This window comes from Ylistrum balloti, unplaced genomic scaffold (genome assembly GCF_031769215.1).
Source record: "Ylistrum balloti isolate Yb309-2 unplaced genomic scaffold, AGI_CSIRO_Ybal_v1 Utg369640, whole genome shotgun sequence".
Classification (NCBI taxonomy): Eukaryota; Metazoa; Mollusca; class Bivalvia; order Pectinida; family Pectinidae; genus Ylistrum; species Ylistrum balloti.
In genome coordinates, this window is record NW_026781901.1 from 243,449 (window position 1) to 365,344 (window position 121,896).

Consider the following 121,896-nt stretch of genomic DNA (forward strand, 5'->3'; position numbering starts at 1 on the left):
CTGTTTACTCTGGCCTAAATGTGCTCTGTCACACTGTATGTCAGATAAGACATGTTAATCAAACCTATATGTTGTGTTCAACTGGCTGTCAGATTAGACGTGTTAAGCAGTCAAATAGGTTGTATTCCACATGGTGTCAGATTAAACAGGTTATTCAAACCAATATGTTGTGTTCCACAGGGTGTCAGATTAGACATGTTAAGCAGTCAAATAGGTTGTGTTCCACATGGTGTCAGATTAAGCAGGTTATTCAAACCAATATGTTGTGTTCAACTGAGTGTCAGATTAGACATGTTAACACATAGGTTGTGTTCCACATCAGATTAAACAGGTTATTCAAACCAATATGTTGTGTTCAACTGAGTGTCAGTTGTGTTCAAATAGGTTGTGTTCCACATGGTGTCAGATTAAACAGGTTATTCAAACCAATATGTTGTGTTCAACTGAGTGTCAGATTAGACATGTTAAGCAGTCAAATAGGTTGTGTTCCACATGGTGTCAGATTAAACAGGTTATTCAAACCAATATGTTGTGTTGCACAGGTTAATGTAGTTTAAATGGTGTGTCTCACACGATGTCAGATTAGACAGGTTGATCTCACCAATATGTTATGTACCACAGAGAGTCAGATTGCACAGGTGAATGTGGCTAAAATGTTGTGTATCACAGGGTGTCAAATTACACAGGTTAATCGGTCCAATATGTTGTGCCCAAGAGAGTTTCAAATTAGATAGCTTAATTTGACCAATACGCTAAGTGTCACATGATGTCAGATTGGACAGGTCAGTATGATCAATATATCCTACAGGGATAGTTTCTTACCTCTAATTTTCTTTCTAGTAGTTCTTTTCCTAGAAATAATACCTTCATCATTGTCTGAAAAATAAGGGTAAACTTCATAGAAAAGATGGTAAATGCTAAAATCACCTAAATTTATCGGAAATGGCTCCATTCTACAGAAGTAATATTGATAATGTTTGTCGGTAATTTTATTTCCATTCATACCCAACTGTAATTACTAGATTTGATTCACTTATTGCAAGTCGTTAAATCAACTTGGAAAATCTTGCACCTGCGATCAATTTAAGTCAATGTCATTAAGGTTATCAATCTTACGTAAAATTGAAAAAAGGGAGGGGTGGGGGGATTGAAGGGTCATGTTTAAATCTGAGGCCCAGGCCCCCCAAGCTAAGATATATCAAAAGTTACTTACCTCTACGACTAAAATTGCCAATATTGCAATGCTAGCTTTGTGGAAACCATGCGCAATATCTTCTTCAATCGAATGTCCATGCTCGTGGTGCTCGTGGTGAGCTGAACCGTTTCCATATATAGTGTTGCCATGACTACCTGAAGTTGCCGCCCTTTTTCGCCTCACTATTGGGGTCGTACTATTGTCCGATAGGGTTGTACCATTATACGGAATGGTTGTAGTGCTGTAAGACATTGTTGTACCATGGTTGGATAAGGTTGTGGCGTTGTAAGAAAGGGTTGTGGCGTTATGAATGTCATTCGGAACCATGGTGGTGGTTGTGAGAGCGTTACTTCCGGTGCCATGCGACGTGTCGGTTACACGAGAGTTGTGTGACCCTTGACCCCATTCGATTTTAGCATCAAGTACTGCTCTATAAAGATCGCTGATGTCAGTGGTTTGTAGTGGAGCAAGATAATCAGGATATATCTGTTTCATGTGTATAACAAAGTTCAGCTCGTTGTGTTCGGCTTTCTCCAGAACTCCTGTAAATAGAAAGATTTCTATCAGTAAAATTTCTGTTTTTTCTCTATCTCACTTTCTATCATTTTTTTTTTTTTTTTGATAAATTTAATTTTTATAAGATAAATCTGCATTTCTATGTATATGCATGAATGTTTATTTTTATGTCCATGCGTTTCATATCAGAACTTCTTTCTTACACCTCTTTGTCTTTTTGACAATAAAATGTTTTAAATCAAATCGATCTTATGAAAATGAAAACAAACCCAAACAAACGAAAAAAGAAATAAACGAAACAAAAAATAAGTCAAAGAGAAAGCCAAACTTACCTTTGAGATAGTATATATCGAGGATTAGCTCGCCTAGCACTAGGATACAGTCGAGTATGTTTAGAAGGACGATACATAGAAGCACCTGTTTACTGTGAATGACCTTCTCACCTTTCATCCGCACTCTGTAAATATATTAATAGATACAAAAACTAATAACAAACATATTATAGATAATTTTCACAAAATGAAAAACACAAAACACAAAAGAAAAACACGTGAATTACATAAAATACAGTGAAAAAGGCCAAATACAAAATTACGAAAATATGCCTGCAAACCAGCAGATGGTTTTTTTTACCGAAACTTTCTCTGCATACCAGCAGACGACTATGAAAATGTGTGCTGTACATACTTGCCAATCGTAGATTTGGGTTTGCGATTTTCTCTCTGTATGGCATCTTCTAGTTGTGATTCGGTCTGGGCTAAGATGTTTGAGTACGTCCTAGCAAACGCTAAACCACCTTCCGCCAACGCCTGTCAATCAATACAGATCAGTAGCAACATAAATGTGTGTAAAGATCGACTGATCTGTGAATCAACGTCAATTAAAACGTCTAAAAATTTTAATTCGAATGGAAATTCTAATTCATTTTTTAACATTCAATTTCGGGCAATAGACATGTTTTGTTTTCGTATTTTATTTTTTTTTTTAAATGCTGTTACAAAACAACGTTGTTACGTAAAATCAGGAGTATTATGCCAAAAAATGACGTAGTTATATTATTGACTTTACTTATGTAGTTAAATCATTTGAGATATGTTGATTTCTTGAGAAACTCTATAAAACGGCAACCATTCTTATCCAATGATCATTTTCGAAATCGTCCATTAAAGTTTACTCAAAGATGTTATGATATGACCATATCGTTTTCATATTCCGTATTGACGAGGTGTTCACTGAACTTTAGCATATGTTCAACACCAGAAAAACCTTGTATGAAACATTGAAAGGCCAATTATATGTTGTTTTAAATAAGTTAAATGGTGAGAGGAGGATGAACTCAGAAAAAACAAGGGTTCAGTCAAACGTCTTATTTACGTCCATATACGTCCATTTATACATAGATATCAAAATATCAACCCAATGCACATGATTTTCAGCTGTTCGGTCCAGAATATACAGGTTGGTATGGTACTTCGGCTTGTCATTGGATAATATTAGTAAATTCTCTTATTCATGTAAGATAATCTGTGGTGTTAAGATAATCTGTGTTGTTAAGATAATCTGTGGTGTTAAGATAATCTGTGTTGTTAAGGTAATCTGTGTTGTTAAGGTAATCTGTGGTCTTAAGGTAATCTGTGGTGATAAGATTGTCTGTGATATAAAATAAAATGTAGTGTTAAGATAATATGTGGTGTTAAGGTTATCTGTTGTTTTAAGGTAAGCTCCAGTGTAAAGATTATCTGTAGTATAAAGATAATCTCCAGTGCTAAAATTATATTATATCCTGTGTTAATACAATATTCAGTGATCAGATTTAAGATGATCTCCAGTGTTAAAAATTCCAAAGTGAGATAATATCTAGTTTTAAGATAATCACGAGTGTTAAGATAACCACGAGTGTTAAGATAATCACGAGTGTTAAGATAATCACGAGTGTTAAGATAATCACGAGTGTTAAGATAATCACGAGTGTTAAGATAATCACACGTTAAGATAATCACGAGTGTTAAGATAATCACGAGTGTTAAGATAATCACACGTTAAGATGACTTCCAGTGTACAGACAATATGTAGTGATAAGATAAATTCGAGTTTTAAGATTATCTCCAATGTTAGGATAAACTTCAGTGATAAGATTATCTCCAGTGTTAAAATAATCTGTAACATTAAGATAATCTGGAGTTTTAAGATAATGCCCACTGTTAAGGCTATCTCTAATATCAATATAATCACCAGTTTTTTCTTACAATTTGAAGTATTAATTACTTACAAATGTTTGATTACGTCCTACTCATAATATAGTTTAATTTACTCACCTTCAATCCTCTTTCTGGGCGTTTTCGTCTCCAAAACATGATGGATCTTTTCTTCTGCGGAGAAGCTGAAAAACAAACAACAATACAAAATGGTAATTTGTGTTATAATGCTACGCGGTGGGAAATATTTTTGCTTGATCATTGCATAAGTCCACAACGCTAGGAACGAACATTGCGTTCAAACGCCTTAAATATTAGATATTTATTTTATGATGTTCGTCCCATCACAGTCACAGTAATTATGTAAACAGTAAACAAATTATCAACATTGAAAAATGCGACGTCTATTAAAAAACAATATTAAAAAGCATAAAAATACGGAAGTATTTGTTTTTAGAAAGTGTTACAACTCCATTAAGTGTCTTACCAAAGCCAAAATTGTAATTCAACGTCATCTTAACGAAATCCGGTGTCCAAGAAATTATTTCACAGAAAAAAAACTTCTTGTTGCTCTATTTGGTGTTGAAATGATATGAGCATGTTCCGATATGCCGTTTTGGTTAAGTCCTTGTAAAGACAATGTTTACACCTGTTTGACAAATTGTTCATCAAAGAAGATTTCTCCAGGTAAAATTCACAATTTACTTTGACGAAATTGTGTTAAGGGCATACATATTCTAATTTGAGATCTATGACTGTCTTTTGTGTTATCTATAACACCTTAGGCCGTACATACAAAGCGATTCGGACAACTGACCACGAAAATTACTGCCTTCGGGACATACCTGGCCTTCGCAATGTAAGGTAACAGTCGTAGAGTCTCAAAAGAAATGACGTGAATTTCAACCTACGTAAAAATATTTGTGTCTGAGTGTCTAGACATAGAAAATAAGTTATATAAAGACCCCATCCCTCCCCCATTATCGCGCCATTCATAGGCGTCATTGAATACATTGTGTTATCTCCCTTGCAATACGTCGTGTAATGATATCAATCATGACGTCATTCGATATGTTATTGTTACGATACATTAACCCTTGAGGACACGAGTTGTTACCTCTTAATGGCTATTCCTGAAAATCTCTACCAGATTTCTTTTGCCTCGGTTTCACTCATGAAACTGATCATAAAGAACTTCACAGAAGAAGTAACTCTCCTTTTAAACCTTAACTTCAGGTAATTTACAGAAAGGCATATTTGTTTATGTAATATAACGTTCATTGGAGAAATTACTTTTAACTCAAGCAGTTGGATAGCATGCTTTGTAAAGAAGACGAAACGCTGTTAAATTTGTCTGTAAAAATAGAAAGATATCTTCATGAATAATTCAGTGAAGAAAATAAAAACTGAACGTTCAGCAAAAAGTGAGCAACGGATGTGTCAATAAAATGTGGAAGTACCGCAGGGTAGTTGCTGGAACCGGTATCGTGTATTTGTTTATCTTAAATGAATGGTTTGTCTTGAAGGTGAATATATAGTGGTATCTAGACTTATATTAGACGTTAGAAAAATAACAAATCAAGATGGCGATACCTCAAAAGTACGACAATACGGAATGGGAGCAATATATATATATATGTGAATTGTCAAAATTTCGAGGCAATCTGCCCCTTTATGAAGACACAAATACTACATAAACTATATCACATACATGGAAAATATATACAAAGTTATAGACTAAAATCGAGAACGGTAGTGCAGATTTAGGTGTGTCAATAATATCTTCGGTCGATGGACACTGAAGGCCCTTTATAAGGGACAAGAACTTCGGAAGTTGTGGTATGAAAGATGGTGATTCATATATCAAAAAAAATGTTTTATATAAGTCTCGGTACGTTATGTACTGTAGCCACTGAGCGTTTGTGATCGCAAATGAAAAAAACTTTTCCGTGTCACACTCGATAACGTTTGCCATGTTGATGTGTGCTGTTCACATGTTTGGACAATACCCAATATTTTCTAGCGGTAAAATCATATTTATCTGAAAAGTAATACCAACAGGAAGTGTAAATCGAATTATTTTTATTAGAATTTACTGACACGGCACGATCAAGGGAAATAATCGCTTAGAATTCGGAATGCGTGGTGCACTTCATTTTGTTAAACAGACACATGGAGCACCAGTGAAACTGGGGATTACCCATTCCAATCAACCATGAGAAATGTGATTTGAATATTGATTCCATACAGTGAATGCATTAGACTTAAAATATATATATTTGTCCAATCAAATTTTCTATTAGACGGATCAATCGAACGAATTTAGTGAAAGGATATTTAAAAAGTCATTTTTATTGACTTCAGTGTACAATAAAGAGATCATGGATATAAATATGTTTTAACACTAAAATTGTAATTTATTTCTAAAATTAATGGATAAAAACTGCCCGCTCAGAATTTTTTAAAAAAATCTGGTATGTATATGTTTAAATCTTTTTCATGGCGTTAGTTTTGCTTCGTAATCCATCCAAATTGTACATACATATGTATATTCTCCGTAATCCTAGTGTGCTCGGCCAAAAATCGTAATGCTTGTAATATTTCACGGGGAGAGTAATTGATTCTAAGCTGTTTGCTTTCAAATCACCAACATGCATTGTTATTTAAATAAATACTTTATAAAAAATATTTAAATGAAATCCTTTTTAAATCAAGCTTCCAAATAAATCACATTTGTTGTTTGTTGTTGTTGTCAGTAGAATCAAACACTTTAAGTTTCAGAAATTTGCAAAATTACATCAAATCCAGCAAAACTTTTTTGTTAATTCATGTCAAATTACGCTTTTCATCTTGTATTTGGTTGTTATTTTATTTCTGATAATTTTATTTTTAGTTTATGATCGTTCTGGTAAAATGGTATTTATTGTGATTATTTCATTTTTTGTTTTGTTTTTCTTAATCTGTGTGATTATAATGTGCACACGTGTCTATATGATATTGCACTTCGTTGTGCCCAATCCGTTAAAATAGGTTTAAAAATTTAATGCCAACATATCAAGATATCTGCAATACATTTATATAACAATGACTGATTAAAACTTTGAATGGAAGAGGGTTGTGAACCGTGCAGTTCTCTCTCGCGAAAACTCGTTACTCCGGATCCGACTTGATATTGATCAAGACTTCAGCAGATTTTAGGGTATTCATAATCCGAACAACGCTTTACAGCTGTTCAAGGTCTCGGCAAATGTTCATCAAACTAGAGACGTTTATCATGTCTCCAAACTTATCACAACCGTGCCAGACCGCATGCCGTCAGTGTGTCACAGATGTCAGCGCCAAATCGAGGACGTCATTGTGCGTGTGTTTACATGTTGTGAACACACGGCTGATTTAAGATCGCGCTTCATGATTGAAATTCTGGAGAGTTTTTGGTCTTGGATATTGCTTTGCCCTAGACAGCATGGACAACGAACAATTCCTTAAAACTGTGCTTGGCGCAGATCTCTTGGGGGGGCCATCGCAATTCTAAGGAATTTCTCAGAGAGTGCGTGATATACCTACGACAAGCATCCCACGCTTATTTTTCTTGAAATGATGCCATGACACAGGTCACGCCCTTCAATAGGAGGTTTCGCTTTGAATGACTGAGCCAAATTATATATATTCAAATCTCTACCTTTCACTTGAATTTTGTGAATTTCTTGTCTTTTGTTAATCTAATCTCCGCAAGGGGGAAATAAAGAATGGTGTTTATATCTTTACTTTTAACACAACTTTGATTAGCTGTGTTTTAGACTTAAACTAAAACACAACACCTGCTCATTTATTATTATCATCACTATCTTAATGGCCCGTCAACACATAAAAGGTCATTAGGGTCATCAACCGTTGAAACACATAGCGACCCAAAAAGGAAATAACATCAAACAAACTAAAAGGTAAAAGACAAATGTTTAAAATGTTCAATGATTATATTATCACAAAAGATAAAAATGGTAAGTCATAGTCTATAATACAGGCCAACATCTTTCAGATAACATAGAATTTTATAAATCTCAACAGTTTCAAAAAGGGTCTTAAGACTTGTGATGTCAGATAAAACATTTCCCGAGTTCAATAAAAAATGTTCAAGGTGTTACAGATAGGTCATGGTTATATATCTTATGTTCTCTCAAAATAGGTTCAGTTAAAAGAGTCTTGCCGCTTTGTATCGGTATGAAAATTCTTCATCAGTTCGACTCGCAAAGCATAGCTGGTCCCAGAAAATTTTCAAAACATGCCATACCTCTCTAGCCTTTCATTTTACTGTATAATAATTTCCTCACTCAAGATTCTTTGGAAAATAATTTCTGATTTCAATCGTGTCTGACTGCTGAGATTTCAGTCTATATAGGCCAATGAAAAAAAATTGTGTTAGAAATCGATAATTCTTAATAACAAAGAACTATATTTCAACAGCGGAGAGATACAGCCCGTCCGATACAAAAACTAGAAATTCTTTCTTCGAATTCAATCTAATTTCAGTAGTTGTGGAAGAGAGATTTGTGCCTTGTGTTAGTATTATCAGATTAATTTATCGGAATCATGTTAGTTTTTTTTGTTTTTTTGTTTGTTTTTGGTGGGGGGTGGGGGAGGGGGGGAGGGGGTCTAAAGTTTGAAGATTAGAGTGGAAATACTCTTTTACATGAACGTGTGTATGTGAGATAGGACGTTTTCATCCCCGGAGTCACAAATGTGTCAGTCAATTTTGCTTCAGTGCCTTCAAATAGTATCCTTTTGTTGAATACAGATGATAACACTACAGTAAGGGGTTTATTGTGTCTAAATTTATCGTGCTATGACGTCCGAGGCATGATCTTATTTCTGTAACAAAACATCTTCGGCAGTCGTGCATTGATAACGTGCACATTTAGTATGTCATTAATGTCAAAGGTCAATGTTACTGTGGTGTCAGTTTCATAAAATCAAGTTATACGGCTACCTAGTGGATACATTTACATGAATTGTCAACTTTCAAATCCTCCGCGTATCTATACTTCATTTGTATGTATTTGGTTAAATATTAGATAATTTCGAAATAAATTTATATTCACAAATTTTATTTCACTCTTAACCTTTTGTATGTTCTTTTTCTACGGTAAAAGAAAATATGTCGTTGTACTTTTTAAAAAAAAAATAGAACTATGTAATGACATTGAATGAAATATATTCCGTCGTCAACTTCAATTAATGACGAATTAGACGTCAACCGCGGTTCTGAGTCAGGGAAACGTTTGCTTGCTATGCCATGGCTACGGTAACAAAGTAATGCATGTAAGCAAAGTGACAGCTTCCAAGTATTTAAAGTATATATAGAAATATAGCCCTTTACAGTAAGAAAATATTTATATTATTTTCCATTTTGCATGAAAAACAAGTGAAGATTGTCCAAGCACTTCACATTTTCTTCCATTTACTTAGAAGAAGATATTGCTGAACCGAAGAGGAATTACAATTATTTAACTATGGCTCATGCTCTTTAAACAAAATGTGTTAAATGCTTATATTTATTATGCAAATATATTCATATTTGTGTATATATATATATATATATATATATAATATTGACCTGTTAAGGAAATAATAAAAAAGACTTTCAGAAAGGTTTGTGTCCGCCATCAAAATCTCCTTTACGTTTTAGAGGACGGAAAAGAAAAGTGAGGAAAGGCAAATTTTGTTGCATCTAGTAATCAGCACATCATTGCTGTAATCATATTGGACGTTGTCATTTGCATATTCTGCTATTTTTGGAAGTGTTTGTATGTGTGTTTTGGATGTAATTTGTTTATTTCAGCTTTCAAAACATCGTTTTCGATATTTTGCAAGACATCGTTTTCGAGAGCATTAGGAATAGGACAAACTTTTAAGGAAACGCGATGGTTTTGATGATTTTGTTAAAAGAATTATAAAATACATATCTACAAAGTTTTCAGAAAAGTATACAGTTATATGAAACATCGAACTGATTCTTACTGAATACTATAGCAAGACCCCCAGCAGACCGGTAATCACGCGTATACAAGAAAAACAATTACTATGCCGACAAATAGATATGATAAATGGCGGAAATAGTGAAATGCCTGGTTTACTATGAATAAATTTATATTTGACATCAAATGAACTCCTAAATAGTAGCCGTCTTCACGGACTCTCCCATTTCCGTCTGTTGGTTTTCATTTAAGCCACCCGCCGTAAGTAGCAACTTACAATGGTCAATGAATCAAGCGTTTCATAAACTCTGCACTACGATATCGCGATCTACTCTAGTTTAAGTCAGGAAGACAAGTGAATATACAGCCAAAATGATTTCGTGACAACATATTTGTTAGACGTTTTGAAACTATATGTTTGCTCGTATCGTATTTGTTATATTTGAAACAAAAACTCTACACTGGCTAAAATAAGTTTGGAATTAAGCCTTGTGAGATAAAGTTAACAGACCTCGGTGTCTTTCTGTTATCAAAATTACTGGATGGATTTGATAAATTTTAAATACTTTGAAATGCTGAGTCTTTGACCATTCGAGTTTTCTACGTTGTAGCCTCTGGAATATATCTCTTTAATGACATTTTCAGATATTGTTGATTATAATCTATAAACGCAACACACAAAAATATCGTATAATATTAATCGTTATATTGAAGATGAAATATCAGTATCGTGGAATATATTTTCAATAGCATTGTATCAAATACCATAATTACTGTTGAGTACAAATACATATTTCCATTCACAGAACTATGTACACATTTGGATCAGCCTCATTTTGACGCTAAATTTTGACCATAAGGAGCAAACATTTAGATGACGCCAAATTTATTTATTCTTTGATCCCTAAATTAGTAATCTAATGAAGTTTCTGTTAGATTTTTTCTATTGTCTTGGAAGTATGTAATATTACATGTTCAAAAATTCAACGAACAAAATCGAAGAAGATTGTTACGAATTGATATCATGTTTGTGTGCGATAAAAATATTAAGTGACTGAGTGTGATATAAAAATCACCCAGAATATCAAGGGGTGTGTCTTAAGGTGATGCTTTACTGTAGCAAAACAGGTATATAATCTGGATTTGATAAAACTTTTCATGGCCCATGGGATATTCAGATGAGGCGTTTTTTCCATAAAATGTTCAACAGATTAAGGATTAAATAAATAAATAAATAAATAAATAAATAAGATCGCGTTATGAACCGGTTAATAAGAGAGCTATATGCCACTGAATTTTACATACATATACAATCTACTGACTTTTACATTAAATATATCTGACTCGCATCATTTAACTTTATCAAAATCCAAAACAATTTCGTGGATATTTATTGTTTTATTGGTAGCGTAAACAATTATGTCCAGTTTTGTTCGCATTTTGTTCTAATCACGATATAATGTTGATGATATATTTATTGAAAAGTATAAATAAGACACCTGTCATACATTCATTAAGAGAGTTATATGTTAGATAATCAATTCACTCGTTCTTTCGTGCGTTCGATTAGTCCGGAGAGTGTTGGCCGAATGGTTGTAATATTCACCTCCTACTAACCTCAGGACAATCTGTGGTTCACACGAAATAAATTAAAATATTACCGATGTCTTTACAAATACTGATTATATTTTAGTTATCAGAGTGTTTTCATGGACCTCCAAAGTCGATTTCGCTAAAACAAATTGTCAAATACAGTCAAAACTTGCATTAGAATAGACACCATCCCTTTGTTGAGAAAATACATGACATACATACTTTTAAAGGAAATATTCCCATAACTTTACAGAGAAATATCTCTGTCTCTATACTGCATTTCAATCTGATGAAACGACAGTAACCTGACAATCAATGTAAGCACAGATCAGGTAATATATTCCTACAGAACATCCCATTAAAGTTTAAACTTTGTACAACAAATGCTAACGGTTTCCATATCTGTTTGAACAGAACTTTCAGCATGTTTTATAACGGTTATAAACTTTATAACCGCTGGGACGATTTATCATCAAGCCTACAAAGTGTTTACGCGTAAGAAGAGCCCCTCGTGGTATATTTATGTTTGAGATGCAAATGTACCTGCATTCATTCGGTATGAGACTATATAGACAGTGATTTTTAAGGTATATAAACAACTTGGGCCTGGTAAGGTTATATGTTTTTGTGAACAACTCACGACATTTTGTTAAATATCAGGGTGTTTTCGACCTTTCATTGTTTATAGAGATGGCACGTGTTGTGTATAAAACCATGTAGCGATTTTATACTTTGTTCTACAAAATATGAAAATCATATTTGTCTTTTGTGTTCATGTCGCCTACTGCTGGAGCGTAATTGCGTATATTTCAAGCGATTCAAAAACTGATACATTGTTGTTATGATAAATATCATTATTTACAATACTTCATTTTTTTTACAATTAAATTCTATACTATGGAGGAAAAACCTGAAAAAATGCTACTTTTTGATATTTCGTATTGAAAATTTGTTGACGTTCATCTTTACTGGAGCGAAAGATATTAGGTGTTTATATGTGAACGGAATAAACAAAAATATATAAGCTTTACTGGCACGCATATCTGTTCCGTCCTTTCGGGAAAAACACGAGATATGCCGCTTGAAATATGACGTACGTAAAATGTATGGCATTCTTGAAACTGATTTTTCTTTTTAAATACAAAACTAAAATTGAAAACAGCGAAATAAGTTTGGAATGAAAAGAAAAGGTTTGTAATTTGTCAAAAATCAAGCAATGATTCTTATCGAAGTTCAGGGATAATGTAACAGAGCGATATACATAACATGTTTTCTCATATACTAAATACTGCATTGTATGTATATTTATCAAAATTCAGATTCAAACAAGTCTGAGTCACAATTTAGCTGAAAAATATTAAGAAATCGCAAACAAATAGAGATGGACCGCCTGTTATTTTCATCTGCAGTATCGGTCAGTTTTCTACCACTACACTTGGTTTTTATATCTGAACACGTAAAAGATATAATCGCAAATAGAATTACTGTTGCCATCAATTTATTCCAATATGTCATAACATTGATGGCCAAGTTTTGACAGCTATTGTGAATTGTTATTTATTGACGATTTGAATCAGCGATGAGTGTCACAGAGCGTAGGCTAGTATGCAACTAGTCAAACAGTGAATACCAGTTATGGTCGTACTTTTGACTTAACAAATAATATGGCGTAGACGGACTTTTAAAATGCTTGTGATTTTCTGTTTGGAATTCAAATTATCCAAAGTGCATGTCTTTATTTCTAGTTCCCGAAGGACACAAGGTGATCCCTGGAGCCATAAAGATCCAGTATTTGATTAATCCAACAACCGCATTTTTTTTTATTTCAAGTGACTGAATGCTATTTTAACTCGTGAAGCATCAATCATCATAGACCTGAGTGTTTTCGCCTTTAATTGTGTAATTAACCGATTATATACTTACTCTTTATCCCGAGGCGGGGATCGTCTTTACGGCTCAACAAGATAATCCGGAAAACGTATTTCCTAATTAAATAATCACTTAACTTCAAAAAAGAATGCCAGTCTTTACGGTGTTCTGTAAGATATTTTCACTCAATGGAACCAGTCCAGGATTTTTCGTCAAAAAGTTTTCCGGAACCTTCAGTCCGCCTTCCGTCACGCCGGTTGAAATTATCTACCCTCTCTCGACGGGTGGTGCGATAGAAGTGGGGTTCGGAATAGCCGACCAGAAATAAATGTAAAGCCTAGATCAGGTGATGATAAAACTGTGTCTATATAATTCTCGGACAATTGTTCTCGCTCCAGTGAATTTATGTTGCAAGTACAATATCTACCTGAATAAATGCGACCCAAAGTATTTACCTACCTCAGGTGGGAACGACAGACCGGCCACGGATTCTCACAAGAAGAATACTTAGACCAAACAGACTCTAATTATGTAAGCTTATACATGTAAAGGGTCATCGAGTTTGAATGGAGTAAATTTAAGACTGCCGACTTAGAATCGTGAGGATAGATATTTTTTCTAAATATAGAATTTCTCTATAGAAACCATTAGTAGCTAAGCAAGAGAAATGAATTTCACTTTCTCTTATGACACGTTGCTTTTCAACTGGTCTCGTAATCTCTTGGTTTCGAAAAATCTTCACATAAACCGTTATTAATTTCTACGTGACAGCTGAAATAACTTTAAACTTGAAATTACATGTTAAACCCTGGGGCTTACAAATGCTTCTCTATCACCCTACAATAATAAAAATCTTGGTAGATTTAAAGCACTTCATTGACCAAGAACACCGCGTTACATACTAAAACGCTTTAGAAAAAGTGACAGGTAATGTTCAGCTATTGACTCGTTGTGAGGTGAACACGAGGACTTCCAAACCTGAGTAATGTTATGATCCCTTAATTTGAAATTCGTCAATTAGGGTTTACACATTTACGTATTGGACTATTTAGGTAGTAAACAATTTATCCACGTAAATGTAACAGAACGGACATTGTAGTGGTTACAACCACAAGATATATATTGATAGTTTGATATTGTGATCGGAGCCTACAAACGTGAAGATCCATCACAACTTCAATATTTTGAAATTTAAGAAGACGCCAAGACATTTCAGTTACTGTTAACTCCTATATTTTCACGAGGCTCATTTTCCATGGCTTTTTCAAAATATTGCTATTCATGTACATTTTGACTCACGTATAAATACTTCTCAGTAAATCTAATTAAACTAATTCCAATAGTTTGGGGACATATACACTCGTTGTTTAAAATCATCCCGATATCAACGAAAATAAAAAACCCACGAAAATGAATGATTTTATAGTATTCTTTCTGACTTGATAGCGTCCGTTTTCAAATCTAGGCTCATAATATAATATTTTCGGACTGGTAATTCCCAAACTATACTGAGTACTTTTTATGTTGATCGAAAATATAACGTTTGAAAAAGTCGAATCAAATCATAACTAAAATTGAAAAGACCGTTTTACGAAATATATAGATTTATATACAAAACATCTTGTATCCGTTTATAAAAAGTGTTTGACTGTATAAAACACCTTTTAAATTTACACAAAGGGGCGAGGTTTGTTAAGACTCAATAACGTATCAGTTTATCTGCCAAGTCTTCAGTACACCTGCAGCCTGCATGTCTCATGTACATTGACACTGCAAAAACTCTCTAGTTTAATCTCCATTGTTCCTAACCTAGTCTATAAGTACTTAATTTGGATTAATATTCAGCACAGGAATGTCACACACACATAACCAGGCGCTAACACCTCACTGCACTAATATATCTCCCCGATAATCATAATCATCGTTACATGGCAAAATTCACAAGTATAATGAAAAAAAAAATATCAAAAGTATCTTTGATATCTAAACCTGTAACAGAAGGCAAAGTATGCAATCCATATCTGATTGACGTCATAACTTATTTAAAAAGCAAAGTGTCAAATGACAAGTACCAGATGAGCTACCGGAACCAACTAAATGTAACACGTGACATCACTTCCGGTATCTTATTTGTTATTTGTTTTTCCATGTTTTAACTTTGAGTAATATTTAGAATGTGAGTTTGTATGTTTCACAGTAGTTTGTCTGTTTGCTTGCTTATTGGGTTTATCTCCCTATCAGCAGCTAGGTAAATGATTTTGAGGCAGGGTCTTCTTAACTCCTCAAAGTAGTCAATGGTGACCACCTTACTGAACAACATATGGAAGGCTCGTCGCCTGTCATTCGCAGTGATTGGGAGGAAAGTGTCTTGCCCAAGAACACAACCACGACACACCATATATCAACTTAGTGAATAACAAATATTTTTTTTAATCAAAAGAACCTGATATTTATCGTCACAGTGATTAGAGAGAGACGAAATCTAATATCGTCGAAATAATAAAATAAAAAAAGTAAACAGATTTCACGAAACATGAGCGTGGTCATGACATTGACATTTATGTTTGTAAATCAGATTTATGTAAATATAAACATAAAGATCTCATAACTTTTTTCCTGATTTTTTATAACCCTTAAACTATGAGATCCAGCCAGATTTGTTCCTAGTACCGATAAAACATCCGGATATTTTGGTAATTAATTCACATATGCACAATCTTATGGTGTCAATCCCATTGAAAATTTCTTAAATGACTTTTTTATGTTTGTTTTACTCACAATTAAAAATGGAAGTTTATATCTATAAATATCACACCATTCATCATCTACATAAAGGACAAAATGTGACAAAAAAGGGTTATGTATCAAGCATGCTTTTATTGTAAAAAAGGGAGATCCATATATTTATGTTTATACAGGTCTCCGCCGAGGCGGCGTAGAATGTAAGTCCGGGTTTTTCTGATTGAGGATAAAGTATATTTACTTAAAATGTAAATTAGAAACATATTATATAAATAAAACCACCGGTGGCTGTTATCAGTACATGTGTCCTCACTAGTTCGCTTTCTGTGAATGTGGTTGATATGAATGCCCCGATCCTTATACACAGTCCGGAACCTGACGAGATATTGAACTTGAAATCAATGATTCGGAACGGGGCGGGATAGGAGAAGGACGGATGTGGATAACAATATAGCTCCCTCCACCCTTTCCCCATCCTCGAAATCTCCAACCTCCAACCCCCACCTCAACCCCAACCTCCATCCCCACCCCAGCCCCAAATCCCAAAACTACAACGGCATAAAAGGTTTTTTTGAATTTATAACGAAACTAAATTAAGCAACAAATTTTAATGACAGTAATTTTTCCTGCAATTGATGAAGTTTGTGGAGTATTTTTTAGTTAATGTCAAGGACTTTTAAATTGGTGTTCTCATAACTTTTCAAAATGTGTCAGGTGTATGTTGACTGAAGCTGACTTGGTACAGACAATACAATTGGAATTCTAGATCCACCTGCTTATTCTCTATTGTGTGCATCTCGTATAATGGGCAGTACCAAACATAATGTCATATAATTCCGGAACTCCTGGCCCAGATCCGTCTTTGTTTGAAAATGTACTAGAGTTACCGTTGTGGTTTCCGGTAAGGAAATCCCTGCCTTCTCATGAGTCTCGAGGTTCGTAGCCAAGCAGAGTCGAAATTCTCTAAACCCTCGTAAACGTTGATGCGACATCTCAAATAAAATAAAACTGGCGATTAAATGTCAAGATTAACACCCAAATGACACAAACTTAGGTCCGTACCAATACTTCATAAGAAGATATTCCTGTATTCACTCGGGTTATATTCCATAAACTTTCACCGCGGTGGCAAGGTTAGCCGCTGTTGGTCCTACTTTTTCTGTCATATATATTTTTCTTTCCATCCGCCCCCTTCTTTAGGTTTTCTAAAACCATTTTCATAACTTAAAAAATGAATTGGCCGTCTCCTCATACCAAATTACATCTCAATATGGCAAGTGTATATTAGCGGAAAACAAATAATTTCGGGAATGACGGTTAATAACTATAGGCCATGGTCACGCCATATCATGCCGAAAGAATAGATTTCCCAGATTTACGAAACTACGGTTAGAAATTACAGCTGAAATATTTTGTTGATCGGGAAATAAATTCGACAGAAAGATGATGTCGGAAGTTCTATATAGAGCTACGAAAATCTGAATATTGACGCTTGAGTGACCTAACAAAAACTCGGGCAGACGTAATGATTGTTAAGAGTGTTTGCATTTTGATGGGAATTGGATATAAAATAAAGGCAAGGACGCCGTAGGATAACGGGCAGTTCTCAATATCCCATCGGCAACTCGTCACAAAGGAATACAAATTAATAAATATCCGATATTTGAAGTCTTTATTGTATTAAGTTATAATTATATTATTGGCAATGATTTTAAAATAAAATTGTGGTAAAAAATAACATTTTCCAGAGGCCATAATTAAGGGTATCGTGATGGGAAGTCACGTGATTTGTTTTGAAATCACACTCTGAAAATGGCCAATAATACATGCAGCCCCCGCGATTATTCCTTATTTCATCTTACAAAGAATACCAGATATCTATTTTTCATAACACTACCTCTGTGCCTCTCTGGAAATCAATTTCACTGTAAGTCTCGTCTCTCTGTGAGCTACATTGGCATTCCTGTCTGTACATCTAATATTAAACTACCAACATTTACAGCGTAATTAATGGTCTATGGAAGATGAAAATCTACACCAATGACGTCACTGGCGCAAGTGTTTTTTTTTTTTTAATTTTTATTTTCATTTTATTCGGAGGTAAAATAACGATTTTGCTTTTCATTGTGTCGTCCTTTAGTTCCTTGCCTGCTTTTGTTTGATTTTTATAAAAGTGGTCTAATTCTTTCTTTTTTTTTTAATGTCGTAAAGGATAAAATTACCCTTTTATCATTTCTCAGTTACCGTGTGTACTATAAATTTGAGACTTTGATCCGAGTTTTAATTATCTCATAAATAATTCTGAATGTTTTGTGTATTCGAAATTTTTATTTTTTTTCTGTGAGTTGATTACAAGATATATATGGATTACGTGCCGTCACGTCTCTGTATAGGTAAACAAAACCTGTTATTGTATTGCGTCAGTGATGAACGAAAATATCCAGCGCGAGATAAAAAATATAACTAAATAACATCATACATCAAAAGTAAACAGTATTAAAATACAATTTCATCATCATTTATCTAATATAAAATTTCGGAAAAGAAAAATGAATTGCCGTTCACAAATTGTTATAAATATCAACACATTGAAATATTTCATCTGTTTTTCTACCAGTTTTAACCTCACCAGTGGAGTTCAAAGTTCAGAGTTTATGGGACCCGGCACTTCAATGTGGTGATTAATATATTTCAAGATATATTCATGACTTCTAAATACAGTATACGGGGCGTATGAAATTTCACTGATTTGATGCAGTTCGGAACAGCCTGAACTATGCCTAGTAAATTACACCATTGTCAGTGGCGTAGCCAGGATCTAAAGTTGGGGGGGGGGGGTGGCAAAAATCTGACAACGCCGGCGAAGCCGAAGGCGCGAAGCTTTGGCGAGGGGTCTCCCCCAGAAAATTTTGAAAATTTGGCTCCATTTCCTGCATTTTGAGCGGCTAACGGGAAAGTGAGAGTTCTGATTCTGTTACCTGAGCTGAGTGGAGTTTGTGTGGTGTTAGTTTCGATAGAATGCAAGTAGAATCGATAAAATCACTGAAATATAGATATGAAAAAATTTCCTTCAGCAAACAAATTAATCTCACATACTTTTTCCAGACTATGACCCTCACATTTTGTCACAGATATACTTGGCTTACAAAATTGCGTCTTAAACATCGTTATACAAAGATAATCAGTCTCGCTTAACCAGATTCTTGTCATTACACGCTACGCCAAGAGAGTATTACAAAGTGTTTGAGCGGCTTGGTGGACGAGATGGAAATATCCGTTCATTGTTACCAGGTTACGAAACTGTTCCAATTTACGAAAATGTGTCTATGAATATTTTCAGTGGGAGTTGATGTCTTCATCATTATTCATGAGTCCTGTAGATTCATTTGACTCGTCTATATTGAACGTGACAACGCTAGAGCTGTTCCGGGTGATGTTGTCATTGACCGACTCCTCGAGATTGTTCGGATCGCCGCCCTTTTGCGGAATCGCAGATGTGGAGGATCTGTAAACACCTTTACTGTTGGTATCTTGCTTGCTGTCACTACTACGACGTTTCATGGGTAATTTAGAGGAAGCAAAGAGTGAAGCTATGGACTTGGACGGAGTATGATTGTTGTTTTCACCAACTGTAAAAGAAAATAATGTGAATTTACGTTTTCACGTGTCCATTTGAAGTACCCGAGAATTACTTAACCTCTTTAAATTGGCATTCAGTGTTCATGTCGATTCTAATTGGGAACGACACCTTTCATCCTGTAATTTCGTGTCGAAATTTCCACAATCAAACTTCGAATATCAGTATAAAAAAATCTCCCTTTTATTTCACTTCGCTTTGAAAGATTATCATCAATCTAAAGAAAAAAAATCATTGGAGTATCGCGTTAATCTGATTGTATGACGTCAGTGGCAATGATGACATGGCTAATCAGTAATTCATAGATAATATAAAGTATGCATGGATCATATTAATTCTGTAAAATGAAATGATAGATATACATATGAACTTTAATGTATATTACCTATGCTTTGTTGGAACTTCCATTCCGGAATTCCAGCCTCTGCACACAGTTTCCGGACACCTTGCATACCCATCTGCAGTGTGAAAAGGGCGTGTCAATCATTTGAATACCGAGTCATTGCATTATATTCGTAAAATTGATGGGTCTAATAACAAAATCATTTAAATAGACAAACTTTACGTACATTTTATTTGCATGTATGCCTACTTCCACTATTTTGGAGGAATCTTCTAATTTTGGCCCTTGAAGTAAAGCACAATTATAATGTATATACAAACTATAGATACGCCCAATCATCTATGCTGACATGAAAAAGGCAAGTAAATAAGTCATGCTCTTATCGATAGTGTATACTGATGAATTTGAACATCAACAGCTAATAGTTCTGGAGCCTGGAAATGTCTTTTACTCGGGGTTAAAGGTCACCGAAACTTTGTTTTCTGGGTTAATTGTCCAGCCAGTGTCATTTGGAGGAGGGGTCATCTTGCAGTAGCTGATAACAACCTCACTGAACGACAATTCATCCAAAGTAATTATTTTTAAGTGTCTTGCCCAAGGACTCAACACGTCAGCACATACTGGGCTGTTTTTCAGCTTCCCGAGAAACGCAAACCGCTATAGGCAAGGAACGTCGTGTCACGCAACTCTGATCGTGAGTAGACATTTCCGAACCAACCCGAACGGGAAAAAATCCCAGGATTCGACAGGGTCCCCTTCCCAGTCCAGTCGGATGAAAACGGATTAAGGCTCAGCAAGTCAACCACTTACCCGGACGTGCTTGTGGGGCGATATCTAGAAGACGTATAGTAGGAAATGTACAGACCTACGTAGGTCGTAATAGGGGTTCTCTGACCCACTGAAAGGATTCCCCACACCCGTATGGGGCTCAATACCGAATTTTTACTGGATTTATAGGAGAAGTTATTGGGATTTCTAGAGCCAACAGATGGCCGAACATGAGTTCAAAAATTTACAGAGGGCGCCACGTCCATTCCTCGAACAGTCAGTAGTGCGCTTGTGCGTTAGTTCGCGTTAATGGAAGCATATATTGCGAATGATCCGAGACGTCAAGTAAACGCCGAAATTCACTCCAGGGAAATTTACAAATCTCAATATGCATTTATCTTAGTTTTTTTTCTCGTATTAGTTTGGGTTGATATCTTTAATGTCTTATGAATAGCTAATTTTAAGTTATAAAAACCTTAAAAATGTTCATTTAAATTTTGTCGGTACTCTTGACCGCGGTCAGTAGTGTCCTGATGTCTTTGTCTAGCTAGGGTAACGAGGTGATTTAAAACACGTGAGAGTGAGTCGATGGTACGAGATCTGGTCTTGAGATAATATGTAGATAAAATTGGACTTCATCTGGGTAGTCATCTACTTACTGCGAGGCATAATTATACAGCCATTCACGAACACTTCGTGAATACAGTTACAATTGAGATGTGTGGTTCATGCTCGTAGGGACATGTAAATGACGACGATAAAAATCGCTTAAATCTAAAATGGTAGTCGATTTTGCTATGATAATTTGGAATACACCATCAACATTTACTTATTTTTATTAAATGAAAAATATATATCACCATCATGTAGAGGCATGGTACCCTACACGTGTGAATTGTGGACTAATAATACATTGGTAGGGAGAGACAGTGAGAGAGAGAGAGAAGAGACAGAGAGAGACAGAGAGAGAGAGAGAGAGACAGAGAGAGAGAGAGAGACAGAGAGAGAGAGAGAGAGAGAGAGAGAGAGAGAGAGAGACAGAGAGAGAGAGAGAGAGAGAGCATGATAAAGGAAAAGTGAGAAGAGATGAGAAAGTCCGATGAAGAGAAGGAAAGGAGTGTACTTAAAATACAGAAAGGTTTAAAACGAGACAAAATATTTTTCCTCGTCCATGAACGTCAACCGTCATATTAGTCGTGCAAAAGATGAAAAAACACAAATAAACAAATAAATTAACAATAAACAAATTTGACAAAACCACTTACCTGGAGGGCTTTTAATTCCTGTTTAGTCGACTTCAAAGAAGCACTTATCTTTTTCTTTTGAGAGTATAATAATTTTAACCGAAAGTGTCCGTGGTCCATTACTGCGACAATAAGACCTTTAGGGGGAAAATAGACATCGTTATTTGGATGTATACCTTCAACCGTAGACCTATTAATTATACAGAGTTATCACCCTTAGGTACAGAGGCAACACATTACGCCTTCCATTTCCACTCCTCCATAGTTATGATGATATTTACTGAACCATATCTTGATTTAAAGGCCACGTGACAAAAAACTTTTACATGCATTGAGGAATAAAGACGGAGAACATAGAACAATAGAATTATGTCAGATATTGTATAAGTTATTCACTCACGTACTGTTGACTACCCGAATAACACGCCAAGGCACCAAAAATGCCAAAATGAAGACGTATTTCTGGATAGGAAACATGGTGAGACCCTTGATGAAGACCAGATCCAAGGTGAATGACACAACCACAATTATGCTGTCAAAAACCTGGAAAAAAAATTATTTAGAAAGGACTCCGGGCTTATTGCAGATTTACTGCGATGCATAACATCATCATCTCAATATCATATACTTATATATACTCACCTCGACCTTTCTCTCGAAAATTCGCCTGCCTTCACAAAATACTTTTATTCCCGTCTGCAAGAATAAATTGACTTTACATTGGCAGAAATCAATATTCATCCTAAAATTTCTGGTTTGAAATACTATAGTACAGGCTCTTCCTGTTACAATCACACATTGAAAAAAATTAAGTCGATGGAAAACATTTTACCTTTTGTGTTTGGTTTCTTTCCCATTATGTAAATTTCTATTAATTACGAAAGATTTAGAAACTAAAATTTGACAAGTTGCATTTTTGTTTAATATCAGGTCATTTTAATCTGTATATTTTTGGCATCTCGATCTTAATCTTTAATATGCAATGGTGATGATACTAGTTTGTAACATAAGTCAGGCGGGATAACTCTAAATTCTATTATACTGTAGGTTTATTACATCATGCACCATAAATCGCAAAATGGTACATTACCTCCACTACTAAGATAGCTAGAATCGTAATGCTGGCTTTATGCAGTCCGTGCGCAATATCTTCAATTATACTGTGCTCGTGGTGGCCGTGACCTTGCTCGTGCGAATCAGAATCATTTCCATGGTTACTGCCATGCGCTGTTTTTAAGTATTTTGGTTGGTCCCCATTTGAATGTGTAATATCTCTTTTCTTGTGATAATGTAAGGCGGCATGAGACCCGTTATTAACCTCTTTATTTTTCCAAGAAATATCTGCCAATAGCAGTTCTTCATATAATTGTTTGATGTCGTAAACTGGAGGAACATCCGGGTACTTCTCCTCAATAGCGCTCTGGAATTGTTGAGATTGTTTATCGGAAGTATCCAGCAGATCTGTAATGACACCGGATATACGAAATGCAATATGCCGATCAGGGAAAAAACTGAATAAAATAAAGTTAGACTTAATTGTCATAGTAGATTTCCAACAAATATACATATGATTTTGCTGTCGGTTTCGAAATTGAAAACAGCTGGGTGTAAGTGTATGATAAAAAAAAATATATTTAAGATATTTCAACATATAAAGCATTTAAAACATTTCACAAATCTCTTCTAATATTTCAAGTTTTCAATTGTACGGTTAGGACTGTTCAGCAGAAAACAGGTTTGACCTCTAGCAGTAGCATTTTTTAAACATTGTTTTAAAGTTAGGAGTAATTGAAGTGAAATTCGTAATAAAGAGCCCTGAAAAATGAACGATATCGATAAGTAGGATTTATCTGAGTCTATTTTCAGAGAAAATTATTTTAAACAAACAAAAGCGTTGTGAAAACGAGACTACAGGAGAGAAAATCAAAGTACTGTGACTATTGAGGACACATACGTCAGAACAGAATTAATTGTGATTGAGGGGAAAGATGGATACGTTGAAACACCGACGATAAAAACAGTACCCATTTCATTTAACGATATAAATGTCATACAGAATTTTACAAGTTGAACATCAATTTAACATGAAGAAACGAAATGTAATTTATGTGATGAGAACGATATAAAAGATAAATATCATTTTATTATTAAATGTAAGTTTTGTGCAGATATTCATTCCAATTTTAGTAAGCAATATTAATTTAATAAGCCTATTCTGTTTAAATTCATTCAGTTACTCCAACTGGAAAATATTAAAAAAACTGAAAATTTAGGAAAGTATCTAACATCAGCAAATAAACGTAGGAAAGATTTATTTTCAAAATTTAATTAGTATTTTGCGTGGTTTCCTCCAAAATCATTGGTACCAACGTTATGAATGATGGCATAGTGTGCATGATGGTAAGAGTGTGAATGGGCCTACTTTTGAGGTGTCATTCATTACCGCTTGGATACAACACGTGACCAAGCATTTGTTTCTTTTAATATATATTGCTAATAATTATATTACTGACTCAATCATCACTTGATGTGAACGAGTGCTAACATTTCATTGTAAATATCTGAAATTTGCTGTCAACTGTTATATTTTTCTCAAAATTACAACTAGGGATCACAGGTAAATACATTGTATTTTCTAAATAGATTCCCTCAGAACTTGTCTTTAAATTGTGGGCAGAGGTACACTTATTTACATCTGCATAATTTTTTGACAAGAAATTCAAGAGTTTTGGAAAACTGGACATTGCCACGATACAAACGTTCATGAAATTTGTGTCAAAAAGCTTATTTACGTAACAAAAATATCATTGTTGAAAAATATGATGAAAGTTGTGACTTGTAATCAGGATACTTCCAAACATTTACCGAAATGATGATATAAGTAACAGATCATTCGTGTATATTTCACTACAGATTTTATAACCTGAGCGTCCCGGCATGAAGTAATTAACAAAGAGTTCTCATTGGTGAAAATTAATTATTTTGTTAAGAATGGAATAGCCGGTAGAGGTTCAGTGGCTCGAGTGGCATGCGAATAGTTAGAGTAGCGGCACAGAACACAACCGAAGTGCGAACACACCTTTCATGTAATCATCGACTTTACCTGTAGTAGTCAATGTTTTCTTTATCTTAAGAGTAATTTGTGTGCAGCGGAAGCTCACCGAAATTTGACCTTGAGCACGTGGTTGTTGCTATTGTCATTACTCAGTCGGGTATCTACACCCAGATGATCCTGTAGACAGTTGTCCTTGACACAAACACGTGTTCATATTTAGAATATAACTATTGCAACGTATGCATATGGACACGAGAATCATTTATAGATAAACAGGTAAATTCTGTTATAATCTTCTTGTATACATTTATGGATATCAAGCGAAATTCGTTATGGATAACAATTTCATACTGAAACCATAGCGATGGCAATGACAAAACTCGTAATAATCCACACATTATATCAGATTTATTCATAAACTGTAGATAAAATGGTCCACGGTGTCTGGTAACGTTGTCATGGTAACTTACAGAGGATGACGTATGTTCTTTGTTCAAATTTTTATGCTTTCCGTGTTTAAGAAGTGTACATGCCTATTTAAAAACTGATGGTGTATATTTCATGTTGTTCAGAAGTTCATTTCTTCTGACACAATTATACAAGGCAAAGAGGGGCGCAATATGACAGGCGATGTTCATTTCATCGCACAGCTGTGTCAAAGCTTCTTCAGCTTAATCGTAAACGGCGATAACTTTAACCAGTATTTATTTCTAAATAAAACACCAGAACGAAAAAAGATTAAGCCAAATATAATAATCCTAGAAGCAATAATGATACTCAAATTGTTTGCATGAATTTTCATATTTCTACAAAGAGCTAGTAAAAGTGAAGCTGAAAAATTCATTTACATGTGAAAATGTTTAATATGGTTTACATCAGTGCAAAAGTGTTCCGCAAGGACACAGGTGTATTTTAAGCTTAGCGCATAACATTCTTCTCACCAGGTTAGTAATCAAAATATGATACGCACATACATCATGACCGTTTTGTATAATGGGCATTATATACATGTCCTGGGAGTGTTCTAATTCATCAACCACAAACCATTTCACTGCTGTTGCATTTGTTTATTTTGTTTTTCTTTTTGTTTGTTTTTTTATTTATCTAATTAATAACGATTGCTCTGTAGTAACAAAGACCACATTTCTGAAAGAGGGATACAGGCATAATTCACTTATTCACAGAAAAAACATAAATCAGGTTTGTGGCTGCCCTCATCCCCATTCATTCAAGTAAAATGTTGATTGACATTCTGTTAAAAAAAGGTGTACATTTCTCAAAAATGAATCATGTTATACCTGCAGTTAAATTTTTCAGTCCTGTTATAGTTTGTCGAAAATGTGATGACTGCTGGGCACGTTGCAGAAGCGTGTACACGCCACGTGGTAAACAACGTGATTTGGTGACACAGATACAGTTTAACGCTAAAAAATATAGGTTTCACGTTTCTTGGCCTATTTCGCATTGTCCCTTCAACCCTTGAATTATACATCACATTCAATGTTACTATATCAATGGATTATTAATGAAACTATTCTCTTAATTAAAATATCTTTGTTTTTAAGGGTGTTGCACTACCTTCTTGACATTTAAATAGTACTTGAAATACAATTGTTGAAAGGAGGATACATCTAGATAAATGAGTGGATAAATGAATTAAATAATTCATTTTAATACTAGAAATTACATCGGGTTAGTCAGGGTAAGAATTCTGATCGTCAAAAAAAGATATAAGGGAGAAAATCTGCTTTAAATATCAACGAAGGTTGAAATCTTACAAAATAACATCATGACGTAATTGTTTGAATCTGTGAATGATTGAATGAATGAATTAATTAATTAATGAAGAATGAATGAATGAATGAATGAATGAATGAATGAATGAATGAATGAATGAATGAATGAATGAATGAATGAATGAATGAATGAATGAATGAATGAATGAATGAATGAATGAATGAATGAAATAATTAATGAAGAATGAATGAATGAATGAATGAATGCTAAAAGGAATTATGTGCGGAAGCCAATATCACTGTCACTTGAAAAAAAACTCGCCATAATCTAAGACACTTGTGACCCGAAATTCGTGTTGCACTTGAACCAAGAAAATGTCTCAAATTAAAAAAAACAGATTGAGTTACCTCCCTTCAATCAGTACACGCCTTCTAAAACCACATGTTTAAACAAACAAGTGCCTGAAGAATTCCATCAGTAATTTTTTTATTGTAGTCCATCACACTTCACTTGCTCCGCGATAATTTTTTTTGAACATTACGATAGCGTCCATTACAGAGTGAATAAAGTACACCGGATATAGCTATAATTATTGGGAACAGCCAGGGTCATTCTGTGGCGTGTCTCTTTTGTATTATCTGAAAACTACCTGGGTGAACATCATGCGGGAGATAGATCAAATGTTATCATGAGCAAGTGGGAGCGAGTGTCTTACCCATAGGAACAACTAAGGGCACAATATCATTATATGTCATCTTGGCTCGCGGAGACAGGCGAAAAGTTCTGTGTTGGGACTTATCCATGCAGCTGAGGCGTTTAATCTGATGTTGAAGGTGTTTCTTAGCTGGGGTGGAGCGGCTCACTTATATCATAACACGTCTTCTATGAAAGATATTTTTAATATGTCTCGATGAATCGGTGTACCGAAAACCCCGGAAGTTTTGACGTCACTTACCCACAATGAAATGGACGTCGAGGATCAGTTCTCCCAGCACGAGGATGCAATCGATGACGTTTAGGCCCACAATGATCAACAACACGTGTTTACTGTGTAGGAACTTCTGACCTTTGTGACGAACTCTGTTAAAATCATTTTATGAAAGTCAAATCTTTTCTTGGATAAGGATCATTACTACAGAAACAGAAACAAAATTGATAGCATTGGTAAACGAGATGGAACGATTATGTAATGATAGAAAGAGGAGGAGGAAGAGGAGGAGGAGGAGTGGTAGGAGGTGTAGGGGTTGCTTGTTTGTTTTATGGTACCGTTAACAGTCAGTTTCGTTTTGAGGATGGAACAGTAACTGTTGACTACTTCAATGAAAAATATACGAGATAAACGTCACATGCCGTTCAGAGCAATTAGCTGTCTTGGTCACGATCATAATCAACTAAGCATCGGCCGGGCGTTTCTCAGCTCCATGAGAAGCACAAACCGCCATGGGTATAGGCAGTATCAACCATCGGATCCTTACCGGATATTACGTTGGCCAACGTTCTAAACGACTGCTAGCTCAGAGAGCAGAAGGAGGAGAAGAAGGAAATGAAAGCCACACAAAGTACAGCGAAATGGATGTGAGCTACACATTATGACTGCAAGTATGAGTGGGGTATGTCGTAAGAAAGGTTTACACAAGGACAGGCATTCTGATCGCCAAGAGTTACTGCCCCTCGTTTCACTTTGTCAGTAGCCCATGTGGGCCAAGAGAAAGGGGAGAGGGAAATCAAGAAATAGCTTGGTATCTCTGTGGGTGGAATTGTGGTGCAGGGTATGGGGGATGATTGAGTTTTTGAGATACCCAGGCGTAATGGGACGTGGTATAAAAAACGAAACTCGAATCAAACTTGGGCGACAGTAAGTGTTCAAGGTATACAACTGAATGTGAAATATGTGTCACCTGCTGTGTAATCATGATTGAAGCGGCATTTTAAAATCCTTCACCAGATTTGATTTCTGATCCGTACGATCTTTCTAGTATTTGCTGCTGGCTGGTGCTGTTGTAAAAGATTTGATAATATACTTCGACCTCTCCTAATTTATACTCTAAGTTATTTTACGTTAATTTGAGTTAACATTACCCACAATTCGACATTTGTCTCCTTTGCATTGGTTACTATATATATATCCGTGACCTCTTGCTGTTTTACAGTATTTGACCTCTGATCTATATGACCTCTCATGAAGTTGACCTAAGTGACCTTTACCTGGCAAGAGGCTTAGCTGACTTGGATGCAGCTTCTTCTCTTTCAAGCTCTTTCTCCAGCTGGCTTTCAATGTTCTGCAATGCTGCTTCCGTTGCGTGTGTCCGGGCGAGGGCCAAAGACCCCTGGGCCAAGGTCTGTGGAGAAAGAGAATCTTTAATTAGTCGCTGCGTTTATATAACAAAAGAATTCCATCATGTAATAGTTTTGCGTATATGTCTCTAGAATAATATGTTCTCTGTAGTGTTTATCATTTGGTGCTCCAGTCAATGATCAAATACGATGTCATAATAGGAACAATGACGTTACATCAAAAACTGACAACAGTGTAACAAAATAGCTGCCTCCTTTTGATTTTGACCTCAATATCTCTTACTTAAAATCTGCCAAATGTTACTTTTTTATCATAAAACATGTCTTAAATATGTTTTCGTTTCATACGAGACTCGTCTCGACGTTTTAATCTATAACCTGCAAGACTTGTTTCGTAAAACCTCATATGAAATGAAAACCCGCTTTAGATTTTAATGTATCATGCAATGAGCTTATTGCCTGTACATGGCAAAACAGGTCTGATAAACATTAGTCTCTCTAGACAGGATCCTTTTACAAGACTGAATTCTTACAATATTCATTGAAGTGATAAATCCACTGACAAGGTCGTTCAGAATCTTGAAAGAAAAAACATGCTTCCACTTAGATTCGAACCCGTAACCACATTATTTAGTATACAGAAGCCGACCCAAGAGAAATCAAGTTATGACCGACACATGTGAGTCTAACTGGACGTATGCTCTACCAGTTTAATTAAAAAGATAATTTTCATATACGAGACGGTATGAAGCAGTTTTAACGTTCAAGAAAAGTCGGCAAATACGAGTATTATACATCAAAATCTTTAAACCGGAAGTAGATAACGTTTGTACCTGCAAACTGTTAGTCAGGTCTAAAGTAGGAATGAACAATTTTATTCAATTACGTCTCTTGGTATTTACCTGAAGACCTCTCTGATTTCGCCGCTTTCCTGCCATATCAATCGGCCAACCTGTAAACACAACCGGCAATAGATATCATTCAACCGATCACACGTAACAGTAATGTTTCCCCTCAACAATAAGCCATACACATGGACAGAGATATTCTGATTTTGTGACACACCTGTACACTCCCACCGTCTGAGCAAAAACTGACTACGAGAGCTAATCAATTATTTCCCTTTATTAAAGGAAAGATAAATCAATTTACACTATAAGACTCATGTTTACAGCCTCTGACCGCGCGTGCAGGTCAGATTGGAGAGTGACCTTATCGTGACTTCCCCACCCAAACTTACACCACAGATATTATTTCAGAAAATTTTAGGACAAATGTTCATTATATATATGTGCTTATACTGCTTTTCAGAGATGAAGTCAAATTTACTCTTTATGTACTTGTTCCTAGACATTTTAATCGCTGTCTTACCGAGTATATCATCGCTTGTAACCTTGTCAACGTATTAAATTCCACAATACAAACATGGCTGCCTTTGCTTACTCTAGAGTGGGTTATCATTTCGTGTAAAAAAAATCGTTAAAATCTGTTTTTCTTTCACAGAAAAAAGGACCTGACTACTCCGAGAATCTTTAAGTACATGAAGGTGTGTATCGTGGAACGTCAGGAATTGTACACACCTATCGTTAAAATCCAAGGGTTCGTACCCTGAAATTCAAAGAATTCTGTGGCAGGTGCTTGTCAACACAACAGAAAAAGTAACGAAACGAAACGCGTAAATCATTATCTATGAATATTCTAAAATTATGATTTTAGGACTTTACTCCTCGAAATTGGTCAAACAATTGAGTATATATTTGAACATGCAAATTATGATAGATAGCAATTAAATGGAAAGAAAATCTTTTGTAGAATTTTAGCCCGTAAAGGTTATATCGTACCAATATTTTAGTTGGCGTCGCATGTTTACCATCAGCTATGTCATTCATGATAAAGTAAACGCACATGGGATGTTATGACGTCATAGATATAGGGAATAATGTAAGAAATTGAGTGTTGAACTTTTTTGGCGAGACTCTGTCCAAATGAAACAAGAAGATGACTTTATCGATTATCTGACCAATAACAACAGTATTGTTTTTAAAATAGAAATAAGAAACGTGTGTCTTTTATTCTTCTGTTTTCTTTTCTTTTCTAACCATAAATTTTTCATGGTCAATTTACATAAACTTGAGTATGTTTTTCTCAACATTTTGATCTCCAAATTTATAAGCTGAACTACAGTTTGGAAGAAGTTTGAAGAAAAAATTAATGGACATTTTAAATCAAACTGTGTGAGTTAAGTATACAATTTTACCTCGTGAAGTGACTGTTAGTGGTTTATCATGATGGATAATGTATTTTTAATGTTATTTTAGAGTCATTGCTAAAACACTAAATGAAGAAGTTCCAAAAAATGTATGACAAATTAGATCCTTCTCGCTATTTCTCTCCTTATACGTCATAATATAGGCCAAGATAGATTGTTTTCTTTTTAAGGTAATAAGTCATTATATATATATAGTCTGCATCAAGTTAGACCGAATTCGAAACGTAAAAAACAGATCGATTTGAACTTACGGAGTGAGTCTGTGACCTCGAGATCTACAAATGTAAACTTTGACCTATATATCCACAAATCCGAACTTTGACCTTTACTTCTAGAGACATGAATTTTGATCCAAAATCAAACACGAGTTTTTTCCTAGATATCTACAGACAGACCTCGTATTTTGAGTTTGGATGTACCCATCCATGTTCCTGTACGTCTAGAAATGAAAAGAGAAAAACGAAGTCAGAACAGACAACATTCCCGTCTGCGTTTTACTCTCCTTAAACTTTATCACCAAAAGTACAACAACGCATGCGCACTTACAATTTTCTGTCTGGTTTCCAAGTTTTATGATGAATATCATAATTAATTTGTATACAAAAGGCTTTGTATATTTTAGCACGCGAGACCTCATCGCCATGACAACAGCTATATGTTTCCTGTCACTTACAGTAATGTATGGTAATCACCAAGCTATAAAAGACACCAGTGGACGGATCTGACATCAATATGATGTCTGACAGACGCCTCTCTCCTCCCTAGAACAGGTATTTATTTATTAGACTTCGAGTTAAAGGTACGTCTCGGCCCCATTCCCTTGTATTTCTTTGAAAGTTATTTCCCTATGGTTGGCAGGTATCTACTGCATTGATGTTTAAACATATATGACATTCAGTCAGAAAATGTGTCTATGGGGTTGAGATGACCACACTGTGAACTGGGTAGATAATTGATTTGATGAATTGTACATCTTTGGAAAGGAAAGACTTTGTTCTGTTTTTAGAAAAAGAAAGTTGTACCACTTTTAAGCAAACGTGTCCTTCTTCAACACATTAGTCTCTCTATGTACTAGCTTTGTTTAGGTAACACTGAAGTCGATAACAAATAAGAAACAGTCATCGCGATGACACTTGCAGTCTAAAAAAATAGGGGAAAGACGAAAACCTAAATAACATAGAAAGGCAAAATATCTATAATAAAGTATCTGCATTCTCTAAATAAAACTTAAATAAATGATTGATTTATCTATTCATTTGCTCGTATTTATTTATCTAACAACGTGTTGTCTCTCTGTCCATCGCAAAGTTTCGACTTTTCCGTTAGACGCCAAAGGTACTGTTATCTGGTTAGTAGCACGTTGCGATAGAGGGCTATGTTGATGCACTTTCAAAGGCCACGGGGATCAAATGTATTATATTCTAAACGGGCCCTCTACCAATTTCGTTAAAATAAATAACTTTGACACTTTCAAAGTCACCGAAATCAAATGTGTTGAAATCAAGATAAATCAGTATATCGCGTCTTTTGTACATCGATAAAATGTTTTTCTTTTTTTTTTTAGGTGAAAGTGACGGAAGTTGTGTTCTTGATACTTTTAAGTAGCAACACACCAGATTTCACATGTTTACTAAAAGTTATATGGGCCATACGACTTAACGATTCATGCCACTTCATCATTTTTGGTTTGACAAACGTTATTATGTCCGGGAAATAGGAGAATATGATAAACATATACTTCTGTTGACAACAATCTGATGACTTGTAGAATTCTGTTGTAAATATGTCGACTTTAGTCAGTGTGTGTGGTTTACTGTTTCACATAAACAACAGCGTCTCACGAATAGGATTTACATGTTATTATGTTACGTACCCATTTGTTGCTTTAGAATATTATTCTACATATATGCCAAGAGATGCGTGAATACATTTACCACTTTTCAACCTCAAATATTGCATACTGCAGAATTTTTTATTTTCGTGTGGGATTGATTTTCTTTGATTTCTTGTGTATTCTCATATTCTACAAATTTATATTTCCTCGAACTGATAAATTGTGAGCAGCATTTGTTATTCGAATCCCCAGTCTGCTCTGATAATAATGATAATAAACCACGGAATTTAATAAAAATGAAAATACAGAATTACGTACATAGTGATATAGATCTGCTCTCATAATTATGCAAATTAGATCTAAATTTACCAAAAGAACAATTCAAATTTAGAATTACATACAGCATAACCAAATAAAAATCTAGGCAAATGAACTTCAGTTTTAGATATAATTCATCATTTTTATTGTAACGTATTTCATTAAAATGAGTATTAATATGAAAGGTTTAGATATGAAAACCGATGTTTGACGAAATAAATAATGACATATTGCTAACTTTTTTTCTTAATGTTGATATTAACATTCAAAATTTTAACCAATAACGAAAAAAATGCATTTGGAAATTTCTACCGAATATTTATTCAAGTTTTCTTGATGGGATTTCTTCTGATTTTCTATGGAAGTTTTAATGTCGGTTTGAAGTCGACCGATATAGGAAAAAACAACCGGACTATTCCACACCGTAGTTTGTATGCATCTCAAGACATCTCAAGACATCTCATGACATCTCAAGACATCTCATGACATCTCACTAATCAAATCGCTATATTACAAACACTTTTCAACAAAATTGGGAGATAAAAAGATGTGAGTGATACAGGTTTAGTCTGCATCCTGTAATTTTACAGAAAAAAAACAAATGCATAAAAGTTAACACATTAAATGTTATTCTTAGCAAACTGATTTGGAGTTGTAGATCGTGAGTTCAAGGCCGGACAGGAAGGGGTCAAAGTTTGACTTTCCTGGTCAGTTGTATGTCTTTGTAAAGTAATCAAAATATAAATATGATACCTAAACACTGTGCTGTTATTTACTGATACTAAATACTGACACTACATTTCCCCGTCAAGATTCTTACATTCTTTCAGACAATTTTGATTTTTCTCATCGGCTCCTAGTTTTCAACACTTTAGGCGCTGGGCATCATTGACGAGTCCTAGAAGGACGAAATAGATGTATGACGCATTAGTCACTACTCTATTTTTAGATTTGTATTGAGAAGTGTATTGTCTTCATTCGAAAGTAAATATTATAATTACTCTTTTGGGTTGACCATTAAGCAAATCACGTTTTCAGCTGTATCATATTGATTCTGGTGACAACATCATTGAAATTCACAGTACAAGCTCTAAAAGAAAAAAGCTTGATGACTTGTTAAATTACTTATATTTTACAAATCAGAGATGCATTTTTCTATACACATGTAAGCATGTCGCACTCTCACTCGCCACCGACCCCTACCTTCCACTCCGCCCCCAAATTCTCTACATCCCCTCTCTCTGTTTTCTCTCTCTCTTAGTTATAGCACATCTGGTATGCAGTGAAATAAAGCTATTTAGCATAAATATTTATCTATTCGTTTGTTTTAATCTTTCATTTACTTTTTATTTGTTTTCTGTGATAAATCAGCTCATTTAAATATCAAATTATTCAGATCTCTATATTGTGGATTCTAATTGATAGAAGAGAATTAGCATAAGCTATAAGTTTACTTACATATCCTCCTTCATTCTTGTATTGTTGTGAAACATACCAATTGAAAATTCAAATTGAAATATATTAACCTTTTTTATTCGAAAGTGAAAGTATCGAAGTAAATGTTAAATTACATAGACGGATTTCAAAAAAAAAAAAGAAAGAAAGAAATGATAAATTGATCAATGCCTGACTGTTCACGTGTTCGGAGGTTCATTAGATCACTAGCGCAAACAGCAATTTGAGTTTCCAACGAGTTAATTATACAGCCGTTAATTAATCATCGCTGATGACTTATACAACATCCTACACATCGTAATTCATATCACGTGATTAACAAGAATGTTAATGAGAAAATGATAACGCGAAACATCCACTAAACATTAGACTTGTGTTATAATATCTCGTTAATATTAGAGGAAAGCTTTACCATTCGATTACAACTAATAAATTAGAATCATATATATAAAAAAATCAAGCTAAACAAAAGGCATTCCGAGGTGGGGTTCCGTATTTAAATTAGATTTAATCAATTTTTAAAAAAATGGCATTTTCATTGTTTACCATTCTCATATCCCAATCGTTATCTTACAGATAATAGTAATTATTATTATTATGACATTCTGAACGTCTCGTCAACACATAAAAGGTCATTAGGGCCAGATAAACATCTTTTGTAAATATGTATCTGTTATCAAATATGTATAAATAAAAATCCAAACTATACGAAAAACTTTTAGACCTTGAACTTCCCTTTCTTATGTAGTAACATCACACCTCCGCAAACTAACAACATTGATTCGCTTCTGCAGAGCTTGTTTTTATTCGATTTTAGCCAACGAATACACGTGCTAATTTATCCAAGGTTTCCCTCATGACAAACTTAAATCTACATTGCTGATGTTGATTACAGTGCGATGTATAACAACTGTATTTTGTTTACTGTACTTTGTTTTGTTTTGTCACAAATTATAACTACATTTCACTTATTTGAATATTTCGCTCTTCGGTACTCAATCAACAAAGCTTCCACTAAAAAGATCATATGAAAATTATTAATTTCAATTTCCTTTACATCGTCTCGTTCTAGAAATAAAAATCGAAATTGACTGTGCGTGTTCCAAACGACACCTTTGTCACTAAAAGTCTTTGCTAACGCTGTATATGAATTGTTTTATGTGTGTCTTGTATACTCTCCTTGGGCTGGTTATATCATTTTTACAACTGTTATGTTTGACGGTTCGTTAAGGTTATGGCTGTAAAGCAAGTTCGTTAATAGAAATGTGTCGTTTGGCAGCACATTATAGTGTAGCTTGAGGGCTAACATGTTGGAAACCCTGACTCCTGACTTATGTTAAATTGATGTTCAGAACGAATAACCGGAAAACATATTTGATGGGTCCGACGTCCCTTTCTTTCTACCTTTCTTCAGATAAATTAACCAATTCACATGTAAATAAACAAGCAAAAATAAAAAAAAAACAAACAAACAAGTAGGACGAGGAGAAAATATGCCCCCTCCCACATTTTTTAATTTTTTTTTATTACTTATATTCTCTGTTATAAAGTAGAATTTACAATTTACAGCTATACATGATTTAATAATCAACAAATTATCATCATAGAGAGAGACTCCGACAGCAGACAATACACGCGTTAGTAAACATAATTGAACTTTTATACATATATATTTTTACCAAATGTGATAACCTGTGATACCCATAGAAAGTTGTATTCAAAGAAACGTTGTACGTGGTCAGTAAATCAGAGAGCATGTACTACGAATTCGATGGGGATGCTTTAAAAATGGAATCTTAAATACCCATCTAACGGTACTTTTTAGAAATAAATATCTCATTACACATCAGTACAGAAATAGGAAAGTCGAAAAAAAAAATACACAACTATTTCATTCCTTTTGGCTTGGCCCGTCATCAAAACATGACTGACATTAAGTTTACAACCGGAAGCTCTGGGGAGAAATATCGGTATTAGTTATACCATGTCTACGGCATAATTATATCTTGAATTTGGAAAATAATATATATATATTTGAAAGTGAAATGTATATATATATAAACAGTTGTTAATGAAGTGATATACCGTCTTACCTGTCAGATTTTTCTCAGCGCAGCGTCGCGTGTCCTAGGCCTGCTCTAGTCTCTCCTTCACGTGAGCAGTTGTTTATGTAACTTGTTAATGTAAATATAACTGCAGGGTCATTATATCTCTTAGAATAAACATACTACAGAGCATCACTTCATTAACTGCCCGGGGACTTTTTGTTATTACAGGTAATTCTTTTTATTTTTTTTTTACATATTGATGATGCATGTAGAAGATGTTCGCGTAGAGGCCTAAATTTGTCAGAGTGATATCTCAAAATGAAGAAGTTCTCCTTTCTAACAATACCTGTTGGTCAGCTACGACAGCCGATTGATAGGTTTTGAGCCTGGTGTTAAAGAGGTGAAGCAGGGATGTCCTTTTTCAGCTACACTTCTTCATGGATATTTAAGGCTGTATACCCCAAGACTGGTATCATTTTATTAGTTTATGTCGAAGGAGTAACTTTTGCAAAATGGACAAAATCGCTGAAAGAGCAGTGATTCAATATTTGCATATGAAAGGGATAGCAGCTAAGGTTATCCATACTGATATGGTACCAACACTAGGGAATGATGCCCCTACATATGCTACAGTGAAAATGCGGATGGCGGAATTAAAGCGTGGCAGGCAGAGCCTTGGGGATGACGCCCGTCCTGGAAGGTCCGTCACTGTTACAACCTCAGAAATGGTCAAGAAAGTCCATGACATTGTTATGGCAAACAGGCGAGTTGCAGAGAGATATATAGGCAGTACATCTGGGATTCCACAGGAAAGAGTACATTCTATTATTACGGAAGATCTTACAATAAGAAAGCTATGGATGAAACATGGGTCCTTCATTTCACCCCAGAGGTCAAACGACAGTCTGAACGATGGGAGCACCATGGTTCACCCCCGTCAAAGAAGGCAAACACTGTACCATCAGCTGGAAAGGTTATGACCTCGGTTTTCTGGGATGCTAATTGCATTCTGATGGTAGATTATCAGCACAATGAAACAAACAATCAATGGCACATATTTTGCATCAGTTCTTAGGCAGTCAATCTTAATTTTCAAACATGACCAAGAACAGCTTACTGGAATCGAGTTTTCCATCTCTCAATAGTAACGCTCCTGCATCCCCATCTACAGTATATTTGTTATTCAATGTTTTTACTGACAAACGTACAGCACTGGGTTTAAGGAAACGTTTTATGACTGTTGTTATGAAATTATCTTCTTTGTTTAACTGTTATTTTCTTAAGAGAGGGAAGGAAACAAAAATTAGTCAATTACCGTCCAAATTGAGAATTGTGTATATACTGACCCCATTTTCGCAATTTACTTGTTAAGAATTTAACTTTCAACTTCAATTTTAGCAGGACTCTTAAGCAGTTTAACATTGTACACAAACAGATAAGGGGTAGTAACTAATTGTGGAATATCTCTTGCAGGTCAGGGATAGTTTTCCGAGGTTTCCTAGCGAGGGAACATTGGAAATCCAAACAAAAAAATGTCAAAGGATGTGTTTAAATCCACTGCATGACCGTACACGGACACTAAACATGCCCCCATTCCCGCTTGTAGAATTGTATTTTCATCCAAGTCTCAAGTTTAAAAAGGGGATCATTTGGTGAAATCGACATAGCAGAAAAGTTTCCCTTCGTTTTCGTCAGCTATTTCTCTGTGACTTATTTTCTGCTTTTGAAGCAGACAAATCAAAACAAACAAAAAGAAATATTGAAAAACAGAAACAAGAAAAACTTGTTACTTGGTAAAATTTCAGAGAAATAGTGATAATATATGGAACCTTTCATCATTAAGAGTGTTGTCGGTCACCACGTGCCGCATCAGTATAAACATGTCGTCTGCTTGTCTCGGAAGTATAATAAACTAGAATTACATCTGCTTTCTAACAAAATAAAATATTACCTGGCTCAAGTAGCTCGTTAGGTGTTAAATATGTAAATGAAATTAACACCAAGGAAAATGAGTTATTTCGCCAGTCAATCATGTTGCCAGGAAACCCGTGTAAGCTGACGGCGCATGTCAAACAATCAACGTCTTTGAAGGCAGTGACGTTGGTTCTCGGCCATGGGTCGACGTGGACATTCTAACAAACACTGTAGCCGAATACTATTTATGGAGTGAATTATTTATAAATATAGTTTTGTGAAAAGGACAGGAAAATGAATCTTATGATATGTCTTGGCATTCATTTAAATTATTATCTTATGTAATTTTTACAAACGTTATCATGAACATGAAAAAAATCGTGGTTTACTGTAATACCGTAGCTGTCATTTAAATTGTTTAAGTTGTGACGATTGTCGATCCCAGGAATTTAGCAAATCAAAAACAAAACCAAAACAAAAAACCCTTCAACTGTGATTATAAATGATATAGTCAAAATCACACATCATTGTTAAATCACATAAATATTATTAGTCCTGTACGTAATTGTTAAATGATATCATGAATGTTACTTATTGTTATTGACTAAGTTGTTGTAGCACGAGAAAATTACTACCGTAAGAGATAACTCTCGGAGAACTATTGAATTACTAACTTGACCTGTGAACTTGAAATATCCTGACGAATACACTGTTACACATTTGCATGATGTCTCTGACAACAATTAAGAATACAGATATTTCTCAGTGTGTTTTGTTTTCCTTGCATCCCCCCTCCCCACCCTAAACCCCCCCCCCCCCCCCCCCCCGAAAAGGAAGAAAAAAAACCAAAAAAAAAAAAAAAAAAAAAAAAAAAAACAAACAAAAAAACTTTATCTCAGTACAGAACTCAAATTATATTCCCTGTGAAATCACCAATTCAAGAAACATTATATTGGATTAAAAACCAACACTGCTGATAGTAATCTAACCTATCATGATAACAGGTTTAGTATACCGTAAACAAATTCTACAAAACACTATCAAGGAGTAATCAACTCTTATTTGCTTGCTGTACAGTTTATAATGACAGAGGGACATATTTGGATAAAATTATGTCCAGGATAAACATACTACAAAGCTTGGTTTTAGCATTCAGTCTGATAAACGATCTGAATAAAAGTCAGTTCAAGGGGAATTGTTTTTTCATACAGACTATGTACATTGCTGTAACTATTTTACACTATCATGTTACACAAAAATGGTTTATATTGAAGCTAAGGGAGACAATTGATATTTGATTTTGGTCTACAGTCTCTGCTACTCGACACTAGTATATGTTCTGGATACGATTCACCACAAAAATCCACAGATTAGACATCGAGAAAGACAAATGCTTTCCATTCGTTGTACACAAAGGCGGTCAATTTATTTGGTATCTCGTTAAAAATGTGTTTTACTTTCTTCGGTAATGAATGAAAATCAACAGAATGCTTCCTAATTCTTGTGATTTTTACTTTGATGAAATTACTTGTTATGTGTTAGGCTCCGAAGCGTATAAGTGGTTTATATAGATACATTTAGAACGATCTCCTGAAAATTGTCATTATTACTGTCTATTGTTTAATAGCAGCAGGGTTCCTAGATATTTAAACAATGCCAGTGTAGATCCGGTTCCGAGCCAAAAAACTTTTAACAAAAACTGTCATCTGTTGTGATGTTTGCCGTCTACAAATGCCTTCCGTTAGCTTTCCAATGCCGGTCAGTTAAGCTGTAGTTGGTTTTTCCATCATCAATTTAAATTTCAATAAACAATACCGCCTATCTAGCTATCACTTAAAAACCTGCAAATTTTCCAAATGTGTTGAACTACAGCATGGATTCCATCACAACTTATCTAACGAAAACAAAATGAACAAGAGCACACTTTCAATTTTAAACTAGATAGGTCAGAAGTTTGTTAGATATCATGTATACAAGCTTTTTATTTCAAATATGGCCAAGGTTGGCTTTTGACCATTAACCTAGACCTATAACCTCCAAAATCTAACTAGCCTACTCCTGTAACTTTAAGTTTTGATTAAAGATTAATCTAGTTTATTTAAAGAACATATGGAAAACTATCTTCTGGAATTTCAGAAAATTATTAAATATACCACGCCTCCCCCCCCCCTCCCCCAACCCACCTAAAAAGCTTGGAAAACATTTTTTTTGTAAGTGACCTTGAACTTGGAAAGCTTTTCAACTGAGCTTTAAGTATGATTTTAAGTATATTTCACCTGTTTCACCTTCCATGTAAGGAAAAGTCTTTCATATGAAGACTGTAGATAATATATTTTATTAGCTCTGAAATTGTGTGACTGACAGATTTCAAATATTTCCTTAAGTCTCAATGTCATCAATTCAAACAACGTTGATAATCATTCCTCTCAGCTAGATTGGTCATTGGTCAAGTTAAATCATCTTTGGGGTTTCGAACTTGAGAACAATTTTACCATCATAAGAATGGAATACAAAAATTGTTCAGTTTATCATTAAAATTGTACACATGAACCCTGTATATCATACAAAAATTGTTCAATTTATCATTAAAATTGTACACATGAACCCTGTATATCATACAAAAATTGTTCAATTTATCATTAAAATTGTACACATGAACCCTGTATATCATACAAAAATTGTTCAATTTATCATTAAAATTGTACACATGAACCCTGTATATCATACAAAAAATCGTTTTAAAGATGTTCACACAGATTTGTGGCAATAACATGATTTTAGCTCTAACCAAACTTTGAATTTGACCAAGGACACAAAACTTTAAGTAACAATGGAAAACACAAGATTTTAATGACTAAGTTTATTTATTTACACAAATAATAAATAAAACAAAAAGTTTGATTATGTAAAACAATTCTACATAAACATAACTATCCACAACATGAAAACATACTAACAGATATGTTTATACAAACAAAATTGTTATGTTTACCAAATCTGTCACACAAGAAACTCCCCTTCCCCCAACAATCAGTCCACACATGTGTGTAGCTGACCATTAGAATTACTTGCAATTTCTATGCCAATGTTCTATAACATCCTAACTTTTAACAACAGGGCTTGTTGGACCATGTTACATAGTTGTTACACATATCTATTCAAATTCTCTGATTTGTGAACAGGAATATTAAGATCAAACTTTGGAAATAATCATTGTGGAATTTTTTCTTCATAATTTCCTACATTTTGAGACATCATGAGAGGTCAAAACATCGTAAGACACCTTCAATACATCGTAAAATATTAAATAAAATTTATCTTATCAGAGATAAACCTAAATGTGCTTATGAAACAGCTGCGCTCGTGTGTATAAAACTGTCTTTATATAGGAGGGTAAAAACTATGTCTCAGGGCAGATCATAATAGATTATGTATTAAATGTGATAAGTATATGCCTGGTAATATGACTACTCCCTAACTTTGTTTAAGAGGTTATGTGACATCGCCCTCGGCTTATTAACCTGTAATAAGCTCACGCCCTGACTTTGATTCGGAGGTAATTCTTTGGCCTCTCCACTTATTGTCCAGTAATAAGCCCATCCCCTGATTTTGATTAGAGGTAAAGCTCACATCCCAGCCCCATGCTTACTGTCCTGTAATAACCCCATCCCCTGAACTTGATTCTGAGGTAATGCTTGCCCACAGCCCCATGCTTATTGCCCTGTAAGAAGTCCTCTCCCTTAACTTTGATTCTGTGGTTGTTTCAGATTCTGAGGTAATGCTCTCCCACAGCCCCATGCTTATTGCCCTGTAATAACCCCATCCCCTGAACTTGATTCTGAGATAATGCTCTCCCACAGCCCCATGCTTACTGTCCTGTAATAACCCCATCCCCTGAACTTGATTCTGAGATAATGCTCTCCCACAGCCCCATGCTTATTGCCCTGTAATAACCCCATCCCCTGAATTTGATTCTGTGGTTGTTTCAGCCCCTTGCACTTGTCTTGTAATAAGCCCACTCTCTGACTTTGAATTAAGTTGTTATGTGACAATCCACTAGGCTCATTATAAGATAAGTACTATAAACTACAAAACGACAATATGTATCATGAATCAAATACAGATTTATTTTATTCAATGTCACGAAAAGTCAACACTTCTATAAGAAACTTGATAACTTTGATACACATTGTCAGGCCAAGCTTCTCATCATCTGTTTACCGTGACGCTAGTTTATTTAGATGTTTTACCAACAGCTTGACATAAAAAGAACTTATTTTTCACTTAAGTCATGGTTTTTCTCCATAAAAACTGTACTTTCAAGGTCCATAACCCTATTTTTTACTTTCTATTTCTTCCTTGAAAATAATTAAATAATAGAACCCTTTAAATATAAAAACTGTAAGTACTTGTATATCAAGCAGCAGATATGTGTTTTTCATCATTTGAATCAACATGCATGTTCTTGTTTTAAAATGTCTTAGAAAAATTTATAAAATTGAATTCACCTTCAGAAGGTGAAGTCTCTCCCAGGGCCTTATCTAACATTAAGTCAACAATACTCTAAGAGTACAAATAGACAGCGGGTCCTTTCCCTGCGATTAGAGAATATCTGTAAGACAAGGACGAGCCTGCTATGATTCACATTTAACCTTGACCAATGACCTTCCTTAGAATGCTATGGAACTAGGGGATAAATATGAACCAAATCTAATGAGAGGTTCCAAATATTGATTCCAAACCATAACCAGACAACACAGACAGATGTGAGAAATGATACATGTCCTCTCACAAAATGGCACAGGATTAAGCAGGTCAAGCACAACCTTGACCCCTGACCCTTAATCGCTAAAACCTCATCAGGTGTAGAGCCTGATGTTATAACACTATGTACACATATACTCAGGTAAGCCAAGTTTGTTTCTAAGTTTATGGGAGACTTGTAAGTTTTATTTTGATACATTCACTGACAAATTTTTACATGGTCCCTTTTAGCTAGTAAGATGGGACCCCACAGTGTGTCGGAAGGATATGGTAATAAAATATATACATATGTACACAATTATTTACACATTAAAAATATATTTTTTCTTATATCACTTACACATGAGGAAGTTCAACATTACATGACACAGAAAAGAATGTTTCATTCTATATGTCCTGCTGAATTCATGTAAAAGTCATATATCTCGTTCCTTCAAATTTTAGCACTTTCATAAAATGCTGTAAGCAAGAAGGATGTTTTTCACTGAACTGATGATACAGATAAATGTTTTGGAAATTTATCTCTAAAAATTCTTATTTTAAAAGTCTGTATTTTTTGCAACTGTCTTTCATTCCATCTTCGAACACATCCGAAATAAAATTCTGAGAGAAAAAGAATTTACAGCATATTTCCACAATTGATACATGTTACACAGCCTTCGGCAGTGCTGATGGTCAGTGTTGAACTTTGAACCCTGAATGAAGTGGTTTCACACTTTGATGCCGTGAAAGTCCGAGACGTAATCCTGATAGTGGTGATTTGATAGTTACACCACCTAGTGATGATGAAGGTGACTTTACCCTCCCCACACCTAATGAGACACCGGGAGACTTTGTACCAGCGCCACCTAATGAGGAACCTGGAGATCTCACACTAGTGCCACCTCGTGAGGATTTACCACTGCCGGCCATGCCTGGAAAGACAGAGAAAATCATTGTACAAGTTAAGTAATGTTACATGGATATGCATTATTACATACAAGTTAAGACAAAATAAATAGCATTTTTATCACTATAAAGAAGAACCGAGAAATACCCATTGAATATTTATAATAGTAGATATTAGGTTCAAACATATTCCAGCCATGAGTAGTGGTACATGTCGATAACACAATTTCACTAAACTGTGTTGGAACTGTCTTTAAAAACTTTTTCAAAATCTCAATATTCAGTTTCAATACAACAAAATTCTGTTTCAAGCTTCATTTCAATCAATCACTTTCATGTAAGAATTAAAGAACAACTTTTGTGGAAACAGTAACAGGATGTGTTTTCTTTGGCTTCTACGATAAACATCAATTGGAACAAGTCTTGGATCACAGTAGTTATTTTAATTTTTTTTTGCAATGCCGTGACTGAAATACTAACTTAAGATAATTACCAAAGTACGAGACACTTCAATTGGTAAAAAATTTAATGGCTTAATTATAAAATTTCCATAAGTAATTGTTAGGAACAATAGTTTTGATTGGCAGATTTATCTGGAAGTTGTTGCAATTAAGAGGTGTATATTTGTGTTTTGTGTTCTCTTTACAAGCAAACCAGACTGAAGTTTCATTCAATATAAAACGTAACTATGAACTGTAACTTAATATGACTGAATATCTTTACATCAAACAAAACCTGTCCAATTTGACATCAAACCACAGGATAAGACTTAATTCAGATCAGACACATTTCTCATTACATGTATACTAGTGGAAAAAAAGAAACCCAAGTTCTTTGTAATATATTAAATTTGACAGCGAACTATCTCCATGCACTGTGAAAATGATCTTCAGTTAAAATTCAGTCGACTGTGATCCCGCTTGAATCTGTATAGTTTCAGCAGATTTATCAAGATAGCATGCATCCAGGGTACTCCTGCACCATATATGTGCTGGTAAATCATTACAAATCGAACATTGGAACACTACTGATCAAATACACAACATTTTTTTTCAAAGCAATTGTAGAGCGAAATGCTGCGATTGAGTGAAGTTGATAGGGATGGGGCCATTGCTCTGATTATGGAGGGACATTCGCAGCATCATGTAGCCCAGCAATATGGCGTACATGGAACAACAATATCCCTTTAAGTTGGGCATCTCAGAGCCACAGAGAGATAGGGTGACCGTCCTAGAAGCGAACATCTGCATGTTACGTTGTGGCATCAAGATAGAGGCATATATCTCTTGCACCTCTGTTAACGATTTCAGGTGTTGACGGCATGCTTCACGCTTTACAGGTCAGATAGACAACAATGTGTCTTTCAATGTCATGGTGAGCGATATTCTGACTCTTACATAATGGAAAGCAACATATTTTGGGGAGGATTTGTTATGGTATGGCAGATATCTCAAGGCATGAAAACACCTCTCGTGGTTATCAGGGATCAGGTCTTGAGACCACACCTCCTTCCTCTTATCCATCAACATAACCTTGCATTGCAGCAAGACAATGGGAGGCCCCATGTTGCTAGAGACCACACCTCCTTCCTCTTATCCATCAGCAGGCCCTTATTCAGAAAAGGAATAATATCCCTCAAATGACAATAAACACCTTGATGGGGTCAATGTTAAGGAGAGTAAGAGCAGTAACTGAAGCCAGGGGTGGGCACACACACTACTGACTTGGATCAAGAAATGGCAAAGGGTACCCTTGTTTTAATGCTTTTCAAACAAATGCTGTCTGAGATACGTTAACAAAAATCATCAAAATATATTCAGTAATGATGGAAAAATCGAGAAACCCAAACAATGAACTAATCATCAATGAATCATGTAAAACAATAACATTTTCTGCCAGTGTATTTATAACAAAGTTCTACAGATTGCAAGTCTGATAAAGATTGCTGAACAACAGAATTATCTTATGTCAGTACCTGAATAGACCCCAGCCCCCTCCCCTACATTTAATTTCATTAACAATTTCACAATCTGAAATTTCACATCAAGCCAGTGACATTTGCGAATGACCCCTGATACAGGTCATTCACATCCCACTATGTCACCTGTTGCATGAAGACTTGAGGGCTTCATCAAAAGAAAAACAATTTTTTTTAACCCAGTACAACCTCCACAAGCATATATCTACATTATGATGATTTAACAATTTTTCGTTGAAACTTAAGTAGGTTTTCAGATACGGTTCACTGCTTGTTGTAGAAAATTCTCACACCATGTGCATGTGTCACATCTTTTTAATAAACTGCAGTCTAAAAGTGAAAGTTTATATTCAAACTAATGCAAGGATCACAAACTGTGCATGAATTGTCTATGAGTGTTGTGTACCACAGCATTTGTTCTATTCAAAATATATTTTTCGTCTGGCTCTACTGTATCTCACTCTAAATTATGAAAAGGTGCTATTCACTTGTGTGTCTTTTGTACAATCTTTACATGGAATATTAAAACACAAAGTGATCCCTTCCAGGTACAAAATAACATTACATAAGTCCTAACAGACATAAATCAAACTTGCATGTGTTTAAAATGAACATGTGTTTAATATGACACATGCCATTCTAGATCAGATTTCTCACCTTGAGCTGTACATTCATTCCTCATGTAACCTTCACCTTTATTCTACATGAATAAGGAGACATTACAGACACATGTAATAAGAATATCACCCAAAGGTTTAAATCAAAATATTGTTTTTTGGGGGGTTTTTTTGGCATTGATTTACCAGTCCAAAAATTTACTCAAGACTGAAAAAATTTCATGATGAATGATTGACTCCAACTTTTTATCATTATTAACGACATTCCCCGAACCTTGGGTCTTAAATCTGAGATCTTGTAAATTTGTGTTTTCTAGTCTGTTATCATATGAGCACTTGTCAGTAATAGATGACTGATTCGTGAACTGGGCCACACAAAACACAAACTCCATATTACTTATTTTCCCCTTCAGTAAAATAACATATTTTCCCCATCTAATGACTCAATTTCTCCATGATGAGTAGGACAATGTCAAACAGACAATATTCTAAGGCCTATTCTGATGTTATAATTTTATGCAGAAATCATTGAAACAAAGGTGAAAGTTGCTGTTCTGGAATGTAATAATTATATAATACAAGGTATGATGTTGATTTGGACTGCATACAATACGACTATAAACAGCCATAGTCATTTTGAGATGGGGTCTGCTTGATGTAGCTGGTGGTGACTACTTTACTGAACATCCTACTGGAGGTCCATTGCATGTCACCCAGAACATATTTGAGTACAGTGTCTTCCCACAACCATATCAACACAGAGCAGTCTGTTTCTCAGCTTCCCATGAAACATGATCTGCCACGGTTAAGGAGCATGCACCTGAGATCTTCACCTGCGGTTATGTAGGTCAATGCACTACCAACAGAGCTATCACGCAATACAGCAACTACCACTGAATCCACATAAAATTGAAATCAGAGTGTTGCTCTTTTGACAAATAAACCACAGTATAAAGGTTACAGAAAAGTCACTGAAATTGGGAAGAGTCTGAAGAATATTCTGCATGTTCCGTTTCAAGGAACCAACTATGTCTTTTCAAAACTATCAAACAGACTGTTGTTCGCTGGTTTCAGAATATCTGAATGAATCAAGATCTATGCATCTTAACACTTCAATGAAAATATTATGATATTCAGTACTGAAATGAAGGTGATTGGATTTTTTGCTAATTGTTTTACTTTTTTATAGAAAATTTGAGAAAATTTAAAAAACTGTTCATTTAAGTTTTGTGTCTTACATCAATCAACACCTGATACAGGTGTGTCAACACAAAAAAGTGAAGTTTTCTGCCATCTGGACTATTCCAATCTACTTACGACAATGCAGTCTAGGACAAATAACAAGGGAGATAACTCACATAATTTACAGACTTGAACTTTGCCAGGTCAGCTTAAGCAACCCTGTTTGCATGACTTTTTACATCCATAGAACTAGTCAGTACTTCAGTATGTATTTGTGATCTATTTTAAGAAATATTGACCTAGAACTTTTTTTCTTGTTTACACATCATCTATTGCACACTTGACATATAGGAATCTTTTTTATATCACTGCATAATTTAGACGCAACTAAATTTTGATCTGATCTTCTCACCCCATTGTCTCCCCTTATCACCACTTCACTTGTAAAATTTAGTTGAGTGTTTGCTCCTATGAGAACAGCATTGAGTTCTGTCCCCTGGCTGATGAGTTTTATGGAACAACAGCCATAGATATTCATTGTATTTATTCCATTTATATAATTTGTCCCTTTGTGATGTGATGAGCAAACTTGCTGATTAGATGTATAGTGTTGAAAGGAACTAAATCCCAAAGATATACCTGTATACACTGTATCACAATTATGTGCAAAATTAGAATTTTAAAAAAAATACAGATTCACTCCAAATACAGCAAGAACAAGGACAAACCCACCTGAAAAGCAATCTCAAGCCTTTTTATCTGAAAGGCAATCCCAACCAAGTACCTTTGGTAAGGTTATTGTACAAAAACAATTTTTTTCTATTTTAAGTAACAGTGACATTAACCTTTGACCTTCACACCAGAAAAGCAATCTCAAGCAAGCCCCTTTGGTAAGGAAGCACTGCATGAAGTTTGAGTGTAATTGTCAAAAAAAAACTCAAGTTATTGCATGAAATCCAACCTCTTATATGGTAACACTGTCCTTGACCTTTGACCTTTAAATCTCAAAATCTATCCATAGCCAGCACTTTGGGTAAGGAAGCACTGTATGAAGTTTCAGCTTGACCGGCCAAAGTGAACTCAAAAATCCTTTGTGTGGATGCTGCCGCCAATATAGTAATACCTATATATCACCTATGGCAGGCAGGCAACACGGAAATGGTAGTTCCTACTCCCTACTTAATGCTCAGAATTACAGTAGAGTATGGAGTAGTTTGCCCATTGTCAGTATAATGTGATGGAGTGGTGTGTTCTGCTGGTTGCCTTTGGCAGTATACTTCAGTGTAATGTCAGTGTTGTGCTAAATGTTTCACTAGTGTTTGGAAATGGCAGTTTTTAGAGGTAACAAAAATATGGTGAAAATAAAATCCCTGCAAAATATAACCAGGTTTGATGTCATTTGATTTATATGGGAAAACCTCATCACAGTATATGTGAGGGGAGACAACTCTCCTATCAGTTGAAATAAAGTGAACAAATATTGATAAGAACACATACCTGGTGGTGTCCACTTGGGTGCATTTCCTCCCAAACTCCGGCTTACTGGACTGGACATTGTGCGACCAATGGACGGAGACACAGACTTCCTGACAGCAGTCACTTTACTTCTGGGGGCAACAGATTTAGTCACAGGAGCTGCTGAAATGTGAAAATTACATATATCTTCATAAAAAAAATCATGGAGGGACATTAATAAAAAAAATCTGCAAATAAACTTTGAACATTTAAACCAAGCTAAGACTTAATTAAATTATCTATGGTTGAAAGATTAACAGGAAAATATGTTAACACTGCTAGAAACTGTAGTTTTTTGTATTACCATCAGTTTTCGATATACTGTCACCATAAAATCCAGCTACATGTATGTATACATGTTTGTATAAAATTTTCTCACCTTTAGTTTTGGATTTGGCTGAAGATTTTGATTTTGGAGTTGTTTGTTTCTTTGGTACTGGTTTCCCATTCTTTCCTTTGGCTTTTTTCTTTTTACCATATCCTTCAAAATCACTGTCATTCTCCTCATCATAATCTTCATCACTCTCATCACTCACATCATCATCTTCATCTGGATCAAATGCGCTTTCTAAAATGTTGATACAGAAACATTCTACAAGTTTAAAGCAAGGTCATAAGCAGGAACTACCAGGTATATAAAATCTCGGAAGAAATGTGACGAATTTTCATATTGGTAATAACATACCTCTAGGATTCCTTCTAAAAAGATAAAACCTAAGAAAGACATATCTGTTAATTTGGTATGATTTACTGCTAAAAAGAACAGGGATTGATTCAGTTCTTTCTATGAACTAATTTACAGATGCAACAATGAACAGATAAAATGGTTTTATAAGCAATATTAGACCAAATATTTTAAGCATAACTGGCGTTATTTCCAGCGATGTATCCTTAAAGCTATAAGTTGAATCTCAATATGGGGTTCAATTCTTCCCAATATCTTGAATTAGTGAATTCGACAATTTACGTTTTTAATGTGAAATAGAATTATCACAAACATCTGTATGATTCCCTGAACTTTGACCCTATAATATTACATCTTATTCTTATCTGTCGAGCTCACAGTTACAAAACTCTACTATATAATTACAGTATTTATAGAATACAGCCACGGCTGCTACAAGTTTTACATGTGTTTTGTTTAACCTTACTGTCAGACTATGACTAGAGGTCACATTTGTGGCCTAAAACATTGGCTTAATAACAATGATTTAAAACTGAAGTTTGTTTATTCTAAAATTGCAGAACAAGTTACGATAATGATAATATAAATTTGTAACAGAGTGGTCAGTTTTATTGAATTATAAAATGTTACATATCAAATGTGTTGAGATGGCTAATTATCAGTGTCTTGGTCATTTTGGGAATTTGTTTGTCCGTTTGTCTGTGTTACTTGTTACATGGCGTGTGTTTCATAAATTTTGTGTAATATGTTGCTATTTTCTGTGTTAAAGTTTACACCCTGTGACTGATACTGGGTGCAGTAACTCCAACTTTCCTCCACCATCCAAACCTGGCACATCCTTAAATGACTCTGGTTACTAAGAAAAGGATGTAAAGCAACAATCAACCAAACCCTGTGACTGGAGTCCTAAGTCTATGTTTTTGTCTTTATCTCTATTTGTCAGTTTTTATATACTCTTTGTTTTTCAGTCTTAGCAAAACCATTGTTAGGTCAGTTAAACTCCTGCCTACCAGTCTGACCACAAGCTATTTCCTGATCATCATCTAGGCAGTTAGAAAAAAATTAGTTAAACCTTGTACAGAGGAGGCAGCTTAACATTACAGTAGCATGGCTTTGTGCCCTACACATAATGTCTTATGTTGTAATGTAATCTTGGCTTCTTCCCTTGTTTTGTTCAAAATTGTCGTCAAACTAAAGAACAAAGGTCTTGACTAAGAAAACTTAATCACAGGATGTGATTGTTTGTTATTCTATCATAAACCAACTCAGCTACAAATGTTGGCCCAAATGTATAGTACATGGCAAGTGGTCAAAATCTTACTGAGAAAGATAACCAGAGTATTTGGAGAAACCCACATAGTCAAGCATGTGAGGCCTTAATCAAAGAATCAAGCCCCAGTTGGCTGATGAGTGTTACCATGGCACCATCTTATAACCCAGCAATGATCTATTTATATTACCTTATGAAATAGAATTGATGAGAATAAGAAATATCACATACCACTGTCACTGTCCACCACTGGTTTTTTGCTTGTACCCCTTCGTCTTTTTTTGGGCACTTCCTCCGACACAGAATCTAACACTTCTATGTCATCGTCTAACATCTGGCCTTAAAGAATAAAAAGACAGTATACAGAATCATAATAACAAGACACACAGGGCATGGAATAATGAAGAATGCAAAATATATGCGGATGGCAATGCTTTGAAACAAATGACTTTGGATATACTCACCATTGACCAAGACTGATTTAGCTGTAGTCACGTCCTTCGGTTCGGCATCATTCACTGCCACAGCTGGATTTGGTGTATCTGTATGATGAAAAACATAACATGTTGTCAAGGGGATAATATTTGTTGTGAAGGAGTGTACCAGTTTTCATGAAGTGGACACATATTGTCATGGACAGGACACTGGTTGTCATGGACAGGACGACAGGACACTGGTTGTCATGGACAGGACATATATTGTCATGGACAGGACACTGGTTGTCATGGACAGGACACAGGTTGTCATGAAGTGGACACAGGTTGTCATGGACAGGACACAGATTGTCATGAACTGGACACAGGCAGTCATGAAGAGGACACAGGTTGTCATGGACAGGACAGATTGTCATGAAGAAGACACAGATTGTCATGGACAGGACACAGGTTGTCATGGACAGGACACAGGTTGTCATGGACAGGACACAGGTTGTCATGGACAGGACACAGGTTGCCATTTAGAGTACACACTGTCAAGTAGGTAATACGTGTTGTAATAAAAATTATACAGAGTAAAGATAACTCAATCCAACAGGTCGGGGGGCAGGTTCCTCAAAATACTGTAATCCACCACTAAAGACTACGGCGTTGGCTCTATATCTTCATAAAAATTATACATGTAACTGGGGGTCTAGATGTTAAAAGAGATGGGTGTTGGGCTAGCTATACCTGCTGTAATTTGTTGTAGGACTAAGTGTGTGGCTATCTATACCTGCTGTGATTGGATGTAAGACAATGTCACCAATCCATTGGACAAGGCCCAGCAAAGGGTAGAATCAACAAAAAAACAGCATCATCATCATCTTGGATGTAAGACAGTTGGGATGATTAGGATAAATTGGGAGAAGTGACTAGATATGCCAGCTATGACTGGCTGTAACACAGGGGATGTGGCTTGCTTTAACATTTATGGTTGGCTGTAGGACAGAGGGCATGAGTAGATATACCTGCTGTGATTGGCTGTAAGATAGGGGGAGTGGGCTCCACTCTGAGCTTGTTTAGTTCATCTGTAGCCTCCACACTAGCTGTGATACTGAAAGGTTCACTAACTTCATTAGAGAGAGAAGGAGGCAAATCAGTTCCTTCGGTAGATCCCTGGGATTCATGCATGGACATCTCTAGGGCCAGCTGTAGCTCCCTATCAAAGCACCTATCATTGGGAGGCTTCCTGTGGGATGTAAATATAAATAGGATAAAAAAAATGTAAAGAACATGTCCAGCAAGTAAGGGACATAACTCTGTCAGCCTTCCATGACTAACATCAGGTAGTCTTCTCAGTGGTATGTGTGTCTTGTATATGGATGGTTTTTTTTACCGCAAGACATTCAAAGGTTCTTTCTTCAAGGAAGTATGTAAGTTGCACTTCTCTGTATCATTTATGATTTTTCTTCACAATTTATTGCAATGGTTTGAAAACAGCATTTATTTTCTAAATTTTGAGAGATTGACTTCTTAAAGTTCAAAAACACCTGACAAGTGAGATATTTATATCTTTAAAGGTTTTTGCTCACAATTTTTTTATAATGCCATATTTCATCTAAAAATGATGCTATATTAGATATAGTTCATGGTATCCCATCTCTCTCAGCACATAAATGATTGCTAAAGCTGGCCTTATCTCCTTTGGTGAGTCTAGTGTATATGCATATTTTGACACCTGACTTCAGGAAAATAACTAGTTTTTGTCCTACTTCAGTATATGTTCTCAGTGACAAAGCATTACATTTCAATGCTAAATAAAAACTGATTTTTAGCAAAATAATTCAAGTGGTATAAGAAGGGATAACCAGAGATGTCTCTGTCCAAACAAACCCCTCCAGACACACGACAGCATATTGAAGATTATAAACTGAAGCACTTCAAGCATGTGATTAACAATAGGAGTTAGATGGCTGTTTGTTTCTTTTATGTACCCATTATAATCACACTGCAAAGAAAACAGAAAATGTTTGGGGATCACTGTTTTGACAAGTACAGCAGCTTGCTCCATTAGTGTCAACACACCCACACTATGTACATCTATACATATAAATCAGCCATTTCTCCTGCCTTGGAGATAATTTTATGATTGTAAATCATGTATTAAATTTTTTTTCTTGTACTCTTAAAAGTTTATGTGCACATAAATATCTTGACTTGTGTATGCAAATAAAATTGTAACATTTCCGTCCAGCCAAAGCATGTATGTGATATAGACATTCGTATTGTAGAAGAAGAGTCATTTAGTTTATAAAATTTTACAACTGAATGTCATTGGGATTCATGTACCCCGGTATTTTATCAACTTGTTCTGGATATCCACACAATTCTCTTGTTTACATTACGATTGTTGACACACGTATACATACATATATAACACTTTAACTCTTGCTATATGTTTGTGCGTCACAAAACAATTTATACCTTCAAAACTGACGAGCCAAATCATGAAAAATCTTAAACACTTGTGTAATCATATTCTATGTTAATATCAAAAAGTTATTTTAAGACAGTAACAGCTTTTCATACCACAATGATATAATGTATTCTTGATATGTACGTACATGTATAGTTGAATATTGCTGACTCATAATCATCTGATGTAGATATTCCACTGACATGACTTCATTTTAAACATTTTTTTGCTCAAATTTTTGGATGATATGTAGCATTTTGGTAAAATATTTCACTTTCAATCAAGGATATCTTGAAAAAAAAAATCATAATATGAGAAGTGTCTGCCTTCTACACAACTGTCTACATGTTAGACCTGGTCAGTCAAAGTAATACTTTGATGTCATGTGTACCACTTTACAGGTCATTGAATTTCTCACTTGTCAGTAACAAGCACTTTCAACTGCCTAAATTATGATGTAACAGAATTTCACAAAAAAAAAAAAAAAAAAAAAATCATGGCTAGAACTCTTTGATAATCCTTTGTGTCAGCTACTTAACAAGTTTAACTATTGTATATCTATTCAATGGTAATTTTGATTACTTTTGAAATTCAAATTGGTTTTACATATGCAGGTTCAGAACTGAAAATAGATAAGAATGACTTAACCAAAACAATTCTCTCAATTATACAGTACCCAGAAACAATTACAAACATAACAATTCAGCTGAAGCTGGGTCAGGTTACAAAATGTTAGCTCTCCTATTGTGGTATGTATGAATAAAATTAATTCTATTTGATTTATTTATATACATGAAGATACTCTATATGCAAATTGGTTGCAAATTAAATGTAAATAGAAATAAATATTCATGAAATCACTAAGTTCTACTTATAAATCCCACCACTGAGAGTCCTACTTGCAGGTCCTACCTGTAGCTCCTACCTGTAAGTCCTGCAATTGTAGGTCCTACCTGTAAGTCTTGCAATTGTAGGTCCTATTTGTAAGTCCTATCATTATAGGTCTTACCTGCAAGTCCTACCTGTAGCTCCTACCTGTAGGTCCTACCTGTAGCTCCTACCTGCAGGTCCTACCTGTAGCTCCTACCTGTGGGTCGTAACATTAACTGATATTACACAAACCTTATCTCCTACCTGTAGGTCCTACCTACACAAACCTTAGCTCCTACCTGTAGGTCCTACCATTATCTGATATTACACAAACCTTAGCTCCTACCTGTAGGTCCTACCATTATCTGATATTACACAAACCTTAGCTCCTACCTGTAGGTCCTACCTGTAGCTCCTACCTGCAGGTCCTAACATTAACTGATATTACACAAACCTTTTTTTATTGTTTTCCTTTTCATTGTTTTTCATTGCCTGTTTCTTTAAATTGTTTTCTTTGTTGGTTGTTTTAATCTTAGATGTTTTTGCCTTCTTAGCTGGAGGTGGAGTGCTGTCCTTGAAATCTTCTGATGAAACAAATAGAAGAAATACCTCATCATCATATACTAGAAAAAACAAAAGATCTGTAGACATGTGTAACAGCTAAAGAATTTTAAAATATTCAATTTTTAAACACATTAAATTTTGAATTCTTCAGGGTATTTTTTTTTCATTTTAATCATTTGACATTTCTATTTCCTGAATGAAATTTTTTACAGGATTGTACATTTCATTAAGACAAAGAATAACTAGTTACAAATGACATTTTTTACTATTAACATTTTATTCATGAACCAATTTCTATACCTGTCATTGACATTAAGTTTGGTAAGAATGTAAATTAACCATGAATAATTGTGTTTAGATATTCTAAGCCCTTATGTTAATCTCTATTGTATACCAGGACATACTTGTAATACTTTTTATTTTATTTCCTTATCTTAGCATATGCACTACAACACAAACAATACAATTTTTATATCAATACCAAAACTTATTTACATAAATATAATTCTCACCTTTTGAGTACACACGTGATGAATTTTCGGTATATGCTCAAACTTCTTAAGAAGTAACAAATTTGCATATATTGTATATTTATAAAATTAATGAATTGTATATTATGATCACATCCATAGAGAAGTAAAAATTACTTACCATCAAAGTCATCAGCATCATTTCCTGTCCCAAAGACAGCATAGTTGACTTTCTTTGAAGACCTAAATTGATATTAAAAACAAATATTGATTTAATAAATCATTGAATTTTGAGGGAGGATATCAAATCCCCAATGTATGTGCTTCATCATACATACACTGTACACCAGTTAGTATATTTAAATACATGTAAAATATGTCTCAATCAAGTATCATTCTATTATAATTTTATTCAGGTACATTTCCAGAATATTTTATAAAATTTTAGAAAAAATCTCACTGTTCCATGAAAAGAAAAAAGTGTGATGTGTACATGTACTTGGCATCTACAATGAATAAAGATTGGTAAAGAAAATCAAAAGCAAGCTGTCAGTCACCTGTAAACAAGAGGCCCACAGACCTTATCAGTCATCTCACTAGAAAGACACACAATTGTATTCCTATTATTTTTCCTCAAGCATGAAACTACGTAAATATCATGACCAAGGACCTATTGGTTGCTGAATTAAGAAATTTCAAGTTCTCAACAAAGTTGACCCTAGTGACCTCGATAGTCAGTCAAGGTCAATCCTTTGAATAAATGTGGTAACTTGCCATCCAATTATGTTCATAGCCATTATCAATAGCCATGACCTTTTTGTTAGTGAGAAGGAGTTGTTTCAAGATATTAAAACAAGTGACCCCTGTGATCTTGAAAGTGGGTCAAGGTGATGCTACTGGTCCAATATCAGCATCTTGAGCCTTTTCATTTATAAGAAGTTGTTTTAAAAATTTTAACACATGTGACCCCTGTGACCTTAGAAGTGGGTCAAGGTCATTTCCTTTATCAAAGCATGTTACAGTCCTAATATCAAGAGTTAAACTTAATTTATTTTACAACAATTGCAAAACAAGTTTTTCGAACTTATATTAATCACTCTTGTTGGCCTGAATGGAAGTCGGCAAGGGGTCTTACTGTGAGAGAAAACTTGAATACCACTGGAAAACCCACATGGTTCGGCAGGTGACCCCGTACCTTTACACATCCATTCCGGGAATCAAACTCTGGGCATCTAGGTAAAAGGCGACTGTGTTACCACTGCACCACCTCACCAACCTAAGATAATATAGCAACCCTCGGCCTTTTGTATATCAAAAAGAATTTGTTTGAACTGAAAGTTTATGAATGGCATATGATGATGGATGAAACATGATGACTATAGGTCATCCTGACCCTTCAGGTTAGATGACCTAAAAGATGAGATATATGATAAAAAATTATTTTTTTAAAAACAGATGGGTTAGGTGATGTGTATGGATTGTAGATGACATGTTCATGGTATTTTATGTATGATAATTAGTATTACATGAGGGTTGTTTACAATTTCGCAAAGATTCAGCAAAACATCTCTGCATCAGGTTACAATCTAATTTTAATCATGATAAGCATTTCAATTCCATGGAAAGCAAAGCTCCTACGAGTGCCAGTCTCAGAGATTCCTCTATCAAAACCTGAAAATAATTTTCCTCTGTTGTAAAAACCCATGCATACAAAATTCATGTCAGACCAAATGTTTTTAATGTTCTAATTATTTGTCAGAGACTTAAATTTAATACAAAATTAGAAAATGTTCGCTGATGTGCTGCAGGGTTTGAAATCATGTGCAACAGTCATTTAAAACACCAGTTCTGCTACAGAAATGATTGAAATTTACACTGATATAATGTACATACACTGGCTATCTCTCTGAACATTCAGTTTATATGTTGGACTATATCTAGTTCTATAAAGCATTTGAGTAAATAAGGATTCATCTGTCCAATGTCATTTACAACATGATTTGCCACTTGGAAAAATAAAGGCCCCTTCAGCACTGAAAGTGTGTTATGGCAAACTTATAAGGGGATGTGTTGTAGAGGATTGTGAGCCCTGCTGGGTGTTATACTTGTTATAGGGAATGGTGATATGTAATTGGGAATTTTGTGTTATTCATTAAGATGTGACCTTATGAGGATGGACATCATATGCTATATACTGATGTGAAAGAATACAGAAAACCCATTCCTGTTGAATGCCCCAACAGAAATTGTACCAACTTCTAAGAGTATCCTGATGTTTTGCTCGGATTACTCCCAACTCGGTTCACACCATGTGATTTCGCACCTAGCACCATTCTCAGCGTGACGTTTCGCACGCAGTGCCAAGACTCTTCACATCCTCAATGTTTTAGATAAAACAACCTCTGTTTATATGTATATTGTGTTAGTATATATAATATATATGTTGAGCTAATTTCAACCAGGAAGTGAAGACATGCTATCTAAACTACAGTTACCTCCCTGTAACCTTGGTTTCCAATGATATTTAGGTACAGGTAAATGTAACAATCTCCTGCAAGTAAGAAATAATTATCCCTTACCAAGATGGAACCCACAAAATCAATACTTCTGTGTTACACAATCTGTTACTCAATCCATATTTACCATGTATTTCTTCAGTATTGACAAACTAGCATTATTCATTGGGGCTAAAACGTCTTTTTATTTTGGGGCAAACTGTCTGAATTGAGTGTGAAACGTCATTATCCAAAACAATTTAAGGGCAAAACAACTGACACTTGTCTTGGGCATGATCATAATGAGGTAAATCAACAAATCTACCAACGGAGCCAGAGAAAAATTCTCTGTCTGCTGAGTGAAAGAGACCATACTTAACACTATGTACAAGCCACACTGACCGGGTTCCTTTAACACTACTCCCCCAATTCTTATCCAAGATTCTAAAAACCATGATCCATGGCACTAATTTCGAAATAACAAGGAAAATACTCATTCATGCCAAATGTCCGACTGCATTAGAACTCGGGTCTCCAAGGTATCAACTGAGCCATCTTCTAAGTGACAAAGACATTTTAACACATGACATGTACAAGTCACACCAATAATACAGAAGAATGCTGTATGTGTGCGATGAGGTCGGGTGTGGCGGGGAGATTAATTGATCGTCCTTTTTATATATGGACGACGACGAGCCGTGGAATAGGTGAAAAGACAGTCAGATTTGCAGATGTGGGATACACTTGGATACCAGTATAATCAGACATAATACATGGAAACATCACACTTAAAATTTGGGTAGCTTAAGGAATTGAAACCTTTCTGGTCTTCTGTCTGACATTTTGTTAGAATATTTCCATTGAAGTTTCGTTTATGTTAGGAAAATAGCATCGTATCCCTCGAGAGTCCAAATTTCCCTCCACAAAGCAATCCGGAAGTTGACATACATTTTGTGCATAGTTTCGTATTTTTAAATATATTGGTAATAACATCTTTTCTACTTACAAGTATGAAAGAAGGGAAACACTCAAAACAATTAAACACATTTGTTTGAATTCAGAAATTCGTGTCATCTATTTATTATGTTCAATGTCCAATTTCTTTTTTTTGTTTACTGTCGTTAAAAGTTGACTTCCGGTTACGTGGGTTGAGAGCTGTCTTCTGCCGTCTGTATGAAAGATCGGTATGTATCTAATTTCACTTTTTAATGGTATTTTATTAAAACTGAATTAATATTCTGATATGTTGAAGTTTGTTCCCCACTACTATGATGTTGGTAAAACCGAATATATCAACAAATTATAACTGGAAAACCACCCAATTGTTGTAGTTTGCATATCATTTGAGCAAATAACACAGGAGCACGTTTCACTGATCCTGTGATCCTGTGTCTGAAAAACACAAAAGTATATTAAGGGTAAACAGGGACGTATAATACAGATATATATACGTCCCTTGAGTAAATAAGATATTTCATTTTTTACTAAAAGATGAAATGTTTAATTTTACAGTACTGTACGTATATACCTTAAGTAAACATTGTCGATATTGCACTCCTTACAGCTTGAAAATGGCGTTCGTTCTATAGTACTATGCTGCCACCAGCTGAAATGTCAAATTAAAAGTTGATGCTTAATGGGATTTTCTCACACAGTTTGTACAGACAAGCTCCAGCTTACATGCTCAATTCTGTTAACTTCTAGTAAGTTTGCATTTACATACACTTATTCAGGGTGCATGTTTATGTGTTTCACCAAGAGGTAGGTATCTTCTGGGCAGTTTACTCTGTCTTAAACTGAAAATAAGATAATTCAAAAACTAGAAAGAGAGAAATGAGCCTAGAGTAATTTGAAGAAAATGGTAATTCAAAATGAAAAAAGAAGAAAAAGATAAGAGCAAAAAAGGGACAGAAAACAGACTTACACAGAGACTAAGAAATGATATAGGATATTCAACTATTTTCAGGACTCAGATATTTTAGTCCTAGGCTCATGGTTTTCCTTTGGGAATTTTACAACTAAAGTTGTAAGGTAAAAATATATAACTGTCAAAATTTTCAAGTAGTGTTCAGGACTTGTTGACAATTGGCTATTCAAGTATAAAGTGTTTATTTGTGGTTCACATGAAAAAGGAATTTGATCATGTGATACTTGAATGTCAAGGTTGAGGGGAAGACCATTCATATGTCTGCATTTTCGTATAGGCAAGGGAAAACATATATTCCTGTGTCCCCAACAAGGAATCAAACCTTGGTCTCTGGGTTGATAATTTACCAGCTCTCCAACTGAGCCATTGAAAGAACCATGGTTCTTCAGCTGAGTGACAGCTGTAGACTATTTAACATATATATATATATATATATACACACACACAAAAGCCACACCAACCCACTCCTTTTACAATTTGTTTAAATAGGAAACAATGAATACCGTTCTAAGGTTGTTGTGATTGACCCTGACTGGTATGAAGTATCATTAAGACTATTGATTTATGTATATAATTTATATATAATTATATTATATCTGTTACTTATAATGTCACATCCATGAAAGTCAAGACCAGTAGGCCAAGCAGTCACCAAGCCATCAAATTACTGCTATTACTTAAAGTTACCCTGAATATTTTACTAAATTAATCTTTAAAATACACTGAATATATGTATTATAATAGAACAGTTCAAGAAAGTGTGAATGTCATGGTTGATACTATTTCCATGATATTGTGTTTTATCTGCAATGCACACCTTTGACTCAAAAACGATCACCTTGATAATGGTGGCCCACACCTGTGACGTCTTTAAGTTTAAGACCTATAGAAATATACTGGGAACCTTCAATTGTATGTTCGATATGCAAGCATTTTAACTGCTTGTGTCACATATTTTCTATTTTCACTTACTTGTGTAAGTTATATCTGAAGTCCTACGTACATATATAACTTTTTACAATTTTAATGATGAAATGAGTACCTATTGGGAAACAAGCCATGTACCATTTTCAGGTGTACAAATCACACGGGGATGTTTCCTGATCATGAGTGTTTTTCATACTTCATTAATCTAAGATTTAGTAACTGCAAATACTATGTTTTTTAGCATTCAATTGGTCACTAAAAATATGCTGAAAACTTAGTTTATACATCATAAAGCAACCAATTAAAAGTTCATTCAATTAACGAAAGCCTACCTCACCCTCTTCTCTACAAAATGGATAAGATAGTAATGAGCAACAGTTGGTATATTTTGATCTCCAGTAATAAGTCTGATACAATATGTGATTAAGTATGTAGTATTTGTAACATAAATTGTCATGTAAACACTGTAGTTGCATTAATTAGAGATATGGAGAGGAGGAAGATTTGTTACTTTTAATCCAGAGATACACAATAAATGTCCAATCTAATTTTAACAATTTTGCAGAGAGAGAACTGTCCATTTTTTTTAACTGGTCTTTATTTTAGAACAACACCCTAGATAATTAATTAAGAAAACACAAATATATAAATTGTCCTTTAATCAAGCATACATGCCATACATATAATTCATTATATTTGTGAACAAACATTTTATTGACAGTGACTCATACAAAGATATAACATAACAACATGTGTTCAACTCCTTTTTTTTTTGCCTTTTTTTCTCATAATTTTGTATTTTTATTATATTCCTTTTTTTTTAAAAACCACAAGTCAAATAAACTAAATGAACACTGAATCTCTTGAAGAACAGGGTAAAAGAAAGAACATCGTTAGATGTAATTGTTCATTCTTTGGAGTGAGTCACTGTTCACTGCCACTTTACTCTATTTCTTACAGTGTTGAGTGTGATTATTTCTTTCATTTAATTTTTGTCATAATCTAATCATAAATCTTGAAAATCAGTTAATTTTAATCTGAACTTCATATTTTTACAGGCAAACAATTATCACAAAGACAGCTGTAATGATGGGCATTTCATCTTAAGAAAAAATGGTCTACATTGAATAAAGATTTCTTTGCCATGGCTATCACTTCAGGACTGTTAACCATCGAATGTATAGGCGGTCAGCATTTAGAAAAGGTATGTATGAACATGCATTCTGAATATTTTGAAAAATGGATTTGTGAGAGTTAATTCTCCATTTATATTTTTTTTTTTTTTTTTTGGTACCTGGCATGTTCATGAATCAGTTTTATTACAGTATTTTTAAGATGTATATTTTTGGCTGCAGTGACCTTGAATGTTCCTCAATGTTTATAAGTAATATATTCTGGAAATTTGAAACTTAAACTTATTCTAAGAAATGTATATTTTCCAAGTTAAAAAATTTCTTCATAAAAATATTTTTGCCAAACTCTATTAACAGTTTCATTGTTGTGACAAATCACAAACAAATCATTCATATCATGATTGAAATATTGATTTCTACTTGTGTTAAAGAATATTTTTGGTGAACTTATGTTTTGATAACTTAACTTTTCTTGACTAACATGTTAAGCTAATGATTTTTTAAAGAGCTAAGCTTAAGTGAGCTTATTGTTCAACATTGTCAGCTGGCTGCAGCAGCTGGTTTCAAGACTGTTAAACAGAATGACTGAGATGGCTTCAAATAATGATAGGCCTTAGATTGAATTGCTATATGTAAATATCAAGTTTGGAAGATCACTAGTAATTATGCAATATATAAAATCATTATGTGCCATGTGTTATAATATATTGTTAAATCATTAGTTAGCTGACAATCTCATTCATTTTTGCTGTCTGTCATGATATTTATTAGACTTAATTGTCAGTGTGTCACATGACACACGCAGTATGTTATTTACATGTGTACAGATAGTTTTATTTGGCATCAGTGACGTCAGTTAAATCATCTAGCAAAGTAATAGTGACAATGATTGTGTTTTCATTAGCATGTTCAATACAGCACTTTAATTTCTTCTTCATATTTCTGAATTGTTAAAACTATATCAATACCTGACGTAACATGATAATAAGAAATACTATTGTAAACCTAAAACTATGCATTTGTATGGGAATCTATTTCCAAAACAAAATCATTCTCATGCACATGGATAAAAGTTCTTGCTTATTTCAGCAAGTCTTGATTCATGTGAAATAAAGAATGTGTTGATGCTAGATTTTGATATCTAGATGCAAAATCCAGATTGGCCAAATACTCTACAGAGTTATTGCTTACATTTTTTTGTGGAAAATATGAAGCCCCAAAAATGTGTTTTTCCTTTTTTTCTATAAAAACCTTCATAAAGGGGCTATGATTATACATTGCAAAACATACATGAAACAATTAAAACAAATGAGAACATGTAGATACTGACCATATTTATCCTGCATTAAGTTCAAGAGGCAGACCCAGAAAACTGACTCAAAGTCAAGGGATGGCTATGCTTATTGCAGAACAACTGAATAGTATTTGTCTGTAATTCTTGTAATTGGGGCTTATTACCTGGCATGGACTTATACTCAGAAATGGGTTGATAACTGGACATGAACTTATTACAAGGCATGGGCTTATTCTTGGCATGGCTTCTTGTTAGAGATATATAGTAAGGATTCTTTCACTCTGCAATCTGAAACAGGGATGACAATTAGAAGTGGTTAAGAGTGTAACTTAGCATACAGGGACCATTTAGCAGGTCAAAATCTAACTTGGATTGTACAGTATCAATGAAAAACAGTCTAATTTGTATAAACTCATGACCAATGTCAGTCAACAATGTGCTATAAATAGAAACAGTGCTATGGTATACATTTAATGTGCCATTGTACTTGTCAGACAAAGGTATTCAGTAATCACAGTGTTTTAGGATTTGACACTTCATGACCTTGACACGACCACACTAAAGATCATGTTGACAATTGACACAATCTTGTTAAAAATATTTAAACAGCTAACATAATGACAGATATGATTTGATTATTATATGTGAATTTTTAGTTATGATCAGTTGCCAATATATTGTTTTAATTTTATTGTTGTTATATCATTATTATCATTATAGACATATATATTTACAATGAAGCCTGCTTTACAGGCCACCTGTACAAAACAGACACCCATCTATAAAGGCCACTTTTCTCTTATTGGCCTTTGTAGAAAGGTATCTGTTTGTGATTGTCATTTTCTGACGTACTTTGACAAGTTAATCAAGATTCATTGCTTTCAGTCGTTTTACCTTAATTTGATGTTAGTGAGAATTGTTTATTTGCAGCTACATTTATTTAAATATATCATTATATTTCACAAACTGGATATAATGCAGTCTTATTTGTATCATATCCTCAAGTTTTTTCCTCCGAAATTTTTTATTTTTCTCATTGATTTTAAAACTTGTTCTGTTTGCTAACGGAAGAAAAGTGAACTCCGAAATAATTTGTGATTTGTAACGAAAATACATTTCAATACAGGTAGTGATATTTGAGAACGGTATGTGCTGTTATAATTGTTTGAGGTTGTATTGTATTAGCCTATTGTTGAATCTTGACAGTAGTTTCTATTGAAATTCATAACACACAGTGTATGGTATGTATATTTCATGCTGTATATATAAATGTCTCGATAGCTTACAGTCTTTGTCTCTAGTGGCAGACAACTTTCTCTGACCATTGTTGAAAAAGGCTAAAAATAAAAAGTGCACTGAAGCGATAGTACACACACAGATAAATACAATTTTTGTGTGCTGCATACCTTGTACATATTTGTTTATGCAGTTTGAGATGAATGCGTTGATTACGAGGAGATGTTGACGTGTACAATGGCCAGCTTTGTCTTTGGTACAAGGAAATGGATAAATTGTTTCACAGGTAGAGTGCTATACAAACTAACTGTATTGTATAATTCTCTATATAGCTTCAGATTAAAGTTGCCAGCATTCTAATAATGAAAAAAAAAAACATGCACATTAAACATTTCCTTGTATATATACAAGTATTCATGTACTTTCAGGGACTGCTTTGTTGATAAGTAATGTCAACAGTAATTTAATTATTCGATTGTAAAATTCTCAGTGATCCTACAGTCACCACTAATCTGGTTGTCCCTGTATCTAGTCACCACTAATCTGCTTGTCCCTGTAACTAGTCACCACTAATCCGGTTGTCCCTGTATCTAGTCACCACTAATCTGCTTGTCCCTGTATCTAGTCATCACTAATCTGCTTGTCCCTGTATCCAGCCACCACTAATCTGCTTGTCCCTGTATCTAGTCACCACTAATCTGGTGTTTCCTAACAAGTTGTTCTGATTTTCAAGACTGACTTTTCTAATCAGATTGTCCAGGATCTGATAATTGGTTTCTGAAGGACATCAATAAATATTTGTATGATGATGTGTATTGTTATTTACAAATTCTGTCCATGTGATACAGTCTGTGATTCGACTGATTTTTATACATCAGTTACATGATCTTGGCCCAATATTTTACGAGCATTTGAAGGATTGTATCCACGTAGAGATTTGAGGTGTCATGGTGACCCATTATGATCACCTTTGTCCAGTGTCATGCATCATGTAGTGTGCATTGTGCATCCGTAAACAATATTACATTCTCTACTTCTTCTCAAAAACCCTTGAACTGATATCAGTGAAATTTTGCAGAAACCTTCCCTTGCATAAGATGAACCAAAATTGCAAATTATACAGTCCCCACACCACAGGGGCCTGAGGGGCAGGGCCAAAAGGGGTCAAATTGACTTAGATTTCAAAACATTTCTTCTCAACACTCAGTTACAGTAGAATCAAATATTCTTCATGGATAGAATCATCTTAAAGTGCTTTACCAAAATTGTGAATTTCATGGCCCAAGGGTTTCCCTGTGAGGAGGGGGTAAAGTTTACTATAGTGTATATAGGAAAACTAGATTTTAGTAGAATCTTTCAGCCTCTTAGTATTAAGATAGACATGTATTGACACTGGCTTACTATATTCAGTGACACAATTTCTTTCTCATGACTCTTGAAAGCTACCCTTTAACCTTTATATTCAATATTGCTTATCCCATGTGATCATCAATGCCATTAGGCTTATTGTTGTTACTTATTGCTTATACAAGTGATTTTCTTTCCTTTAAATTTTGTTCAACCCTTTCAGTGGAGTTATTAAACCATTTGCCAATAGGAGACACAAACACATTACTACGACATACACTAGGAATATACATAGATCATTTGTGAAATGAGATAAGATTTTATGGGTGAACTTAGAATTGTGTTTAGAGTTTGTCTTCTTTTTAATGCATCTGGTGTACCAGTGCATAGCTTTAAAAACAAAGTTAAGGTTTTGATCTATAGGCAGTATTAGGTATCATTTGTTGATTTAGTTATCCATGAAAGATTTAACATTCAGTGGAATTATGTCAGCTACCTGTGGGACAACTGCATGAGTGGTGACTAGCTGATGGTGGTACAAATATGGATTAGTGGTGACTAGCTGATGGTGGTACAAATATGGATTAGTGGTGATTAGCTGATGGTGGTACAAATATGGATTAGTGGTGACTGGCTAGATGGTGGTACAAATATGGATTAGTGGTGACTAGCTTGATAGTGGTACAAATGTGGATTAGTGGTGACTAGCTGGATGGTGGTACAAATATGGATTAGTGGTGACTTGCTGGATGGTGGTACAAATATGGATTAGTGGTGACGAGCTGGATAGTCCTACAAATATGGATAAGTAATCTAGCTGAATTGCTAAATTCACGAGATTCAAACACTTTGATTTTAATAGAAGAGCACATTACTGTATAGTGCTGTGTCAACTGTTCAGTTAAACAAATAGCAGGATGATCTGAATTAAGGACCAGGGTCTGTCAGTCAGGACTTACAGAAATGGAAGTTCATGATAACAACCATGAGGCTATCGACACTGATGACAGAAGGGCTCTGACTGTTATAAATATCAAAATTTTATTTCAGAAATGGAAAAAGCAAATTGTTAATAGGTAAATTTTTTGTACCCACCCAAAGATTTGTCACTTTTGCCAATGAAGGTATGGGTTCACCTTCAGTGTGTATTACTTGCTGCTCTATATACTATGTCAGGTGTATCCAGATTTTAAAATATTTTGCATTTTTATAATCATAAGGGTGATGATTTTTGGGTGGACCACTTTAACGCTGAACTTAATCCATACACACCCTCCCTTTCATACACATTCGTACATCTATATGTGCCTGTATGGTATCTCTCCCTTTAATCACTCATATTTTGGAGGTTGTTGTTTAGCATGGTATTACTTGTCAAGTTTCAGGTTTTGTGTCCAGTAAAGGGGATCGATATTCAGTTTAGCAGCTTTTCTTTTCTCTTTTAATTTATTTGTGTTATTGAGTCATTGACAGGCAAGGCTATTGCTTAAAGCTGTTTGAAAAAAGGTGTATTTGCGCTGAAGTATGATTTTTATGTAACTATCCACTTGTAATTAAGTAATGGCTGACTTTCAAACCAGCTACTTTCACCTGTCATGACCTCATTGCATTAATTTTATAAATTAGATGCCTCAGATTTAAAAAAAAAGACATCCACAAGAGAATTGAGGTTTTAGATATGTCAATGTGTTTGAGTAATAAGACCAGGCCAGTGTACACTAATATATTTCTTATTTTGAGGTCAAAGGTCATCTTTGATATCAAACCAGGGGATAAAACTTCATTATTGTACGAGAAGTGATAAGAAATAAATATTTTATTGTTGTCTGCATCTAGTGACCTTGATATGAATGTGTGGAACTGGTGACAGATGTTTAATGTTAGGAGAGTGAATTCATTATGCAAATTACATGGCATTTGATCAAGACAATTTAAAGATTTAAAATAGAAATGAAACTTGCAGCTTTAAATGGCAGATATTTAAATTTTTGTGGTTAATAATTTATCTATGTAATCGCCAAAGAAGCTAAGAAAAATACAAAACACTTAGATATTATATACAACAAACACATTGTTGAAGAGAAGCTATGTCGACATCACATTTTCCAAGTGACTTATCCCGAGATCAGCTTTACTCAAGTCTTTATGGGTCGTCTGCTTGACATTGACTTATATGCACAATGCTGAAATGAATTACAGCTGAAAAAAGGCTTAGTTATATTTTGTTTAGTCTGTAAATGTTTCTACTCCATATTAGCTTGTATATATACAGTTATCCACGTGTCACATGTTGATGTGTAATGGTTTCCTTGGTCCTGTTTGTATCTGCTGCCTTCTGTTGTGTTGCTGGCACAGTTTTCATCCTTTCTTTGAGCTATACTCACTTCATTATCCAGAGGTTGAATTTTAACAAATATGTATATGCTGCGATAAAGAATAAAATTGGGTCAAAACTGCACACTTAGATGGATCTATGATTGTGACTGTTAAAATGGACCAAGCTTTGAAGCGGAGGTAAGCTGATATCAAGTAGGTTTCGACCCACTGCTTCTTCGTGTTTGCATTAACACTTATACGGAAAAATATTAACACACCTCCTCTATATCATTTTATTTAAATTGTACCATATACACTGCCTTTTGATTTTTACATAAAAAATCATTTTCAAGTAATATTGTCTCCCATATTATCTGTGAAATATCTTTGTATCTGTATTCTGTTTATGAAATTAATATGGTGTATCATGGCATTACTTCATATTATCATATTTTCACTGAATGTCTGTTTGCCATTAGTAATTTGCTGCATCCCATTATAATGCCGTTTTTTTACTGATCATTATATGTTTTCAGTTTATAAACAACTTTCTTTGATATATAGATATACACTTTATAATGCCAAATTGACCAAATATCCCTCTTCAATTCCTCAAAATTTGTTTCCCCTTACATTGTTTATAGAATTAATACCCTCTTTATGATACCTGATAAACATCTCGGGTGTATTAATAAAAAGATTGTTGAATCACTACCCTCTTTATAATACCGGATAAACATTGATGTTGTATTTTAAAAAACCTTCATGAGTCGCATTGCTCTTTATAATGCCTGATCAACGTTGATGTTTTATTTATAAAATCTTTGTGAGTCACATTGCTCTTTATAATGCCTGATCAACACTGATGTTGTATTTATAAAACCTTCATGAGTCACATTGCTCTTTATAATGCCTGATCAACATTGATGTTGTAATTATAAAACCTTTGTGAGTCGCTGCCCTCTTTATAATGCCTGATCAACATTGATGTTGTATTTATAAAACCTTTGTGAGTCGCTGCCCTCTTTATAATGCCTGATCAACATTGATGTTGTATTTATAAAACCTTTGTGAGTCACATTGCTCTTTATAATGCCTGATCAACATTGATGTTGTATTTATAAAACCTTCATGAAACGCTGCCCTCTTTATAATACCTGATCAACATTGGTGTTGTATTTATAAAACCTTTGTGAGTCACATTGCTCTTTATAATGCCTGATCAACATTGATGTTGTATTTATAAAACCTTTGTGAGTCACATTGCTCTTTATAATGCCTGATCAACATTGATGTATTTATAAAACCTTTGTGAGTCGCTGCCCTCTTTATAATGCCTGATCAACATTGATGTTGTATTTATAAAACCTTCATGAAACGCTGCCCTCTTTATAATACCTGAAACACTGATGTTGTATGTATAAAACCTTCATGAGTCACATTGCTCTTTATAATGCCTGATCAACATTGATGTATTTATAAAACCTTTGTGAGTCGCTGCCCTCTTTATAATGCCTGATCAACGTTGATGTTGTATTTATAAAATCTTCGTGAGTCACATTGCTCTTTATAATGCCTGATCAACATTGATGTTGTATTTATAAAACCTTCATGAGTCACATTGCTCTTTATAATGCCTGATCAACATTGATGTTGTAATTATAAAACCTTTGTGAGTCGCTGCCCTCTTTATAATGCCTGATCAACACTGATGTTGTATTTATAAAACCTTTGTGAGTCGCTGCCCTCTTTATAATGCCTGATCAACATTGATGTTGTATTTATAAAACCTTCATGAGTCACATTGCTCTTTATAATGCCTTATCAACATTGATGTTGTAATTATAAAACCTTTGTGAGTCGCTGCCCTCTTTATAATGCCTGATCAACACTGATGTTGTATTTATAAAACCTTTGTGAGTCGCTGCCCTCTTTATAATGCCTGATCAACATTGATGTTGTATTTATAAAACCTTCATGAAACGCTGCCCTCTTTATAATACCTGATCAACACTGATGTTGTATGTATAAAACCTTCATGAGTCACATTGCTCTTTATAATGCCTGATCAACATTGATGTATTTATAAAACCTTTGTGAGTCGCTGCCCTCTTTATAATGCCTGATCAACATTGATGTATTTATAAAACCTTTGTGAGTCGCTGCCCTCTTTATAATGCCTGATCAACATTGATGTTGTATTTATAAAACCTTTGTGAGTCGCTGCCCTCTTTATAATGCCTGATCAACATTGATGTTGTATTTATAAAACCTTCGTGAGTCACTGCCATGTTATATTACTGGTTACCTAAGACAAAGTCTCACAGTGACCTGTTGTGATTCCCTTCTTCTCAAATCCCAGGTATGGTAGAATCATGTACTCTATATGGATGGAAAGGGCTTCAGATGTTTTACCAAGTTGTAAATTTGATGACCCCAGGATCTCACATTTTTTCCAGGGGAGGGGGTAAAGTTTACCATATTTTATATATGAAAATAACATTTTTGAACATTGTTTGCTTTTTTTTATTGGAATTACTTCAAACCTGATTAGAATTATAAGTTTAAGATGACAATTTGATGAGATGCACATATTGACCTTGACTGACCTCCAGAGGCTGATAGGTGGGCGGAAAACTGTAAAATTGACTGAAATTGACTGTTCTACTGTTCCTGGATGGAAGATTTCATACAGAAAAATTCAAATCATGAGTGTTAATTCTTTTAATTCAAACTTGGTTAGCAGCCTTAGCATGGGACAGTAGTTAATGTATACACAATTTACATTTGTATTATGTGTACAATATAGTTAAAGTTATATTACTTTTTTTAACAGAATAATTTCTATAACATGTTACAATTAAGAAGTATTTTGACTCTGGTGATCATTAAGTCCTTGGGCCTCTTGTTTGATGCAATGCGCATCACATTTTAAAATTCACTTAGAATGGAAATCATGTTTTTTTTCTAACATATTGAGAATTATAAATCAAATAATGATAATTTTCCAGTGACAATATGTGGTACTGTTGATATCTTAACAATGGTGTGTCCACTGTTGGTTACTGGTTATCTGTGAGTTATATATTGACTAAGTACAGGTAGTCACATGTGGACTGTCGGACAATGTCACTACTGATAAAGTGTAGGTGATGTCTCCATGAGGAGTACACAGATATGTACAATATTCTAATGTCCTGTGTATGTGTATGTATATGTTGATTTTGTCAAGGATAAAAGCATTTGGAGTCAGTTAAGAATAGATGTTTTAAGCTCACGTTTGCCCTGAGGCAAAGATAGCAAGTGTGTTAAATGTGCTTTGTATGAACTGTCGGAATGGAGATTTTTAAATGGTTAAAATATCAGATTAAATGTTGACTAAATATAGGAAATCCTTGGAACTGCAGTTTAAGGGATTCAGCATAGTATAACTGAAGGACAATGTGACCAACCCTATCCCTTAGGAAGAGAATTAAGTCATGTGCAGTTGCATATGTTCCAATTATCAATACTCACCTTAGATCATGTATCAGTTGCTGATCATGCTTGGATAAACAGAATCATTTTAGTCATATTGTTTCCAGAGTGACCAGCTGCTACCTGACGTTTTAATGCCTTCTATAATCGATCTTAAGAAATAAGTTCATTCGGTTCTTTTGAAACATTTTATTGAACAGGATATACATTGTATGTCCCAATTGACTGTAAGAATGGTCTAGCCTTTTTTCCATTTTTGATTTTATAGTTCTGTGTTGTTCTGACTAGATATAGACACATTTTATTTGACAGTTATCTTTTCATAAGCCCTACAAACAGTCAGATTCATTTTGAGACAGGGTCTCCTTGTAATAGTTGGTGACAACCTCACTGAACAACACACAAGAGGCCGTCCAGAACAATAAAGATGAAGTGCCATGTCTAAGTACACAACAATGACTAGTTCATTTCTCAGCTTCATGTAAAACAAACAGCCACATGTAGGGAGCATCAAACCATGTACCTTGGATCTTTACCTAAGGTTATTGCAGCCCTTTACCTAAGGTTATTGCAGCCCTTCACCTGAGGTTATTGCAGCCCTTCACCTGAAGTTATTGCAGCCCTTCACATGAGGTTATTGCAGCCCTTCACATGAAGTTATTGCAGCCCTTCACATGAGGTTATTGCAGCCCTTCACATGAGGTTATTGCAGCCCTTCACCTGAAGTTAATGCAGCCCTTCACCTGAGGTTATTGCAACCCTTCACCTGAGGTTATTGCAGCCCTTCACATGAGGTTATTGCAGCCCTTCACCTGAGGTTAATGCAGCCCTTCACCTGAGGTTATTGCAGCCCTTCACATGAGGTTATTGCAGCCCTTCACCTGAGGTTATTGCAGCCCTTCACTTAAGGTTATTGCAGCCCTTCACCTGAGGTTATTACAGCCCTTCACCTGAGGTTATTGCAGCTCTTCACCTGAGGTTATTGCAGCCCTTCACATGAGGTTATTGCAGCCCCAAGGCCCAAATAAGATGTTTTCTTATCATCTGAACTGATGCTGTTATGCTATATAAGTTATATTCAGTGAATATCCTCTCATTCTTATCCAGTCCTGTTATATGTATATATTATAAGTTATCTGTCAGATAGACCACACAGATCAATCACTGTTATGTATACTTTCTGTCCCTTACTTTAGGTGAAATGTAAAGTGTTCATCCTGATTTGGAATTAGAGGTAGAAGTGTTGGTGTGTCTCTTGAGTTGCTGGTGAAGTGTTGACCCTGACTTTGAATTAGAGGTGACATGTTGACCCTGACTCTGAGCTAGAGGTAAAGTGTTGACCCTGACTCTGAGTTACTGGTAAAGTGTTGACCCTGACTCTGAGCTAGAGGCAAAGTGTTGACCCTGACTATGAGTTACTGGTAAAGTGTAGACCCTGACTATGAGTTACTGGTAAAGTGTTGACCCTGACTATGAGTTACTGGTTAAGTGTTGACCCTGACTTTGAATTACTGGTAAAGTGTTGACCCTGACTCTGAGTTACTGGTAAAGTGTTGACCCTGACTCTGAGCTAGAGGTAAAGTGTTGACCCTGACTATGAGTTACTGGTTAAGTGTTGACCCTGACTTTGAATTACTGGTAAAGTGTTGACCCTGACTCTGAGCTAGAGGTAAAGTGTTGACCCTGACTATAAGTTACTGGTAAAGTGTTGATCCTGACTCTGAGTTACTTGTAAAGTGTTGACCCTGACTCTGAGTTACTGGTAAAGTGTTGACCCTGACTATGAGTTACTAGTAAAGTGTTGACCCTGACTTTGAATTACTGGTAAAGTGTTGACCCCGACTCTGAGTTACTGGTAAAGTGTTGACCCCGACTCTGAGTTACTGGTAAAGTGTTGCACTTGACTCTGAATTACTGGTAAAGTATTGACTCTGACTCTGAGTTACTGGTGAAATGTTGACCCTGACTCTGTGTTACTGGTAAAGTGTTGACCCTGGCTCTGAGTTATTGGTAAAGTGTTGAGTCTGACTCTGAGAGATTGTACAAAAGCCACACAAATGAATAGCAACTTTCCATAATTTAGAGTGAGATATAGTGGAGTCAGACAATGAATTAAACTGCATCATACAGCTCTTTCATCCTTCTTGGACTCGTCAGTGGTGCTAAGTGCTGAAATTTTGAAGCATAGGAGGTGACTAATGAAAATCAAAAATGATCAAAAGAAAAGTCAAAATCTAGATGAGGAGGCACAGCAGTACCATAATTAGATAAAATTCATAATTGATTTAGAGGTAAAGTGTTGACCCAGACTCTTGAGTTAGAGGTAAAGAGCTGACCCTGACTCTGAAGTAAGGGTAAAGTGTTGACCCAGACTCTGAGTTAGAGGTAAAGAGTTTACCCAGACTCTGAGTTAGAGGTATAGTGTTGACCCAGACCCTGAGTTAGAGGTAAAGAGTTGACCCAGACTCTGAGTTAGAGGTATAGTGTTGACCCAGACCCTGAGTTAGAGGTAAAGAGTTGACCCAGACTCTGAGTTAGAGGTAAAGAGTTGACCCTGACTCTGAGTTTGAGGTAAAGAGTTGACCCAGACTCTGAGTTAGAGGTAAAGAGTTGACCCTGACTCTGAGTTTGAGGTAAAGAGTTTACCCAGACTCTGAGTTAGAGGTATAGTGTTGATGTGTCTCTGGAGTTAGAGGTAGAGTGTTACCCTTACTTTGAGTTAGAAGTCAAATACTGGATCCCTGGGCATATTTGAGGAAAAGTATGATACTGTAGACATCAGAAAGGAACAAACAAGAGATGCTCTATAACAATACAAGCATGACTTTATAACTATCAATTAGTAAATCTAGTGTGGACCCATGAATGATGTGTCACTATGACACCTACCAGCAGAAGAATGACTTATTGTGTATCATGTTCTATAAAAACACTTGTCGCCTGGAGGATGATTGATGGGCTGACAGAAATATCAGGTGTGTAGCTGTCAATATCATGTCAAATTCCAGCTGAGATAGAAAACTATTTCACTGAATATTCATACAAGATTTCTGCTACTTATTTAAAATGAGGTGTGTTTCCTCTGGCTTGCACACCAGACATTGGGCTATTTGGGTGACATGCCCCAACACTACACATCCATCTGCCAAAATGTCTTTTGTGTGGTTTTAGGGTTTGAGGAAATATGGACTAGTAGTAACTTAATAACCTTTCAGGAGTGACCTACAGACCAGTGTAAAATTTATTTCATGTCTTTAGTCTGGTTTTAGGGTTTGAGGAAACATGGACGAGTAGTAACTTAATAACCTTACAGGAGAGACATTTATTATACATTACAATACAACTACAGACCAGTGTTAAATTCCTCTCATTTGAATTATACATACCAGTCAGAGATGTTGATTTAGCCTGGCTTGATTGTCTCCTTGTTGAATAAGATATTAAATTTATCTGTGTAATGTGTCAACGTTATGATAATATTATTTTACCAGCTTAATACAGCAGAGCACAAATCTGTCATTTCATTAAATGTCAAGTATTCGTCTATACATATGTATATGTAGATGAGTTTGTGAGAGCTCTGAATAGTGTGGCTAGGTTTTATAGCAGTAAGCTTATAACCTGTGGTAGAAGTACATACAGCATGACCACAATCTACTTCATTAATTATCCTTTCTACAAATGTCTACATATTTCCGTTCCATGGATGGCTCATCTTCACGAAATTATACTAAGAACAGGTATTATTTTCATCCATTTATTCACAGATTTCATGTATAGATTTTTAAGTACTCCTGTTTTCCTTTGGGATTGTGGCCGAGAGCCTTTATACCTTTATATAAATTTATAGGTATTAACAGTTGAATGAAGTATGTCAACTTGATTGTAATAACACTAACTGTTGTCTGCAAATATAGTATAATTATTAGTTGTAAAACTTTTGAAATTTTTTGTCCTAGTGCCGCTGTCATTGAGGGATATTACATAGGTATACATTTCTATCTTTTCTGTCGAGTTGTTTGGATCTACTAGATAGTCTCTTTACTTTGGTTTATTATAATTAAAGTTTTGTAGTCTTCATACAAAAATACCATGTGTAGCCTGCAATAATCCTAGGGCAGGGGGAGCAGCACAATATACATGTAAATCTTAGTCAAAGTCAGGCAGTGGGCTTATTACAGTATACTATATAACTCTTAGCACTGACATTATATATTCAAGATTGTCTGCTCTCATCTCATAACTGCCAATGGATATGTGAAAAATTTTAATTACATTAAAAAATGAAAGAAAGAAGAAAATATCAGACAACAGAAGTATGCACATATTGTATGTGTAAACATTGAACCGATTTCATTTGGCATTTAAAGGCTTATGAATGAAATATTGAAACCACCCAGTCTGACCTTCTGACTGTCCGACTGTTCGACTGTCCGACTGTCCGTCTGTCTGGAATTGTGTCAAGTGTATCTAAAAAGGTGCTGAAGCAATAATTCTCAATCTCAAACTTGACATACTACATCCTTTTGATATAAAGTTGTGCCCTTTTGTTTTTTGTAAAATTTTGCCAACATTTGGTAGAGTTACGCCCCTTTTGGTAGATATTCTATATGGAATAGTGTGTCATGTAGGTCTAATAAAGTGCTAAAGCAATATTTCTCAAACTTGGCATACTACATCCCTATGATATGTAGTTGTGCTCTTCCACTTTTCATTTTAACTTGATAAAGTACTACAGCTAATGATAGCCTATAATTTGACATATTAGACATTCCACAACCATTACCATAAAAACACTTTGGAGGCTTCTGATTGTCCCAAATTAAGATATTATCTGATTAAGTTGAAAATTTGTATAAACAGGTTTAGGGGATGACACATATAATGATACCATTTTCGAATAATAAAAAATTGTTTCATTTGGTTGCCATGATGACCAAATGAAGACCTCTAAGAGGAATATTGTTGGGTTAACCCCCTAAAACTATTGTTGATTGGGGAGTGGGTTTATTAGTCGACCATCCTGGCCACAGTTCTAGTTTTAACAGTAATGAAGTTGAGTGGGTTTATTATCATATGTAGTCTTACTATTGCATAAATACATTCAAGAAGTGGTGATACACTGCCTAGTAAATTGATTTGATATCACTGTGGCATAAAACATTTTCTTTGTTGACTTTAGTTGGCTTTTGTATCAAGCTGAAGTTTTTAGCTCACCTGGCCCAAAGGGGCCAAATGAGCAATAGGGATACAGCGTCATCTGGCATATCTCTTGTCTGTAAACTTTATCTACAAAATGCTACTAGTCATGAACGACTGAGGGGATTTTGACAAAATTTGGTCAGAAGAAAAAGATGCATATACAATGTAAGAACTGCATGGCCCTTTGGTGTGGACCTACCCTCTGGTCTTTCTGTGTTATATCTTTAAAACAGTTGGAATCCATTTGTTATGTAAGAATTGACACTTGGGGAGTGGCACACTTTAAGGGGCATTATTCCTTTGTCAGATTTTTGATGTGATTGAGTTACCAAACTGGTTACCATAGAAACTCTTACTGGGCATCAAAAGAGAAAGACAGTCATGATGTCATGATGTACGTATTTAGCCATTTGTCTTTCCCACCAAACAGGTCATGTGACTGAGCTATAATTAAGAAACAATTGAAATACCATATCTATAGGCATGTATACTATTGCTGGGCTTTAAGATCAAGGTGAGTGATGCAAGTTCTATATGCCTCTTGTTATCAGAGATGGAGCAGAAATTAGGGCATATTATGTTATGTTTTTCATTTTATTTTTCAAGATTTAGATAAAATTTTTATCATATTTTTTTTGTTTTTTTCAGGTCTCAAGCTGTTCAAAATGCTGAGGCTACAGGGCTTTATTCCAAACCCAGGGACACAAGTTATCATCCTTACTTGAAAAATCAAAATAACGAAACCAGCCTTACTCTCAATATGGATGACACCATGGCTTCGGTGGCTTCCCAGAATCCCCCCAACAGGAAGTCACTGACTCTGACTCAAATTATGCTGCTAAATGCTGTGGTATGTGGGGTAGAGGTGTGTGCTTGCTCGGGGTTCACCTACATCCCGCCGATGTTACTAAAAGCAGGTTACACTGAGGAGAATATGAGTATTATACTGGGAATGGGGCCGCTGCTCGGCTTCTTCTTCGTACCTGTGATTGGCCGTGCCAGTGACCGCTGTAGGAGCCAATATGGCCGCCGCCGGCCATTCATCCTTATACTCTCATTGGTGATCATACTGTCTCTCCTTACAATACCATATGGAGATTTTTTCAGTACAGCTTTCTTAGGCTACACTCCTCTCAGTAAGTCGGTCAGTTTGATTGTTCTGACTTTAAGTGTTGTCATGCTAGATTTCGCAAGTCAGGCCTGTTTGACACCATGTGAGGCATTGCTCTCTGATGCATCAAAGGGGACTACACAGAAAGATCGTGTGTTTATGGTTTACTCACAAAGTGTAAGCCTCGGGGGATTTCTCGGATATCTAATCACAGCCATTGATTGGAGCAATACTTCCATTGGTGGTTATTTTGGGACTCAAGAACGATCTGTATTTACGTTACTTGTTATAATATTTTTATTTCTCCTTTCTGCGACAATATTAGTAGCTCAGGAACAGCCATTGTCAGTGGCAGAGGAAGCCGAGACGGAGAATTTAATTCAAGCAGAAGAATCAGGAAAAGTATCTGTTACCGTAGGAAATGGAGGTGCTTTGGAATCAGGATATGAGTCAAGTGGCTCAGAGGATGGCCAGCAGAGCCCAGCATCGTATTCTCCAGGAAGGACAGGAAAGAGCCACAAATCTGTTAAAAAGAAACGTTCCTTTAACTTGAATCCTTTCAAGGGTATTTTAATAATCATAAGTCCGTTGTTTTGTTTTGGACGTTTGAGAATATTTACATATCTTTATAATCTATGGAGATTTCTGTGGTTAAATATATATGACAGATTGCCAGAATCTTTACGACGACTATTTGATGTTCCGGTAGTACTTCAAAAATTAGCAATGGCCAACTTTTGCAGCTGGACTGCAGTGATGGGTTTTAATTTATTTTTCACAGACTTTGTAGGTCAAGCTGTTTACCAAGGCAATCCAAATGCCCCTGAAAATTCCTATCTACGCAACCGCTATGATGAAGGAGTTCGAATGGGCAGCTGGGGACTGTTATTTCACTGTATCACCTCAACTTCTTATGCATTTTTCATCGAAGGTCTTGTAGAAAAGTATGGCACGCGAGAGACTTACTTGAGTGGAATGTTTATATTTTCAATGTCCATGTTTGGCATGGTACTTTACAAGGATATAATTTTTGTGAACGTGATGGCATCGCTGACGGGATTTGCTTATGCAACGTTAACCACCATTCCATTCATTCTCATCACAAAGTATCATTCCAATAAAGAGGTCAGTGACTGCTAAAGTGTTTTTAACCATCTAAGTAATATTATCATAAAACAAAGAGTACACATCACTTGTAGCAACAGTCAAGTGGTCCAGTATCCTGTTTATATATTGTAACCAGCTCATAAGGCCAATATTCAATGTAAATGGAAATACAGAGAAGAATATATATATGATATAATGATAAAGGTTAAATTTTGTCAGCATTTCTACTGTAATAGACTTAAGTGAGCTGAATTGTTGGAATATTTATATGGAAATTGAGTATATTTTCCTGAAGTCAAATTCTACCCAAATTGATAAATACTTTTCTGTGTGAAAAATTTTACTGTTTTATATTTGCTCTTTAGTATGCAGTTGGCTTTTGAAAAATTCAAGTTGATTAAAAATTCTAAATAATTTCATGGATACATTGGGAATAAAACAGAAAGTGATCTGATATCACTGGCGTTGTAAATAAAGAAATTTAACTTATTTTTCTGGTTTTTGCCCTTCAATAAGAAATTTTTTTCTGAATTTTTGCCCTTCATTAAGAATTTTTTCTATTTTATTGCCGTTACGGAAGAAAACCATTTGATATATTTTGAAAATTGAAGGAATTATCGCTTCATCATCCCTCTAACAATACTTTTTATGATTATTTCAGATTTACTTTGCCGACACAGTGACTTCAAATACGTCTGGGCTGCCTGGAAGTCAACCAGTGGCCACACGTGGTATTGCCACAGACATGGGCACGCTGGACAGCGCCTATTTCCTGTCCCAGGTGGTGCTGTCAGCTGTAATGGGCTACATTGTCCACATGACAGGGACTGTTATTTCATACATTCTAACCGCTGGAACAATGGGAATGGTCAGTTGTTTCCTCATAATACAAATAGTGACCAACAAACAGGATATGCAACAACAGGTATACAGGCAACGGGATCGGAGACGTACCATAAACTTGTAGGGGGGAGGGGGGACCTTGAGTGAAGACATAGCATTCACTTGCAGCAGGACTGCAAATGTACTATCCACTTGTGGGGGGACTGGACAAAGATGTGTACTATTACAGTAACTGTATGAGGAATGGGATGTGGAGACGTTTTACAGGTGAGAAATGTCAGTAAAATTTCGGGATTTTTATTGCATAACAAACATTTTTTAGGGTTAGAAAATTAAAATGTAAATAGCAATTAAAGTAGTGCTGAGTTTATATAAGAGAGAGAATTGGAACATAACAAGGATGTATATATGAACAAATAAGTAAAAAAAACTATCTGAAAAGATACAATTATGAAGGAATTGTGTGAAAAAAGATTCATTCAGCTTGTGAAGATAGAAGGATGAAGTTCCAGGGGCTTATCCAAAACTTAAAAAAAATCTTTTTGGTAGAGATAGAAACACTTACAAGGTATACATTATCACTATGGATATTGATCTGTGCTTGTTATGTCTTCCTGTATCTCTACAGGTGCTTTTACTTACACAGATGTATAATGTGCTTCCTGACCCAGAAACATATGATATGCTTACTGACCCAGATATATAATGTGCTTCCTGTTTATGATCAGTTTCAATAGGTGTTATGGGGTAACTACCACAGTCTGCTCCAAGGGGAGATAGCTAAGCAACTAGACTTTGTCATTCAGTTAAACAAGTACAATATTGTACAGATAATTTGTGTTTGGAGAATTTATGATGTTATCTTTTTGTCTCTCATACACATACTACACCAAAACCTTCAAATTGTTAAGCTTTTGTTAGAAATGTGCTAAAATCATTTAGTGTGTTCAGAGTTAGTGCTTTGGTGAAGAAGAAATCTTTCATGGAAATATTTACTGGGGTTGGACCAGCTTAGTTTACTTGGTACTGCAATTTTTATATAGCTTTGACATTTCAACATTTAATGAATTTGTTACCAATATCATAACCTTGAGATTTGAAATCATGAAGGAAATGTTCCTAGTCTTGTTCCTAAGTATCTACCAGTGCTACTGTTAATATCATTTGTACTTCAGTGTGCATCATATCATTAGAGGTATAGCAGTTATATATATATATATAATTTGAATGTTATCTTAGAAAAAGTTGTTTTCACAAATATTTACAAGCTAATCATGTTTTTGTGATAGAAAATGTTTTTTTCACAAATGTTATTAAACTTGACTTGTTGATGTGATAAAAGTGTTTTTACTCTCACTTCCATACAACTTTTATACAACTAGGCAAGAATTTTGTATTTGAGCCTGTCAGACTATGTTAACAACAAAAATGCTTCTTTTATAAACACCATATGTAAGATTGAAACTCCTGTCATGTTAGCTCTTAGATAACAGTTTGATACCTGCTGTCTGTGTCTTACTTTTAACGCATTTATTTTATGAATCATATCTAAATACCACAAAATGTATTCTGAGAAATCTAGAACAAATTGATGATCACTAATTATTTGAACATTGAATCACTCAAAGCTGGTTTTAGTTTTTGTCAGACAAGATTTGTGTTCTGTTTACTTTTCCCTGCATTTGATAATTTATCAAAATTTCAAATGGCTTCAACTTGTTTTGCATAGTTATTGGTTTGTTAATGACCACCTGCATATTTCTGTGTGCATGATAGGACGATAATTGGATAAAATTAATCATCCGAATTATTAAAACCATAAACCATAAAACCAAAAATGTAATTTCTGATAATCAGTCATTAACTGTCTGTTTGATATTTTCTTGTGTTTTAGTTAATACAAATGTCACGTAACGCATGAAAAGACACCAATTGTTGATCCATCTCATTGTTATGTAAATTAGAAATAAAAATAAGTGAGGTATTTCAGGTTAAAATTATAAAAATAGAGAGTGCATACACATTTGATGTATACTTGTGTTGAATATACAGTCAGCCTATTATAAAATCACTTAAATACCATGAAAAACCTTTCTGATTTTATCTGATAATTGATTACCAGGTATTGATTTTAATTGATTTCCCATAAATACCATGCCAGGAAAAAAAATCAATAATAGTGTTAATTATGTTTGAATGAAGGTAAAAATAAGCATTCTTCTATATAAATATATTGTCAGGGTTACATTGTACTCGCAGTTTCAAAAGGCAAGGGGGAACATTGCAATGATGTCAATTTGATAATCAGTATTATAACTATGCCATTAATATGCATGGATACTGTGTTATAAGTCTACAAAATTAGATGAAAAGAAAGGCAGTTGTGTTAAATGCCAGTTAATTAAAATATTTGGTTGTGTAAATTTATTTTACGTGAAAAAAGAAGTGTTACTCATTGCCCAAAAATCTTGTCATCTTTCTCTGCTTAATTATCATATGGTCTTTTTTGTAGATCAACATTTTATTAATTTTGATCAAGGTTTCTTTGTTAAGTATCAAGTTATTACATTTTCTCACTCATTATATACATCACTATGTGCATTAATTATGATTTACTGATAAATGATCACATGAATTGTGCATCTTTAAATTTTGGGTTTGTGTAGATGATAATTAATATCTTGGGCATTACCACTAGAATTCTATCCACACATATCAATATTTGTTCTTCATTCAAACCTGCATTAATATACGGAGGTCTTCACATTAATAATAAATAGCACTTATTTATGATAAATTATCAAAAATGATGGTTGAAATATTGATATTTATTATGTATTTATCTCTGTATAAGTAGTTAACCTGTCATGCACCTTTGTAGTGATGATGAATCAATGACAGAACCTATCATTAGAATTTTATGTTATATTATTGTTCAATTTTATAAACTGCACTTGATCAACAACCATTTCCGGAAAATTTTCATTAACCTTGATCAAATCTGTTTTCTTTTCATTTTCATTAGTGACTGCTGAAAAAATTAGGCTTAACTTTAAGTATTTTAGTTGAGATTTTATACTAGAATGAAAATTTATTTCTTAAATAGTGTATTTATCAAATTTTTTAAAAAATGTGTTCTTTTACTTTCTCATACTTCATATTTTTCAAAACCTGATCCCTTCAAATTTTTTGGGTGCTTTCATTACCTGAGGTGTGTAGTTCACTGCTCCCAACTCCCCATGGTTTGTCTTGTTAAGGAAGCTAAGAAACAGATTTGTCTGTGCTGATGTGGTTGTGTTCATATGCAAGACTTTTACCATAATTGCTTTGAATGGCATGTGACAGGCCTCTGGTATGGTATTCAGCAACATAGCCACCGGTTACAAGGAAACTCCTCTCAAAATGCCATAGGCTGTAAACAAGATGATAATCAAACTAAAACCTTCAAACTGCTCCAGATACTTGGCAAAAAACTGTTAAATGCAGTGATTTGATTTTAATCGTCAACCTGTCAAAAATCTTTGCAACTCAATCTTCTAGACACATTGGTTAAACTTTGTCAAAAATCTTTTCATTACAATTCCTTGAACTATCTCACAAAATAGTATTTTGAATCTAATCCCTTTAACCTAAAGGTCTTGTCAAACATTGCCAAAAAACTGTTCACCTTATTACATTCAACTGATGGGTGTCATTTATGTACATGTACTGTACTCTGAAAAAATAGTATAAATAAATAAGAATACTTAAGATGCAACTTCCTCTTAACTGGTCTCATCAAACTCTTGCATCAGTATGCACATTATTATCAAATTTAGAAACTCAGTTTGAACAAATAAATTTTTATAAACTTTAACTCCAAAGAGTTTCAAAAATTCTTTGTCGATATTGAATGCAACAAAAAAAAAACACACAAAATCCAAGATACTAAGACTCCCGTGGGCTTTGTAGTCTTTAGTATAACTGTGTTGCTGATTTACGACACACTTTTACAACTTTAGGTATGATTATGTATTATGCAGCTACAAGTAAGGGAGAGACTGAGTGCGTAAAGTAGCTTTGTTTTAAAGCTAGATGATTTATGATGTGATTATACACTTGAATGTTGCCAACAATGTTGTTCTTAACTTGTGTAAGTATGTTATATTTTATATGAGCAATCTTAGATTCAAACCCAAGTTGTTTAAACCCGATGTCAGGTGCAATATGTTATTTTCTAAATGCTGACATATTTGTTTTCATGCCGAAGTTGTGAAACTTTATGCAATTAAGTTTGTTTTCCTTTTTTTTTTTTTTTTTCCGTCTTTCATTGTCATCCTAGAAGAATGTTTTCATGAACCAGAACAACACACAAACTTGTTTTGCCCACAAAGCAAATATGTTATATAACAGCCATTAATATTTGTGTTGATACATAATACTAGAAGAATTCAGTATTCATGCTTTAAACATGCCCTTGAGTCTATATAAAAACTAACAATGACTTAGAACAGGACATGGGGTTTCATTTACATTTTCTTTTCTTTTTTATATAACTTGTACAAACATGGGCTGATAAATTGTATGCTTAACTTGCAGTACTGATATAATGAACATGAGCATGGATTTGTAATACAATAGTTTGCTTAATTCCTAGGTTATTTTTTCTTTAAATATTTATGGACTTGTCTTAACTCTGGACTATTGGGCTTTTGTAATATTGATTGAGGGGTTTGAACACTTATAATAGTGTGAATTAATGAAAAAAACCATGAATGATACACTTAATTACTAACATGAATTATACATTTAATCATTAACAAGTAAATTATGTGACTGAAGAATGATGTCACATTCCACACTCAAAAAATTCCTCCACATCTATGAGACAAAATATTTTGAATTATGTACTTGTATTTTTAAATTCAAAGTGACAGGTTTTTACACTTTTAAGTGAAGAAGTCATTCAATTAGATATTGCAACAATTATTTCTGTAGGCCTTGATATCATTGTTAACATTAAAGTATGTCAAGGAAATTCTGTTTTAAAAACACTGTACAATTGTTGTTTTTAGACAATAAGTATTTCATCACTGAAATATCATTTTTTAAATTCAGTTTTATGTTATATTTTTAATAATTATCATTAATGTTGCAAATAGGAATTTATCAAAAAGTTGTGCTACAAATTATAATAGATGAAATAAGAAAAGGGTAAGATATGTGACATTGTAGTATAAAATTTACATGTGTTTGGACACTGTTTATGTCCCAGATTATACTGTTTTGACACTAAGGTCTGCTATTGAACCTACTCCGTTATAAAAAGTTTTAAAAACCATACTTCTGTTGTTTGTTGCTGTTTGATTAGTGAAACTGAATATTGTCGTAGAAATTATTGTGAAATTGTGACAAAGGAAATCAATTTGCAGGCAAAACTTTAATGTTTAATTCAAACTAATATCCAAGATCCTTACTAAACACTATTAGATGTGATGGAATTTTAGAAACACAACAAGAAAGTGCAAGCAAAATCTATCAGTCACTTTTCAAATGAAGTGTTTTCATATAATGGTAAATATTTTCTATGCTGATCCTTACTAAACACTTTTAGATGTGATGGAATTATAGAAACACAACAAGAAAGTTCAAGCAAGATCTATCAGTCACTTTTCAAATGAAGAGTTTTCTTTTCTATGCTGACCTTTTCACACTGAATAACAGTTTGGATCCATACAAAATACCGCTACAACTTGGAAATGCCCCTGTTGCCAGGAGTAGACTTCATTCTGGTAAATTTTGGTGCCTTCTATTTTAAATAACTTAAATGCATATTGTAAAAGTATCTTTTTTTCTGTACTGCAAAATACATTTTCCATTTAACTAAACTTAAATGAACAATTATTATTATTATAACATTTTTAACGGTCCGTCAACACATAAAAGGTCATTAAGGCCATCAACTGGTAAAACACAGTGTGGAAATAACATTAAACAAACCAAAAGGTAAAAGACAAATGCTAAAAATCTTAAATGGGTATATTAACACAAAAGATTAAAATGGTATGTCATAGTCTATTATATAGACCAACATCTTTCAGGTAATGTAGAATTTTACAAATTTCAAGTTTCAAAAAGGGTTTTATGACGTAATTTTATGATAAAAATATTCTGGAGTAGACAGGTCAATGCAGTCCAATAAAAATGTTTGACAGTGAATGACTCATCACATCCCATGTACCGAGGATTGTCTTCACCTTTCAACATATATGAATGTGTAAGGTATGTATGACCCATCTGAAGACGGGCAAGGACAACTTCGTCTCAGTGGTTGTATCTATATCCTGGAAACCATTCACCGACAACAGGTTTCACAAAGTGCAATTTGTTATTGGTATATGTATTCCATTCCTCCTGCCACTGAGCTTTTAAAATTTAATAAATGGTTTAAAATCGGTAAAATGAAGTTTTAAAAAAAACAGGTGGTAGCGATAAAGCTGCCTTCGCGGCACGATCTGCTATTTCATTGCCTGGTATTCCCATGTGACCAGGAACCCAGCAAAAAGCAATACCAAAGTTAAAGGCAAGTTCAGGATATAGTAAGGAAGAGAGTCTGAATGGATAATAGCACTAATTACTTTGTTTCTTTGAATGTATTCAAGGGCGAGGTAGATAGGTCGCCCTTCCGCCGAGAATATTGAGGCGTTGTTACATAGCCAGCATCCATAGGTTTCATCTTGTGTAACCATGGCTGCAGCAACCTTATTATCAATGAGTTTAATTTTCCAGCAAATGGTGTGAAAATAAATTTCAAAGATTTTGTTATAAAATTGAAGAAAATTACAACAGAACTTTTTATTAGCATTTAAACTTTTATTTCTTAGTCCTTGGTTTCTGCTGTTGAGTAAAAGACGATTACCTCCCTTATACAACGATCTTTCTCTCTACAATTCACATCCAGCACTCAATTCATACACACAATGTACCTATACAAATAAGGCTGGTAAATATTGCCAGTAAAAAATGAATTCAATATACAAATAATATTTGTAATAAACATTTCTTTCCTGGAAATATGTTACTGGTATATTTACAAAAGATTTTCTGTCGTTAACCCAAGTGACAGATGTTTACAGAGTACACAAAGTAAACAGATCTCTTACTCCATCAATCCCTGTATGACTGAAATGTCAATATCATAAATTCTATCAATATGAATGATAACCCAATGACAGGACAATGACAAGCTTCAGAGAGCAGACTTCTTATCTATAAATAGTAACATTTATCACCTCAAATCCATTTCCAGTCTACTTTACAAGTTGCACATCGTACTTTTGTGACACATACATAAAATTTACTAACAAAATTCAAACTTCAAGAGAAAGAAAGAAAGAAGAGAAAAACAAAAGTACTGAATTTTGTAAATCAGGAAACAAGCTTATTTAAAAATATTTTTAAAAAATTTAAAAAGTAATACAATACACAATTTTTTTAACTGGAAGCCTAAACACAAAGCTAGCATTCCACTGAAAACTTTACATTTTAGAACATCAAATGAATAGTCCAAATGATAAATCCTATAAAGATGTCATTTGAAAAAGGACAATTTTCTGTATCAAATTGTTTCCCCAGTGCTTTCGGAGATACCTATCGTCACACATGGATGTGCAAATCCTGTAATATAAAGACTAGCATATACAATATCAAACATTTCATATAGATGTATAACTCTGAAACATACCTCCTGTAACAGACACATGAACCCTAACTTTCTTCACAATCTGAGAAAACAGACATCTGTACACCACCTACAGACAACAGAACCCAAATTTTTCACAATCCAAGAAAACAGACATCTGTAATAAATAAAACACAATAACAAAACATTGATATGCAGGGTTTCAAGTTGTCTAAGCACATGGACAGGAGTGCCAGAAGTCATTTTAGTACCAAGTGATTTGATACACTACACAGGACAACAACAAATGATCATGTCAATGATACAGAATTCATTTTTTACCTCAACATATGAACATGATGTGTAGAAAACTTTCACGTCATGACAATGTATTTGTCTACATGTGGAAATATTCACAAAGCATTCATAATTACAATACAATATTAACAGAAGTAAAATCTTCTAGAAAGTAAAGAAATCATTTCAGTCTCGTTATAAGTGGTTTTACTGCATAGTAAATAGCTTAATTTATTCTGACAAATTCCATTCAGCATTATTTTATTTCTGATAATCATTATTGTTTTCTCATTATCTATTTCAAGCTTCAAAATAATGAGGTTAAGTTCATTTTTGTTGCCGCAATTTTGACAATTCATAAATAACCAGTTTACAAAATAGTGTGAGACACGAAGCAGTGACAGGAAATTCTATTATGTCAATCCATTTTTCTGAAACACTCAAGTCAAGACAGGAAAATATCACTATTTAGGCTTAAAAAAGCAATTTTTGAGTCTTCATATTCAACCAATTCATTTGACTTTGACCACATAGAGGTCACAATTAGTTATGTATAACCAGTGTCTGGTTTGTTTTTATTTACATTTTATCAAACATTTATCTCACATTTGTTTTATTGCACATAACATGTAATATATGCTCCTTCATGTAACAGATGCAAAAAATATTAGGAAGAATCAATATATAACAAAGTTTGTATTAAACTAAGAGTTTTGACCATGTCTGAAACTTAATCAATATCGTAGCACAGATATCTGTCCGTTTCTATTTTTGAGTTGAATTTGTCTCTCTTTCTGTTCTGAAATACCCCAAACAGGAGATAAACCATACACGATGTAAAAATAAAACACACTAAATGATTCCAAATGTACCAATAAGCATGTGGCTGTGCCCTCCTTGGTTTATAGATTTGTACTTGAAGGCAAATTGTGCGCTGTAATTTTTTTTTTCTAATTGTCAAAAAGCACAGAAACAATATATATAATATCAGGGCGGAATTTGAGACCCAAACCTGGAGATTCTCCACTTAAATCAGAGTGGTTGGTATCTCTGTAAAGTGACCATGTACGTCAGTATCAAATCTGAGACCTGTATCTCTGATCAAAAATAACAGCAACAAAACCTGTGTGTATAATCTTTGTGATTATTATTGTTAGATCCACTATAGACATTATATACATACATAGTATTATCTTACATCATACAACACATGTTGACCCTTAACACACACATACATGTACTGGACCATTTACACATACATACCTCAGACCTTCACATCCATTCATACATCAGACCGACATTTTTAAATCTGTACACACATGCATCAGACATTTTTAATTCTTGACACACATGTAAGACCTATATGTTTTTGGCCCTTGAAACACACTCATGCATCACACCATGTGTTTGGTATTTCAAACATATGTACATCAGACCTACATGTGTTTGGCCCTTTGACACACACATGTCGAGACCTACACATGTGTTTGGTCATTCACCTTATATTCATCAAACCTACACAGCCTGGTTTACAAGACACTTTACAAGGCAGATAGCTTGGAAGTTACTCTCCACAACAGAGGTCTACCAAAACATGAAAATGTCCTTATAAGTTTCAAAATGGGTGGATGGATTTGTGAAACTGAAGATGTCGGACACATATATTTACTCCTCCACGCCATAAAACCACTGAATACAGATAAATAAATAAAATATAGTTTGTGTTATTTCCTGAATATGTATCCAGAGGAACATCTACAGCTGTCTGAGTGTATCTTAGTATATTTAATTCTAATGAAAATCAAGATATTGGTCCCATTTTATTCCATTCAACCTTGTCAAATTATCACTCAAATATCTAAAGCATACACCACAAATGAGTTGTGGTGTCAACTTCACACAGACTAGCATCTAAAAGAAAACCCAATCTTAACAGGGCAAGTTCAACAGTCAGCACCATCAAATCCATACAGGGCAAAGTCTAGGAGTGAGCAGTACATCTAGATCACGAGTGAGCTGTTGTTAGGTCACAAGTGAGCTTAATATCAAAGTCACGAGTGAGCTGTATCTACATTACAGATGAGTTGAACATGAAGGTCACATCAAGGTAACAGGTGAGGTGTTTTCTGACCATTCACCAAGATTGTTGATAAGCACCAGGTTCTTAGAAAATCAATGGTCAGTTACCATGAGAAAAATTAACTAATCACAGGAATCTTCCACACCGTTTCTCTCCACCGTTATATCTCTCAGTATTGTCTAAGTTGTGACCAACTTTCATGCTGAATGGATGAAATTACTACTATAAAGTGTCTTGTACTGCCCAATGACCATTATAATCAGACTTCTGTAGTCACTGGTCAGTATAATGGTCGGTGTAATCTGACCCATAAGACACACTCTGCTATGAGCTCTGTATAACTTTGATGAAGTTTTTATAATTTTCCACTGACTGTTGGTTGTGGCGATTAGTTTCCATCAATTCCTCATGTTTCTGTCGTTGTTGCTGGAAGAACAAAAACAACACTATATCATAAATAATCATTACCACTGGGATAAATGTTAGGACGGTACAGGAAAAAAACCAGCACATGTTAGACAAGAAGAGGTCAATAAGAAGAGACACTTTAAAAGAACTTCAATTCAAGAGGCATAAAGGGTTTTAGGTATGAATGGTAAACTTGTAAAACCCTGGATCATATTTTACAACAGGTTTCTTTTTTCTCTCCACCCTTATCAGAATTTCAAAACTTATTTTCTTAAATAATGACACAAGAAGTTACCCAATAACAGTTATATTTCCCTGCTGAAAAATGATATCCCTCCTCTCAGTCTCAGAATGTTTCGTCACCCCTCTTGAACACAATTAAGTATCCAAAAACAAAAATGAATCCTTCCCAATGACCCAAAAATTTGTTATAATATATTGAATAACTTTCTTTATGGATGGTGTGAACATAATTTCAAATAAGTTTGAATATTTATCAAGGATTCTTTCTGATTTTCAAAATCCACCAAATTTCCATGTTTTCCACTCAAAAAATGGATTACAGTAAGTAAAATCTTTCACATTTTTTCTGGATTTGAGTTGAATTCACTCCAAGATCTAATTATAAACTAAATTAACTTGGTTGCTCTAGTTCTTGTACTGCCAGAGAAACATCTTTAAATAAAAATTTTACAATTGGTTAAGGACAGATACCAATGAAGGTTTTACTTTCATGTCTTCATCACAGCGAAACAATACCATAAAACTTTGGATGCACCCTATATCCATTCTGACCCATTCGTTACTTACAATTAATGCCTCTCCAAGCTGTTTTTTTTTGGATTCCAACAAGACCACTTCATTATTTAGCTCCAAACTCTTCTTATGTAATTTTTTCCTCTCTTCTTCCTTAGCTGTAATGTTAATCAGAAGTTTAAAGATTTGTGTAATTAATGCTCTGCAGGATTAGCTAAGCACTGATTACCTGATCATATGCCACAAAACGTTTTTCCGAATTTTTTCACAATATCAATGCAGACATTTTCCTCATTCAAATATATTAATTTACTCTCAATATTCTGAAAACCAGCCCTGTTATAAAGTTTCATTCCAACAAGTTATGAGACACAAATAATACCTGATAATCACTATATAACTTTTCCCATTATCCCTCTTTCCAATATCTGTAAATGGCACTTAGATCAAAAACCATTTTGATGTGATTTCCTAAGGGAGACAACCCAACTGTAACACCATGGAAACTTACACAAAGGGAAGTAATTCCAGAGTGTTAAGAGTACTGAACTGGAGACTGACAGGTGACTTACCAGCTTTGTTTGCAATAAAGGAATGTACCATGGCTAAAGTTTCTGACGTCCAGGCATTTGACCGTCCTGAAGCCTACAACATGTATTCAGGAATTCAGGGATTGAGACTTTCATAGTAACTCATCATATACAGATAATCAAGGAAAATCAAACATCTAAAATTTGTCAAGAATATATGTGACTTAGGAACTGCCTGTACATATGAGCCACTTATACTTTACCAATGAGAGGTTGGGAAGCACGACAGTTATTTATTACATCAACTCTTTCACTTCTTTCTTTCAGTGTATATGGTTTTAGAGGTAGGCAAAAATGAAGTTGAACCATCCTACTAATGTTTTGATGCTTGTTTATATCATGGAAATTCCTAGTCTGTAGTATGCACATTAATGTAATTGTTACTTTAAGTAGGCACCATTGTATCAAATATAGTTATTACAATTTACTCTGAAATTGGATTTGTGGAATATTTCTAGTATGTAAATCCATGGAATAAGTCCATTATTTGGACAAATATTAAGAGTTTATACAATAGAATCATTTACCTTGAATAGCATGGGTCTCATTTGCAAATTTAAATCATACAGAGGTGTTCACAGCTTAAACAATCCAGTTGATATGTCAAAATTTATCAAGCATTTATATAGACCTCTCTGAGATAACATTCTAAATTTCTACTCCACTCCTTCTTTGGCAGAGTCAACTATGTTCTACAGAAAACTAATCACCAATCACTACTAATTTGACCATTCTGACAGCTAGGTTCACAAATGACTGACAGTCAAAACTTTAATATAACAGGACATATTATTAAATGACCAATGATCAAAACCTTCTTCACCCTTTCGACAATTGCATAATTACATGATAGATAATCAAAGCCTACCTGACATTTAGGACAGCTCCAGCGTCCATCAGGGACACAGGGGAGAGGTGGGTCAAGGCACTGGAGATGATACACCTTACTACAGGTGTCACATAACAAAAGTTGGCCAGACTGACCACACACCGCACACAGATCCTCATGTACGTCCTGAAATTCATCACAGGGAACTATTTACTAAACGCAACAAGAATTGTCCTGACTGACCAGACCTCAACAAAGTTCTCACAAACATCTGGAATTTCTTAATATAAAAACAGCCCAGAAAGCAAAGCTATTGAATAAAAACACTCTTGATAAACAAGTGTTTTGATTTGATCATGGTGAAATTCCAAATAACCATGCATTTAGATTATCAAAGGATTTGGCAACACACTTGACCATTACCAGCTATCATAAAGTGATACAATAGCACTTCAATGACATACTGACCTCAAACCCGTTTTTGAACATGCCGTTTCTGAAGCCACCTCCACTGTCGTTACTGTCTGGTGTTCCAGGATGGCTGTTGCTTGGTGACCTAGCATGCTTTGGTGGTCTGCCTGAGAACCAAACAACATAACTTTTTGTTATATACCTGATAGTTGGTGGTATTGCTTAACAGGAACATCATTCACAATCAAGGAAGAGCAAAAACTACACAGATTTACATACGACTAACAACATCAACAATTTGTTGGCTTAGTTTATTTATCAGTAAAGTTCCTATGCAAAATATATCCACTGGAATTGGTGTTTATCAAAAGCTATCATTACAGTTTTAGGGCCAAAATAGTGCACATTTCCCCTAATAGGCTGTGTTCCTTAATAATGTACACAAGGGATAAAATATGTTTATACACTTAGCCACCTAATCCTATATTTCTAGAGTACTATACACTGTTCCATTTTGTATACATAATTCAGAATCACACGACATCACGGAACTAGACAAAGTTTTATTATTTGTCATGAAAATTCAAAAATCATACTGTAAAATAGATTTCAACTGAAATTTAAGGTGTTGAAAGCTGGTAGAATGTGCTTACCTCGTGGTCGTTTCATTCCTGGTAAGTTATTTAATACCAGTGATGTTGGTCTTCTTCGCTGTAATAAGATTAACCAGAATTTTGTTAAATTATTGACAGGCTTGGGATAAAGACCAGATCTATACTTATTTTCAGATCTGTATGATTCTAGTTCATTATTTGTGAAACGCTCCTCTACACATGAAGAGAAATCACATCAGAAAAATATTTTACAAGCACCTGCAAAATAAGCATAATTAAGTTTGGTCAAATCAACGACCCAGTCAAGATCACTTACATGTATTTCCGGTTCAAAATTGTACATTGGGTTGGCTGTGGTTCTTCTTTTCCGTTCGTGTTTTCTGCTCTGCATTTCTGTTAATATTAACAAGGATTAATGATGTCTGTTGGTATAAGATTACAGAAATTATATCATACAGTGGAGATATACAAGTCAGAATGATATCTCTCCAACAGTTGTCTTTCCATTAATATCTTTATTATCAATAATTTATTCTGATCAGGCAATGGATTATAAGAATTTAAAGTCTTTACCCCCACAAACTATGATAAAAATCCAAAGTTTTAGAATGCTAAACTGAACAAAATATATTTTCTGGCTTACCATAACTTTACAATTTTTAAATGCTTGTTTAAATTATCCAGAAGATAGATTAACTACTAAGAATGTTTAAGAATGAAGAGTTATCTCCCTTCTAATTGTTTCTTCATCAAATATTAAAAGATCTTGAAGACTTTTTCTGAGAAAAAGGTGAAATCTGTGGATGTTATAACTAAAATCAGTAGAAAACATTTACTAATGATAATGATCTTTACAAATAGACTAACCTTTTAATGTCTCCTGAGTCACCAGTTCTAAAACAGCCATGTAAGCTAGTTTCTGGAAATTAAAGACATGATACATATTAATACTACATTGGAGTATTAATAAGATTTATTTGGTTACTTTCCTTAATGACAACAAAGGCCTTTATATGTCAGTCACCTTTGTTTATAGCTGAAGGAGTTGAAATGTGGGATGACATGGTGATTTAAGACAATTTTTGTTTTTTGAAAAGTCATGCTAAGGTCAATAAAATATATTGTGGTAGGTAAGAAGTCAGGATGTTTTTTTATTCACTTTATTGAAATAAACATTTCAGTATTACAGAAATGACTCAGTAAAGCAACATCAGGCATATGGCATGATTTTTATACCCAAGCCTCAATAAGGTCAAATAACATTAGTCTAAAACTTTAAGATTATCAGAAAAGAACTGTCCGATATAACAAAAGAGTTTATACATTATACCAATTGAAATTGAGAGACTAACAAAAATGACAAAGAAAAGATACAACAAGAATAAACAGCTATCAATATCCCCTAATTTCCATCCAGAAAACTGCAGTACTGATCTATAAATTTAATGGATATGATGTTGAGGCTTCGTAGAACAAACCCACCTCTATCTCTCAATTTACATGTCATAAACATGATTGTACCTCTTTTTCCTCCGGTGAAATCTGTTTCTTCTCTACTGTTTTTCGAATGTCACGTAGGTCAGAGTCTGAAGGCCGTCGAGAAAGTGATGAGGAAAAGGACAAGCCCTTATTGCTCACAGGTTTACCCTACAATCATAGAAAGCACCAATATATCATACATACATAACACACCAGTCATGTCACATCAGTAGCTGCGAAAAAAACCCAGCCATATTGAACCTGGGGAAGAACAGTCAGTGTAGAGGATGCCGAGAATATCTGACAGGATTTATACCTGGGGGTCAGTGTAGGATACAGAGGTTGTCCGAGAATAAATTCTCCAGGTATAAATTTTCAGACAATTCTTACCCCTGACAGTCAGTGTCGAGGATACTGAGGTTTTCCAGTAATTGATACCTGGGGAAGAATTGACAGTCAGTGTCGAGGATACTGAGGTTGTCCAGTAATTTATACCTGGGGAAGAATTGACAGTCAGTGTCGAGGATACTGAGGTTGTCCAGTAATTTATACCTGGGGAAGAATTGACAGTCAGTGTCGAGGATACTGAGGTTTTCCAAGAATTTATACCTGGGGAAGAATTGACAGTCAGTGTCAAGGATACTGAGGTTTTCCAAGAATTTATACCTGGGGAAGAATTGACAGTCAGTGTCGAGGATACTGAGGTTTTCCAAGAATTTATACCTGGGGAAGAATTGACAGTCAGTGTCGAGGATACTGAGGTTTTCCAAGAATTTATACCTGGGGAAGAATTGACAGTCAGTGTCAAGGATACTGAGGTTTTCCACAAATTTAAACCTGCGAAAGAACTGACAGTCAGTATAAAGGCTACTGTGGTTGTCAAGAATTATTCCTGGGGAAGATTTGATTGTCAGTGTAAAGGATATGGTGGGTTGTCTGAGATTTTATACCTAGGGAAGAATTGACGGTCAGTGTAGAGAATATACTGGTTTTCTGATAATGTATACCTGGGGAATGATTGACGGTCGGTGTAGAGGATACTGTGGTACTCTGATTGGTGGAGAAGTTGACCTAGGAGACGGTGAGTTCTGATTGGTAGATTGGTTGGGTGTGGTATTGTCTCCCTCGAGTTTGACCGGACATGAATCTTCTCGCTTCACTGGACACACTTCCTCCTTTTTCACCAGGTTTGTTGGTATGCTGACTGGGGTAACAACTGCACTGACCTGTACAGTTGGTGGCTTTGGCTGTCAAAAACACAATCTTCAGTTGTTAACTAATTTTACACATTATGATACCAGTATATTAAGTTAAATGAATAACAATTAAATGTTTGTTATTTAACCTGCAATGTCTTAAATGTATGCTTGATATTTATGTCATGAACACACACATGACAGACATCAGGTTTAAATAACAGGGGCAAGTGTGAACTGAAAACACATAACCAATCGTCAGGTTTAGAGACTGGGCTAATGTGAATTGTGATTGGTCGGAGGACAAATTATCTGTATTGGTTGTAGTCGCGTAGACACACATGTCCAAACATCAGGGTAAGACACCGGGCTGTTGTGAATCGTGACTGGTCGGAGGACAGATCACTTGTATTGGCTGTAATCGCGTAGACACACATGACCAAACATCAGGTCAAGACACAGGGCTGTTGTGAATTGTGATTGGTCAGAGGACAGATCACTTGTATTGGCTGTAATTGCGTAGACACACATGACCACACATCAGGTTTAGAGACAGGGCTGTTGTGAATCGTGATTGGTCGGAGGACAATATCTGTATTGGCTGTAGTCGCGTTGACACACATGACCAAACATCATGTTAAGACACTGGGCTGATGTGAATGGCGATTGGTCGGAATATAGATTACCTTATTGGCTGTAGTTGCATAGACACATATGACCAAAAATCAGTTTTATACAGAACTGTTGTAAATTGTAGTTGGTCAGAGTTGATTACCTGTATTGGTTGCAGTCGTGTAGACACACATGACTGAACATCAGCCTCAGACTTAGAGACAGGAGGTGCTATTGGTGTGGACTGCTGCCTGGTGACAAGTTCCTTTCTTAGATTCTGAACAATGACTTTCTGTGGACAAAACATTAAATAACATTAAAAAAAAACTCTGCTGCTGTAATTTAGCAATAGTAACTGACACCCATCTGTCAAAAAAACAGCCAACTAAAACTTAATTTGTATACACAACATTGGGAGGCCACAGTGATACACCAAAGTCAATGTGTTTTTTTTTTTTTTGTTTTGTTTTTTTTGCATATATCAGACTTAAGTTGACAATTCTTAATTCTGTATTCCACATCCTTGGATAGCATTCCATCACCAGCCTCTGACAGGTTTGGTGTAAGTGTTAGAAACAATGAGTATACAACAGGTCCTAATATATAGGGCAGCTCAACAACAAAATATTTTATAATAAATAGTAGAAATCAGTATGCAGAAAAACACCAATGACAACATGAACAGTTGCACATACAACTGTGGCCATATTGATAACTGATAACCCAGTGAAGACACAGACTCTTATCGTATTTCTAATAAATTACAGATTTACAATAAAAACTCAGTAAGGTGCCTGCTTTCCAGAATGATGCTGGGATGTATTGAGATTCTCGACTAATTCCTCTGGCTGATTCAATACAGCATACAAACACACTGGTTTGTCTATTTTTAGATTTATTGATTTTTAATGGAACAGCACCATTCTAAACCCGAGTTGCCATGTAAGTATGGGTCATTCTATAGCCATGTATCATCAAGAAGACATCCCATTACAAATTATAACTTCTATTACATCCAATTATTCCTCCGCCACAAAATCTCCAACTTTCCTTTGTTTATTGTCTTTAAGAAATGAAGCACATATACAGAGCAATGACTGATTTTTCCATCTTTCTTTTTCCAATAAAAAAAGTGTCACAAAAATAACATTACAATATTAGTATTTCACAGCTCCCCTGAATAAGATTCAGGAATCTCATCTCTTGTTTTTTTTAATACTTATTCCAAGGAATCTTTTTAAAGATTCACCAAATTACTGCTCTTTTCCATGAATTTTTATCTGACTCAATGCATGCCATGAAGAAGAATGTGGGTAGAGTGTCTCGCCCAAGGACACAACAATAACAACACAGACCACTCTGTTTCGCAGTTTTCTGAAAAACAACAGAGAGACCAAAAACTGTCATGGCTAGAGATCCCTGTGGAGTGTTAAACTGTACACTTTGAATCTCACTTGAGGTTGTATAGTCCAATCCTTTACTGACTAAGCTATTGAAGTCCACTTTAATGATCATTAAACATTACAATTCATATGTATCACAACATCCGTATAGACGTAATTATCACCTTATGTAACTTTCTTTCATTAAATTTTAATCCAATTTGTTACACATCATATTTATCATGCTGTAAGCCCAGGGGACCAACAGTTACACATTACCTTGAAGCTCTTACTTAAAGTTTGGGGTGGGCTTATCACAGGGCATTGAAATAGTACTTGATGATTTTTTTTTTTTTTATCATAAGGCTAACAAGCCACCACAAGCTTTACAATTTAATAATATATAAACTTTCTAAGAGCAGTATCAGTGACCATGACCAAACAACCCTGAAACTCATCGTTGTCCAAGATGTTCTGATCCTTATTAAGTGTGTGAAGTTTGATGAGAATTCCTTATGGAATGAATCTACCAGAATGCTGACAATCTTTCACAGCCTCACAGGGGACGGACTGAGAGGAAAATTACTGCCCCCCACCCCACCCCTCCCCCGCTCACGAGTAGAGAAACTAACGAATATTTGGAGTGGACAGACTAATTACAGTGCCCCAAGCACTTGATTTACATAATCACTAGTCAATTAAATGATATACTGAAATCTTTACAGTCTGATAACTTATATTCATTTTTTTTTAAGCAACATCTGCAGAAATGAACTGAACATAGCTTTTTTTTTTACTATTTCTATCAATTCAAACAACCACAAGACATATTCTTCAACTTCTGAATAACATTAACTGAAAGCCAGCTGGTTACTTTTAATCCATTATATATAACTTCCTCACTCAGTTTCCTTCTTAAAGAGTAAGCAGTGTAAAAATGACAAATGTCAATGTTCATGGTCTATTTCTGTACAATTCCAGGTATGATGATGATTGCCTTTGTTTAACATATAGGAGATGAATTGTCATTTTAAACCGAAGTTTTCCCTGAATAATTGATAGATCAAAATGGTGTTGATATCTGAAATGCTAATATGTATATAAATACACAGAAACTCTGGCCTTTGGTATAACCTGTATTCTCCAGTAGCTAGGAAAGAATAATTAACAAAGCACACCACGTTAGCCCTGGCAGTCTGACCAGTGACGACCCATCTGTCATCACAAACCCAGGGATAATATATATCACAGGTAGTTGGAGCCGTCACATCCAGTGATTTTCAATAATGGCACTCGCTGATCATAACAAAAGCAGGTATTGGATCTGTTTGTGTTCACCTCGTCATCATCAGCTGACCTTTTGTAACTGAACAGGTGTTTGGTGTGACATACTGTTAGTATACACACAAAGGAGTGCCCGATAAAATTTCCACTCCATACAAATTCACAACTTTAATTTTACAGTGGAAAACACAACTTTATTTCACAGTAAAAATAAGGCAAAAGTTACGGCCCTTCCCAACATGTACTGATCAGAAAGATCTCTAGCCTTCTATAAAAATTGTTGTTCCACATTTTAACACCCTTAACTACACAAGATCATTACAAATAAGTTGGACAGAATTGTCTCTGGTATCTACATGAAATAAAGTGATTAATTCAATCATCAAAATATCAATTTCTCTTGTATATTATATATACATGCATACTTATGTATGCGATTAAATTTTGATACAAGTAGTATCAAGCAAATCACTCTCTTACAAAGACCAGATAATTAAACAAAATCATTGATTTTACATTATGTTTAAATATATAAAAGCAAGAAAAGAGGATTCATGAATTCATTATGTAATATTCTATAAGGCAGAATATTGGTTCCAACTCCAGTAGTCTACAAGAAAGACATTTTTTTCGTTAAAGTTTTAGCTTATTTAGGAATTGAAATCTAATGGAACAAAACCAAATCATAAATTTAATATTTATTTATAGGATTTAGATATTAAAGAAAACAAAATCCGCAAGTAATTGACAGAAGTGACATATTGTAATATAGTCTGACCAGAATAACCTATTGTATGACCTACACTGTCAACCTCTGACTGAAATATTGATGAGAAACGGGTTGAGTTTCAGACAAGGGCTGAAGTAAAAGTAGAGTTTAAGCAATATTTTAAAAAGGTACACCTCCAATAATACTATAAAATTACCTATAGTGCAGTATTAAATCTTACATATGTGTTTTACTTTGTGTGTTGATTTTCCCTCTAGAAAATTCCTCATCATCATCATCATCATCATCTCCTCTGGCACCTTCCACCTAACTGGAATGTGTGACTGTCACTGTCATCCTGTAGATTTACCAATTTCCTTATCAATAGATTCCCTTCCTTCACTAAACAGCTATTTTCCAGTTTTGGTTTTTGTGTGCGACAGCATGTTGCTTGTCTGATGCTGTATGTTATCCCATTTTATAAATCCATGTCAAGTTTCATTATCAGTACACCATTGAATCTGTACGTGAAATATATTACTGCTGTCTATTTCTTATTTCAAATCAAATATATTTTGGTTCAAGCACAGAAACATGTTATGATAAGAATATATGCAGTATCTGGATGGGTTTCTTGACCATTTCACATTGATTTTGTAAGGCAAGAACCAGTCGTCTACTACATACATACATACATTTTTCAGGAGTTACACAATCTAATAGCTTTTACATGCATACACTAATGCATGTATTTTTAGTTGCAGTTTACAGGAAACCTGTGTACCATAACATTGCATATCATACTGTTTTTTTCCATATGATTACTGCATTATAAATTTTGGTCACAGGCTATCGTATATATAAATATCTCAATAGTGAACCTAGTACTCTACTTATTTATCTGTAATTTAAGCCAGATGTAGTTGAACAATTTGTTCACAAAATATACCTGTGATGCTCATAAGAAATTATCATCAATAATTATACATGTATATTGTGTACATATTAAAATGAATTCCTTGCAGAACTTGGGTTCTACTAGCTTCAAAACAATTTCTGTTGCAATGTCTTGTTTTGATACAAGTTTATATCAAGGAAAAGTGAAAATAACAAGATCTTCAAGAGGGCACTCAACTGATGACTGCCATCTTAAGTGTGGACTATCACATCTCTATATTGTAAGTCACGCTAAGGACCATTTCCGGACTACCACAACTCAATATTAAGTCACACTTAGGACCATTTGTAGACTACCATGACTCAATATTGTAAGTCACACTTAGGACCATTTGTGAACTATTATGACTCAATATTGTAAGTCACACTTAGGACCATTTGTGAACAACCATGACTCAATATTGTAAGTCACACTTAGGACCATTTGTGAACAACCATGACTCAATATTGTAAGTCACACTTAGGACCATTTGTGAACAACCATGACTCAATATTGTAAGTCACACTTAGGACCATTTGTGAACAACCATGACTCAATATTGTAAGTCACACTTAGGACCATTTGTGAACAACCATGACTCAATATTGTAAGTCTCACTTAGGACCGTTTGTGAACAACCATGACTCAATATTGTAAGTCTCACTTAGGACCGTTTGTGAACAACCATGACTCAATATTGTAAGTCACACTTAGGACCGTTTGTGAACAACCATGACTCAATATTGTAAGTCTCACTTAGGACCAGTTGTGAACAACCATGACTCAATATTGTAAGTCTCACTTAGGACTAGTTGTGAACAACCATGACTCAATATTGTAAGTCTCACTTAGGACCATTTGTGAACAACCATGACTCAATATTGTAAGTCTCACTTAGGACCATTTGTGAACAACCATGACTCAATATTGTAAGTCTCACTTAGGACCATTTGTGGACTACCACATCTCAATATTATAAGTCACACTTAGGACCATTTGTGGACTACCACGACTCAATATTGAAGTCAAAATTAAGACCATTTGTGGACTATCATGACTCAATGTTTTAAATCACATTAGGACCATTTGTGGACTATCATGACTCAATATTTTGAGCCCTGTCTGAAAATGACTTTTCCCTCCATATGGAGAAGTATAGATAATATGACTTTTAAGATGATGACTATCCTGAATGAGGCACTGGTCAGAATTTTACCTCTGACCATCTTTGAACATTCAGTTCCCATTAGTATATAATATAATTTGATATTAACTTATGGCTGATGATGGGCACCAATATTTCCTTTTAAATCTGTTATATCTGCAACATATAATTTATTCTTCTATAAAGCTTTCACAGCTGTAAAATCCAAGCAGATTACCATTATTCTACATGATGGACAATATGGTAAGTTTTTGTGAATTGATACAATTTTCCCCCAAAAGGTCAATATATGCCTTGTAATTAATGTCAATTAATATCTAGCATTAGTTTAACAAATTTGTTCATATTTACTTCCTCTGTACTGGTGCTTTTATTGACTTAACATTTCTAATCCTGATGACACCAGCATAAAGAGCTATTTTTGTTGTTTTTTTTTGTCATATGGTGGTGTTCCCATCATGTTCTTATTTGTCCAGACCACTTCAGCCTTTCATGTGCAAAAATTTCATCTTAATTAAGGATTCAATATGCCAAGAACATTTAAATAAAGTGAAATTTTATCCACCTCCTGGGGTCACTCTGTTGTTTCAGTCTTTTTCATTATGTGTCTGGTTCATTTGAGGTCAGGGTCACAATAGTTCAGTCTATACAGTGTTGGCTTGTATATATGTAACCCAAGATAAAGATCTGATGTACAGTGCTGGACTTTCTAATTACCCATTTACATCTCTGTCATTAACAAATTTGTTTTTTTTATTTGCCAAAATCATTTTCCCCCGATTTGCAATGTATGTAAAAACCGTTTTCGCTCTCAAAACAACCATGCAAGTTTAAGTACTTGGCAGTTTCAATCAACTACTTGAAATGAACCATTTCCGTAATGTCACCAGTCCAACCCAAAAAACTTATTGGTTATGTTTTCCTTAAATAGCAAGCTTACATAAGGGATCATTTATAGATTAGCAGGTCCAAGCAGTCCATAAATTCAGGTTGCCATAGTTGTTTAGTCGTAAGCAAGGACTCAATCATGTATGTAATTAAAATTGTATGACACAGAGTAATTTTTCAAACACCAAAATGAAACCTACTTATCTGTAGTTTCCTACTGATAGCTTGTCACCTAATGGAATGGGTTTACCTTTCTGTTTTTCAATATCAAGGATACCATAACATTATGATGTTACATTAGATTTCAAAGCATTTTATTTATGCCATCACAAATGCACATATCCATGGCTAATCCGAAACTGAAATATCAGTAACAGTAATTTTCCCATGTGTGTCTTAATATTTTCAGAAATTGCATTCATCTTATATCAGAAACTGCACCTTTTCAAATGGAATGTGCGAAGAAAATACCTTTTTCATCACCATCATCATCTTAGAAAATGTAAAAATATAACTGTAGACTTGTCTTGCAATATCAGTTTCTTGCACTATGTATACCTTCTTGATGAAATTGCCTATAGAGAGCTTAATCATAAATTAGCATTCATTTCTTAAATTCGTCAAATTTAAAAATGTTCAAGTCAAAACACTAGTGTTCACTTTTTCAAACTAATTATAGAAGTCCTACCAGAAGATATAATTAAAGCATGTTCCTGAAATTGGTAAAGAAAATGTATTTCTATACACACACAAGAACATGCTTGAAGAACTTAAAACTACATGCAAGATTTATTGCAACATAAAATTCTTAATTGCTGAAGAAAAATTTCTGTCTTTTGCTTAAAATCATCATTGAAGGCAAGCGTTAGCCTAGAGGTGTGTAATACACTGCACCTTACTCATTACAGTTTGTGTTTCTCAGGAGGCAGAGAAACAAACCAGTTACTGTTGCGTAGTTGCGTCCTTGGACAAGATACCTATCCCTTGTTGGTTAACTTTCATAGGTTATTTGTATTTACTAATCATATGTTGTATTACATCTCAAATGAATTACAAGTATACATTTTTTAGGAGTTTATTCAAAATTCTTTAAGTTCGATATTTATCAATTTACAGCGGTAGTTGTCATCACAGTGAGATGGGTAAGTAGTGTACAGAACTGTGCTTGTCCACTGGTATACAAGAGGTGTAGTGTAATCAACAACAGACATGACTGACACTATGGAATCTTCATCAAAACACTTTTCAGGTTTTTTTTTTCAAGATGTGAAAATTACCAAAAAAAAAAAAAATCATAACATGTTCTATGTTATTTAATGTCTAAATTTTTGAAAACAGTTCAAGATCAAATCAAATAAACGAAAATGGCCAGGAAGTTAACCTTGAGTCATGTAAATATTCTCCAATAGACTATCAAGAATTAATGGAGTTTTCAAAAAATGTACCCAGAAATTTTGGAAACAGAAAATAACTACTGAAGTATTTGGGATTGATCATCATTTTTCACATCCAGCATCAATACTGGGGTTATATTACCTATTAAAACTCTCGAGACAGATAAAACACCTGAACTCTTAGGACTAGAACAAAAAAATTCCAGTGGAGTAAAAGCCACACTGTCCTTTGATTTGTGACATCATTGACTGACAATTGCAGAAACAAAATCTTTAAAACTTTTGGGGCTGATAAGGTCATATCACTAACAGAAACCAATATCTTATAAAAAATATTCCAATCATTTGCAATTCATTTCTGAAAATAAGTTTCCAAATCCCTTAATTTCTATTTTTCTCAAAATAAGATAATATGAAACATTTTAATTGACAAAAAGAGACTTGATGCTGAGACTTTTAGAAACAAGCTCAAATTACTGACATACTTAATTTTGAATGAAACATTTTTTTTAATTACATTTTTAAAAAAATGCTTTAAAAGGGCATAAGAATCCCTACAAGAAAATGTTATTTACAATTTTACATCTAGCTGCAGGAAAGAGATGCAAATGATGCAGACAAAAAGTAAAAAAATAATCAATAACTGGAAGATTTAATAAAACTCACCTGTTTCTCACTCAAAACTGTGATTTCTCTCTGCAAATCATGAAGTTGTTTTCTAAGATCAGCATTCTGCAAGAAAATAATTACAATAAAAGCGACATGGTTTCTCTAGTCGGCTGCCAGGAGTGTAGGTCTAGCAAAGAAAACTTCCACAAGAAAAATCAATATCTACATCGCGTACGGGAAACAATGGTGCCAGTGAAAATGCCTTCAGTCAGTCAGTAAAAGGAACTATGCAGCTTACCTGTGGGTCCGATTTCATCTTCGTCACTAGAAACTGTAATAAAAATGCAACAGATCAGATGTGGATAAAACATCACTTTCAACGTTAAATGGACAAGGGCAATCATCTGACATTACTCTACAAAGACGAGTAATTTTTACAGTGACATCACTCACACAGGGATTCGTGTTGCTGTGTTTTCCTACGGAAGGCCCATTCACTCAAGTGGATCACACCAAAGGTCGGAGAAAAATTAGTAAAAAATAGCGTAAATAATTCTAATCGTAACCAAATTAAGCAAACGTAAACTTAATTATATAAACTTTAAAGAATATAATTAATTTTTCACAGATATTTCTGATTATGTAAAGAACTTTAATTTTGAAGTCCTAAAGTTCCCCGTTTGACACACAACACAGAAAGTTTACAACATTCATCACATAACCAACCTGGTGACTTTGAATTGCAGTCTTCAGTTGCAACTGTATGGCATCTAAATCACACCGTGACATCTTGAAACTCTTTTCTTACTATTCGTCACAAACCGGCAATATTTCTATAATTTCCTAGATCAGGAAAAAATATTAAACGTAGATGTAAACATCGCCTTGATCAACGACACCATTTCAGGCCGAATCACTTTCTTCCGCTCAGCGCGCGGAGGAATACAAAATATGAACGTGCCGTTGGTCGTAGAAAAACTTGGGAAAAACTTTTCCACGTGCAAATTTACTGAAAAAGTATACTAGGACAAATAAAAGCTAATGACTTTCTAAGAAGATTCCATATCTTCCACAAAATGGTATATTTATTTTAAATGAATGATTATAGTGAAAATAAGTTGATGATTAATCGCTATTTTTGGATTAGTATATTTTATACGTGGTTCTAATTTAAATGCATATCCCGTTAATAAAAAAAATACCGCACAAGGCAAATGATTTCAAAGTCAAACTCAAGAAATATAATACGTTATAAGATAAGATAACCTGTTTGTACATATACATCACATGAGATATCCTGTCTGAATTGGCTTACGAGACTGATAATGTAATGTTGCATAGGGTTTCAATATATATATCTATATATAGATGCACATCATGAATTCTTTTAAATGGAAAGTAAAACTGCCCTTTGAAACTGCTGAGATAACCTAGACACGATTACAATAACAAATTAAAAATAACTCAAATCCAATAGAAATAATAATATAAATATGACTGTTGCTGAAGGAAATATACTCATGCAGACTCCTCAAAATTTTAAAAGGATAATATGACATACATGTGTTCCAGAAGAGAAAGCGTTTTCTGCTTCGTGCTGACACTCGCAGTGTAAATCTTGGTCAATTTAGCTTAGATAGAAAGTAATGTCTTCATATCGCATAAGGAAATTAGAATCGTGACCTATTTTCTAATAAGATCACTTATCAAACTTGTAAGTTTGCCTATCAGTTGCCGACATCTTACACGGAAAATCGTGAACATCGAATCACCTGTGACATGTAAACACCTGATAGCTTGGGGATGTATGGCTGTTGTTCTCCAGTAAGAGAACATTTAAAACAGGGAATAGAAATCGTCGTATTTATAATATAAAGCTAGGAATAAGCTGTTCCTGTTGATTTCGTTATTGTAAAAGATCGAGATAAGCGGTTGATGTAGACGATACACATATATAGATGATACATTTCTGTTTAGTTAGATATAAGACATCAATTTATCAGAAAGTGGAATCGAAGGACTTCGCAATCGATTGCAAAATTTGTTAAAAAAATAAATAAATGAAAAATCGTGTCCTTCATTGCTGAATTTGATATTTTCCGCCCTGTTTATTTCAAGCATTTAACATACGTAGAAGGAAGTAATTGTGATATCCGAATAACGATTTGAAAATTTGATACTGTTTAGAGGTGTTTTAGCATTACTGTAGTGACGAAATATCAGTTACAAATTCATTTTAAAACATTTTACATACTGTTATCTTAAGAATGACTAGACAGTTAAAATGCATGAACTGTGTGAAACATCACAGTACATGATTAACATGTCAACAGTACCTTTAAATGGTAGAAAAATTGCTTGAAATGTGTATCCATAGTTTCAGTTTTTCTTTCATTTTGCTGTCGTTAAATAAATAAATGAAACCATACGCTATTTACTGAAGTAAAGCGAGGCGTGTTTTGGGGTAATTATAAACACTATATATATATATAAATTACTTCTTACTAATTTTTCTATTCAATACTATATATATATATTCAGTATAATTCTTTACAGGAAGTCATATTACGTCAAGATTGTGACCACTGCTGTACTTTGTTTGGTCCACATATTGTCTTTACATCAAGAAATTTGGAGCAGACACACCTTGATTTTTAATTTTTTTTTTCATCAACGTTACTTTGCTATAGTAGTATTTACACTTCCGCTTTGGAACTTAGAAATAAATGAAAGAACGTTGAAATCGCGTTTGATTCGAACTGATTATATTGCAGATAGATATTTACAAAATAATTGGACATAGGTTTTCACAACTTATCCCATTCCTTTTCTTCAAAATATACAAATACAAGCAAAATCGCGATAAAGCAATTTACGCAGTGTGTTGTACCAACGATGCAACGTGTTTCGGCTGTATAATTCAGTAGATCTGAAGTCTTAGTTTCGGATCCACACCTGCAATTGTAGCACATACCGAAGAATAAAATTATTTATGGGTAGACCCTACCATCAAAAATAAAATAAAAAAAAAGAAATAACAGTACATCGAAATAATATATCTAATATCGCATTTATGCTTTGAAAATTTATAGAGCTGATGTTTCGGGGATGGTAGGCGGGCATGGGGGTGGAGGTAATCGACACAGAGTACGGACGAAAATCATATATAATATCAAAAATGACGATCGTGTGATATTAGTTCGAAAGTATGCAAACTTATAGTTTCTGTTGAACATAATTCTCGATAATACACGTAGCCACGTAAGTCGAGTTGAAGCATATTTTTTATGGAAGTAACGAAAAACGACTAAAGAAAATTCCCGGTATTTCGAAGCTGTCTGATTTATTAGATGTTTTTAAACAAATTTTTACCTCTCGTAAAAGATATCTATTATAAGTTATCGAAAAATCAAGTTAAGAGCTATTTTTCTTCGCTATACGACACGAAACTTTGATCAAATTTTTCGGTATAGTTTATGATGTCAATTTGTGTCAATTAATCAAATTATACAGTTAAAAAGAAATATATAATTAAGGAGATGGATTAGAAAGTAATATGGCAATATTTTACTTTATTGTGTTGTGAAATTAACTTACCAACTCCATTGAATTTTAGGGGGTGTGACTTTTGTTAGAGCCCGCCATTTTATTCTGTATCGGCTTTAACAGACAGGTGCCTGTTTCGTACATTAAAGTTCCCGCGCTTTATAGCTTTTGGTAATGTTAATAAAATCCAAGATGTTCCGAATGAGGAAAAAAGCTTCTCGGACAATAATTATTTCAATTCAAAGCTCGTTCAATGTATATACTAATTCATTTCTAGCATTAAGAATAATACAATCTTCATATCTGAGACAAATAAAATTTTAAAAACTGTGAATTATATATAGAAATATTATTTTTACAAGCGAACTATTTCTTGATAGTAATTGGCTGCTGTCATTCAAAATGGCGGCCTCCATGCTGTAAGTCACGACAGTAGTTGCCGAGATTAAATTGTACTCTGCGACTAATAGACACTGTGAATTTGGTAAGTATCTATGTGAAGAGAAAGCTTTCTGTCACTTCACCTGAAATGAAAACAAGTATAATCAGTAACTTAATTTTGCGACTCGTAATAGTAACCACATCTTCTCAACTTCAGTGCTCTCGGGATTGTTCATGTACTTGTCAGACGTCCTGCAAGGTCTATGGTAACCCCTGATATTTTCATCTTTTTAGACTTTTTCCATATAGATACACCGTACTGCGAGTTTTATGCACAGTGGACTCATATTTTTTTATTGTAATTATAAATTTGTCTTCCGGTAGTTGTACGTTTTGTTCACTTATAGCCGTCATACTTTATTTCCTGGCTATTCCAGTAGTAATCCAGTTTGTTTTTGAAGCTGTTTAGTGTATTGGAAGTCAGGTAAACTGTTCCATACAGCTGTTGCTCTAATGGAGAAGGAGTTTTTTCCGTAATGATGTTCTTGCATGTTTGGGTATATTTTCAGTGAGTTAGTTCTTGTTCTGGATCTCTCGGAGGTATCAGACCACATCCTTATAAACTGTGTTGTCCCCTCATCATATTTTCCTCTAACTACATTGTACATCTTTATCACATCACTTCGAAAACGCCTGTAGGTTAGGGTTGGCAATTTCAGCATCTTTTATCTCTCCGGATACGACAGATTTCCCATTCCAGGTAGTTGTTTTGTTGCCTTCCTTTGGACACCTTCCAGTTGCTCAATATGTTTCATTTTGTAGGTTTTCCAAACAGCACTGGCATATTCTAAGTAGGTTCTTATAAGTGATTTGTAGAGAGTAATAAATAACTCAGAGTTAAGAAACTTGAAAGTTCTCCTGATCATGATGTTGCCTTTTGTATTTTTTCACTGATATGGTTGTCAAAGGTAAGTTCTTTGTCGAAAGTTACTCCAAGAATTTTCTCTTCTTCAATTGTTGTTCAATACATAGATGGTGTTTTCTGTTCCATGCTTTCCAGTGTGCATGAACTTACACTTACCTTCATGAAATGAAAGCAGCCAATTCTTGCTCATATTTCCTTCAGACTTAACAACTTGGAACATTTTTGTGTCATCTGCAAATAAGTATACAGTTGAGTCCACCAAGTCATTTATGTAAATGATGAACAAAAGTGGCCCAAGCACTGACCCCTGAGGTATTCCAGATGTCACTTTTCCCCATTCAGATGTTGGTCGGTTGACTATTACTCTTTGTTGTGTGTTGTACAGAAAGTCTCTCAACCATGTATGAACCACGCCATTTATTCTGTATGCTTTTAGTTTATTCATTAGCTTGACATGAGGGACCATGTCAAAGCCTTCCTAAAGTCTAAGTATTTACATTCTACATCTAGGGCATTGTCAAGGGCTTCTGTCCATTCTTCAAACACAATTATAATTTGCAAGACTGTAGACCGTCCTGACATAAATCTGTTCTGCTTGTTGGTAAACAATGCGTGGTGATTGGTACCTGTGTTTGACATGTTAAAATATGTAATGAGGAAAAATTCATTAATTTGCCAATGAAATATATACTCACAATGTTTTTTTTTTTCCTGGGAGCATGACATTTTACATCAAACAAAATTATCTGGGTGCAAGGTCACGAAGGTCAAGAATTTATGTGGTGCGGCTCGAAAAAATGGCCGTTTCGAAATACATAACAGTCAGAGCCGATGTCCAGACAATACATTAAAACATGTCAAAAGGGACACAAAGAGTGGACAATAGTTAAAGTACAGAAGTAGTAGACAGGAAAATAAAGTAAATGTCAAAATTCCAAGTGTTGCAAAGGAGGCAGCAAGTCCATTTTGATCCTTCATTATCCCTTTTAATAAAAGATCCGGGGGAGTGGGGGTGGGGTGGGGGGTTTATCACCCCCTGTATATGATCGTGCAATGGAATACAGTCTTCTTGGGCTATCAAATGTCATCTTGACCAAACTGGAATGCCCTACATAGATGTTTCTTACAACAAGCAGTGCTAGGGATATTCTTTCCTCATCTCCTGTATACAGATTAGGATAAAGATAGAGGGAAGCATGCATATTCATTACCCCTAGTCAGGGATATATGAATTTACCTTTAATATAAGAATGGAAAGGTGTGAATATTTTAACTTTACTGAATAGGAAATCACCAGAAATATCAATTTTTTTCACACTGGTCATAAAGGCTTCACAATCTATTTGACTGTCTTTCCATTCTTGAATGAGATGCAAGATCATATCTAATGTTTTTGGTGATGACTATTAGATGTGAGTGAGATATTTAGTTTTACATTGACAATACTTAAACTTCTAATCATCCACAAATTGAACATGATCGTTGCTTTTAAGTAAAAAAGTTTTACATAAAAAAAATGTCAAATTGTATTCTTTCCAATGTGCAATATAACATTTACATATATATATATATTTTACATATATTACTTTTTCCTAAATCTAAGCATACACCAACATTGATTGATGTCAAAAAAAGAATATCGTGATATGGTAATATGTTTTTCAAGGCTATGTAAACTTCCTACCTATATGTAAAATTGGGGTGAAAAAAATTATTCACATAAGCTAAAATGATTGCAGTTGTCTCTCAATAAACATTATATATACCACATCCATTACCACTTAATATTTTATCAGGTCAGAACCTCGGAGGAAGATGGCCAAAAGAACAGCCACAACAGAACTGACGGACAGGAACTGGGACCAGGATGATGAACCAGAAGAGGTTTGTTGATAATAATCAAAAACTTTAAACACCAATATGAGAAATATAGGTTTTCTGCTTTGATTAAACGTAAGATTTCTGTCCTTCCTCTGATCTAGGCAGGTGTTTTGTTTTATCGGAGTATGTAAAATGTGCTGTATGCTGTGCTCGGGAGGTCTGTTAGTATACACGAACTTATTAGGGCAGCTCATTTTTTTCCAAATTTTGAGAAACTCATCTGATGTAGGGAACATGTGAGCACTACAAGAAGTACTCATTAGCTGAAAGGCCATGATAGTTGATGTATATCCTGTTAAGTAAATAAATAACACAACAAGTAGTTGTTCGGTGTGTGAAAAGTTTCTCATTCCTTCCCTTTGTTATGGAGTTATACACCTTTGTTGAAATCCACTTTTAAAACTGCAGTAGATCTCTATGACATAACTATTTCCTTATTTTGCACATCGGGATATACCTTATCTCATTCAACTTTTTCTGATGGATATAAACCTCTTTGAAATAGCATAAATCCTTCATCTGAACAATGCCCCGTCTACTCCGAGTCAGATTGTAATCAAATTTTACACATATTTTGGTTACCCTCTAAGAATGTGCATGTGTGTTGATAAGGGGCTACAATTATATATCTGGAAGGGTGGGCATATATTGTTATCCAAATCTGTCCATCCCATCACATTCTCTTCTGAATGAATCAATGTCATTGTCATATTTTGAGAACCATTAAACATATTTGGTTCATCTTTACCCCATAGCATCACAACATCTAAACTTTATCATATTAAGATGGTCATTGGTCAAGGTGTAGGTGTCAAAGGTCATATTTAACAACTACTGCATATACATCAAACAATGATACAGAATCAGGGCATGCATGTTGTAGACATTCTTGTTTTCTTTCAAACACTTTCTTATTGAGTTATGTCCCTTCTTATAGAATTAATGTATAAATCTTTATCCATTTATATTTCTTCAAACACCTGCAGGTAATTTCATTGAAATGTGTCTGTGTTGAAGGTTGGAGAGTTTGTGTATAATTTTATATATGTGTTGTGGGGTTGGGGTGTATGTATATTATCTTGTGTCTGTGTTGTGGGGTTGGGGTGTATGTATATTATCTTGTGTCTGTGTTGTGGGTTGGGGTGTATGTATATTGTGTCTGTGTTGTGGGTTGGGGTGTATGTATATTGTGTCTGTGTTGTGGGTTGGGGTGTATGTATATTGTGTCTGTGTTGTGGGTTGGGGTGTATGTATATTATCTTGTGTCTGTGTTATGGGTTGGGGTGTATGTATATTATCTTGTGTCTGTGTTGTGGGTTGGGGTGTATGTATATTATCTTGTGTCTGTGTTGTGGGTTGGGGTGTATGTATATTATCTTGTGTCTGTGTTGTGGGTTGGGGTGTATGTATATTATCTTGTGTCTGTGTTGTGGGTTGGGGTGTATGTATATTATCTTGTGTCTGTGTTGTGGGGTTGGGGTGTATGTATATTATCCTATGTCTGTGTTGTGGGTTGGGGTGTATGTATATTGTGTCTGTGTTGTGGGTTGGGGTGTATGTATATTATCTTGTGTCTGTGTTGTGGGTTGGGGTGTATGTATATTATCTTGTGTCTGTGTTGTGGGTTTGGGTGTATGTATATTATCCTATGTCTGTGTTGTGGGTTGGGGTGTATGTATATTATCTTGTGTCTGTGTTGTGGGGTTGGGGTGTATGTATATTATCTTGTGTCTGTGTTGTGGGTTGGGGTGTATGTATATTATCCTATGTCTGTGTTGTGGGGTTGGGGTGTATGTATATTATCTTGTGTCTGTGTTGTGGATTGGGGTGTATGTATATTATCTTGTGTCTGTGTTGTGGGGTTGGGGTGTATGTATATTATCTTGTGTCTGTGTTGTGGGTTGGGGTGTATGTATATTATCTTGTGTCTGTGTTGTGGGTTGGGGTGTATGTATATTATCTTGTGTCTGTGTTGTGGGTTGGGGTGTATGTATATTATCCTATGTCTGTGTTGTGGGTTGGGGTGTATGGATATTATCCTATGTCTGTGTTGTGGGTTGGGGTGTATGTATATTATCTTGTGTCTGTGTTGTGGGTTGGGGTGTATGTATATTATCTTGTGTCTGTGTTGTGGGTTGGGGTGTATGTATATTATCTTGTGTCTGTGTTGTGGGTTGGGGTGTATGTATATTATCCTATGTCTGTGTTGTGGGTTGGGGTGTATGTATATTATCTCATGTTAGTATTGTAGGCTATAGAATTTTTGTATTAACCTGTTTTTTGTATTGTAGGCTGGCGAGTTTGCTCAGGCAACAACAGAGATTATAAAACAGAGACAGATCATTAAAGCCAAAAGAAAAGGAAGCAGTGTTGAGGTAAGACAGAACCAATTGTCAAATTTTATTATCTATTTACAGATTTCAACCTCCTTAATTGTCCTACCAGTTAGTAGTATTTGAAAGTCTGATCTTAAAAGTTTTGGTGAAAAGGAACAAAATTTTTTGATGAAATATAAATATTAAATTCACAAATACAGAATGTTTTTAAGTCTGTTCTACTTGTAGTAGGTTGTAAAGGGAGTTAGAAATGATTAATGATCATATTAAACACAAACTATTTCATTTTTTCATAGGGAGGAAGCAAATCTTTTACTGGGTTCTCGGGATTCAGTTTTAAGCCCACTTCAACAAGTACTCCATTTAGCTTTAATGTCAAATCAGTGACAAATGGTGAGTCAGATACTAAGAAGCCAGCAGCCAGTGAGATTCCAGTCAAGACTCTTCCGGCCAATAGTCCCGTCAAATCCACATCTGCCAGCAATGGTGCAAGTAAAGCAGAAAGCGCAGATAGTACTACCTGCAACACCTATTCAGAAAATCTGCGGAAACTCAACGAGAGTGTGTTGTCATGGATACAGAAACATGTGGAAAAAAATGCATACTGTATACTGACTCCAATATTCAAAGACTATGAAAAACATCTTGATGAACTGGAGAAGGAGAAATCTGAGCGTTTGGCTAAAGATAATGAGGCAGAAAAAAAGACAACCACAACTTTTTCCGCTAGTATCAGTACAGGTAGGAAGCCAAAGCAATGCAAAGCAAAAATTGATCAGTGATCATTTCATTATTATAAATTATAATAAACTTTATTTTACAAAAAATTGCAAAGCAAGCTTTCAAGTTTTATAAATCACTCTTTTTGGTCAAGATGGAAGTACACAAGTGGTATTACTGTGGGTCTGATACCATTTCAGTTCGGCACAGAGAATAAAACCCTGAATGCCTAGGTGAAAGGAAAGTGTGTTATCACTACACCACCCAACCAACCTAAATCATTTCACTTTTATGGAAAACCATTTTCATATGCAAATATTTAGCTATTCATCTTAGTTCTGTTATATTGTAATTTAGCAGTACAGAATTTGGTTTCATCATTATAAACAATGCCTGATTTTCTTGTAATAAGCCCACCTACCTCTTTTAAATTCAGAAAAATTACTTTTCATTGTGCTATAATACTTGATTCCCTACTTTTGAGTTAAAGGTTGTGTGCTCTAAAGAAGATTCTGTATTTTTTCTTAATTTAAATTTTTTTTAAGTCCTTAGAGTTTCTTACAGGTTTTTCCAGAGATTTATACACAGAACCATTATTTTAACTAAATTCTTCTTCCCCTTAGGGACTGAAGCTGCTGTGTCATCAAGTAAACCTACGTTCTCCTTTGGAACAACTTCTAACACAACATCTACAAGTGGATTTAGTTTTGGGTCTAAAGCTGCCACCACAGCTTCCGAGGGTACCAAGGGAACAAATGGAAGCTCCTCATTTGGTGCTACAGCGTCCACAGGCACCGGTTTCCCGGGTTTTAACCTGCAGTCAAATCTTGGAGCTAAACCATCACCATTTTTTGCTGTTGGTAATTCGAAGGGTGATGCAGGCTCTTCAGAAGGTATGGTCTTTCTCAAGCTTACGTTCTTTAAGTCATTTTCCAAGGAAGATTTATGAAATAAAGCAATGAATTAAGATAACTGAAAATGGCCCAAATGGAGGGTTCATTTTCAGTTTTAAAATGTTCAAAGCCCCTTGGTCCCAGAAGGAATATCCCTGCATTTCTGACTAGTTTTTACAAATGAATTTTGGATGAAATTATTATACTTCTGGTAATACTATTGGTACACATTATTGAAATATACAAGCTTTTAACTTCCAAATAATTCTTTTAGCACATTATCTTTATTTCATAATGGCATATTATTCAATATGCTGTCAGTTGGTTTGTTATAAAAAGTTTAAAAAGTTGTTTTCTTTTCAAAAACTTATTTTGACTATCTGCCAAGTATTGGACCTGACAATCCTTTACAAAATATTAACATACTAATACACGATAGAATTGTCTCCATTTAATTACTTTTTTCAAAATGATTTCATTGGAAAATTATTGGAAGACAAGAACCTAAAATTTAGAAAAGTTCATGAAAAAAAATGAAAATTGATAAGTTATTAACGAGAGTGAAGGTTGGAAGCATACATATACATATTATAATTCCATATTTAATGCTGTGATGTATTTTTATTCTGTATGAGATAAAATTCTGTGTGAACAAGATATCTATCAATGTATCTTTTTTCATCTGATTCAGCTGCTGAGGAAGAAGAATATGAACCCCCCAAACCAGAATCCACAGAAGTCAAGGAGGAAGGAGCTCTTCACACCGTCAAGTAAGTCACAAACTGTGTATCCACCATCTTGGTTCATCCTTTTGCCAGGGACAGTCATTGGTTATAGATAGTTACATACTCGATGGGTTAGAGCATTTGCCTAGGTAAACCTCGGCTGAAGATCTGAGGCGCCTGGTCTGACAGTCCCTACTTGTCCTTTGGGGGTTTGTGTTTTTCGAAGCTGAGAAACGGACTGGTATGGGTTGTCATGGTTGTCTTTCTTGGGACAGACTTTTTACCCCTATTGCTGTAAATGATAGTGATGGGCCTCTGTCTGTTGTTCAGTAAGGTAGACACCGCCTATTAGAAAGAGTCCCTGTCTCAAAATGGCCCTGGCTGTTCACAGTGAGATAACAAACAATCTTTTCAGTAGCTTAGTTTTAGATACAGTGGAACCCCTGCAAATTGATCCTTCTCAGAATAAATCACCTATTAAAACTGACCAAAATGGTGATGTACAGAAACTTTTTTTTTTTGAACTTCCCAATATCGATCCCTGTCATTTCTGTATAACAATATTATTTTGCGTCAGAAATAATTAAAGTATAGTAAAATTACTCCTGAAATTTAACCATACCTAAAAGATCAAAACCCCGAGTTCCAACCTGCGAACAGTTAAACCAACACCTGTGACAAGGTTATGCATTGTGCTTAATGCACATGAGTAGTTTTTGTATATGTAACCCTGACAGGGAAGATTATCATCGACATGATGTTTAATGATTAGCCCAACTTCATCAGATGGGACTGGTCCAAAGAATAAAATGGCGGACAGGCAGCCATCTTGGATTTGATTGAGTAATTATTGTTATCCCTATTTCTTATTCTTATATATCTCTATTTCTACTGGCTGGATTTCTCTCAAATTTCATATGTAGGCTTCCCTATGTCCCTTGTGCCCATTTTATTTTGTGTGATCAGAAAGACAAAATGTCTGACAGTTAATGTGGGTGTAGGTTTGTATCCTGTGTTCTGATGTTTCTGTTCAACAGAATGGTCATTAAACAATAACAGTATTAGAGGATCTGTCTGTCTAATTGTCCATATGTGATATTGTAGGTTCATGAGCATAGTTAAATGTCCATTAGACTATAACATCTAGTTCTTTATTCTTATACAATATGTGATCATACAGACAGTCTGTTCTGTTCTCCAGTAACTCTTGATTTGTTCCAGATGCAAGTTGTTCTACCAGAAGGCAGGTGCTTGGACAGAACGTGGAATAGGATTTTTACATCTCAAAAAGTCTGACGACAAAACACAGCTTGTTGTACGGGCTGATACAAGTTTAGGTATGTTGTTATCATGTCTGCTCTTTTCTGTAAAGCTATTAAGAAAATATGCATCAGTTCACTGCAACATTAACAAAAATGGAACTGTACGCAAGAAAAATAATGAATCACCACTGTGTTATTAAGATCGGCATTTCTCAGCCTTCAGGAAAAGATTATAATGTGATGCACTTGACAAAACCTTGTACTTTACTTAAATCCTTACTCACAATTTGAGCAAAATTTGTCTCCATCACCTGAGTTAAAAGATTCTGGAACTTTTTTTTTCCTATGAAAAAAGTACGGAAGAAAAAAATATTTCACATGGTAAAATTTGTCAAATGTTTGAATCTCTGCCCTGGTTTATTAATATTTGATAGACCTGGTATTATAGAACATAGGTATCCTTAATGAAAAATGTCAATTACATATGATCAAAAATGAAACTGAACAGCTATTTTCAGCTTATGATTACTATTGCCAACAGTAATATCTATGTATTGGATCTGTTTAAATAACAGATATACTTATTATACAACGTTATTTTACTTTTATTACAACATGCAAGGTGTTGATTAATCTTAATACTTATTTAAATGATAAAAACAAGCAAATTCTTTGTAAAATATTTCTCAATGTGAACGCCCACATTTTAATGACTTTATTGTGAAATCATTTCAGGAAACATCCTTTTGAATATCATTCTCTCCAGCTCTCTGCCCCTGAACCGCCAGGGCAAGAACAATGTGAGTTTGATGTGCGTGCCTAACCCACCTCTGGACTCCAAGGAAGAACCAAAGGCCACAGCGATGTTAATCAGAGTGAAGACTGCAGAAGATGCAGATACACTCTTCGAAAAAATGAAGGAATTGAGAAAATAACACTATTAAATTTATAAATATATATCAGCTTAACGATAAATGAAGTGAAACCACGGAGAAAAATATGTGAAACTTTGTGAAAGTGCATAAGTGTTGACTTTCCTGGTGTAATGTGAATACACTGTTTCTTTACATCTTTAAAATCAATTCTGCTTCTAGTTCAGGTTTTAAAAAAACTGGATAATCTATGTTTTCTATGGAATCTATGGGAACTTTGTGGTTTAAATATTATTTCTGTGTGTTAGAGTTGTAAGTGCTGCTTGGATAATTAGAGACATGGATGAAAGCAGACTTGGAGGTTGTTTCTTTTCTATGACAGGAAATTTCATGAATGATAAAATATGTAAATTTCTGATGATGTAACTTTGGACATGGGATATGATCATGCCTTGAACAGTAATATACAATTCTTTATCCACTATTGAAATGCTGTTATTATGTGAATGTTTTGTATTACCATGAAAATAACACATACTTACTCAAAGTAGATGTGTCAGATGTTATGTTTATCATGTTGATGTTGAAAGACAAATTAAGGTTTTCCATTCAAACTAACAGGCTATCAGTCCCCGAGGCTGGTTAGACAAATTAGATGGAAAGACACAAGAGAAAGTTTTTCTGCTAAACGTTTGGGGTAAATCTTTCATGATTGGGTTATTACAAATTCATAATATTCTTTAATTTACTTGTACACACAATAGACGCAGGATGCCAAGAGAATTGGAAAAGAAACAAAAAGTTGGTCTCCATTGATGCAGTGTGCTAAGAGAATTGGAAAAGAAACAAAAAGTTGGTCTCCATTGATGCAGTGTGCTAAGAGAATTGGAAAAGAAACAAAAAGTTGGTCTCCATTGATGCAGTGTGCTAAGAGAATTGGAAAAGAAACAAAAAGTTGGTCTCCATTGATGCAGTGTGCTAAGAGAATTGGAAAAGAAATGAATAATTGGTCTTGGTTGACGCAGGGTGCTAAGAGAATGATTGGTCTTCTTTAAAACTTTGATGTTTGGATGTTGACAATGGAAACGGGAAGAAGCATAATAACAGGATATTTGATTACAAACGTATATACAATGGCAAGTATAATCCATAGCATTTAAAAGAGCACGATGTCAATCAATTTTGCTTTGATTCGCTTTATGAAGTTATGTTTTTGTAAGCAAAAAATCCATTAAAGTTCATATCATCCTGTTCTCATAGACTGATCTCAGTCGCCCACTTGTAATGATTAAGACCGGATTATTTTTTTTACCACTGAAACAAAATTCATGAACTTGTGTCTTTCAATCTTATTAACAATGGAGGCCTGTATGCAATTTGTTTTCGAGAAAATTGGAGAAATGTGCATAATCTGGAAACAAGTTAAACCAGCTACAAAGTGCTTGAAATAACCACAAAATTTTGTAAAATGAATGAAAAAAATAGGTTTTGCTGTGTCATGTGATCTTTACCAATTGCAAGAAAAATTGTAATTGGAGATATATTGATATTTATCTCGTAAAAATTGAAACCTGCCGATAAGGCTTTCACCCTCCTCCAAATGGCTGTTCAGTATTCTGCTTTCCATTGTAACAATCAAATGGATGAGCCTACTCATTGAAATCTTGATGGGAAGACCTTTACTCATATTTTTATGCTATAAATCAGCACATTTTCCATCCTTCTGTACTACACCCATATCTGATAGAATAAACTAACACAAAATGTCGTGTAAAAGGAATGTATCATTGTCAGGTGAAAAAGGCTCTGGAAACCTTCAGCGTTGACACTTGAATGTCTTTGTGCATGTACAATTAATTCAATTCTATTCAAAGCAAACTTTGGCTATTATTATGATTTATATATCACATCAAAGATATTTGATATGTAACATGGCAACTGATTTT

At 34.6% G+C, this 121,896-nt stretch overlaps 6 protein-coding genes across 6 annotated transcripts in view; 2 read left to right on the forward strand and 4 right to left on the reverse strand.

Moving 5' to 3' along the window:
* The window catches only part of LOC132554200 (uncharacterized), a 6,539-nt gene extending 2,118 nt beyond the window's left edge, over positions 1-4,421 (reverse strand). Inside the window, exons 1-6 of the mRNA XM_060218509.1 lie at positions 4,394-4,421; positions 4,027-4,091; positions 2,399-2,520; positions 2,044-2,168; positions 1,214-1,737; positions 823-876 (exon numbers count right to left, since the gene is read on the reverse strand). Of these exons, the coding sequence (XP_060074492.1) occupies positions 823-876; positions 1,214-1,737; positions 2,044-2,168; positions 2,399-2,520; positions 4,027-4,091; positions 4,394-4,421 (918 nt within the window). The remainder of the gene's footprint in view (positions 1-822; positions 877-1,213; positions 1,738-2,043; positions 2,169-2,398; positions 2,521-4,026; positions 4,092-4,393) is intronic.
* A 14,997-nt stretch (positions 4,422-19,418) lies between these two features.
* LOC132554210 (uncharacterized) lies at positions 19,419-30,099 on the reverse strand. Its single transcript, XM_060218520.1, has 9 exons — positions 30,064-30,099; positions 29,072-29,205; positions 27,822-27,946; positions 23,165-23,535; positions 22,717-22,770; positions 22,479-22,617; positions 22,096-22,211; positions 20,105-20,177; positions 19,419-19,711 (listed from the first exon to the last, which is right to left on the reverse strand). Exons 1-9 carry the CDS (start codon positions 30,097-30,099, stop codon positions 19,419-19,421), a joined length of 1,341 nt encoding a protein of 446 aa, XP_060074503.1.
* Positions 30,100-44,391: 14,292 nt separating this feature from the next.
* LOC132554571 (RAD51-associated protein 1-like) lies at positions 44,392-60,031 on the reverse strand. The gene is made up of 9 exons (XM_060218899.1): positions 60,009-60,031; positions 56,876-56,937; positions 56,115-56,244; positions 53,343-53,563; positions 52,363-52,440; positions 52,130-52,237; positions 50,323-50,511; positions 49,926-50,066; positions 44,392-44,677 (listed from the first exon to the last, which is right to left on the reverse strand). Exons 1-9 carry the CDS (start codon positions 60,029-60,031, stop codon positions 44,439-44,441), a joined length of 1,191 nt encoding a protein of 396 aa, XP_060074882.1. The 3' UTR covers positions 44,392-44,438.
* Positions 60,032-63,131: 3,100 nt separating this feature from the next.
* LOC132553986 (solute carrier family 45 member 3-like) lies at positions 63,132-82,299 on the forward strand. The gene is made up of 3 exons (XM_060218282.1): positions 63,132-63,247; positions 78,697-80,284; positions 80,928-82,299. The coding sequence occupies exons 2-3, from the start codon at positions 78,809-78,811 to the stop codon at positions 81,231-81,233; spliced, it is 1,782 nt and encodes a 593-aa protein (XP_060074265.1). The 5' UTR covers positions 63,132-63,247; positions 78,697-78,808; the 3' UTR covers positions 81,234-82,299.
* Positions 82,300-88,523: 6,224 nt separating this feature from the next.
* On the reverse strand, positions 88,524-107,283 carry LOC132553847 (PHD finger protein 21A-like). The gene is made up of 14 exons (XM_060218133.1): positions 107,136-107,283; positions 106,708-106,740; positions 106,467-106,532; positions 98,205-98,333; positions 97,241-97,480; positions 96,276-96,401; positions 95,622-95,673; positions 95,071-95,147; positions 94,794-94,851; positions 94,198-94,307; positions 93,769-93,915; positions 92,883-92,955; positions 92,365-92,468; positions 88,524-91,572 (listed from the first exon to the last, which is right to left on the reverse strand). Exons 1-14 carry the CDS (start codon positions 107,196-107,198, stop codon positions 91,471-91,473), a joined length of 1,380 nt encoding a protein of 459 aa, XP_060074116.1. The 5' UTR covers positions 107,199-107,283; the 3' UTR covers positions 88,524-91,470.
* Positions 107,284-110,358: 3,075 nt separating this feature from the next.
* On the forward strand, positions 110,359-120,497 carry LOC132553807 (nuclear pore complex protein Nup50-like). The gene is made up of 8 exons (XM_060218088.1): positions 110,359-110,439; positions 113,058-113,145; positions 115,434-115,517; positions 115,775-116,219; positions 116,822-117,091; positions 117,783-117,861; positions 119,038-119,153; positions 119,814-120,497. The coding sequence occupies exons 2-8, from the start codon at positions 113,077-113,079 to the stop codon at positions 120,011-120,013; spliced, it is 1,263 nt and encodes a 420-aa protein (XP_060074071.1). The 5' UTR covers positions 110,359-110,439; positions 113,058-113,076; the 3' UTR covers positions 120,014-120,497.
* The last annotated feature ends 1,399 nt before the right edge of the window (positions 120,498-121,896 follow it).

Bases quoted from the DNA above. Each gene is read 5' to 3' on its own strand.
- LOC132553807 (XM_060218088.1), top strand. From the start codon at position 113,077: ATGGCCAAAAGAACAGCCACAACAGAACTGACGGACAGGAACTGGGAC. The intron at 116,220-116,821 runs GTAGGAAGCCAA...TCTTCCCCTTAG, and splicing joins TTCCGCTAGTATCAGTACAG to GGACTGAAGCTGCTGTGTCA. The intron at 119,154-119,813 runs GTATGTTGTTAT...AAATCATTTCAG, and splicing joins ACGGGCTGATACAAGTTTAG to GAAACATCCTTTTGAATATC.
- LOC132553847 (XM_060218133.1), bottom strand. From the start codon at position 107,198: ATGTCACGGTGTGATTTAGATGCCATACAGTTGCAACTGAAGACTGCA. The intron at 106,533-106,707 runs GTAAGCTGCATA...ATTTTCTTGCAG, and splicing joins AGATGAAATCGGACCCACAG to AATGCTGATCTTAGAAAACA. The intron at 93,916-94,197 runs GTCAGTATGTCA...GATGAATTTCAG, and splicing joins TGTTCAAAAACGGGTTTGAG to GACGTACATGAGGATCTGTG.
- LOC132554571 (XM_060218899.1), bottom strand. From the start codon at position 60,031: ATGTCAGACAGAAGACCAGAAAG. The intron at 56,938-60,008 runs GTTTCAATTCCT...ATATCAATTTAG, and splicing joins TCAGACAGAAGACCAGAAAG to GTCTTCAAAGAAAGTCAACT. The intron at 50,512-52,129 runs GTATGTGATATT...TCAACATTTTAG, and splicing joins AGTGGTGGACAGTGACAGTG to AAAGCGCATTTGATCCAGAT.
- LOC132553986 (XM_060218282.1), top strand. From the start codon at position 78,809: ATGGATGACACCATGGCTTCGGTGGCTTCCCAGAATCCCCCCAACAGG. The intron at 80,285-80,927 runs GTCAGTGACTGC...TGATTATTTCAG, and splicing joins AGTATCATTCCAATAAAGAG to ATTTACTTTGCCGACACAGT.
- LOC132554210 (XM_060218520.1), bottom strand. From the start codon at position 30,099: ATGGCAGGAAAGCGGCGAAATCAGAGAGGTCTTCAG. The intron at 22,771-23,164 runs GTAATGTACCAT...TTATTCTTGCAG, and splicing joins TAGCTATCTTAGTAGTGGAG to ACGGGAATAAAAGTATTTTG. The intron at 22,212-22,478 runs GTACGTGAGTGA...TTCCCCCTAAAG, and splicing joins TGTTATTCGGGTAGTCAACA to GTCTTATTGTCGCAGTAATG.